Source organism: Anopheles stephensi, chromosome 2 (assembly GCF_013141755.1).
Source record: "Anopheles stephensi strain Indian chromosome 2, UCI_ANSTEP_V1.0, whole genome shotgun sequence".
NCBI lineage: Eukaryota > Metazoa > Arthropoda > Insecta > Diptera > Culicidae > Anopheles > Anopheles stephensi.
In genome coordinates this window covers 30,510,852-30,650,898 of record NC_050202.1, presented here as the reverse complement: position 1 = coordinate 30,650,898, position 140,047 = coordinate 30,510,852, and the positions used below count along the sequence as shown (strand labels likewise).

The window sequence follows — 140,047 nt, the reverse complement described above, 5'->3', positions numbered from 1 at the left end:
ATATGTAGAGATTATACTAAAAAATTTACTGCCCCTAAATTGGGGCAGTCCGGTGGCCGAAACGATAATGGCACCGGTTGTCACACGGCAGGACCAGTTAAAATCCCATCTAAACTCGCCTCCCCGTACGCAGGGCTGACTATCGTCTTTTTTTATTCAAAAAAGGCGGCCTAGCCATATTGCTAAGGCTGACTTCCTTGCTACGGGTAAAATCAAACCACAGAAAGCCCGAAATGGCAGGACGAGACATTTTGAAATTGTAGTGCCAAGAAAGAAGCAGTGATCTCGTTTCATAAGATGTGATTCCAAATCGAGTTGGTCTGTTGGTCTTAATATTTTGTTCGTCACTGTATTTTAAATGCTTCCAAGTGGTTGCTCCCTTTAAATTGGGCTGTTTTACTCAGCCTTATATTTTGTTGAACGTGTTTTTTGAACAAACATTTTGACCTTTTAATTTATTGCATGAAGTACAGAAAATTTAAATTATTACAGTACTACAATATTTTTTTCAATATTTTTTTCTAAAAAGTTATTGAACATGATATAAATGATACTATACAAGCAATACAGCCAGACCGTCCCTCATGAATAAAAAAAATACTACACATTTTTTTTCAGCTTTAGTAGAGAAAAAGTAGCTTATGTTTATAATATATGAAATCTATTATTTATTCAGTAAATCTTCCTTTTCATTTACTCATTTTAGACTTATATTTACGTGCAAAATATGTGACTCTTGCCCTACTATTAACTCTCACATGGGTTTATGTTATTGAATTCTTGTCTTCGATTAATCTGCTAACTATTTTGTTTTTGGATTATTATTTTAAAATGAGGTGATTTTTAGCTAAATTTAATATCAAATTAAAATAAGGCCAAGCTTTGAACTTTAAAATATTATAAAGCAGTATAGTAATAAGCTGTTACTGTACCGGATAGCCCGAATCCCGGAGATCGGATCTATGTGAGATCAATATGAGACGTCTTATATGTTTCCATACAGCAGTAATTACAAGACTTCTTGGAAGAAATTTTTCGTGTTTCAAAAATGAAGTGTTTTTCTAGAATATGTTTCATGAAATATTTACATACGGCCAGGCCGTCCTTGATGTATTAAAAATTTTTTTTTACAAACGGACAGTCCGGTGGCCGAGGCGACAGCGGCGCCGGTCTTCACACGGCAGGGCCGGGGTTCAAATCCCATCCAGACCGCCTTCCCGAACGTAAGACTGACTTCTTTACTACGGTTAAAATTAAGTCACAGAAAGCCAGAAATGGCAGGCCGAGACCTCTCGAGGTTGTAGTACCAAGAAAGAAGAAGAGGATTTACTAACGAAACATTTACATATTTGCTCAATTAGATCGTAGAAGGGAGTAATGTTAATCTGTGACAGCCTGTTGGCTAGAAAATAGTTTAATTTCGTTTTTATATCCAATATTTGAGACAGCACGAGTTTTCTCCTACATTTTGTCATATCTGCACAGACTCCGCAAGTTTGAAACACAAACACTTCAAACCGTCTCGCATGATATAAAATAGCAAAGACGACTAACCAATTCGTTTATAAAACCACAAAACCTTTCTATGGTACGACCCAAACTCTTTCAAAACTCTTACAAGACCGCACGATCTGATGTAGCCATTACACCTTCACAATAACGTTCTCCATGTCTCCATAATCTATAATAAGATAAAAACCCTCCCAAAGCTACCACTCTATCTGCCTTAATAAGCATCGTTATCAATCTTAGCCTACATTTAAAGTGTTTGCTTGAAGTCTCTTTTGCATAGTAAGATATTTAAATACGGTTAATTATGCAACAACAAACAAACAGTGTGCTTAGTATCGCTTAGAATCGCTATCGCCGCTAGAGCGGTCATTAAATGAATGGCACCACAACAGTATCGTAGAAAATACTTAACCCAGCATTATCATATGCATCGATCTTTCTAACTGCACTCTGCTCAAGGATAAAGGAAAAAAAACTTACGAGTTCACCGCAGGCCCCACCGAACACAGCGATCTTAGTGACCTGCAAAATCATAGATCAGACTGTACCGTTTCTCTAGCCAATTGAGTAGGGTGCGTTCGATAAAACCCTGCACATAATCCCATTCCAGTGTATTTTAATAGCTCTCTGATTGATTTTAATCAAATGATTCGGAAAAATATATCAGGATTTCGATGCGTTTGCCGACCAAATGCGTATGCGTTCGGTAAGGGTTCGGTCCATATTTCGTACAGCAAACGGCAACGGTTTGCAATTAAACGCAGACTATTGCAATTAGTCCGCGATTCTGGCCCGACGCGACCGAACTCGACACTCGAACGCATTAGCGCCCTCGATCGAAATGAGGTCGCAAACACCATCGATTGGCGTTCGATCTTAAGCTGGGGCCTGGGGTAAAAGTTACCCGATCTTCGTACGGAGGAGTATGGCGCCCATTCGACCACCCTTCGCTGATCTGTCCTTCCCGAAAACGGAGAAGAAAAAAACAGGCTAATATTAACCGCTCCCTTCCTTTATCTATCGGGCAGTGGGTTAAAATCGTTCGGTTGGAAAGTGAACCGAATCGTGTGCACTGCTACACACCAGCCCATGGAGAGGACAGCCGCAAAGCCAATGGCGCATGCGTAGAACGATCGCTGAAACGATCGGCTATCTGCTGGCCAGACGCACGGTGCCGCTTGTTGAGTTGAAAACTCTTCCAAATGGACAGTAATTATGATTTATGCGCGAGTCGCATCTAATCCGATCGTGAGCCAGCGAGGCAGACACGGGAGCTGGCGCCACACGACCGATCGTTACGCTGAGCGGATTATCGATTTTCAAGAGCAGCAGTCGCGTGGAATGGCTCACTTTTTGCTCGATGTTTTACTGCATGAAGGAAGTACAGCGAGCAGAAGATTTATTTTCCATTTTGGTAAATTAAAATTAAAATGCTAACTGCTCACAGAACACCGGTTAGCTTTGCCGCGCTCTGTGTACTCTATCAGCCGCATGTAACACAGGAAAGGTGCCAGATTTTGATGTAACTTCGCGCCCACCGGTTTCACAATCAATTGAATGCAAATTACGAACTAATTCTACACTATTTCCTGCCTTCTGCGGCCCGGTCGTTACTGACTGGTGGGCCAGCCCCCCGGCTCCCGTGCTACGATTTCGTCACCGAGCTGGGCCAGTGAGATGAAAACCCTCTTCCCGAACGGCGTATGGGTGTCGATCGATCCGTGGTATGATCCGCGATTACATCAACCATCGTCAGTGCGGTGCTGCCATCGGGACAGTGCAGGACCGGCGGGACCTAAATGCGGGTCTAAATTGACTCATTTCCTAAAGAAATCGTTCCGTTGCTTACTATTATAGCATGCCTTCCTCCCTCGGTGCCATTATGCGGTCCGTGCATCGACGGTGCAATGTGTTCGGCCGCTGGTTAGCTACGCATGCCGCGGGAGCTTGCTCGTGTGTGTGCGTGTGTTTTTTTTGGTGTGTGTGGTCGGTGAGTTTGTTTTTCCTGCTCCACCATCAATCGTTCACGCGTGCGTATTTTAATAATTTCTACACTCTTTCGCCTTTGCCCTTAATTTCATTCGCTGTCACATCCGTCCACACCGTAGCACGCAATGGAGAGCGTAAATGCGTGGTAAATTCCCGTAGCAATAAACCTCACGCAGTGGGTTTAACGGGTTTGCAGTTGTGGGATGGTAAGAAACTATACTACCGAAGTTTAAGAAATGCATTCGGACTGCAAAATACCGAGGAACAGCGAACTGGCGTGACTCGTGTTAACACTAGACTGTATGCGGCATTAGGCAACGAACCTTGCCAAACTGGCAGTCAGTTTTTGTTAATTTTTTGTACTTATTGAATTTAGGTATGTTTCTTTTGCTTAAGTTCAATAATCAGTGAAGGAACACTTTAAGGAATAACAACAGTATAATTTAAAAAGTAGTTTGTTAGAAAACGAGATAGAATTCTTTTGATATCAATGTTTATTCGCTCCTAATGTTATAAAATCTCTAAATCAAACAATTAGGCACTAGGCGCTTGGCTCTTATTTTCTGACTGCGGTTTGCGATTGATCCCAGGCTAGGCACATACTGTTCTTTTACGATTGTTCCTCTTTTTACTTTCCTATTCTGTTTTACGATTCTGCCCTCTAGCTGACAGGTGGTGGGGAATCCTCCAAAAATTCCCAGCATGTGTACTTAATTTAAACAACAATCACCAAGTTGTTGTTTAAAATAATGACATATCATTTTATAGATGAATTTTTGATGGATTTTTGTAGTAATTATGCCGGAAATGCAAGTTAAATTTCACAGTTCCCTGGGTAAAAAGAAAACAATCTTAAATTTAATATTTAAAAGAAATCATTTAAAATCCTTTTCATGAGTAGATTAGCTTACCATTGTTCTTTAACCGAATCGTTGGAAATAGCCTCCCTATGCATCGATAACGCCGTCGATCTAACTCCCGGACCTGGAATAAGCAGTTGCCTATGTCTTACTGGGAAAGGCCGCAAAAACGGATGTTAATTTTGTGACTAATTCCACTTTGGTGTTGCTGGATGTTCTATTGGGATCTCTTTTAACTTCTTCATGAACTACACATATTCCAGGGGGGGGGGGGGGGGCTCAGGTCTGGGAAGCAAAGAAGCAACTTTCAAGAAAGTTAACCAGGAATGCGTCGGTCGAACTTAAAAAAAAAACTCCTGTGATAGTTTTCCGGCTACGCCACCTTCATGCCGCGCTACCTTCATGATGTCTCGTTTCGGTTGTACGACGTGATTCATCATTGGACTTGTAATTTGTTTCCACAATCCGATCTGCTTAAACTTCTTGGTTTACTTGAATTTTCTCACTGTTAACATTCGTATGAAGGATTGCTTGTTTTGATATGATAAGCCAACTACGAGTTAAAATTTAGTTTGAACACCCTGTAATCATTTATTAATTTTTAATCACTGCTTTTCTTTTCATAGTTTGACCCTCAACAAAGAATCTTTCGCAACAATTTAAGCTCAATTAAAATAAAATAAAGCCTTCATCATCTTCTTCTTTGGCTCAAGAATCCTCATGAGGTTCTTGGACCGGGTATGAAATCCGTCCATACTATCTCCCCGTACGCAGAACTCACTATCCAGCTATGGGTATCCTTCGTCAAGGGAGGCAGTAAAGGCAAGTCGAATTCTCTGGAGGGTGTAGAGCCAAGTAAGTAGCAGAAGAAGAAAAACTGATAGGATGCTTCGTAGATATTGATGTGAGATTCTATAAAGTTTCAAGACGAGGTTCTTGTCACGAAAGGCCTTGTGTCAAATCTTATCTCGTAGGACTCGCAGGACTGTTTCTCGCCCTATTCAGTTCCATGGAGTACCTGACTGAGAAGTTAAATAGGGCTCGTTGGAATGTTTCTGGAAGGGCTGTGTTTTTCAGTTCATAAATTAAGTACTTCCTGTTTGTTCCTCTAAATACCTGTCGCGACGGACGAAGCTGGAACTGTACAGAACATTTATTATCCCATACGCCTCTGAGACATGGACTCTGTTCAAAACTGACGAAGCCCTCTTAGCCGCGCTCGAGAGGAAGATGCTCAGAAGGATTTTTGGCATTGCTGCTACAATGACGTACTCTATCGTGCAGCGAATTAGACTCGCCAGGCTCTGGTGGGCTGGTCACGTCATGAGAATGACACTGGACGACCCAGCCCGTAAAGTCCTTTTACGCCGCTCACACGGACAGAGGAGGCGTGGTAGGCCCAAATTGAGATGGAGTGATGGCGTTGATTCTTCCGCCAGAATGGTCGGGATAACAGATTGGCATAAGACGGCGCTAAACCGTGAGCGATTTCGAGGATTGCTGCAACAGCAGGCCAAATCCGCAACCGGTTGTACCGCCTGATAAGTAAGTAAGCAAGTAAGATCGCTTATTGTTTTGAAACATAGCGGCATTGCACCCATATGACCTAAAATCACAAATCCATTGAACATACGGTACGAGGACATCACATCACAGCTCGCTGTATTCTATTAAAACCCCATATTCAGGAATCGCCCATTGCACCACTGTCGCATAAGCTCAGATCCGTGTCAGAACGTACCATCCAAGGCCACTGCAACGAAAATAAAACCAACATCCCTCATGCGTGACCGAGCCGACGCATGGAATTTTAAATCACACTTTGAAAGCAATTTTCGTACAAAATTTACGACTCTTACGAGCCCAGCCCAGCAAGGCCTGCTTGTCGCCAACGTCGAAACCAGTCAATCTCTGTTGCAGTGGGGGGGGGGGGGGGTGTGGGGCTCGGGAAAGAAATTTGATACCACCTACACATTTCGCGGCCAGCAGGCGAATGGACACTCCAACGGTTGCTGCACGCACCGAACCGTCCATGTTGCACCCATTCTTCGGGCCTCGAAAGGCGAAGACTCTATTGCGCCCGTAAATCATATTTGCAAATCGCGTCGCCAATGTCGCACTGGGTCACGATTCATGGCACTGGCATATGTAGTTCGGGCAATTTTCGGGCTTCATTAAGGTGGGTTTGGTGGCAGGCAAATGCAAAGTACTGACAAGTTGAGCCGCTTACAACCAAAAGCGCTCTGTCGATGGGTAAGAGCCAATCCAAATGGATTCATGTAAAAATGGCTGACCCGAGCTAATCTCCATGTCTCATTTAGCATCCACCACTAGCGATAATTAAATCATTTACAAACACCTCTGTCCATACATGTTTCACACTTATCTGCCAAAGCTGAAGTGGGGGGGGCCCTTTAATTGAAGTACTGCTGCTACACGGCATGCTAAACATTGGCTAGAGGGCCCAAAAAGGTGCCACTTGACGACCCTAAAGGTCGTAAGTGGTGAGCAACGGTTGCAACATTCGGGCCCTCGACCGACCGATTCCACCGCTGATTGCCTACATTAGATGGAAATTCCGTAGAATGAGTCCGTGCCGGTAGCATGGCACGCTCGGTATCGTTTGATCACGATGTGTGTATGTGTGTGTTAAACACCGATCGAACAACATCACCAAGATCCCCACGAGGTTCAGCACGAGGCTGCACGTTCCAGGCGTAACTGAGCATTATAATCGCGTAAGTGGCTGCACCACACGACACATCGCGATCCGATACTGCCCGCTGCGCCAAAAATAAAGAGGTCGTATGCCACCAGTAGTAGTAGCAGTAGTAGGCATTCCGTACTTCAGACATTCCTTACCTCGTAAAAGTACCCAAAATCAAGTTCAGTTTCCTGCTACCACTCACAAACACGCTCAAATCAATCACGATTTCGATCGTTACCGGCACACTTCAGCGTCGATTGCACAGGAAGTGGAGCTTGTCCGTGGTACTGTGGGTAAGTGATCCGTCACGAATTGCACCCGGCCGAACAGTGAGCAGTTGTTATTTGTCTGCGAATTGATGTTTTTTTGCTCGTTACTGGTAAATTGTTTTACGCCTCCAGTGCCACTGACAATAGCGAATCGCCATTATGGAGGGTGTCAGATTTTTTTTTTGATTCAATTTCTGGATAATTGTATTTAATTGGAGTTGGTAGGTAATGTAACACGATAGCAATAAACGTATTCTTTCATATCAGTAGCTTGAAAACCCGGAAATGATGATGATGATGTCCCGTCTCATACCCCTTTTGAGGGTCGGAATTGACGAATTATACTGGAAATAGTATATATTACAAATTCTACAAGTCGTACTTAACATAACGATTGTGACTATCAGTATGCTCAGGTAATACGTAAGAACCAGACAAATCTTCCTTGCAGTCGAGCCAGATGACCAGTCAGAACTACGTCTAAGTGAGCGCTAACCTGGTCACATATAGATAGCTATCTAGGCTCACCAAAATTGTCTCTGAAAATGCATCTCTGATTGACTTCAACGCAACTTTTGTGAAGTCATTTATTCTTATTTATTTTGTAGAACACAATTTTACAACTACAATCTTTATATACAAAGTTCATGAAGAAGCAAGTAATACAGAAAAACATGTCATCAAAGCAGCTCGTATTCTAAGTATCTACATTGAACATTGAACACTACTGATAGAATAAAACTAAAATTATTTTTCTTTTACATGAACAACAATTAACCTTGACATACTATGCTTATATTGGGATCCTTCAAGAAAGATTTAATTTCTGGCGACAGATATTTTGTAGCTAGGAATTCTTAAATCTTCCTCTTCGTATAAAGTGGTTTTGGATGTTACAACCTCTAGCCCCTCTCATTCCAATAAAGCGACTCAAGTAACGATTAAGCCGTTTATACATAAATACCATCGTCTGGTACAGTAACCCCTGCTTAATGTCTAATAGACATCGACTGCAGAATGTCACGCATCACGATAAAGGATTTGTTCCATCTCAAATTGAGAACGCACCTCGTTCAAACTTTGTGAAGCGTGAGCTCCACACGGCAGAGCCGTGGATCCTTTGGAGGTAATAGTGCTAAGGAAGAAGAATTATGCCAAGCTGTGTGTTTCATTTGCCAGGTAATAGGATCGATGAACAGAAGTCAATATGAGGAGCCTCCCTACTTCATTCCATCCTTGAGTATGCAATTTCGGTACCAACGAGTTCCCTTAGAGCACGTCAATTAGTACTTGTTTTGCGTTATCGGACTACTTTCAGACAAATCGATCCAATGTGCCGATCTTCACATGGCAGGACCGGGGTTCAAATCCCATCCAGACCGCCTCCCGGTACGCGAGGCTGACTACTTTGCCATGGGCAAAATCAAGTCACAGAAAGCCAGAAATGACAGGCTGCGAGAACGCTCGAGGTTGTACAAGTATCAAGGAAGGAAGCTTGTCGTTTGATGAAGTCCCCAAATTATTCGTGTTTTACAAAACCGATTTGTGTAAATATTAGGCGATTCTATCAACCGATATCTAGCCCCTTTAAAGTCATTTCTGGACTCAGCTCTATCAGCCGTGGAATATTAGGAGCACTAATGATTCAAAATAACACGGAGGAATTGCCTTGTAATTTTTAAATTGTGAATTTATAATCTTCAGCACACAGATGTGAACCCAGCAATGTATCTTATCTTCAACGATTCAATTGTCAATGAAGAAATACGATACCAATCGCTACCATCGCTACCTTCTGTTTAATTAGGTAACAACGCTGTATAATTGAAAGTTTAAAGTTCCTGGTTCAAGCATCGGCAAAAATTGAAAGACCTCCACCTCGTCAACGTAACAAAATTCATTATTTCTTTACCACAAGTACCTACAAACAGTGCCCTTCACCCTTTGCACAGGTATCACAGCAAAGCGAAGCTTATTCAGCCATGAAAAGGTCAGCCGTCGCAACATTAACTTTCTTTCGCTTCCATCAATCGAACGGATATGACACCGTCCTAATGCCTACTACACTTTGTCTACACCTCAAAGGGTATGAACTGTGGGCCGTTTTTATTCTCTCTCTCTCTCTCTCTCTTTCTGAACTGTCCAGCACTTTGCAACCTTTTGCTGGTCCGATGATGGTTGGCTAGTTGGTTTCCTTCATATCCGCGCCTCAATAAGGAACTGATGGATTGAGATAATTTATGACGATGCCTGGCTTGGGATCTCACTCAACCGGGACCCACTATCTGTCAGCGTAGGTGGACAGCCTTGTTTTCCTTCGTATTATTTTTTGGTTTGGTCGATCAACCGACCGAAAGATCGACAGTAGAGCCAATTTGCAGTGACGCAGAGCGCGAGGATCAGAAAAACCGAAAATGTAGCAACGGTTGGAGCATAAAATCGCGCGATACACTTAGCCGTTGTATATAACGAAACAAGAAGAAAAAAAAACAACCCCAACTTGAAACTGTGCTCCATTCCAAAAAGCTCACATATAGTGGAGCTCAGATTGAAACCGGTGGAAAACTTTATGGTTATGGTAGTTTCGGACGGTTCTTTTTTTTGCGCGGTTCCGTTTTACGGCTCTGGTTCGCGTACCCATCGATACCCTTATTTACGACACGGCAATTAGCTGGGTTTAATTTGTTTCCATTTCCGTGTGGGAGAAAGGGTGACACTTTGGGAAGCTATGGGGAGGGCAAATGTGCGTTAAAGATATGAAAGTCTTGTGGGACAATATTCATACAGTGCGTACTTCAAGAAACACGTCTTCAAAAATCCTTATAAACAATCCGCGAATGAAGTTATGCTCAGGATTGCAACACAACGAATTCTCCATTTCTCCTTTTACTTTCATCGTAGCTCACCGTCAAAATCCCTCTGATTACGCCTCAAGCACCTAGGTGTGAGTGAGATCAACATTGTAGGAAAAATTATTCCTCTCCTGAGAAAGGGAATGCACATCAGCATCACACCGGTTAAAATGGATTACAATCAGTCACTAGAATGCCGCTCCGTGCATATGGCCATCTTCCATTAATATCGTCCAGCTTTGCTTGGCCTAACTTTCACGATCAGCACCGCCGTACGCCGTGGCGATGGTTATCTGCAGCGCCAAACAGCGCAATCAGTTCAAGCCATCGGCCGTCACCCCGGGGGAATGGCACGAATGTGTCGGTCGTTTGTTTGTTTGGACAGTTCGGAAGCATAAACATTAATAAAATGGAACGAGCGAGCGAGTTAAGCGGGAGTAGGTAATCGTGCAGGAAAAAAAGGTCTAGGTGGAAGATTGGGACGGTAGTTGGTAACAGACAGGCATGTGTTGTTCAGTGATTTTGCAACGGGCATGAACAGTCAGTTGAAGGGTAAGGAAAGCAGTTGTACCAAAGAAAGTGCCGCAGCGTGATTGTGTTATTTTAGCTAGAGCAAACAAGGGTTGAAAGGCTAAAGTTTGCAAACGCATAACCTAATGCGGATTTATGGAAAGTCGAGAAAGAGATAAATAATCGCATCAAAAATGTCAAAATGAACCCCAATTGTTAAGCTATCTTCTTCTCAGCACGATGGTCAGACCTTACTACGGGAAAACGGTCCGACATCTTAATTTTAAGTCTTGGGCAGGTAAGGTATCGTTGAGCCGTTAGTACGACAACGGATTGTGTCATTAAATCATGTTGTTGGGTGTAGCAATGATCTCGATACGCGATTCTTCGGGGATTCCCTTACGAAGTGAACACCTGACTAACAAGTATCATCACCACGCTACGTTGCTCAAGATAATGGGAGAATCTGGCCGTTGTATTACGTCTTAAATATTAGCTCCCGATTCACGGAATGAGGTGAAGGCGCGACTATTCACTTTGTAGATTCAGGACATTCCCGTCCATTCCTGATCACCTGAACATTCTGTCAGAGGAAAAACTCTTTCAGGATCCAAAGCTTAAGCGATCACGCTGGTTCATTAGCACTGTAGTCTGGAACCTCATTAAGTAGCAATACATCGGACTGTCCTTTCTGTGCTACTGCACTTAAAGCATTCCCTGTGTAGTTCGTTGAGGACCACAATGGACGGTGTACAGTGCAGCTTTCCAAGAATTTTGGACTAGCTGCTGCTCTGACCGTCAAAGGCTCTAATCGTCCCGTCTCACGATCTATAGAATAGTAGGAGAATGCTGATACCTTCGTACGATCGAGACTTCAGACGATAACTTCTTCTTCTTCTTCTTCTTCTTCTTCTTCTTCTTCTAGGTTATTAAACTTATCGTTACCTTGTTAATTGGATAGTCAATCTTCACTACGCGGTACGACCCGGATGGCTTGGGAAGACTGGCATCACTGTCTCCTCGAACACCGAAACGCCCTGGAGATAACCTAGACAGCGAATTCTGGAGATGTATTGTCTAGGAGCACAACGATAGGCACGGGAATCAAATTCCAATAAGGACTCACCGTACGCAGCACAGACTGACTCAGGAAGCCAGAAATGACAGGCTGAGACCTTTTGAAGTTGCAATGCCATGGAAGAAAAGAGAGAGAGAGAGAGAGAGAGAGAGAGAGAGAGAAAGAAAGGACTGTCAGGGGGTTCACACGTATATATTATACTATTCTCAATCTCAGGTCTTAACACCAGCTCAATACTCCAATCCTATCTCGACTCCTATTCTCGTTATTGTTCCCAAAGCTTTCCAGCTCTGTGACCAATCATTTGTTATTTAATTTCCTTCAGCCACACACGTCAGCCTATGCTTCATAACTATTTTCTTAAATCTCCAGTTTCCTTAACTGTAAGCTTCAGCGTGTTCACACCATCCACGGCTTGGGTGTAAACTTGAACTGCAGTTTTATATGAAAATCACTTTGAAGGCATGCTATCCAAAGCTTTCGAAGTACTTGGTCTTGTACGTAGATTAGCGCCAAAACACAGCTGAGATTATTTTTTTTTAAATATCTTTTCTGAACTGCTTGTTTGCAGCTCTCGTGAAGATGAATGTCTTATCTGGAACACTTCTTCCGTTATCCGGACAGCTGGAATTAAACATGAGTTGATCTTTCCCGCACCTATTTATTGGTACTTTCCTTGCCGATCTACCTACACGCCCTCGGCATGGCTCAAATGTCCCGTTTCTTGTCGGCTTTCGTCCATTCCACCACTTCTTCCTTCTGTTTTTCCTTTGCTGGAATTTAACTCTTCCTTTGCTGGAATACAGCTAAAGGACCAAATTTTCTAGAAGCAGTTAGGCAACCTGACCTATCGTTCTATAATTTGCATGACAAGTCTTATATTTTACGGATGATGTTATAACATACAAAATTTAGTACCGATTGCACAAATTTACCATACACTTCAGGGTGTTTCCTACCAAGAGAACTCAACTTGCCCTCTCTTTTGCTTTCATTAAAAACCTTTAGTCATTCCTGCCAAATTCGTCCAATAAAATTTGTGTTGATAAACTCTTCGATAATGCTTTCAAAGGATTATGATGTAAAAAAAAACAAAACCAAGCGTACATATAACGAACGTACCACGGAATGCACTACTGTACCGTTTCCGACACCAAGCTAAACCTGCCTTGCACCAAATCCCCATCGAAACGCAGGAAATCGGTGCTCGTGGTTCGGTGCTTCGTGCCTTAATTGAAATATCTCCCAGGTACATTATCTAACGCACAGCGCGCCTCCCCGTAACGCTTTCGTCCGCCCGCTCGTACTTGAGAATGTTAACCACGTAGCGCAACTTTGGCCCGGTAGCCGAACCCCGAGCCCGGGTTTCTTATCTTGTGCGCATATTATGATTATATTTCTTCATTTGTCAAATGTTATCAGAAACAGTTTCAATCTTCCGTTCCTTCTGCTTCTTGACTGCTTTCGGCTTCTTTTCCCCTGTGATGGCTTCCTGTGGGTTTGCTAATGCCTATCACATGCAATCGAATTTGCAAGCAGCCACACCAGCAGTAGCTCCAGTACGCCCAAAGTACGAGCGAACTTGCCTCGCAGACGCGTCCGTCTTCTAGCCGGCCGGGAAGCATTTCTGGATCGCTCCAGGGGGTCTCGTGCATGACATTATCGCGATTCGCACGTAGCGTGGTAGGTTCCCGGTCCCTATTTGCGTGCGATTATAAAACACGCACTCGCAACAGGGTACCGGCGTCGTGCACCGGTGTCGCCGCGTCGGATCGTCGGATGTGTTAGACGGTCAGCAGGCCGGCCGGTCGCGCTCAGGGTGCGTGTCACACCAGGTGGAAATAAATTTTAAATTGGATCAAATGGGTTTTATTAATTAAAAGTGGTTGTACATTGCACCCTACACTGCCACCGCGAACGCTCGCAATGCCCCGTCGGGGCAAAATGCCCGTTAGGAGTTCGTTTTCCTTTATCACGAATCGTTGACACTGGGGTTGTGAAATGGTTATGTGTTTCCGGATTATCGTACCACGGCGGAGCGCGAGCATGCATTTTAAGGTTTGTTAGTCTGTTTTTGTAGGTTTCGTGCTTGACAAGCAGGAGCATTGGAAGGAAGGAACTTTGGAGAAAGTACGAGAATGATCCTATACTACATGGGAATACAGGGTGTGCAAGCTTAATGCGACCGTTGTGTTTCTTTTATAACTATTAGTTGGCTTATCACATCAACACAAGGAATGCCTCATTCGATAGCTAACAACGTTTGTTAGCAGTGAGAAAATGCACAATGGAACTCGCTCGAAAAGTGGAAACAAATCACATGCATAATGATGATTTGTGCCTTAAACACCGTTAAATCAAATCGAAGTGAGATTTAATCAAAATTTAGCCAAAAAGGCCTGCTAACTCTGCAAACCTGAGGCCCTTCTACTTTTATGCTGATGGTGAAGGTCAAAGAGACCCCAAATAGAACATCCAGCAAAATCGAAGTGAAATTGTTCCAGATCCCGAGGCCTGATCGAGGCCGTAATCGAAGCAGAGGATGGCTATTTCCAATAACTCGAGTGATGATTTATTCAAATAATTATTAACTTACTTACTTATCAGGCGCTACAACCGCTTTGCGGTCTTGGCCTGCTTTAACAATCCTCGATACCGCTGACGGTTTAGCTCCGTCGTCTGCCAATCAACGCATCAACGCCATCAGTCCATCTCAATTAGGGCCTCCTCTGTCCGTGTGGATGGTCTAAAAGGACTTTACGGGCTGGGTCGTCCGGTGTCATTCTCATGACATGACCAGCTCACCGGAGCCTGGCGAGTCTAATTCGCTGCATATTGATTAGATCACCGTAGACCTCATAGATCTCGTCATTGCAGCGGCTCCTCCATACGGGACCAAACATGCTTCTGAGCATCTTCCTCTCGGACTGCGGATAAGAGGGCTTCGTCAGTTTTGGACAGAGTCCATGTCTCAGAGGTATATATGAGTACTGGGACTATCAATGTTCTGTGAAGTCCCAGCTTCGTCCGACAGGTATTTAGAGTGGAGAAGTTTCCTCAGGCTGTAGTATGCCCGATTGGCAGCCAGCACCCGTGCGCGTAACTCAATATCAATATTGTTGTTGGTTCTGACTTTTGACCCCAGATAGGTGAAGTTTTGGACGACTTCGAAGGTGCGGTCACCTATCTGTACATCACCCCTGCGTAAATCAGTGTTTGTTAGCAGGGCCGTTGGTGGTGACACCATCATTTTGGTTTTCGCCTTGTTAATCTCCAACCCGAGGTTCTGAGCCGCACGCTCGATCCTTTGATAGGAGCTGCATAGGAGAGCCTCAAACCAATGATGTCTATGTCATCAGCGTATGCCAGGATCTGGATTGTCTTATAGAAGATGGTCCCCGAAGTTTTCACCTCCAAGTCACGCATGGCTCTCTCAAGCACCAGGTTGAAAAGGAGACAGGCAAGCCCATCTCCCTGGCGCAGATGATTTATGGTAGCAAAAGGCCCTGAAAGTTTTCCATCCACCTTCACCTGGCATGTGATGTTGGCCATTGTCATTCTTACAAGCCTGGTAAGCTTGGCTGGGATTCCAAAAGAGCTCATTGCGTCGTACAGTTTTACCCTGTCTATGCTGTCATATGGGGCTTTAAAATCAATGAAAAGATGGTAGGAGTGGAGCTGCTGCTCCGCCATCTTCTCCAAGATTTGCCGCATCATGAAGATTTGGTCAGTGGTTGATTTTCCGTTTCGGAATCCTCTCTGATAGTTTCCGACTATCTCTTCGAATTCAAATAATTAAGTGTGTGGTAAATTAGTCTTCCTATAAAAGTGGTTTAAATAATTTATTTGTCCCAATTTTTTATTTCTTTTACCCCAGGGAACTGACAAATGTAGCTAGAACACCCTGTACATCTCATGCGAAGCAAAGAAAGAACTCAGGCTTAACTTAGCTTGGATGTTTGTATTAAACTAGTAACAAACGAAACAAATATTCAAACTACTTTAATCCTGCACATTTCGATCAGATTCTGATCACGTAATTTTGCTTGCAGTACAACCAACGTTAGCCCTATGTAATCCAACCCAGTTGTTAACGCACAATAGCCTCCAGTACGAAAAAGTCGATCCGAGTAACATTAACCCACATTAAACCTTGTTTTTTTTTTCTTTCCACGCACCTAACATCACACGTCGCCAGTGTGTCACTCGTCCGTTGGCGTCCCGCCGTTTGCATAACGCTTCAGTCAAATCGACACCTACCAATATCAGCCTTACCACTCCCTCAAGGAATGTACGGACGCGGAAACCATTTTTGTTTCTAGTGCCAAAGGCAGCGAGGCTCTCCCGTGATCAATTTCGCTGGCTCTCGTGTTGCTCCGATCGGTGGGCTTTTTATATCGCACAGGATTTACCCTCGGCTCCCGCTTAGCCGGCGTGCATAATGCGTCAGTGGCTAAATGAGCCATCAATTACACGCCCTGAGCAAAATGTGAGCCCCGTTTTGCTGGGTACGACTCGGTACGCAAACGATTCGGTTACCGGTGCGTACATTGCGATGCCCCAAGTGCACCGGCGCACGGCCAGCAGGGATGGGCCGAGATTTACCTTCGCCTCTGTCAACAAGAATGCACCGACGGTGCGCGTACGTAACAGCGTCTAGCCGGGATGCCGGAGCAAAAACCGAAACCGAACCTTCGAAAAAGAGAAGAAATAAAAATACAAAATAACCACCGTACGAATGATGATAGATGGTGTCCTCGTAATTATACCCCTGCTTTCTATCTCCTAACGATCCGACGAAACGACTAACCTCCTACCCGGGCCCTGCTGCCTGTGTCTGCTTGGGTCTGCAGGTGTATAATTTGCACCTTACTCACGGCACTCACCGCTTCGCCAGTACGCGCTGGAGTCCTCAAAAACAAAATAAAAGACTGATGCGACAGAGTGCAGCGACAGTGGACATGTGGTGATGCAAATTATGAGCGTAGCGGATGCTGCACCGATGCAATCATCAAAAGGAAGGAAAAAGAAAAGCTGCGAACGCCGTTATCACATGCTGAGGGTTTCCCACAAATGCAATCACACTGTGAAGGAGCCAATTGCAAACAGCGAAGCATCACGGTGGTTTCATAATTTTCTGCTGCTATCGCGATACTGATATAAGCGTTTGCGTGTGCTTCATTTCAACCTGGAGGAGCTAACGTAAGGGATTTTATATCGGGTGTCTTATGATGAAAAACAGCAAAATAGAATGAATTTGATTCGATTCAAATGTTAAAAATTACCAAAAAAATATTCATAAATTCCAAGTAGAGATTGATTTTCGACCAATTTAGATGAGGTAACTTAAACTATAGGATTTCAAAAAAGTTGAAAAAGCTATGTCAATTAGTTGATCACTGAGCGAACTGTAAAAAAAAACAATCGGCGCTAGAAAATAGTGATGGGAAAAATTATTGGGTTTGGTCGGAATCGATTCCGGAGCGCTCCAAATTTTGTGGAATCGATTCCGACGAGTGGGCCCAGAATCGGTCCAGGATCCTAGAAAAACGTTATTTATTTATTTATTAATTAATGATTACGGACTGTTTCGACACAATGATTGAAGCAATCTGAATTGGTTTTCACTATAACACTTTATTTGCTTGTGTGACGCGTAACTGATAGCTTAGGTTTAGCAACTGAACTTTCCGATGGTTAGAACAACTCTTGTGTGCGAGGATTTGAAGATAACTCTTGTGTACGAAGGTTTGTAGACGACTCTCGTGTACGAAGGTTTGAATACGACTCTCGTTTACGAAGGTTTGAAGGTGACTTTTTTTTCGTTTATTTATAGAGGCTTTGGGTCTTTGAGACTTCATTCGCCTCTTACATTTTGAAGGTGACTCTTGTTAATTAAGGATGAAACCTCTTTTTATACCCTTTTTGGAATAGCGAAATTGTTAAGCAGTGCAAAGTAGACCACAATGCGAAGGAGAGTCAGCATGAGTAGTTACGCACCCTGACCGATGTGTACACAGCCCAATTCTCGCGAATCGTTTACGATCGGCCAGGGTAATCTTTTGTTCTTCCTTGCATCCGGTCTTCCTACATGCGTGTGTTCAAGGTAAGGATATTTGCAGATCGGATGTTATGAAGGAGTAAGTGGAACCGAGGAAAGCGAGAAGAGCTCTATGGAAATTTCCATGCGGTTGGTTGGATTGAGGGTATAAAAGAGGAATGGGAGTGAGAAGAGGACCTATGCTGTTGAAGATATACATAAGCCTTAACACAGACTGATACCCTATTGTCACCACCACATGCAGTGTATGCGAATTAAATTCACGAAAAACAAACAATGAAAGAAAATTAACTAAGCATTTCCTCCCAGTCATTTGCCATATCCCGGTCATGCTCGGTTGTGCAGTGAAGATGGGTGGTTGTTGTCCATTTCTATTGTGTGTGTGTGTGTGTGTGTGTGTGTGTGTGTGTGTGTGTGTGTGTGTGTGTGTGTGTGTGTGTGTTGTAGGTTTTTTGGTCCGGTTCTATTGTTGTGGCTATGGCTTCGATGGGGGTTGATATGTTCCGGTTGTCTATCCTGGGTCTGGACTGAAACAAACAAGCACAGTTATTTGGACCGTACAAACATGAATTTTTCTGCGTGCTATGCTCTCCAAATAGCCCAGCAATGACACAGCCCGTGATCGACCAAGTCAACATCGACCTCAAAAGCGATCGGCGGATTCCATCTCGCAACAGCTGGAGACTCCACTGTTTACGAGGCTGTACCCTCCGACCACTCCCGAACCCAACGCCAACACAGGTGGACCCGCCGTATCAAAGCTGGACTGACCTGCAGCACACTGCTACAGACGAAACAGACGTACACTGTTGTACGCCTGTTTTGGTCAGTGAGTCTATCTTCTCGTTGCCGGGAATTCCACAATGAGAAGGTACCCAAATTAGCGAAATCCTGAACGCCTTGTTAAAAAGGGAGCCAAGCAATTCTATGATTTTCATGGTAAGGAAATCCTGACTCTTAACAGCCTTCGGGAATCTTAGAGCTTTGATAGCGCTAAGGCTATCTGTAAAAATGAAGTACTGATCCGAAGGTCTCGCTGTTATCATCAATAGTGCGTAAACACTACACGGCTCCCGCAATATGAAAAATGCTTCGGCGGGCTCACTAAAAACGCTGAAGCCATTGCCCTCCTTAAAGGACGATCCCTCAGTGTAATACTGGCTCATTTGGTATAAAAGGCCATACTTATCCTTGAAAATTCCCGGAACTACCATCGGGCGTACGCTACTACGCAACTAGTGATGGGAAAAAATATTGGGTTTGGTCGGAATAGAATCCGGTGCGCTCCAAATCGCGCGGAATCGATTCCGAAGCGTTGGTCCAGAACAAATTTCGGAACCGATTCCAGAATTGTAAGCCCAGAATCCTAGAAAAGCATGAAATTTATTGAAAATAAAATACTGTCAAAAATGTTCATCTTAGACAAACTTTCCAGCTTACAGAGGAAACAGCTTAGAGACATTTCGCTGTATTTTTAATTCCTTATAAACACCGCGGCAACCTTTTATCCTTATAAGAAATGCAACTTAAGTAATCCCATCAACTGGTTGCCGTATTCAGTGTTAAGAAAATCATTTTTGTAATACGGCAATATGGTGAGTCCTTTCACGGTTTGGAGAAGGAAATGTTTCCAAACCATCGTGAATTGTACTTATATTTGTAATTTAGCTTTAAGCAATACGGCCATGCCGTTCTTTATTCTAAGCCAACTACTAGTGATTAGAACTAGGAAGTTCCCAATCACTACTTGCAAATCTTGCTTTTTTATGCATACATTTTTTTATAGATTTGATGGCAAAAATATACATAGGATAGGCGGGATATCGAACATGCCGAACAAAAACAAATTTATTTGGTCGATTCATTGTTCGTGGCTGTCTAACCGAGTATCTCCATATAACTCTAGGGAGTTGTTCGTGTCTTATTCGATACTTGACATGTTATTGAAATTAAACTTTGTACAGCATAATCAAAAAGTATCATTTATTAAACGCAGGAATCCATATTGACATGGAAGGAAATGGGCTGGTGGATAAATTGGCTTAAAAGGAAATATTAGATACAACAATAGTGAACAAAACATTCTATGACTATGGGTACGAGCGAAAGGCACAGAGGGAGAGAAAGAGGCATGGGAAAGTCGCTTGGGAAGTACGAATGGAAATAAAAAATAGTATTAACGAGTAGCCAAATTACATCTTGAAGCCGAAAGAGTCTGGAGAGAGAGTGGTTGAGCTTTGGAATGTGGTGGAGCAATATATTGTTCTGTAAGAAGAAGGATTACTTGAAAGTCTCGATCGCTTAATTCTGCTCAGGATAGCGCTGGAATCTGTTATCTTACCTGAATTCTTTACAAAATAATGTACAATTTAGAATGGTAGAGTCATTTCTGGACACCAATCTGTCTGTCCTTCAACTGCTGGTAAGGGCGGTCCGGTTAACGTCACCGGTGTAACACGATAGGACTAGGGTTCAAATCCCATCCAAACCGTTTCCCGGGCTGGTAAGAATTGACTATCCGACTGCACATTGTATCGTATTAAGTCTAGTAAGCCAGATATGGCAAGCGTGACCTAAGAGGTCGTTAGATCAAGAAGAGAGAGAGAGAGAGAGTGATCAGCTGATACACCAATGTTTCTCTAAAAAAAACAAATTCATCTTGAGAGGTTTCAATAACGTTCAATCAGAGTCCCGTTCTTAAAGAGAATTCTCCACTTCATCCTTATATGTCCACAAACGCCTTTCATAGTGTCATAAAAACCCTGTGCGTAAAAAATTTCAAGGGATTGAACTACGTATGTTATTTTTTATTTTGCTTTTTCTTAATCCTTAATATTTTTTAAATTACTCTGTTGCATAAATAAAACTCAGAATCTACATCCAAACATCTACAAGTGTGTTTCCATTACGATGCACATTTGTATCGATTAATGGAAAGATCGTTTTCCTCTACCAAACACAGAGAGTGAGAGAGAGAGAAACAGCTTATCAGATTCACGACCGAACCCATCTGCCTTGGCTAATCTGCAGTTTCATGGCTTCTCTCGCACGCAGAGTTACATAAAAAACCACAAAAACCACCACACTGCACCCTTTCCATCCTATCCAATGGCCAAAGCTGGAATCTCCACTTCTACTCACATCCAAAAAGTGCATCTTCTTGCGGCTGCACTGTAACGCTTACGATCGCGATCAACCTTTCTCTCTGTGTGGCTGTCTCTGAGTGTCCCCTGTATGTAACAGCCCCTGACAGGGTGACAAAATAGGGGACCAAATTTCAATCTGACTACTGGATCGGGCACTAGGGTGCTGAATGGAGCACAATGAACGCCACGCACCAACGAACGTAAAACCTCATCCCGGTATTAGTTCATCAAACGGCCGGGTGCTCCGTTTGAATTGCACCAATGAGAGATGAGCCAAGTTTTACTGCTTTCGTTGCACATAAATCATGATTTCTTGTAGGAGAATATTGTTAATTCGATTTAACCGTCATCTCCTCTCCTTCTCGAGCACATTAGAAAGGTTACAGAATTGAAGGCGGAAGGTCTCGCACCGCATACACCTACCGTTCCTTCGAACCTTCTTCCTTTCACTCGTGGCATCTCCTCTTGCCACCAGACCAAAAGAGGCGTTTAACAAAATCATCACACCCAACAGGCTCGAGTGCTAGTGCCCTTGCCGGAAAAAGGGGTTACGACAACACGGGCCCCGCGATTCACGAAACAAAACAATCAAAGTGAGAAAATCTGCATCGCCACGCCGGCCGGGTGAAAGTGGATTCTCCCCGTGGAGTGCGGTTCGACCGTGATGATTAATGGTGGAGGTACAGGATGCATTTGGCCGCGGTCTTCGTGCGCCGGTTGGAGATGGAGAGTGAACTGTGAGGCCCAACTGCAGTTCAAATGCGAAGGTGAGAAATGGTGGCGCAGGTGAACTACATAAATAATCAATCAACACTCTGCCGGAGCCGGGTAATTATGGTAACGCGGTACGCCGAGCGAGCCGAATGTATCGTCAATGTGAAGAACAAAGGTTAAGTGGTGTTTGTTAAGGGTTTTCGTATTTTACATAAGCAAATGAATGTTTGATGAAAGATCTTGTTGTTCAAATAATAAGCTAATTGAATAACTGTAAAAAAAATAAGTCCTTAGGCTTCAATATGTCACAATTAAACAATTTTACATTACAATAACTCTAACTTAACGGGCTCTAGCATCACTGGCCAGGCCGTTCCTACCGAAACTGAAGGATTTTATAGCCTTTTATTAAATTATTATCCTCACAACAAGGTACTTTCTTTTGTATACAGAAAATGCTTTCTGTAAAAAACGATTTCTAAATAACACCATTTCACCTGTAAATCAACTTATTCTAGCAGGAGAATTTAGTTGGAAGATTCAAACTTCAACCATTAGGTAAAAAATCTCGTCTCACTGGTCGAATTTGTCTCGATCCTCCTGGTCGCTAGAGCTGATGATCGATAGATGATCGGTTCATTCGTTTTCGTCCACCGATCGATTTCGCCACACAATCAGCGCCCTTTATTCCAAGAATCGGTATGAAGCAAATCGACCGTTGAGGTATTCAAGTCGTCTAATCTTAGAATTGGTCGGCTTATACTTAGACATAAGACTTAAGGGTAACGGCAGTCCGGTGTTAGATGCGACAACGGTGCCGCTCGTTATATGGCGGAACCAGTGTTCTAATCCCATCTGGACCGTTCCATCGTAGTGAGATCTTGACTATCCAACTACGTGGAATCGTTAACTGTAGAAATGGCAGGTCGTTAGGCCAAGAAGAGAGAGAGAGAGAGAGAGAGAGAGAGAGAGAGAGAGAGGGCGAGAATCTAGGAATTATCAAACTCTCCACTGACCCTTGACAAACATCGGTTCTAGCTGAGCCCAAACAGTTCTACTTCTCTATCCAGCTACACTAGAGTATGACAAATTAATCTAATTTCTGAAAACAAAACACTATTGGGTGTGTAGCTAAATTTGACCGTTTTCTTTAATTTTTAACTCATAGTTGGTTTAACAAGCAATACGCCCAGGCTGTCCTATTTGATGAAAAAAATAATATGTTGGCTTATCATATATCAAGCAAATAATAGCTCATTCATAAATCCATATTTACTCAAGAAATTCTCAAGAAGTCAAGTAGCCAGAGCAGCTTATTTCAACTTCCCGTGCCCTATCGAAGCAGTTTTCGAAGCAAAGGATCAACCAAAACCTGGTAAGGCCTTCTTCTTCTTCTTTGGCCCATAACGACCTCTTAGGTCACGACGCCTGCCATATCTGGCTTACTAGACTTAATGATACCACGTAGTTGGATAGTCAGTCATCACTACGGGAGAACGATTCGGATGGGATTTGAACCCCGGTCCTGTCGTATTTAGACCGGTGCCGTTGTCACCTCTACCACCGGGCCGCCAAAAGCTACTCTATGGTATGGTACTCTTCCTATGAAAACGATTTTTTAACGGCTGTACCGTCAACATCGTTAGAAGAGTCGAATAAGGTTAAAATTAAATTAAATTGACGTCTCCGGAGAAAACGTAGAAGGATTAACACTGTCCTATCAGTTAGGAGCCATTGTTAGAACAATAGAAAAGAAGCTGGACGCAGAAGTAGGATCGTATAAGGGAAATAGCTGAGATTGTGCTAGAATAAGTTGCACACGGGAGTTAGAAAGAATATTCGACAAGTCTCTATCACGTAACAAACCAAACAATTTGTGGGTAATTTTAAAGGCGTTCTCTGTGAGGTGTTAGTTGTTCTCACCATTCTGTTGCCATGAAGACTCATGAAGTTCCAGTGATTTAGGCACGTCAAGAGAATGACACCGGACGACCTTGTCTGCAAAGTCTGCTTGAGCCGCGCAAATGGACAGGTTTTAAATTGATTTTTAGATCTAGACCCCAGATAGAAACGATTAGTTCTGTTTTAAGAAATTTTGCAAAAAATTCCTTAAACCACTTAAATTACTTTCATATGATCGTGGAAATGGTATAGGTGTTTAGACAATTTTTAGATCTAGACCCCAGATAGAAACGATTAGTTCTGATTCCTTAAACCACTTAAATTACTTTCATATGATCGTGTTTGCATTCCATCAGTTTGAGAAACATTGGAAAGTGTTTCAGTTCTGTTCGCTAATTCGAATGCTACAAACCATTACGCCAGCCCCATCCCTCGCCCGTTATCCATAAATCTCCTTGCATCGCTTGCAGCAGTGAAGAATCGCACGTCATTATGCATCGTAATCCAAACATTTCCTTCTTTGCTCCAGCTCCAGCTGGCAGATCAAACCCCTTCCTTCCAATAGGAACAAATTACCTTCTTCCCGTAATGTATGGCCGTGTGATGTTTGTACCGATCTTGCGAGCAACACACCTATGGGACGAACATTTCCCTACGAGAATCGATTCGGTGGGGTACGATCGCTCCGAAGAAAACCCGATGACGCATCGAATCTGCCCCAGACGTAATCAATCGATTACGGAATTGCATCCGCTGCGTGGTTTTATGTTCGACTGGCAAATGCACTTTTCGCGTGCATTTCGCCACGGCAACCACACCCCTGTGTACACATGGAGCTGCAACCGGAACCGGACCCCTGAAGCGTCTCCTATTGATAGCCAGGTCCTATGGCGAGTTCAAAGTGCGTCCATAAATCAATTCCCTTCGGCTTCGGGGAGAAAACTGTACGCGTAACGTATTGACTCTTCCTGCGAGGAATTTGCTGCAAAAACTCTCGTATCTCTCGTTCCGACAACTGCAACAGGGTCTCCAAACTGTCGGACGTGGGTCAGGTCAAGTGTTGCGCACCCTCTCTCGACAGCCAGCTAGACAGCGCTGTTCCTTATGGATTGTACGTCCTTAAGGGATGCCTTACCTTACAATAAATCTAGATGTTCACTATCGACATGGGGGGAAACCCTTTACATTGGCCACATGACAGCTGGGACCCGTGCATCGCCCGTTCGCCGGTTCCAAATTGTGTCTCGCGATGTTGCGTGCGGTTGATCTGTTTTCTGTTTTATCACCTTTCCAATATGTGCTCTCTCTTGAAACTTTTTACTTCTGGTAGCTTTACCTTTTCACACTACGGCCGGGATGCGTTTTATCACTCACGGGTGGATAACGGGGTAGTTGGCTGGACCCACGCGCCTTACATTCTGACGTTGCAAACCACATTGCCGGATGCATGCCGTGCGTCGTCGCTGCTGCTGCTGCTGACCGCACCGGTACGATCAACTTCACGAAGGGCATTTTAGATCGTCTCTTTTTACTTTCTTTCCCGGGATTTACATACACCGGTTACGGAGCTTGGTCTGGTTGGCAGGGCGAGAGGGGAAGAGCGAACCCGGCGGGCGGTGATCGTACCCGGGGAGAATGGCATGAATATGCACTTCGTTATGGACGGTTACCGAAGGTACATGGCCCATTATGCAACTGACCTACTGCCTGCGAGACGACCGGTAGGCGGATTTTCACTCTCTTCCCCGACTGCTGCTCGCCCTAGGTTCGATAATGTCGGAAGCCAGACGAATGGCTCCAGCAACCGGAACAACGGTGCTACGCTTTGCGGTGCTTACTTTTTAGTAAAATTCCTTTAAAAAATCGTCCGGTTTAAATTGAGTTTGTTTCTCCTGCTTTAATGTTTGGTGTTATTTTGATATCACTTCCAGTAATGAATGACTCATTCATAACCACGATCAGGTTTAATATTTCAAGCAGACTAAGCTCCACATAGGTAAGTGTTTAATGGACGTCCTGAGTACAAACACACTCGCTTGCGTGTGTTAAAATAGAACCTTATTTAGGTCCTCTTAGACCATGTCTGCCATATCTGCCTTACTAGACAGTATTGATACCACGTGGTTGGAGAGACAGCCCACAGTACGAAGGAACAGGCCGGATGTATTACCCTGTAAAGAACCACCGGGCCACCCCACAATCCATTTACATTTTCTATTTAATCTTACAATCACTCTCCAATGTTCAATGATAGTAGGGCTGACATCACTCCTTCTCATTGCGTAAGCATCTTAGTCTAATCCTTCTAATGCGTGTCTTCAGCCTTATTATGTTTAGCGGCTTGATAAAACCGTTCGCTAAAGTAGTCCTAGGCGCTAGAAAGCCATCCGCGACTTGGAGGTGGAAATTTCGGGGACACCTTCCAAGTCATCCAAAACGTCACCTATCTGGGCTCAAAAGTCAGCACCGACAGAAACATTGATGTTGAGTTACTCGCAAGGGTGCTGGTCGTCAACCGGTCATACTACAGCCTGAGGAAAGTTCTCCACTCTAAATACCTGTCGCGACGGACGAAGCTGGGACTGTACAGAACTTTTAAAGTCCCAGTACTCACAAACGCTTCTGAGACATAGACTCTGTATAAAACTGGCGAAACCCTCTTAGCCGCGTTCGAGAGGAAGATACTCAGAAGGATTTTTGGCCCCGTATGTGTGGAAGGACAATGGACGATGATCTCACCATCGTGCAGCGAATTCGACTCGCCAGGCTCCGGTGGGCTGGTCAAGTCACGAGAATGACACCGCACGACGCAGCCCGTAGAGTCCTTTTAGGACGTCCACACGGACAGAGGAGGCGTGGTAGGTCAGAACTGCCGGGATAACGGATTGGCAGACGACGGCGCTAAACCGTGAGCGGTATCGAGGACTGTTGCAGCAGGCCATGATCGCAAAGCGGTTTTGCAGGTGCCTGAAAAGTAAGTAAGTAAGTAAGGTAGTCCTGCATGCTGGTCTATCATTTTCTTGATACTACTCTGATTATCTCCTTAGACCTGCACTTAATTTTACACAGATTCGCCAAAGTACTTTAATAGCTAAATCAGCCAAAGAATCTGCAGCCTAATCTTCTATCTCGACAAATCCTCAAACTTATTCGAGAATTCTTATATAGAATCCCCATCGTGGTATTGAAACTCTTCAATTCTTTGTGACAAACGAATCTTGGAAGTTTGCGATGTCTTGTAGTGGTATTTGACCAGCAACCTCAGTACCTTATGATCTTCATCTTACTAGGATATACCAAGAATTCAAGGCTTGACTCCTGGCTACTCGAACATCCAATGTCCTTTTCGCACCACGTCAACTATCCATGAATTCTATAGTTTTTCCACGTTACAGCAGTTGCTCAGCAGTGATAGATCAAGCTCGACCAGGCCACCATCGAACTCAGAAGCAATCTGCGAGTTTCATCCCGTAACAGCAGAGTCTCTGCTAATCACGAGGTTGGACTCGCCGGCAGAGAAGCCAAACGCGTTCTATCAAGGCTGGACTAAGATGAAGAACTCTGTTACAGAAAATAGTCTATCGGGCTTTGTCAACTGATCACTCATGGCACGTAAAAAACACTAAAGGCAAGTACAACACAACGAATAACAGAAAAGGAATAATAATTGGAAGGATAATGGGAATGCGGAAATAGCAAATTTATCTTGGGTAATTTCCTGAATAGATTTATAGTAAAGTCTAGGACGTAACAGCTAAGAATGGACTTTTGGACTTTTATAACGAATCCCTTATGTTAGCAACATAAGCAACATTAAATCCAGACTATATATCAACCCATACATACATACATTTTATTTATTCTTGATGTTTTGATACAATTACATTGTTGAGGATAATATTCGATTATATACAGCGTTGAAATACGCTTTTCTAACCTAAATTCTGTATGTTTTATGTAAAGATTTTGTTGTGTGTTATTGTGATGGCATGCACTGAATTTATTGAATTAAACGATTTTTTTTGTACCTAGTAGCCTACTATAACCTAATTTAAACTAATGAAAAATAACTTAAAAACCTTAAAAATATAATAATAATAACAAACTTACCCTAGCTTATTTTTACTTTAACCTATCTTACCTAGTTTGATTTACAATCGGAGTGAGGCTCCTATGTTGCGAATTATTTCATATTCTGAGTACATGCATCTCTCGGAGAGCATCGCATTCATTTCTATAGCTAGTTCATGAAGTGGTTTAATTCCTGCACTTTCATGCAGATCCACACATCTTGTGTATCTATATATGCAATACCTTATTTAACATAATTTGCACTTTGTTTAAGTTAGTTTGTGAACAGGACCCCCACACCGAAATTGCGTAAGTAACCATTGGTGAAAATATTTGTTTGTACAATGCGAGCCTAGTGATAGCTTGGATCTACGATTAATCAAGGGATACAGGCTTCTAATGAGCATGTGACCCTTGTTCAAAATGCCCTGAACATGTTCTCGAAAGAGCATCTTGCAATCAATCATAAGTCCTAAGTATTTAATGACCGTGGACCACTCTACAAAGTTACCTTCTACTCGAATACGGCTACAATTAGGAGGAGTTAAAAGTTTGGCCTTATACCGTTGGGGAAAAAGCACCGCTTGGGTTTTTGTTGAATTTATTTTGATTTTCCATATTGAGGATATTCCATATTGATTTAGCATATTTGAGGAAAATATCTAGGCAGCGCTGAGCCCTGCTCCTCAACTCTACCACGTTTTTGCCCTTTACGGCAATGGCAGTGTCGTCTGCAAACAGGAAAAACTTGCCATCACAGGGTAGATCAGGTACATCCGCTGTGTACAATGTACAATAAAGGTCAATAAAGGTCCAAGTAAACTACCCTGTGGTACTCCGGCGGGAATTGGTAAGGCATCAGACATCGCAGAGCTTAAGGCCACCCGAAATGTCCTATCCTCCAAGTAGCTGCTGACGATCTTCACCAAGCACATTGGAAGACCGTACACTAATAGCTTATAAATTAGTTCACTATGCCAAACATTGTCGAAAGCCTTTTCAACATCCAAAAAGGCAACAGCAGTGGATCTAGATGCTGTTTTATTTGCCTGAAGGATATTTTTGAGCCTAAGCAATTGCTGTGTAGTTGAATGACCTGATCTAAAACCAAACTGCTCTGCAGGGATGAGTATATATCAACCCAATAAGTACCGACAATACGGCGTCAAGCTTTCATACTCAAAAATAGATAAAAAAGAGATCAGACCAATCCAAGGCCTTAACCATTATTCTAATAATAGTTAATAGCATCAAAAAGTTTGCAAAAGATTTTTTTTCGCTACCATTCGATCAAGACAATATATTCTTTTACTTTTACTTTTTAACTTTTTATGTTTAACAATTGTTAGGCCTAGTTTCTACATCACCCTTGAGCACTTACTAAATTTAAATCAAGGAAGTGCATCCCATCGAAGCTTCCGCATTCCACAATTTTTTATTCACAAACCCGTGTGTCGCTTTCCACGCGCGCCAGACTGGCGTCGAGCATCCTTCCGGAATTCGGTACACGGCTGGTGGCGGACCACATGCCACCCACCAGCTGGCTTCTTATTTTTAACTACATTTTTATGACCGATCCGGGCAAACCGCTCTGCAATCGCAACGAGACAGCGGGGGCCACCGTTAAGATACCCGGTGACCTTTCACTTTCCGACACCCCAAAAACCGCTTCGTGTGCGCCATGCATTTGCCAGTGGTCATCGTCTTGCACTGCACCGCAACCGCTGTGCCGTGGTCTTCTCGATCGCATTAACTGCTACGCATAAATAAACGCACAAAAAAACTGTCCCTGTTAACAAATAACAGTCGGAAGAGGGGAAAAAAAATCCGTTACCACGCACGCTTAAGCAAAAGGAAAGTGAGTGTGTGGTGCTCCTATGGTTCCTTTTGGTGGATAAAGCTTGTTATTTTCCTTCATTTCGTTCACTTGTCACGCGCTGCATACCAGCGTGCAATTTGTGCATCCATCCTACGCGTGTTTGTAGCCGAAAAAGGCAACAAAGATTACGCTGCGAGGAATCCTTTGCGTGCCAGTACTTCCTGAATCTCGATCAAGGTCCGTTCGACGGGTCGGACGGGGTTAACCGGAACTTGGGGAAAGGGGGAAGGCAGATCGAACGAGCGTGCAGGAACACATAATTTACATATTAACGAACCCACTCGCCAGCAAATGACAGTGAACGAATAAATAAGCGTCACCAAATTAGGGCTGGGCTTGGAAAGGATTGTTTTTTTTTTATTTGCTTTTGTGCTGTACAATTGATTTTAGTCTACAGAAAAAAACAGCCCCCAAACGAACGACCCATCATAAACTAATCAAGCGAATGGGGCTCGATCGTGTGGTGCACAATTAGCGGGCAATAAGGCACCATTTACAGGTACTAACGCGTTCACTATTATTATCCGTTTATACTGCCTCTGGTGTTGAGGCTCGTTACTTGCATGAGCTGGAATTTGGAACTCCTTTGTGTGTTTGTGTGTGTGTTAAGCTAAAGAAAAACAACCCCTTTCACCCTCATCAGCTGTCCGGAACGCGTTGAAATAAACATTGATACTTCCTTTTGACCGTACAAACTGTGTAGCATGAATGTGAGGAATAATTAAGCCTAATCTACATCCAAAACACCTAGAAACCAAGGACAAATATCTAATGAAATTGTTGACCTATCTGAAGTACCGCAAAAAAGAGTCTTCAAACTTTTTCTTTTTAACGGACACTTGCTCTATGTTGATATGTCCCATATCTTTGACCCCGTGGTGTGTGTCTAATGGCGTAGAACTTTGTGCGGTAAAATGTTTTTCTCAATATCTCTTGGGCGATGTTCGCTAAATAAAATACAAGCTCCTCTAGATCCCGCCTTCTCATACAACGTGTTGCCCTTTTAATGGTACGGTGGCTGAACCGCACTGAGTTCTAGGCTCTCGGTCACAGAGAGGCCTACGATCCTCTCTGTTTAAAGGTACGGTATTGCTGTTTGATAAAAACAACTCTTGATTATGCCCACAGCCTTACACCGAGTAGAAAGTGTCTAGAGAAAATTTACTCGCATTGTCATCAGAATATTGTTCTGACATTTTGATGCACCTATGCCTCATTATACCATCAACTGCCGTATATTGTAAGGTAATGCGAAGTATTATTAGCCAAGAAGTACGTTTTCCACATCCGCAAGTAATTTTCAATGCTAGGATATTATTGACGCTCCAACGTTACTATCCTTCGTGAAACGCCTTGTCCTCAGTTGTCGCCTCCATTAACGTACCTCTCTGCACGTTCTAACTCACGTGACCACGCACGGCCTAAATCATCCTTTTCTTCATACGACATGTTACGTCACGCTTTCTCATCGCTTGAGCTCCTGTGGGTGTGCGTAAAACTTCATCGCTGCAGCCTGTTCATCGGTGTGATCTACATCGCTCCTGAACGCAGTTCCTCTGTGGATGTGTTCGACAATCTGCATGAGAGTGTATGTGACATTTCCGAACGTATGTCGCAAAACGACCTACTGTTGCTGTTTGGTGACTTCAACATGCCAGCTATTACCTGGCATGCCGCTACCGACCCACCACGCCACTTCATGCCCAACTATTCATCATCCGGTTGCTCTCTCATCGATGGCATGACCTACAATGGATTGCTGCAATTGTCAGGGGTGAAAAATCATCGCGATCGCCAGCTGGATTTACTTTTCGCTAACCCTGCCGCCGCTGAAAGCTGTTCGTTTGTTCATTCCGCACCATGCCCCCTTGTGCCTATCGACCTGCATCACCCCGCACTGGAGACCACTATTTCGGTTCCGTCACCCCCAGCCGCTCATCTACCTCGCAGTGACCGTGGTCTCCGTGGATTCAACTTCCGGAAAATGAACCATTCGAGACTTATTGCCGTCCTGTCGGCTGTCGACTGGTCTTTCATCGAGGAATCCTGCAACATCGATGCTGCTGTCTCCAAGTTCAATGAGAAGATCACCGCTGCCTTTCCTTCCTGTTGTCCCTTCCTCTATCCCCCTCCTCACCCCCCATGGTCGAACAGATCGTTGCGCACTCTGAAATCCGACAGGAATCGAGCTTTTCGTAATTATCGTCGCAACCGTAACCCGACTACGCTTCGTATTTTTAAATATGCATCCAGCGCTTATCGCTCTTATAACCGTTGGCGCTACGCGTCCTTTGTAGTACGGCTACAAGACCGCTTCACAACCGACCCCAGATCTTTCTGGCGGTTCAGTAATGCGCGTCGTAATCCTAACGGCATCCCTTCTATCCTATCCCTTAATGATGAAACCGCCTCCAATCCTCTCGATCAATGCCGCCTCTTTGCCAAACACTTCTCTAGTGTTTTCGTTGATCCTTGCAGTAGTGCGGTGCCTTTAGTCGTCGGTCTATCGTACACCCCTTGTGACGTCTTCTCCCTAAACGATGTTCACGTTGATGTTCCCTCTGTATTGTCTGCCCTGTCAAAGATCAAGTTGTCCTACTCGCCTGGTCCTGATGGTATCCCTTCCTCTGTCCTTAAGAAATGTGCTTCCTTTTTTGCTCCCCTTTTGACTCGCGTCTTTGTGAGATCCATCAATGAGGGTTCCTTTCCTACCATTTGGAAGTCTGCTTGGCTGGTCCCCCTTTTCAAAAAAGGTGACCGCTCTGTATGCTCCAATTACCGTGGTATTTCACTACTCCCCCCCATTTCCAAAATCCTTGAATCAATTATTCTCTCCTCCATCCTTCCTATCATTGTTGGTCACCTATCCCCGCGCCAACATGGATTCATTCCCAAACGCACAACTTCCTCCAACCTTATGTGTCTTGTATCCTCTGCTCTATCGAACATGTCATCCGGTGGTCAAACTGACGTCGTATACACCGACTTCAGTACTGCCTTTGACAGTGTTCCTCTCGATCTGCTGATTGCCAAACTCGAAAGACTTGGTATCGGGGGTCGTTTACTGTCCTGGCTGAAGACTTACCTGGTTGCGAGATCGTATAGAGTTAGAGTTTCGTCTTGTCTGTCCGATTCCTTCGTAGGTTCCTCGGGTGTTCCTCAAGGTAGTGTCCTTAGTCCTATTTTATTTCTGTTATTTGTTAATGACTGTGTTTCCATCCTCCCCGCCGAAGGTTTTCTGTTTTACGCAGACGATCTTAAGATCTTCCTTCCTGTGTCCTCGTCTGCTGACTGTTGTCTTCTCCAAACTGTACTTGATTCCTTCTCTGTTTGGTGTCGTAAGAATGGCCTACTCCTGTCCCCCGATAAGTGTTGTGTGATCTCGTTTTCTCGTTCTCGTTCTCGTTTCCCGTTTAGCTACACCCTCTGTGATACAGTAATACGTCGTGTATCCTCTGTAAAGGATCTAGGTGTGTGGCTCGACGAAACGCTGTCCTTCAGTTCCCACGTTGATTATGTAATTAGCAAGGCTAATAAATCACTGGGTCTGATCATTAGGCTATCGTCCGAAATCCGCGATCCCCTCTGCTTGAAGTCCCTGTACTGCTGTTGGGTGCGATCCTCCTTGGAATACGCGGCTGTAGTCTGGTCTCCCCCAGGCTCCACTGCGATGGCAAGACTGGAGAGTGTTCAGCGCAAATTCACTCGTGTGGCTGTTCGTCGCTTCCTTAACGGCTATCATCTTGCTCTCCCTCCCTATCCGGTCCGTTGCCGTCTTCTTGGGCTAGAAACCATTGAGGATAGGCATTTCCATATCCGTGCTAGCTTCATTGCAGGTCTCCTGTTAAATGAACTTGATGTCCCTTCTCTTCTGTTTGCCATCCCCCTTTATGCTCCTTCCCGTCGCCTCCGCGATAGACCTCCCCTTTATATCCCATCCCGCCACACCCGTTACGGTTCGAACGATCCTCTGCTACGAGCTTTGTCGGCTTTCAACAAGTGCTATCACCTGTTCGACTATAATGTCTCCTTGTCTCGTTTTCGTGTCCGTCTTCGAGAAGTCTCTTTCCTTGCCACCTAATCCTGACTGTCATCCTCGCTTTCCCTTTAAGTGTTAATGAACATTGTTGAACCATCATTGGCGGACAATATGAACTAAATAAATAAATAAATAAATAAATAAATAAATAGATACATCGTTTAATAACATTACTAAACTCTTAGACTTCAATACCTCGGATTCTACTTTCCGATCCCGATTCATCAACAACGCTCAGTAATTGCTTTTGATCGTCTTTTCTATCCCTTATAAGTATGTAAGATTAGATTTAGAAAATAACCTTTTTAAGCCAAAATGGCAGACTTCATATTTCTGATACGACTTTTTTTAATTCATAAGGAACGGTCAATTTCGTAATTGGGACCGTATACGAGAGACTTGACACGACACTGGAGATCAAAGTAACCAATCGTTAAACAAATGATTGGATGCAACCGTGGTTGGGTAAATACAGTCCTAGGACCAAGATTCCTAGAAACGTATTGATGACATGTCTGTATGACGTGATCGTCAATGTCCAAAAATAACATCAAAGAAAGTATTCCTAAGTCCTTGATAGAGCTTCATAGTTTCAACTACTCTTTTGTCATGCAAAATTATATGTTTTAACGCATAGTAACGGGGGGTCCGTTGGCCGAATCGATAGCTGGGCCGGGGTTCAAATCCCATCCCGAGGACTGACTATTCAGGTACGGGTAATATCAAGTCACCGGAAAACCAGAAATGGCACACTAAGATCTCTCGAGGTTGTAGAACCAAAGAAAAAGTTTTCATCGAAGCTTTTTGTGCTGAATCGAAGAATGTTTGTAAAATTAAAGTATGAATTAATTATTTTAATATTATGATTACTCTTGGAACGAGCTGTCAATGCTCAATTTTTCGATCAATATGTCTGACACAGTAACTACAATCGTCTCCTACTTTGATTTACTAAGTAGTAGTGCTGTCATACGATGGCAGCCAAACAGCGCCTTCTATTGGAAAATTGTAAAAGTAGGGAAACCAAAGCAACCCGGTCATTGATTTCCGTTACCTAGAAGGCTATCTATAAAGCATATCTATTATAAAATTTTAAACTGTTTCCTTTTTTACATCTTCCATGCTTTACGGTTTGCATTGCTAGCCAAGGCATTCTATTCAATAATATTCCATGAAACAACGGTTACATCCCTCCGACCGCCACCTTATGGTTCGTTCCACCACCGGGTGAGATTAATGATACCAGGAAGTGGTAGGTAGAATTCCTGCTACTCCAATCGCTCACCGTATCACGACTACGACCGAGCCCACCAGGCTGGCTCGGACCACGGTGCGAAACGCTCGGAATCTGACCAACTGCTTGCAAGCCACTCGCTAGGAGTGCCCACTGTTACCGTTCTAACCTCGAACCACTTTGACGAACTCGAGCAAACTGGTCCTTGTCCATTAGCGCGCGGCTAGTGTGTATGACTTTGTTGACATGTTTGGCATGCCCCGCTGTTTGCTGGCCGGTGACTAATGATGGAATTTGGTTCCGACCACGCGGTATCAGGTAGGTAGGACCTATCCCAAAATCTCGTCACTTTACGAACAACACACGGCGTGCGGGCCAAGAACACCGACCAGATACACAGACACAAACGCACAGGTTTTGCGCGTTCCTTAACCTTGCTGGTACAAGCACAAGCAAAGCATTGGAACCGGAGTGAAGAATGTGCTCCATTTAGATTTCATTTACGGTGCACTGTCACTGCACAGCCAGCTAAGTGTCGAATCTTTGCCAAAGCCCTCCCGCCGGCTGCAGCGTGCACGCTGCCCTTGAAAACTGTCATCTTGCAGGGTACACCGTGCGCGCTTCCCCTGATCCTACCGTCCGTCCCTGGGCGGCGATGTAACGTGGCGTAACGCAGCAGGGTTTCCGTGTTTCGGAGCGAGATATCCCCAAGCCCACCGGATCGGTACCGGCCGTACCGTGGGGAACCGGCGAGAACAATTAGTTCGTTTGTCACTCTGGTACGCTCCGTCGATACCGATCATACGGACGACCGTGGTGGTAGAGTTGCTGTTTTTTTTTCTTCTAGTTCCACACTTTATTTCCCTTTCTCGCAGCGATGTTCAAATGGGATCTACTAACGTCAACCTTACCTTACCTATCTCCATCCCAATAGAGTTTAGACGGATCGAAAGGGTCAAGCTGGCCGTTTGCAATGCCGACGACAGCCACGATCACATTGTGGCACTGTGGATTTGACACAGGCCTCTTGACATTGCGGTGACCACAAACGGCGTTGGGTGCGTTGTTCGGTGGACCGTGAAGCACGCGTACCGAATCCGTTGATGGAGTAATTCGACTGAAAAGTGAGTACATTTACAAATCGACCAGTGCCGTGGTAATTGAAAAGTAATTCTATTTATTTAAAAATATAACAAAACAAAAATATTTCTTTCTATGGCATGGCAACAGATCTGGAGGACATTCGCCTACAGGTGATTAACTATGTTTCTCGTTATATTTTGGCAACAAAAAAAAAACGGTGAATTTTAAATGGAATCACGAATTTTGCTTCCTTGAATTCCACACAACAATATCGGTGACTGTGAAGTGCCTTCGCCGCTTCATCTGCAGAACGCGACGAAATGGTGTAAATTAATATTTCACAACACATGATGGGTTCGGGCTGACCTGACGCGAAGGTCCAATCTAATCAACCGCCGGCTGCTGTACAATGACAAATGAACGCTAATGTCGTAATTGGCCACCGTGAACACCGTGCCACGTTCCCAAGTTTATGTGTGAGCAGTAAGTAGAAAACACTCCCTACACACACACACACACTTCATACAGTTAACTGACAATTCAAATATGACCACTGTGAAAAGAAAAACCCCCATCCAACTTCCAAAATGGCATCCACCGACACGGTGCACGTGGAAACTGAGTGGAGCACCCGAAAGTGCAACACAGAACAAAGAAAATGGCCAGAAAAAGCTTCACCGCGCCCGCGAACGACCGCGAGAGATTGAAACGGTCCCCGACAATGCGGATTATAATTATAACCAATTAATTTACCGTATTGCGCACGTTCGCGCCCCATTCAAGCGGGCGACAAAATGGTGCTCAACACGCTACCCACTCACCCACCCGGAGAGGGGGAAACCGGGTGTGCGCTTGGTGCCAGTTGTGGGAGAATCTCTGATCCATTTGTAGGGCGGGCGCGCGGTATCTTGCGAGATCTAAAGCAACGGTTGGCAGCCTGTAAGTTTGCCGTTGACCGTTCACCCTGCTCGTGTCACTGTGTGGTGGCCGTTACGGTTAATCTATGTTTTGTTTCTCGCATCGGTGTTTTCAGAAGTGTGAATCAAGTTCAACATTTTCGTGCATTGTTTGCGGGTCAAACGGAGCAAACGGAAAAAGAATGTTCAGGGCCTGTGCCTGGGACGTTGCTACTAGAATATTTAAGCTCATGTTGATCAATTTTTATCATTAAACTCGTAGCATGGAATAGTTGATTGGAAGTATTAATAAATTCATGAATAGAATTTTCAAAATTTAGACAACTGATACTCAATCTTCAAAAGTAAAATATAGCTCAATGCTCAAAAAAAAAAAACACATCTTCAAATCAATGTCGCCGAGCACGTCTTAAAGACATGGTCTGGTGTCCAATCCGTTTCCAGGAAACACGGTCCATGGCTGCGCTCCTCCACCGCCGGCTGAATGCGATATCCCTCAGGTCTGACTCCACTTTATCCAGCCATCGAGCTCGCTGAGCTCCTCTACGCCTCATGCCGAAAGGGTCGCTGGCGAGCCCCTTCCTGGCCCTCATCACGTGCCCCAACCAGTATATCCATCCGGCTTTGACAACCGTCAGGAAATCTGTATCGCCAAGCAGCTCAGCTAGCGTGAGGTTCATTCCCCTTCTGCACACATCGCCAAAGATAGTCCGTAGCACCCGCCGCTCGAAGATGGCGAGTGCATTGGTGTCCTCCAACAGCTTAGTCCAAGACTCGTGCCCGTAGAGGACTACCGACCGTATAAGTCTTCTGGATCTCAAGAGTCTGTGGAGCCCGTAGTAGAATTTCGCATCTTACGCTGTTGTCCGAAGTTACGATCGTGCCAAGGTAGCAGTACTCCTCTACTACCTCAAGATCGTCGCCGTCAACTAATACTCTGCTTCCGAGTCGTGCTCTATCACGCTCAGAGCCTCAATCCAATCCTATCGGCCTCGCGGTTTTAGTCGGGTGTACGGATGTTTGAAACGTTCCATAAATTCCATCAAGTGTAGCTAACCTCTTCTTCATTTTTATATAATATTAGCAATATCCTAAGTCTCGAAATTCTAGAAGTAAAAGTGATACCTTTTGCTAGGAAAGATCCTGTTCAACGAGTAACTATTACTCCTATCAGATCACCGGAGATCGTACTTCAGGATTCCAAACTTATCTTCTTCTTCTTCTGACAAGGTATTCCACTATACAGCACGAGAATCCAGCTTCCTGGGCCTTCCAGTGCTGGTTCGTGGATATGCAAACGTAAGACCTCTTTATATGTGGACCAGTAACTATGGCCATATGTCCCCATAACTGATCTCACTAAGAGCATATGAAGAAGAAGAACATAGCATAACCTTCTTACACCGAATGTACGCGTTGTATAACATCTGTATTAAAACAATTACAAATATCGGATGGCAATGAGTTCAAATGACTACAGAAAACTCAAAGCTTTCAAAGTTGGTGAAATTCGACATCAAAGATTAAATTGCCACCGACCGATTGTCCTTGGAATCCTTGAGCAGTCGGTATAACAATAATCTTATTTATAATGATTCGATAAGGCTAGTTAGAAAATTACCCAACAATTCTTGAGTCGCTTCAAACATCGTGAAAATCTTTGCGATCGATGACGATAGAAATACGAATCATTGTCACAGGTTCAGACTAACTGAGGAATGACTATACAACTACGTGGTATCATCAAGTCTAGTAAGCCAGAAATAGCAGGCTCTAAGAGCTAGAGGTCGTTAGGCCAAGTAGAGAGAGAGAGAGAGATAGCTTTATCTTAGTCATTCTCAGGTCAGAGATATCATACCTGGAATCAAAGTTTCTCATCGATTAGGACTCGCTTTTCGTTATCAGTTTCTGCAGAAGCTGAAGGGTCATTCAACGCTATTTAGTTCCAGTAATATGAACGCTCCATAACTGTTTTTAGTCTGTCTCCCTAAGTGAGTAGCTTTCGTAAAGCCAGAATAATAAGTGATCAGTCTATTTTTGGGGAGCAGTTCTTCACACGGCATCCAGACCGCCACTGTGCTGTACGCAGCACTGACTATCCACCTAGGGATAAAATCAAGCCAAGCAAAGCCAAGAAATGGCAGCTTGGGACCTTTCGTGGCTGTAGTGCCAAATAGGAATAAGAGGAAGTAGCAATAGTCTACAATTCCAACCAAATCTTCGACTGTGGAAGCCTTAATTGCGCCCAAATAAATTGTGAGTAATGCCAACAAACATGGTACAAGGATGATGATCAATTGGGTAGATTGCTAGATCGCGTACAATGATTGTTTGTAAAATCATCATTTGTTTGTCGCACTTTCTCTTAACATAATAAACCCAAACCAGGATCCTTTTCTAAAAGGATTTTAAAATATGAATCGTTTAAGCGTCAAATGTTGTACGGAAGATTTATTAACCAAAAATAGGGGCCTACCATATGAGAAAAATGCAATCCATCTTCTGTTGCTTTGTTCCCACAAGACCCACGCTTTGACAATCGCAAACCAGCGTGAGACGGGAAATTGCACCATCGAAGAAGCTTCACGAACGGAGCAAAATATGAAACCAACCACAGGTGAGACATCGATTGACATCTCCTCCAACAAAAAAAAGGCTATTGTGCTTGCTTACTGAAGAAGCATTCCATTTTCTTGCCGTACATTACCATCCGAAACCTAGTGGACAGTACGTTATTACCCACGCGATAAGTGGAGTGACCGATGGACAAAGTGGCCGCGTTATCGGCCATCAACGCACTCGAAATATGACTAACATACATTCACCGTTCCGTCTCACCGTTGGCTTCCAACTGGTCGCTGGAAACGGTCGTCTTTCCTCAACCACGGCAGCCCAGTTACTTGGTGGTTGGTGATGGTTTTGTGCCTCACAGATAGTAACAGTCATTTATTCAACCGAACAGTGCTAACGCTACTTCCCTTGTGCAGTCTTCGAATTCTTATCAACCCCGAATTGGTTGCCATTGTTCTTCTTGTCCCTGTTGTTTCTGTCTTTGCTTTTGTTCTTGTTCCTATTATTTTTCTTGGATTTCTTTTTCTCGGTAGCACTAGCGCCGCTCGGCGTTAGGCTGCCAGCGGTGCCTAGCTGATCCACAACCTCTTCCTCATCGTCGTAATAGTACTCTACCGAGCCCGAGTCCTCGTCCTCGTTAGTAGCTGGAATAGTCGCCGTAGTCGTAGGAGTAGGCATCAGCGCTCTGTTGAGGATGGTTGTGGTGGCAATCGCATTCGGGAGGGTCAGGCCGTACGTTGTCGAGGAAGCGAAAGGATCAACATTATCCGTCATAGGGGAAGATTTTTGTATGCTGTTCGCATTAGGGATGGTACTGACCTGAGCAGTCGTAGTTGTGGTAGCGGTAGTAGAGGACACGCCCGAACTTCCGCCAGCAGTACTCGCGGAAGCGATCTTGTTGCTGGCAGCGGTAGTTGTTGTGGTAGTAGTCACCGATGCGCTGGTGGATGATGCTGCAGTTGTTGACGCGGTAGTTGTTGCAGCCGTTGTAGTTGTTGTTGGTGGAGCAGTTGTCGTCGGTTTAGTCGTCGTTGTTGGAACAGTTGTGGTGGTAGTAGTCGTGGTTGCAGTCGTTGTAGGTTTAGTCGTGGTTGTTGTTGGAACAGTTGTGGAAGCCGTTGTCGTTGTCGTAACAGTGGTTGACGTAGTTGTTGGTCTAGTCGTTGTCGTTGCCACAGTTGTTGAGGTAGTGGTCGGTCTAGTCGTTGTTGTAGGAACAGTGGTGGCTGAAGTGGTTGGTCTAGCCGTTGTCGTGGAAGCGGTCGTAGGCCTCGTAGTTGTAGAGGAAGGTCTAGTCGTGGTGGACGTAGTGGTAGACATCGGTTTAGTTGTGGTTGTTGTCATTACTTTGGACGTGGTTACTGTCGATCCTCCTGGCCTTGTCGTCAAACGAATGGTGGGCTTTGTTAAGTTAATGCGACGCGTTGTCGTTCGCCTCTGCGTAGTTCTTTTGACTAATCCTGGAGGAAGCCTAGACCGCGTAGTTATTGGTCGAACCGTCCTCGGTGTGGCACGTGTGGTCGTTTTTAACTTCCGTTTCTGCTCGTTAGGTTTCACCTTGATGTAAATCTTCATCCATCCCTTGGCAATATCGATCCACGCAACCGTATTATCGTCCTCTTGAGCTTTCTTACCGTGCGCATCTACCGCATACACTGCCAATATGGCAAACGCCAACAACCCGATGGCGATCTTCATCGTCCAATGAAGATGCGTCCGCGAAAACTTGGGTAGCTTCAGAGCGGACTGCGCTTATATACGCTCATTTACATCGGGTAGGTTAATACAGTTTTAATGACATAAACGACAAACCTGAGAATAATAATTCAATTAGCCGCTCGACTGCGATGATCGTTTGTAACTGAAAAATAATATTCAGTTTGTGAAAAATTATATCCAGAGAGTTTGGCCCCGTTGGTAGGTTTGCAGTTTGATTATGATTGATCACGATCGTACCAATTAGGAGACTTGTATTAAGATTGAGGGCCTCGATGAACCTTCCACGCAAAACTAAATCCATATTAAATAGCGAACGCGATTTGCAGATCAGCTTAGGATCATTTAATTTTATCAGAGTATTCCCAAAACTCATTTAGTTGCGGTTAGACCGTCTTCTTCTTCTTTTTTATTGGCACTACAACCTCGCGAGGTCTCCGCCTGCCATTTCTGGCTTTCTGTCACTTGCTTTTACCTGTAGCAAAGTAGTCAGTCCTACGTACGGGGGGCGGTCTGGATGGGATTTGAATCCCGGTCCTGTCGTGTGAAGATCAGACGGTTAGACCAACATTTTGCAAAATGGCAAACTCCCAGCCCAATCACACCTACGTAACTAAGGTGAGCGGACCTTTGATCAGGTTCCTTTTTTTTTTTTTGTTGTACCAATCGTAATGCTCAATAACAAAAGATCCTCACTTTCTATGTACCGTGAGCTATTCAAAGATCGCGTCCGAAATTGAATGGCAAAGAGAGAGATGAGGATCGCTGCACTTCACAGCAGCATTGCCTCCGGGAAGCGACTGGCAAATGCGATCTGGCATCTTCACCATCTTGAGTATTTGGATTTGGAACGCCTAAAATAAAGAAGCTGCCTACGGGACGGCTGCCCCACGGCAGAACGCTGTAATTTATCGTGCCGTGAACTTATCGATTATTAATCGGTAAGTGGCATGAAATTAGATTGACCGGTGGTGAAGCGTAACCGCTGCCAATTGTTTCGTCTAGGAAAAGGTGTGTTTTTTGTAGGGTTTCTCACTTTCCCGCCAGTTTGCGCTGTAGCAATAATTGAAAACGTGCAACCAGCCCATCCAGCGATCGCTGACTCTACGTGCGTTGATGGTAGCTTTAGAAAGGATCGCAACTGAACCGCAATCGGGCGGCTTTTGTGTACAAGATACTTAGGGCACAATTACTGGCGATCGGGCTCATCCAAGGGATGAACAAGTAGAAAGGTTAAGCAAGATGAAAGGAGTTCGCGTTCGCAGTTCGCACCGATAGGTGAGCGGCTTGCGCAAACTGATTTCAGATGTCATGATTGTGTTGCGATTGTTGGACTGTGATTTTGTTGCAACATATATTCTTCGGAACTAGGAAGGAGTTGATGTAATTTTTGTTCAAAGAATTGTGGGAAATGAGAAAACCATTTATCCGATCTGTATTTAGCTTTGTTTTTCCTTCTATCTAAGGACATTCTGGGGACGCGCGTCCCGGGATCTTGGCATAAGGCATCTGTTTTACCAGTTGACGTCTTCTACGAGCCTCGTCCACCTGGTTTACCATTTCCGCCACCATTTCCGCCTCCGTTTCCACCCCCATTGCCACCTCCATTTCCGCCTCCATTGCCACCTCCATTTCCGCCACCATTTCCACCCCCATTGCCACTTCCATTTCCGCCACCATTGCCACCCCCATTTCCGCCTCCATTTCCACCCCCATTTCCACCCCCATTGCCACCTCCATTGCCACTTCCATTTCCGCCTCCATTGCCATTGCCACCTACATTTCCGTCTCCTGGTCTGCCCGGTGGGAAGATTAATATTGGTGCTGTTGTTGTAGGTATCGTTTTCGTTGTTGTTGACGTCGAAGTAGTGGTTGTCGTTGGAACAGGCGTTGTAGTCGTAGTCCTAGTGATGGACGGTGTTGTTGTAGCCACTGTTGTAGTTGAGGTTGGAATTGTAGTTGTAGTGATAGGTGTTGACCTTGTAGGAGCAGTCGTTGCCGTGGTGGTAGTAGTTGTAGGGGTAGTAGTGGAAGTAGTTGTCGTTGGGGTTGTAGTTGTTGTAGTAGTAGTAGTAGGAGTAGTAGTAGTCGTCATTGGAGTAGTAGTAGTTGTCGTAGGAGTGGTAGTAGTCGTTGTAGGAGTAGTAGTAGGCGTAGTAGTGGTAGTAGTAGTCGTCGTTGTGGTTGTAGTCGGTGTAGTTGTTGTACTTGGAGGCGCAGTAGTAGCAGTAGTAGTAGTTGATGCCTTTGCCGTTGTCGAGCTAGTACTCGTAGTGCTTGAAGTAGTAGAGGCGACCGTTGTTATAGGAGCTGTAGTAGGTATCGTCAAAGATGCCGTTGACGATTTCGTTGTGATAGAAGCAACCGAGGTCGTCGATGGAATCGTTGTACTCGTTGTAGGTTCAAAGGTAGTAGTTGTGGGACGTGGCGTAGTCACCGTAACACTCGTTGAAGTCATCAATCGTTTCACGGTAGTCTTGGAAGGCTTCGTAGTGCTAGTCTTTGGAGCTTTCGTTTTCTTCGAGGGCTTTGGCTTAGTAGTTTTGGTAGGTTTCTTGGTGGTGGTGGTCGTCGTTGTGGTAGTCGAGGTTATAGGCATCTTCGTAATCCGCTTCGCAATGGCAGTCTTCAATTTGTCCAGCCAATTTTTTCGCGGTGCAGTAGTTGGTGCGACATCTTTTGATTGTCCCGTTGGTCGGTGAGCTTGTACCACGTAAATGGTACAAATCATGAGAAATATAACACCCGTTGCAATCCTCATTGTTGCGGTTTTAACGACACTGCTATGACGATAAAACTGACGCAAAACTGGACGGTGGTCGATCTTTATATAATGTTTCAAAAGCTAACCTTAATTTCAATTTAATATACTTATCATCAGCGTGCGATATTAAGTAGCTTGTGGTGTTAGAATTGTGACCCGAATGGTACAATATTTCACAAGTGATAAAGTAAATGAACGGATGAATTATCGTTTACGAAATAATAAACAAATCATTTTACGGTTCATCAGCCAGCTACTTCCTGAAATCCACCACCAAGAGCCACATTTATTACCGATCGAAATTCTCTCTCTCTCTCTCTCTCTCTTTCTGATTGAAATTTCACCCATACCTGTTTGAGGATCCGGCAGCCAAATCCTGATTAATTAATTAGTTAATTGATTGCATTGCCATAATACGGATGCCGACCGAAAATAAACCTTTCTCACCCTATCCCCAACAGCCACGGAATCCGGTGTTCCGGTTTGTCCTGTTTCGGGAGAAGGCAGTGCGATGCTTTGATGTGCGAAATAAAAACTACAAACGGGAATAATTCGAACGATTGGTTCGTTCTCTTGAGCGAGGTTTTGGGTTACAGTCGAAAGGTTGACTGGCAGCTTTTCAAGCCGTATCTGATAAAGCGTCACCGATAAGCGAGTAACGATTTTATTGCTTCACCCGTCATCACGCTGGAGAAATTGTAATGCCAAGGGCTTTAGTAATTACTCAAGCGACGTACAAGCAACCGACGCAAAGTGAAATAAAAATATTTAAATTTATACGGGGCAACAAATTTAATGCACTGGGAAACACATTGACATGTTACGCGATGCTCCGAACGCATCGGTACGCCCAGCTGGTCCCAAAGCGGTTCCATACAATGTAAATAGTTAGTCGCGACCAAATCATGACCGTTACATGCGTTACACGGCGACTTGAAACACAGGTTTCGCATCACCTGTGTGTGCGGATCTAATTGCGGTTTTATTACTTCATTAAAATCACATTAACGCATGTTACGATCACGGACGGTTTCCTTCTACTAGCCACAAAAACATACAAGCAAGCAGTAAAAAAAAATCCCAGCTCAACACTAATCGTAATGTTTTACTCGGAAACAACGGATCGTACATGATTTTTATCGCGGAAAAAGCGGATAGAATATCGAACTCGATATCCTTCGCGTGGCGTACAATTTCCAAAAACTGTCCAACACAAAATGTGACCCTTCGGCAACACTCACTTCCTTCACGTTCTTGCATAATCAACTTCAAACGAGCGATCACATTGCCCTATCGCCTCCCCCCGGTACAGATTGGGATGGGAGGCTCACCTTATCGCGCACTCGCATTATGTTTGCCGGTGCTCTTAGTTTTGTTTCTATCACATCACATAATCACATATCCCATACCAGAGTGCTTGTGCTTGGCCTCTTGGTGTGCCATTGCTCTCGGTGCTATGTATCGGTTACTAGCTGCCACGTGCGTGCGATTATTAAGTAACGCCAAGATAAGCGATTCCAGCTAGCTGGTGGAAATGGAAATCGATTAAAGGGTTTTAATCTGCTTCCTTTTATTGTTGCTGCTCCTGTGCCGAGCGGTACGCTTCTGACGCACCGGGGCGTTTGTTCTTCTGTGCGTGTTGTCTATTTTATCGAATATGACGAGCCATGTTGAAAAGTGTAGGGAACGACGAATAAACTGTTTAAGTTGTTAAAAACCTGGGTTATGCCAAGTGATAGATCGTATAATGCCTCGGGTAACGGACTGCCTGTTCAATTTTTTATTCTATATCCGAATCCTTGAATTGAATATTGAGAAGATCATTGCGAATCAAATCACAGCTAGAGCGCCTAGAGTCACTATACGTGAGATATTTCATCCAGCATACTGACTTGTCTCGCTTCTCAACAAGTATGGTGGTCTGCACAAGGCAGGATCGGGGATCAAATCCCATTCAGACCACCTCCCGGTACACAAAACTGACAATCCTGCTACGGGAAAAACCAAGTCACCAGAAGAAGAAAAAGAAACCAGAAGATACTGGCTCGTCTGCAATTCGCTTTGTCCTTAAACAGTACTTACAACAATCCTCTATATCGCTGACAGTCTACCGCCGTCGTATGTCAATCAATTATCCTGGATGTGGACGCATGGTCCACATGGTTGGCCTGAAAGGACTTTACGGTAGTCCCGGACGCTTGGTAGTCCCGGTTTCATTCTCATGACATACCCTGGCGAGTCAAAATCCCTGCACGATGATGAAGATCACTTTACAGCTCGTATATCATGTCACTCAAGTGATTCTTCCTCTGTACACATTCGTAGCCAAAAGTCCTTCTGAGAATCTTCCTCTTGAACGCGTATAGGACGGTTTCGTCAGTTTTGAACAGAATCATGCCTTAGAGTCGTATGTGAGTGCTGGGACTATAAATGTTCTATACAGTCCCAGCTTTGTCCGTCGATATCTTGAGTACACCGTACCCGTAATCCGTATTTCGTATTATTCCCTCGACGAGACTCTAAAGGCCAGGCTACATGATGCGAGATGCCAAAAAGATTTCGCTAAAAAGGGGGGGATTTGCGAATTTTTTCGGTCAAAATCATCTCGGTTCATCTACCCGCGTTGTTTAGAGCACTTCATGCTATCTCTCTCTTCAACCGAAAACTACCATGGCAACGCATGGAAAGTGACAGAGAGGGCTAGAGAGAAGCGAAATCTTTTTGACGGATAGATTTCGCATAACCCCCCCTTTTAAGCGAAATCTTTTTGGTATCTCGCATCATGTAGCCTGGCCTTAACAAATTGTGTATCAGTTATCAGCTGCGTCATGGGAGCATGGCAAAATTGACTCCATAGATTATAGGTCTAAGTTTGTGTAGTAAAATGTATGGCTCGCGATATATTTGAACGCTTTGGTCTAAAAAATGTGGGCTATTTATTGATCGTGATTCTCTTTACTGTCGGCCAACTTCCATGTCAATCGTGTCGACCAGGTGCGAGTTTCCCTACCTCTCTTGCTTCCCGACAACACCTAGGCAAGTGATCCTGTTACGAGGACAAGTGTCAGTTACTTGTTCTAGTACATCACAACTTCGCTCTTGCCAATCCCGCTTTATGACATATCAACCCTTATTTATTCCAAACCGCTCGCTTAGCTGAACCTCTCTTTCATTGTGCTATCCAAATTCTTTATTACAACGTTTTAACTATTTCATCTCCTTTTCATTTTATCCTTTTATAATTGGTATCCCTTACCTGTTGGTTAGGTTAGGTGAACAGATCAAAATCAAATGAAACGCGTTCCCGAAACTTATCCAGCACTGCTGGCACGATCCTCCCCAACGCAACGCAACGTGCAGGAAGAGCGACAGCACCGTAGGAGGAGCCGCCCAGCGTTTAATCATAAATTGCAATTAACATGTATAAACGATTCAATTACCGCGCGCTCTGGTGGTGGTAGCGCACTGCAAACCCCGGGATGAAACATATAATGCCGGCCGGAGGATGCTTATCGCTGCGATGAAACCACGGACCGGGAAAACCCATTCCCTGCAGCACGAGGGAGCAAACAGCCGGGGCAATGCGTAATCGGACACTTTACCTAGTTCCCTCGTGGTGGAATTTAGCTCGCGATTTGCAGTGATCACTCCCGGCGTACGTTCACAGTTCGATAAAGCAAGACTCGTACGGCTGCGAACGGCACGATCGTCCCGTGATCGAGCAATGGGCGAGTTACCATGGCGGTGGCTATAATTGACCTGCCCATGCGCAATGTAACCGTGCCGAATTAATGTCGTGCCGTACGCCATTTCGGGACGAGATGCGCTTGGACGTGAGCTTGCGGGCAAGGGCTCATCTTTGACCCGCTTTTGACCACACTGGATGGAGGCGTTGGTGTGGTTGGATATCCCGCTGGGGACAATCACTTTCAGCACAATTAACTGATGACATGCCTTTCCTTTCGCAAAGGCGTGGTGACGAAATTGTACTATATTTAAAACAAATTAAGACAGTGTTTTAGCACAACAAACAATTTGCAATCGATTCTCCTCTTGCTCATCTAAATATTGATCCGAAAGGAATTAAAAAGAATCTTGTACAGAGCATCGAACAATTTAAATAGCCCACACGCAGCACACCACCCTCACATGGCTCTCTGGCAGGCTAAGACGAACCCATCTTCCCGCCTCATTATATCACATTAGCCGCTCGTTAATACGCCCCACATAAAAGTGAAGATGAAAGCCACCCGCATTACGTATAACGAGCCGCACAGGCTGTAAATTATCCGTGCACGTTTTATCTGGCGAATGGGATTTTAACCGTTCGCAATGGGCTTGCTATAAAATAGTTTAATGTATGTTTAATAAAACTTTGCATTGACGGATGCAGAAGAAACGCTTTGTATGCAAATTTCGCCTCAATCGCTACCGATACAAGCTTAAACTGCGCCTGTTGCGTCTATAGCAAAACGGGACAACGAACGTAACGCTTTCTTTAGGACGCGTCAGATTAAGTGTGAAGGTGCAGATTTTAAATTGAATAGATATTGCAGATAACACACCCATAAAATTACAATTGTTGTTGGTTGGGCTTTATCAAAGCCTTTAGCCTTAGTGGGTATGTTTTGTGTTTTAACCTACAGTGCTGGACAAAATTATAAAAATACCCGAATATCCGTTTAGGAAACTGTTGTTTTCGATACTATGTCCTGGTAGAGGATAAGGTCTCCTATTTTCAAAGAATGTGTACGAAACGGTAATATTTGACGACTTTTTATAATTTTAGATAATGACTTTTGTGTTCAATTAGAACAGCCGGGCCATATTGCTATTTTATGACCTATAATAAATAAATAAATTACTATAGAATTAAAACTAATACAAAGAGCAAAAAAACTCTTTACAAACTCTAAGAGTCTTCTTCTAAAATATATTAATAAAAATATAAAAAACCGAGCAAGTGAGTGTAAAATTTTAAATTGTAAGAAATAGATGTCCCTTTCACTACAATTCGACTCACTCAAAATTTAATTAAATAAAGATGGGACAAATGAGCCAGCTAGCATTTTTTTCCAGTAAAGATTCAATTGAAATGAGCAAGTGTGTATACAGAATAGAGCCTACCTTCGACTAGATACATATAGTGTACCGAATTACATGTATAATAATCCCAAGAGCCACCACTGTTTGGAGCAAGAGTGCCTCACACTTTAACCTTTTTTTAAAAGTAAAGCAATCACAATCGAAAACTTCGTTGTTCAGAATCTCAAGATATCGTTCCTGGATTTGGAACCGCGTCCTGGGATCGATGCGACTAGGAATCGAGCCCCAAAATTCTATCCGGATTTTTTTCCAGATTACGAGTTCACAGTGAAGGAGGATAATCTTATAACTTATAAGCAAATTTAGGCCCGAAAAAGGGGGCCATCCGTCAGAATGGAAACACGGCAGCACGGTCTGTAACCTAAAACAGCTTAAAAACCGATCAGGAACAAGAAGTTGTACCGATAACACTCGTCATAATATTTGACGCCCAACGTGTCAACCCCTATCCCCAAGCTTTGGAGCTAAGTTTTGGTCGTCAGTAAACTAGTTTTAGCACACAGCAAGAGACCACTTTTTGGCTTAATATGTAATTGTGATACATCTGATTAAATTTTCTATTTTTTATACATTTCATTGATTTTATTTTGTTGGCTGTCCTGCTGTACATGGGTTGCACTCTTGACTTTTCTCTTGAACGTCTCCAACATATGATTTTATGCTTTTATTTTTATAATAAGTGAAAATGTAAGTTTTAAATGACAATAAAAGTAGCTTTTTCAGTTTACAGTCATTTACAGAATTAAGTAATTTTCGCTATTTTTTTATTCTTGTGAAATGCCCAGACTAGTGATGTGAAAAATGAATCGCAATGGGGATTTGAATCTTTGAATCCCAAATCTAATAAGGATCTGTATTCTCAGAATCCGAATCCGAATCCACACCGATATTTTTCCTTCTGGTGAACAGAGGAAAGGTGAGCAGATGCTGGTTGGCGGGGGTCTGGGGTGACGGTTCGCTCAACTGACCAACTCATCCTCAACCAAGACTCCACCAAGAATGATGTAATAAAACAACAATATTATTCCAACCCAGTCACTCTTATCCAATCCCCATCAAATCCCGATCAAATCGAATCCTTTTCGTATTCCAATCGATTCCCAATCAAATCATAATCGAATCCTAACCAAAGCACGATCGAATCCGAACCAAATTCCGAACGAATCCCAATCAAATTCCACTCGGATACCAAACGATTCCCAATCCAATCCCAATCAAATCCCAAAGGAATCCCAACCGATCCACAATCGAATCCCAATAGGATTCCAATTGGATTCGGATCGGATTTGAATCGGTTTCGGAATAGACTTCGATCGGATTCGTAACGGATTCGAGCCCCTATCAAACCCGAATCGGATTCAAATTCGACATTAAGGATAACATATTCAAATCTTCCAAACCCCCGAATCTGTTGACATCAGCCCGAATCATATTGCACTAATTTCCGCTTAATGAGTATATAACTATACAAGAAGATGTTTATTTGTTCATCTACAAAACAACTGATAAATGGCTAACTCGTTCAAAAACATTAGTCTTCATGTCACCTTTAACAGACTCTCCTCATCTGTTACTTCCAAACAACATTTATCAAAAATTTCACGACACTAGCTATGCCCTATTGTTATTCCGGCCTGCTCGTGCTCACAGCAACCTTACTGATTATGATACTGTGCAACCCTCCGAGGTCCCCTCCTTTCTTATTCCAATCGTGCACCATTTCCTCCACGCTCGCAAAAGGTTCCAACCCCCAAAAGACAACCTTTGCCATGAGGACACCGTCCGAAAAAAAGAGAAGAAAACAGCCCCAAAATTCTCAATCATCTCGATCGGTAAAACGATGACGAATCGATTCACAACTGCACCCACTGGACAGCCGTATCGAGACGGTATCGTTCACCAGCGCGGTACGGCTGTTGCCACGGTTGTAAAGTTCGCCGTTTTCACCTGTGTGTCGTTCCCTGCTGTGGTGGGTAGAAAAATTAATCCGTCAATCAGGCTCCACCGCCAGCTACCGTATTGTCGAATTCGATGCCAAAGCCAAGGTTCGCCCGGGGCGCCCCGATCGTGTGCTGACGATATGCCGAGGCAAAAGCTGAGCTTGCCTGATTGCTAGTGTTTTGATTTCGCTCTGTTCTCTCGAGGGTGGCCGGGACGCGAAATGTGTGCGGGCCACTCGCAGAACGGACGAATAGCCGCTAGGTGTCCATTAAACGGTTGTAACCGCAAAACCGAATTCATTTGTACGATCGTTGATTAATTGCCCCGGCCAAACCGTACACACCCTGTTGCTTCAGACAGTTACAGTTCGAGTACATTGGAATTGGGAGCATGTTTAGTTTTTTTTTTTGTGTGGAGGCAGGTTTTACAACATTTTTCACGGGACTGAAAAATTCTCCGCCTCAAGGATCTTGATCTCAACCCGGGGGGTATCGGATCAAATTTCCTCACCAGTAGACTTTGAGCAACAGCGGTTGAAGGAGGTGAGATTAGAACGAAATTTAAGGTCACGAATGTTTTGGGGTGTGCATGACCTTAGTCGTCAGTGGCTTTCTTCTATGGCCCAGAGAAGTAGTGCAGTAGTGAAATATTACAGGCCAATTCATGAGAGCAAAACCTTTTTTTCTTAAGGCTCTACTGAACGATTCTTTAACACTTGATTTATCTTGTAGGGTCCGAAGAGATGTCATTGTAATTGGCATGACTGATCCTACTAAACTGATCTACTCAACTATCTAGACTGACTATTTATTTCACACTCTCTTTTTCCTATATCTCCTCTGCTAAATCTAGCAACACCAATCTTCCTAGACTGATACCTATACGCTCTCGGCTGAACAATTACGAACACTATCATGTAACGGAAATGTTTCAACTGAATAGTAGAATATATTAATCATACGATGGAATGTTGCATTCAATTAGAGCCTATTTGCTATTGTAGAATTTTTGGTAAATCAGCTATGGAATAAAAAAGTGGTGTCGGTCTTCACACGACGGGACCGAGTTTCAAATCCCATCCAGACCGTCTCTTTCCCGTAAGCAGGGCTGACTACTTTACTATGGGTTAAATCAAGTTACGGAAAGCCCGAAATGGCATGCCAAGGCCTTTACAGGTTGTAGTATTCCTTCCACTCCACTATCCAGTTGAAACGATCCACAAAACGATTCAAAGATTCAAAGCTTTTTTAAATGCAAATCTCTGTACGATCTATTATAGTGCAGGAATTTATACTGGTTGAAATTAAATTTTATATAACCGAATAATTTATTTAAATTATCGCTGTGCGGCCTCTGGATGAGATTTGAACCCCAGTCCTGTCGTGTGAAGAACAGCGCCCACCGGATTGCCCTTGAATGATGTTTTACTGTCCTCTTTTTCAAAAATGTCAGCCGTTAGCGAAACCTAAAGTTATTCAAACATGACGTTTTTCTGGAAGTCGCTTGTTTTATCAGGGCTTTGCCAAAAATGTCCACTATACAATTGACATACCTCCAAGATTCTTCCCAAGATAAAAAAAAACATTTCATGTCAACACTCCATGCCCAGTGATTTCAGATTCAGCACAACCCTTTCCCATCGATTGTGTAATGGTCGTGGAATCGTTTCGCGGCTGTCTGCTGCTGGTCCCGTACGAGGTGAAAACAAATCTACGGTCCCATCCGAAACCAAGCGTCGTAAGGGATGAGCAATTTTCCACGCTTTTCCTTCCTCCAAGAGATTCCATCCAGCGGCCATGGCGGAGTGGGGTTTCACGGCATCACCTGTATCCTATTCAAATACGAACGCCACACAAAAACCCGACGATGGCTTCCACAGCGCTGGGTTGCGTCTGCTTGTGATACGATTGTCCCGCGCACGTTAAAACAAGCGTCACGCTTATCGAAATACGTGCTGGCCATTTGAAGAAGGTAAAAGGTGTCCCATGTATGCAACCGTTGCGCACCGGTTGCGCAAAGGAAAGAAAACAAGGAATCAGCAGCGCCGGCGTCAGAAGGCGCTGACGGTGACGCCGTGTGCAACTCTTTCGCTCGTCTTAACCTCGTTCAGGTGCATTTGCAACTGTGCCACAGACTGCAGCCCACATTCAAGATGAGCGTCATGGATAATTCTTACGGTCATGATCCGCGGGATGATAAATGTCCAACCGCCTATCGGCTATCAGCAGCTTTTGCCATGAAATAAAACGACAGACGGCAAAGCGTACAGCGTGCAATGTTGCTGTTGTCGCAGGGATTGATGATTTGATAGGATGATTATCATTACAGGTGTAATGCATTCCTTGCTGTAGCGGATGGATGGGAAACGAAATCAAATAACATTACATAATTCAAGGAGTATTTGCAGATGAACTCATAAGGTGTTGTGTAATTTAATTGATTATTGGCTTTTATCATTTTGCCATGGGAAATGGGGCACCACTTGTTGTTCCACTATTTCTCAACAAAAAGGAACTGGTAACCAATCTCATCCACTTAGCTACGGATGATTGAAGTCATGAAAGTCATAAAAAGTAGAGCACAGGTATCTCGATATTTTAGTATCGAGAAAAGCAGAATAAAACGGAATTCTCTTCTAGGTTGTTTCAACGATCAACAAAACTTATAAAGTTACAGAATTTTAAAACTGCTATAAATTTTCAAATTTCAAATTAGATGAGAACCACCCTGTGTACTGCGCGAGCGTGCTCCAGCAACAAAACAATTCGTTGACGTTTCGCAAGGGCGCCAAAGCCATTGTTTTGATTTCATTTAATAAACGAAAAAAATATTTATACGATTAAAGTAACTAACTTTATAGCGAAAAATATGATATACAGTCAAGAGTGAGTGATTCTTTTAACGTTAACGGTTCCAAAACACATAGCAAACTAACGAAGGGTATACTTTTCCTTAAATTTTCAGCTACGCCCGCTCTATAGACGATGTGCGCACGATCGTTCGGCACGCCAAGCTCGACCACAAAAATCTTACAAACGTTGCCCAGGCAATTTACTATCCCACGGAGAGCGAGCACCATGATTTGGGCAACATCAAGTTGCTCGAGGTGGATGAGCATATTCTGGGCGAGCTTAAAACCGGCAGCGAAATGTGTTTCAAGGGTGCGTTGAACGAGAAGGTTGTTTTCTGCACCGAATCACGCACCTACGAAGTGAAGGAGGCCGAAATTTCAAACAGTTTGCTCTTGGTAAAGAATCTGAAGCTTGCACAGGCCACCAGCCGATCGCCAATCAAAAGCCCCAAGAGCGGCGTCAACACGTCGATGGACAGCAGCATAGAGGAAGAGGATTCCGAAACGATCGACTCGGTGGACGAGGTGGAGCGGAAGGATGTGGTAAAAATATTTCACGATTATTTCGAATTGCGCCAGGTGAAGCCGAAGTACCGTAAAATTATCGATCTGCTCCGTTTGACCCGGTACGCTGGGCCAGAGAATGAGCATCTCATCGAACGTTCGTTGCTGTTCCGGTTTAAACAGTTGCTCGACACGGTACAGTGCAGCAAGGACGAGTTCCATGAAGGGCTAAAAAAATATCGTGCCATCGAGATAGAAGATCGTGTGCGAATGTTGGACCTAGAGTATGTATTGCCGCTTCGGTTAAAGGTTAAACATTTCCCTCTCATCGGACCTTATATCTATTTTCAGATACGAATACCGCGTACTCACCTTGCTCCTATCCGTGGTATCGGAAAACTCTTGGGAACCGGACGCAATCGACAAGGAAGTGACGCTGGAAGCGATGCAGGGCATCATTCCGTACGAGGTTGTGGACGGCATATTCAACGTGTACACCTGCCGCAGTGAACGCATGCCGGACCGGTTCCAGTATCGCGAGGATCTCGTGTGCGCATTGTTCGCCGAAAAGATCCTTCAGCACGGGCTCAAGTTTCATATTGATGAATTTCTCGTCACCTGGCAGGAGGCACTGCCCGAGGGTTTCGAAGCAAACGAGCAGTATCTGCGCGGCATCGGCATTATCGATCGGGAGGGCAGTGTGCCGTGCGTGCGCGGACTAAACGAAGCGGATCTGCCCATGAATCTGCTGGGTCGGCTCGATATGCTGTTCCGAACGAAGGAACGTTGGAACCTGGAACAGATCGAACCGTACATTGAGTGCTTTGCGACACCCACCGTGGGTGTTACCTCCATTCTTGCCAAGTACACACGTTCGCTGGTCGTGAATGGCGTTCGGATGTACGTGTCGAAGCATTAGGAGTTTTGCAAGCAAGAAAAGCATTTCGGTTTTAAAATATGAAAATTTGTAATATGTACCTTACCGAAAGAAAAAAATTCCTTTACGCACACACCTCAAACTGCGTCCCTCGGTCAGCTTCATTTCTTCTTATTTTTTCGCTGCTTTTTCTCTAGCATTCGCTGTTCTTCTGCCTTGCGCACGAGGCTAATGGCGGACTGATCTTTCTGGTCCACTGGTCCGCTCTGCATAGCGCCCACGTTCAACGACGGATAGTTCATCTCAAGCTGATCGGCAATGATCGGTTTGGCCAGCAGCTGGCTAAGCTCCAAACGTCTCGCTTTGAACTGACGCTTGCGCTTCGTCTGTTCCAAGCGTCGCATACTCTCCTGCTCACTATCCACGTCCGAATCGCTCTGAAACTCCTTCGCCAGCTGATCTTCCCACGAGCGACTCACGGTTTCGCGGCGCTGCTGCAAATCCATACGCTCGATTTGACGAGCCAGCGAAACTCGTTCCCTTACCTGCTTCATCACTCGCTCGGACGTAGGGTACAACGGCAGATCTTGCGTACGGCCCAGATCCTGATTGAGCTTAACGTAGTCCCGCACTTCGCCCGGCCCGATCAGCAACACCGTTAGCCCTTCGCGGCTTGCACGCGCCGTACGTCCCGAACGGTGCACATAATTTTCCGTTGTTTTCGGAACCTGATAGTGGATGACGTGGTCCACGTTGGGGATGTCCAGACCGCGTGCAGCCACATCGGTCGCGATTAGCAGAGCGCGCGGGTTTGCGGTGAAACGTTCCAGATTCTTCAACCGTTGACGCTGCTGCATGCTACCGAACAGACTAAGCGGCTCACAGTTCAGATAGTCGAACAGCGAAACGAGCCGCTTCACGCAGTCGATCGAGTTGCAGAACACGAGCGTCCGGCCTGGATGGCGATCGAGGAAGTAGTACAGATAAAAGTCTTTATGCTCCGCCTGGCATAGGATGCGCGACTCGGTTAGCGTACGTGCTGTGCCGTGATCTTGCGTGAGATCGACGATCTTCGGATCGGTCATACCGATTGTTTCGATCAGATTACCCATACGCTGGCCGGGAGTTAGCTTGAGCACGTTTTTCGATTTTTTTACGTTTTCTGACGGTGCCAAAAACGGGGGAACAATAAACATTGTTAATGTTTGCACTGTCCGCATTGAACAAAGTCCATACATACTTTTCAAATGTTCAGGCATCTCGTGATCCATGGTGAGCGTAGCCGAGAAGATGTAGTTGCGCCGCAATTTCTTCGCCTCTTCGTTCGCGTTGATAAGCTCCAACAGTTGCTTCAGTTCTTCAAAGTGTCCTTTTTCCAGCATCCGGTCAGTTTCATCAATTACTAGAAACCTAAGAAAAACGCCATTAATCAATCGCCCACAGACACTGCTTCTCTTCATTACACACCTTATATCGGCCACCTTGGAAAGGTGATGATTTTCACTCTGTATCAGCTCCCACAAGCGCCCGGGCGTAGCAATCACTATTTCCGGACACTTGCGCAGCAAACGTTCCTGCTTCACCGCAGCCAATCCTCCAAAGACGGTCGCTATATTGATGTCCGTGTACTTGGCAACGGCCTTCAGATGATCGTTTATCTGTACCGCCAGTTCACGGGTCGGCGTTAGTATTAACCCGTACAGCGGTTTCTCCGTGTCCACGCAATGCTTGTTCAAATGTCGACCTTCCTCGGCGAACACCCGCTCATCCTCCTCCGTTATATCAACATCCTCCGGAGGAGGTGTCAACTCGTGCTCGCTCGAATCATCGGCATTCTGCTGCTTGGCCTTCTTCATTCGCATAATACCTTCCAGCATGGGTATTCCGAATGCAAGCGTTTTGCCGCTTCCCGTTTCGGCAGCACCGAGCAAATCCCGCCGGCCGTAAATGGCAACCGGAAGCGATTTGTTCTGGATTTCGGTCGGTACCTTGAAGCCCTTGTCAGCGAGCGCTCTTACTATCGGTTCAGAAACGCCCAGCTGTATCCAAGCCTGTAATAGAGGAAAAAAAAGTCAATAATTTATTTATTCAACAGGTTTTATCTCATGTACAAACCAATACTCACCATATAATCAGCACTAGAATAAGGTACCGCTCCACCGTTTACTGATCCTGGCTTCGTGTTGCTCTCCTTGCCATTTTTCTGTGTTGGTTTTTTACTGGCCTTCGATCGCCCATTGGATTTTTCAGGCTTTTCGGTAGTCGCATCTTGTTTCAATTTCTTTTCATGTTTTGAGCTTAAACTTGTTGAGGGAACAGTCGAAACGGGCTCCTTTCCCGAGTCCTGAACTTTCTGCGATTGTTTAGCTGTTGGAGGTTTTTTCAGCAGCATTGAAAAAGCTGGAGCCACCTCTTGGTCATCGTGGGCGTCAGAATCACTATCATCCTTTGTCGGCTGAGCGACAACGTTTTGCTTAATGGGTTTGCCTTTTTTCTTAGGTTGATCATCGAACCCAGAATCATCTTCACTAGAATCCTCATCCTTTGGCTTACCGGTCTTCTTTTTCTTAGTTTTCTTTTGCTTTTTCTTGCTCCTAGTCTCCTCCTCCGAATCGCTTTCGTCGTCACTATCTATAGAACGTTTGCGTTTCGGTTTCTTTTTCTTGCCATCAAACTCAACCTCTTCATTGTTCTGAAGGAAAATAAATAAACATTTAAACAAACAGCTGATAAATGAGACACGTCTGTATGGTCGCTAAACGTACCTTTCTCTTCTCCTGCCGCACAAAGTCGCCGGAATAGTTCTCCAAGATTTCGAGCCCCACGAAGCCACCGAAATCGGCACCTTCATCGGCTATTACAGGCCCGTTCAGTTTCACTGGCTGCCATGACACGTCCGTGGCTTTCTTGCGCCCCTGGAACTTGTGAGGTGTCTTTTTGGGATTAAATTTCCGTTGTTTCTGCATGTTTAATTGAATAGTTCGGGAACTAGCCGGCACCGCACGTGTTTTTTCCGCTGCAATGTAACCAAAACAAACTACTGTCAAGCGGTGGAAACGTCAAACGCGGTGTAAATAATTTCCCATTTCAGACGTTAGAAGTTAAACGTCTTACGTCTGCTGTTATGATTGCCCGCGTTGCTTCCAGCTATAAAAATCGTTAATTACAACAATTATAAAAAATTAACACTAAAAGTAAGCAACTGTACCAAGAAATAACGCATGAGAAAAGATTTAATTCATTTAAAGAATAAAATAGTATTGTTACATACTGAATGCGATAATCTGTTCTATCGAATCAGGCATATACCATGTGCTGGTCAGCTTTCACGTGGTCGGTTACTACCATTTTGAATAAATAACGAGCTGTGAATGGTTTACAATTTGAGAACAAATTTTTAAATAGCTTCGAATTTTTCATTTTCCCCCACGCACGCCATACAATTGTAGATGTATTCAAATACCAATCCAAATTATCAAAATTCATCATATGAGACACATTGCTACACATCTCATGACTCATCTACGTGTTACGGCAGTTATAAAAATGGTGACGCCTATACAAAGAATTTGAAAAATATCATACCAAAAAAAAGTTTAACAATTTAAATAAAACTACAAACTACATGAATAAATGATTTCAGCTCAAGTTCTAGACTCAAAAAGTATTCTTGGAAAAAACACTCCTTCCCAGGCAGTCTTGTTTGCTCGGCGTTAGCCATATCTGTTATATTGTTTCATCCTTTTCGAAGCTTGACGATCACTTACTATACCAACTTGGTTACAATGATTGTACAATCTATTAATGGTAATGAGGTAACTTGGGAGTTCCTTCGAACGACGACGAACCCATCGTTCTAAAGATATTTTTCCTAAGCGCCGCCAATCACTCACTCTGTGTGATGGTTACGTGAACGGCTTCGCATCTAGCCATGGACAACAAAATTTGCGTAACAATTTATTTGGACGAAAACGGCATAATCTACTATAGTCGTTAATGTCTGGGAGAATCGCTAGGACACAGGATTTTCGAACAAAATCGTTTAGATTAACCTTTTTTTAGTTAAAGTCGCTAAAGCGTTAGCGGCGCCAGTCTTGACACGACAGGGCCGGGTTTCATTCCCCATTCAAAATTAATTATCTTGCTACAGGTAAATTCAAGTGATGGAAGCTTAAGGATTGACTATCCTGCCACGAAATTAAGTCACTGAAGCTAGAAATTGCCGGCCAAGACCTTCCGAGATCCGCCAAAGAAAAGGAAGAAATTAGCTTTATCACAAACCCCTCGCTCATTCCTTTTGCCCTCGTGACTTCCTAAATGTTCTAAGTCAACTTTCTCCTATTGGTTCCAGGAGATGGGCATTCCTGGTATTCAGTTAGGTCGATAATATCTTTGTGCATCGCCTCTACTAATTATCCTTCTGTTCCTTTCTACATGACAAATATTTAATCCAGAGAATTATTGAGGCATAATTATAAGCAATGTTGTTATGTTAGATATAGACATAAAATACTATTAGAAAATTAATTAAAGGATAAAACATGACCGTTCTACATGAATAAAAAAAAGAATAGCACAGCAATATGGCCAGAACATCCCTTTTAATTAAAAAGAGGATATAACAGTCACTTTTGTTAGCGCAAATACGGACATTTAGTTCTTGTAAATCTTTCACAAAACAAAAACACACATGGAAATTCCGAAACAATACACACCACTAATTTGACTTTGACACACTGATGTATTATTTCGAGTATGATGTGAATCATACTCATTCGCCGACTTCATAGCGTACACAATTTCCATTCTCATTAATTGCTTCAAGTCACCGCCGAATCGTCAGCGATAAGCAATAACGCTCTGCGCACACTACTAATCCATCCATATTTGTGTGCTCCTTAAGCAATGTTTGCATTCACCTCACGTGCTCACGCTACCCCGTCCATCGTTACATCGTTCAACAACCCGCGTAAGGATAGTGTTAACGTGGCCGGGCAAAAGCACTTCCGCCACCACGCTAGGTCATTGTCGCACTTTCGACAGACAGCATCGCAACCGCTGTCTAAGGACAACCGGTGTCATCCGTTCGCATCGCAACAGAACTGTTGATATGCACGCGCCTCCCGGAGGTCCGTGACTTTTAAAATCTCCACGACAATATTTTGCGCATCGTGACTCCTACACGCGTTGGCTGTGTTTGTTCGCCACCGCCACGATTGACCTCATCCGATAGCTTCCTCTCGCAAGTTCGCATCATCTCATGTTGTGTGTTTATCATACACCAATCGGCCAGTGATCGGAGAATCATCTGCTCCTCAGTATAAGAATACTCTTCGAACTGAACCCTAGCGCACAGGGGACGGCTAATGGGCGTGCGACGTTCGGCGACAACCTGCATGTAGTCGCGGGGGTCGACGAGAAGTGTAGCAACTGAACGTTGGGTACGAACGATAAAAAAGCGCACGGGCTGCACGGAAGGTTCGCTGCGCCGCTGTCGCTGATCAGAACATTTAAGCGAACCCCCCTTCGAACCTGGCGGGCAGTTCGTGGCCAACCGAACGACGATACGCACGCACTTTCAGTTTCGTAGCTGGCTGGCTGGCTGGCTGGCATGGTGTGCTTCTTGTGATCCAACCGCGCAACAACTGGTCGCGATCACAATTACCCTTGATTACAGTGATCGAGTGATAGGAGACGTTGATCTGTGATCGAGCTCTAGTGATTAGCAAACAAAAAAATCCTATTAGTTCTAGTGCAAAACTTGCAACACGTGATTAACTGTGATTTTAAAGGACTGCATTTCAAAAAGTGTCTAGTGATACGTTAAGCTAAAATAACGTTTTAAGTAAATTAAAATAATTTGAGTGGTGAGTAAAGTGAGCACTTTGGTCAGTAGCTCCTAGATCTTAATGACTTTACATCACTTTGATCAAAGCGTTTCAAGAAAATTGTGTGTGTGCGGGTTTCTACTGTTCCCTTCGCCTAATCGATCGTAGCTCTAATCGTTCGCACGTGTTTGGACTTCTTTGGACCTCGATTAGCGCTACCCAACATGCAAACTGCAGTTTGACTCCATTTTTTTCATTCACTCTCTAAACCGCGGACATCGGTGGGTAAGAATGTCAAGTTCAACTAGTTTGGAGTGCCACCGTGTCTAGCTCGAACCAGGTGATCGAAACCCTGATGCCCACTTCTCTCAGGAAACGGTGTCCCTAAGTTCATTGGAGCGGTTTTTGCAGGTTTTCTCCGAAAATTCTCGTTGTAATGTCGCCCGTTTTTTCGCTTGATCTGAGAACGGTTTGTGCTCGATAGTGCGTTATCAGTGCGACCAACTGTGCGAGTGTACGCGAGTACCCTTGTTGAAAATCGTTTATTCCCTACTACCCCTCAACAGGTTTGTTTGCCAACAGCGCACACCCATTAGCTGCTATCGATTTGCGGTTTTCATCGCCAATTTCGTTTTTCGCGTCGCACGGAACGTGCTGACAAATTTTTGGAGATTTGGTCGGTGACAGTGCCCAACGCGCTCTGTCTGAAAACTGATCACAGATGACCTTCACTGATTTTCGAAGCGTTTATCATTCAACAGAACGCTTTACTGCACGGTCAAGTCTTCACAGTGCAACACCATGAATGAATCGATCTAATGCCACTCGACTCCCCAACAACGTGTGTGTGTGTGTGTGTGTGTGTGTGGACGCCAACACAACTGGACCACATGGTGCGCTGGGTAAAGCATAATAATCAGTCAGCCTGCACCTAGCATTTCCTTTCCTGGCCAGTGTGAAAAGTGCATATTTGACAGTGACATACATAGCGGTTTGTGGAGCAATCGGCCTGCGAAAGGAAGGAGACCTGATGCAACTTTGTGTGGAGCTTTCGTGGTAAAAAAAAAAAAAACAAATATCTAATTTGCACATTCACCAATCGTAACGTGAAAGTTCTTAGAGATGTGCTTTTTGCCTTGAATGTTTTGTTAAGCATCGAAACAGACACTAAGTAGGGCGTGTTGTCAAATCAAACTTGAAGGTAAATATGTTCCGCGATCAGTCAGAGGTGGGTTCGGCAAAATAGTGAGTCAGAAATCTGAACTAGACACATATAAAAACCGATCTACATCCACAAATTGTTTGACGAACATTACGTTTGAATATTAAACAGTACGTTTGAAACAATGCAAGAAATCTTCTCCTTATTTGCATGTAAGCCTCTCAGTGCTTCATAAAAAAAAAATCAGCAAACCAGTCCAGCAGCATCTACTACGTTGAGGGACATTCCAATCGGAGCTAATTGACCCTACCATACTACCCCACAACCTACCAGTATCGGTTGTGCCAAAAATTCATCCTAAATAGACATGTTAAATGAAATGCCGCAAGGTGATGTTTGGGGGAAACATTGAAGGGTACTGCAACATCGACGTTCAGCAATTTTGTTTCTTTCTACTTCTGCCTGAGCTGTTTCGAACCTGTTTCATCATCAACCCGAAACAGAAGCCGTTGTGTCCCTCATATCAGAGACAGACGTGCCGCATTTTGCTGGGGGGCCTCGAACCTCTGATGCGGCGCTGACATTGGCGACAGACTGATATGGAAAACACCCAAAAAAAAAGGCAATGAAAAAGGGCTCAGCTATCCTAATAGTAACGCTCTCCAAGCAGAAAAAAAAGATCAAATTAAATTGTGTGGAGCGAAAGAAAGGCAATAATGCGATGGCCCTTTCCTGTTCCTACCCCAGCGATGAAACCTTTCATTCGGTTCGAATTATGTTTAAAATTGAAAAGAAGGTGAACAAATTTTTCCCTTGCCGCGAAACTGGTTCCCCAGCGATCGATCGAACGCAGGCGTGATCGTGCTGGAAACCCGAGCGTGGTAGCATTAAATCACCATTATTCTTCCATGTGTCGCCCATTGTCATCAGCTGTCCGTCATTATTGCCTTCTTTTCGCATGGCAGCGAAAAAGAGAAGGTATGCTGGACGAGCCTCCGCCAGCAGCAAGTCAATGCCTCCCATACGGATGCAGTCCTGTTGAACCAAAAAATCGCCAACGAAGCGAACGAAGCCTATCATTTCTAACCCGCCTCGGGGTAAGTTCAAGGATTGCGGGCCAACCTCCGTTGCAGTTTCAGTTTCTTTTTGAACTGTAGCAAAAAACATACTACTCTATTGCATTAATGACCACAGGAAGAAACGCAAAAAAAGAACCTGATTTGATACGTCCTTCAATGTCGGCCCGATGGAAACTGGTTCGAACCAGAACGCCCATTGAGATAGATCATGATCATGATTCATGGTGGCGGATCGCATCTCTCCCCTTTTCCAGATGACGTCGACAGCAAATTTTGAGGTTTTATAACAGTGCAACAAAATACAACCATGTTAAGGTCAGCTAATCTTACGATCGATCGGTATCTATATGCTCCAATTCTACGTATCACCGGTCTACACTTGTTGCTCAATCTCAACCAACATACGCCGCCTCATGGAAGCATGGCAGATATGCTCACCACCATGGCTGTGTGTTATCTCAAACTAAAGCTCAAAGCTACCATCGAAGACCATCCCCCCCCACGCGCCCCTGCCACACACTACACCTCCATTCACAACGACAGCGAGCGCCGAACAAGACGGCCAAGCGCCATTCACAACCGCACTTGATGGAAGATACCCAAAAGTCGAAGATGAATTGTAGCGGAACGATTTGACAAATTTATGTCCTGCTCGCCTGCGACTGTGTCTTTGTGTCTTCGTTTGTTGGTCGGTCGTAATTCAATAAGTCCCGTGACTTGCGAGGCCGGAATTTCATCGATAAGATACAACATCGAAGGAGGCAGTGATCCACCCGTGACTAGTAGTAGCAGGAGTAGCAAATCCGCAGGTGCTTTAGCAACAATAAGTCACTCGTAAATGGTTCAATTGTTTTATTCCCACACACGCACCGTTTGTCTAGTAGGGAGCTGCAACGTTTGTAATCATCTCACGCCTATCTTATCGGCCCCAATGTGTTTCCGATAGTAGGAGCGAACGGTGCACGGGTAGAAGAAAAACGCCCTCGGATTGCTTCATATACAACCACTACGATCAAGATCGGTATCTGCTACCCTTAGAATATCCTCCTCCGATCATTCAAACAACGTGCGCTAAAATTGTGCTAATTAATCACAGACAGCTACTAGGGTTTGTTATCGGCGTATGCTGCGATTGAGCAAGATTGATTCATAGTATGTGTGTGCATGATCTTATCATTTATAGCTTCTGTAGTCTGTTTTTCACGCTATGATCTGATTTCACCAGCCACTCACACTTCACTCACATTTCTTCTATTTTTTTAGAAAATTTCTTAAAAACCAAAAAACATTATCAGAATTTTGGAAGCATTCACTAAGCACATGGAGAGATGATTATTGTTTTAAAAATGAAGATCAAGTAGTATAAACGGTAACAGAACAAGCCCCGTTCTAGACACGATCAGAGATGCGTTCCTCTTGTGAAGAAGTGAGCTGCTCATTCTGCTCATCTTCATTTTGCAATTGTTGACCGATGATTAATTTTGACTGTCCAATGGTTCATCTCCATATCTCCCAAATAAACCTATCACATGGCACCAATTGTGTATTGTTATCTTCATGTTTAAATTTAATTTGTTTTGACTAGTCTTGAACCTACCGTTTCATAATGTCTAAGGGATATTCTAAACATGGAACAGCCTCTCAGGAGTACCAGTAATATTTCTCACACTGGGTGGCCTGGCCATATTGCTTGGCCAGTGGCCAGTTGATCTCTTAACATTCTACACAAACAAATAATTCTACCATAATCTATCAAAATTGACGAAGATTACTTGAGGCGGTCCCGTGGCCGAGACGATAGTGGTCTTCACACGGCAGGACCGGGGTTCAACTCCCATCCCAATTCCTGGCTTACTATCCAGCTACGGGTAAAACCAATTCACAAAAAAACCAGAGACGACAGGCCGAGACCTGATTCGAGGTTTGTAGTTGTAGGTTATAACCCATGTCTCGTTTCAACAATAATTTCTACAACATGTTTTACGTCTGGCACTGTTAAACACCCCTTTTTGCACTGAGCTTTCAGCGTGAAATACAAGAGTTGCCCCAAAACAACCTCCCAACGGGAAGTTATTCACTGCCAAACCAAACCGTCAACCAGACGCCATACCTGGTGGCCCAGCAAACCCCGATTGAACAGCTGTTTCGGGTGTCTTCATGCAGCCGGCACATTGCATCCATCACACAGAGCAGAAGGTTATTTGGCAAACCCAGATTTTTTTCATTGCTAGTCAGTGGAGCGTTTAGAGCAGTGATCCAGTGGGGTGGGTTTTTGCCATTAAAGTGGCCATCCCGATGCACGTCAACGCTTTCGGTGTTTAGTAACAAGTATGTCACTAAGCTTAGGACGAGCTGTGAGTGATGGATGGTAAATCTCACTACCACTTGACAGGAAACCCCCGTTTATTGACATATTTTTCCACCACTCACAAGATCGCCAGCGATATGCAAGAACTAAGCGGAATGTGTAACTTTAGAACAGAATATCTTTAAAAATAAGCTTAAAGACTTCGTTCTAAGGAGGTGTGAGAGAAAGTAAAACATTCCGGTACATCACGCACCAGCAATTTACAATCAATATGACACTACTCCGGCAGCCCGTATTCCCGACCGGTTGTTGTCACTCCAGACGTGGAGTGGTCGGACAAGTCCCACTCGAGCTGTGCCAAAGTACATTCTTCTTACCTCACCGTCCTCGTCAAGTATGGAGGGAACACACGGTGGCAGAGGTGGAAGAATTGTTGCGAAAATAAAAAGAACGCACCACACCACAGACAATCAGTGACGTCACACAGACAAGGGACATGGACGGGGTGTAACAATCAGATCAGAGTAGTGGACAGGTAACTCTTGCGGCGGGGAAGGCGAAGAAGGCGTAGGGTAGCTACCAATCCGTCAGTGTGACATATCGGCAGGAGATAACGCGCCGGCCAATGTGCTTATTGTCCAATTGGTTTCCAATTACTATCAGCTATTTGATACGCTCCTGGGCGATAAATCGGGCACAGTTGCGGACGATCGCTTCACCAGTGCACACCGGTGCTTGTACCGATACCCCACCGAAGCGGGCTTGATCGTGGATTTATTCGGTAGTAGTTTGCCACATTACGCTCACAGAATAGGACGGCATTCATTAATATTTTAGTGAAGAGGTAGAACCTCACCGTGAAAAGTGCAATTTGTGTCTATCATAGCTCATAGTCACTTTTTTTTCTCTTGCGGTTTCCATCAGTGTGAAAAAAATTGCTACAATCCATCATGGGAGACGAAAAGGCGAAAGCGGATCCATCGGCTCCATCCGCACCGGAATACAGTGTGGGCGACTTCAATTCCACGTAAGTATTAAGTGTTATAATTACTAAAAGTGTTAACTGCGAATGAATATGAGATACGAACTTAACAGGCTTGCTGGTGAGCCACTACTACAATTCGATTAGTATTACACAGTCTGGTTAGCGGCACCGAGCATCACACAGGAGAACCCGGGATCAAATCCCATCCAAACCGCCTCCCTTTACACAGGACTGAGCTTATGGGTAAATTCCATTTAAGAAAAGCCATAAAAGGCTGTCCAAGACCTATCGCGGTTGTTGTGCCAGAGAAGAAGAAAAAGGCATTCCTTGACTTTGATTATTCGCCATTAGTAGAATAGTCAGTCGTGTATACCTTGAAATGGTTCAAAATAATATGAGCCTGGTAAAATGGGGTGGCTTGGTCAGGAGCGACCCTGTGGTAGAGGCAACAACGGCGCGAGTCTTCATACGGGGCAGGGCCGGGGTTCAAATCCCATCCGGGACCGTTCCTCCATAGTGTGAGGACTAACTATCCAACTACTTGGCATCATGAAGTCTAGTAAGCCAGAAAAGCCAGACATAACCTAAGAGGTGGTTAGACCAAGAAGAGAGAGGGAGAACAGTGCCCCTATTACAGTGGAATAAATATCCAAGGGAAAACATTTGTTTTAGAGTGCTACATTCCTGCTTAAAAAGGTTTTAATTTGCTCCCCCTTTCAAGCGCGTACATCGTAAATAAAAACCTCCCCAAAATCCTCAAACACCCGGCTACAAGGCACCAAGTGCCTTGTTTCTCTGTCAATTTTACAATTTATTACCCAATATCGATTGACACCACCGTATTGGCCATAAATAAATCGGGCTATCTTCACGCTCGGATCGATCAATTAAACCATAAACGAGGAAGACCCAACTTGACGTACGTCTTGTGCGCCATCAATAACGATGACTACTAAAAGTGTATGGCCCAGTAGCATTTGGCCGGTATGTGGTTGTCTCTCACCTCATTAGGCAGTGTGCTGTAAACTAGCTGCCTGTCATAAAGATAACATTTTCCATCACTTTGCAACCATCACGGTTGACAGCATTGAAGGGAAAACGGGGTAGACCAGGAGAACATCATGTGTGTGTGTGTTCTAATATACTATTTGCATCTCTTATTACTTTGCAGCACTAAACTGGCCGATTCGCAGATCATCTCCGATGCCGAGTACAATCCGTTCGAGCACCGACAAATCGAGAAGCCAAACAGTACGGCCGGTTCGTTGATTCACCTGCTGAAGAGTTCCCTCGGTACGGGCATTCTGGCCATGCCGGTAGCGTTCAAAAATGCCGGTCTGCTGTTCGGTGCCATCGGTACGGTCATCATCGGGTTGATCTGTACACACTGCGTGCATATACTGGTAAGTGTGCGAGTGCGGGTGCAGCGAGATACGTGGGAAGAGCTCCGGGACGCATAACTTTCCGGCCGGCAGTTGCTATTGTTACACGGTCTATCGCTCGTAACGAGACTCGCTTTGCCGAGATGAGATCGTGGATGATTGATTTTTGGTGGCCCGTTTTTTTGTTTGCTTGGTTGTGCCAGTCATCCAAACAGCCGTAATACAATCATGAGCATAGGAAATGAGTCGTTGTGCAACACGGTGGCAGTGTGAGTCATCCGATCCCATGCCCAGCACTTTGGCACGTGTGCACTGTTTTAAATGCAAATTCATAATTGCTCCAAACAATCGTTCATTCAATGTTGTTTACGTTGTAACGGAGCAGCAACAAAGGCAGAAATGGGCAGTTGAGGCTTCTAAAACTGCTAGTCTCTAGTTCCAGACATTCCATCCATTTTTCCGATAGATTCATTTATTCAGCTTCCGAAGGCATCATTTCGGTCTTCCAACTTTTATCCCTTCCCTGGCGGTACTCACACCATCGATCGAAACCACCAGCATCGTAAGGTAGTTAGCCTTGAAGCTCGAGTGTTTCATTGGCTTTGGTGCGAGCCACCCGGGTTCAAGTGCACGGTCGCGGGCATTTACTCTTTCCCGATGTACGCCTCACTTTCGTATCCTTTCAAGGTGATCCTTACGGTGTTTCTGGACTTGGTGGACTGGCTGTTTCCAACATCCAAGAGCAACTTCTTTTACTCACCGACGCGATGCATGATGCTCCCAACTGCTTCAATGCGGAAGCAAACGAACCGCTCAAGCTGACCCGCTACGTAAAGCAGCAGCCCCTATGGGCACGAAACGGTTGTTGCAACGTGCCACGGCGGAGATGTGACCGATGCCGTGATATTGTATACTGCCGCTCAGCTAATCCGCTCAACAATTAACGATGCTAACGGCGGTGACGGTTATGTTTGTCCTTCCACTATCTACCGCGCCGCTTCGATAAGGTTAATGAACGATGGAACGGTATGCTTTATCGGGAAAAAAGGGACGTCCAGCCGTATGATTTACCTTGCTCCGTATGATTTATGCCTCCCCGTTATGGGCCCCTCGGTGTTGAAGTGTAGTCTAAAAGCACGGGGGGAACAAAATGAACTGCGCGAATCAAATATTGCGATACCGCGTGTCATAATTAATAATGTCATTATTTATCGTTCCACTCGGGCGCGCCTGAAGCAGATTGTATTGTTATTGCACGGCCTGTTAGTCAAATTAATCGATTAGCTATCATTGGGCCGTTCATCGGGATGGGTTACTACTGCTGCCACTGCTACCTGTACTACTATTTGTTTACAATCGAAACCAATTCATGATAAAACAAAAGCCGAACCATTCAACAGAACCACTCGACTAATCTTTATTGAATTGCGAGCCCCTCCAAGTTCGCCACACGCACGATTGATCAAAACAGCAGACAACTTCTAATCATAGCCGTAGGCGTTTATGTTATCTTCATTATCAGATTGCTCTGGCAAACATTCAACAGAAACAGAGACAATGGGGTGTGTAAGCAACACTTACGTGGGAGAAGCAAGTTATCGGACGATCAAGTTCAAGCTGAAGGTTATAATTTTCGACTAAAAATAGGTGTACAACTTAAATAGCAAGTCAAAATCCAGGTCAGCAATCGAGAGCAATTCAAGACTCAACTGTATGAAACAAAAAAAGATCGCGATCATCCCATAAAATTACGATCTTCTGTAAGTGGTGGTAACTCCCTTCAAAAAAAAACTTCCTCCATAATAAAATCGAAACGCATCAACATAAACGATTGTTGCAACCTTCGGCGGAAACGTGCTGTCCGGTTTGGTTTTGCTTCCGGAAACACAAAGCATCAACCGTCTCATAGTCATAAAGCAGCACGCTCGACAATACTGTGTCACTGAATCACTGGAACAGTAGATCGGACTCCCACCCTCCCCTTGTTCCATCCAGGGCTAGAACCGCTACTGATTGATTACTAATTCCCGAACCGCTTCCCTGCGCCGCTTTTCGTTTTGCAGGTTAAAACATCCCACATGGTCTGTCAACGAACAAGGATACCGGTGCTAGGATTTGCCGAAACAGCAGAGCGCGTCTTCCAGTATGGACCGGCGAAGCTTCGACCCCTGGCCGGCTTTTCAAAGTGAGTATAACCTCATGGCCGGGTTTCCGCGTAAACAGCCTTCGGTCTACTGCCAGCCAACCGAGCATCACCCAACAACAATCGGTCCCATCGCGACGTGATGATAAGCATTTTAATTAATTACACAACCGATATGCATATGAATGACGGTCCCGAGTGCCGGCTTCCCCTGCGTTTGTTTACATGGCGTCCATAGCGTATACATGCCGTGGTAGTGCATCTTAACGCGCACCGCCATGGATCATCTACAGGTGAATGCCACCGTGAAGGCGCATCTGTGGAGAGAGACCTCCGGACGGCCGCCGATCGACCGACAATGTCATTTGCCCAAATTGAGTTGTTTAATGTGTACATGAGGGGGGTTGGCATAGAAAACTAGACCCCCTAACCCTGTGACATCAAGGTCAGAATATGAAATTACCAGCATCACACATCGACGGCGAACCTCACAAACCGAATCGGCGATCTACTGTGCTCGATCTGCACGCACGATTCGCAAAAACCCGCGATCGCTGTTTATTTATCGCACCCCTTCCTTTCGATATGTTTGCTTATGTTGATACACGTCATTGGCACAACTAATTGTACCCTTCCGCCCTGGATCCTCCTTCTTGCCGACAGAGCCTTCGTCGACTATGCCCTGATGGCGACGTACTTCAGTGCCGGATGCGTGTACATCGTGTTCATCGCGACATCCTTCCACGACGTTATCAACCACGAAACTGGCAACGACTGGAGCGTGCGGATCTACATTCTGCTTACGATGATACCGATACTGCTGATCGGACAGATCCGGGAGCTTAAATATCTCGTACCGTTCTCCGCCCTCGCCAACCTGTTCATTGTCGTCACGTTCGGTATCACGCTGTACTACATCTTCAAGGATTCGCTCGAGTTTGACGATAAGCCAATGTTTGCCTCCTTCGGTACACTGCCACTGTTCTTCAGGTATGGTGGTGCACCTTCCCGATCAGCGAATGCGGTCCCCTCTAGATAGATTAACCTTATCATACCGTGTTTTTTTCTCCAATTTACAGTACCGTCATTTTCGCGATGGAAGGCATCGGTGTAGTAATGCCGGTCGAAAACTCAATGTCCAAACCGCAACACTTCCTCGGGTGCCCGGGCGTGCTAAATACGGCCATGGGTACCGTCATCGTACTGTACGCCGTGATTGGATTCTTCGGTTATGTGCGGTTCGGGGACGAGTCTAAGGGTAGTGTGACTCTCAACCTTCCCCTCGAGGACTCGTAAGTAAATTGCCAACAGTAAAGTGTAGCGACGGTTACATTTGCGGTTTGTTTCTCCCTTGCAGACTGGCGGTAGCAGCACAGATTCTCATCGCCCTTGCCATCCTGTTCACCTTCGGTCTGCAGTTCTACGTCCCCATGGACATTCTGTGGCGCAAGATCCACGACAAAATACCAAAGAACAAGCACATGATTTCCCAGATTGCCCTGCGGTCCGGCATTATGATTCTGATGGGCGGTATCGGACTGGCCGTTCCGGAGCTCGAACCGTTCATCGGTCTGGTCGGAGCCGTCTTCTTCTCCAGCCTCGGTCTGTTTGTGCCGTGTGTCGTCGAAACCGTGTTCCTGTGGCCGAACGAGCTGGGCAAGTTCCGCTGGGTGCTTATCAAGAACGTCATCTTCGGAGCGTTCTCGATCTTTGCGCTCGTCGCGGGTGCGTACGTCAGTATTAAGGATATCGTCGAGCTCTACACCGACAGTGACGAGCACACGGAGTAGGACACTGGCTGGCGAACCAACGATCAGAACAAAAAAAAGGAACAATTGTTGAGCGTTAGAAACGATCCATCAGCGATACAAACACAGTATACACAGTACCCACACAGTGTGGAGAGCAGACTGCGAAGGGGTACGAGGTAGAGGATAGGCTTTTACTTTACGATCATTGTGACACTTATCGTTGTGTATCTTAAATTAAGATACAAATCGAATAGTAACGCCAGAACACATTTACGCAATGGAAGCAAATGCTCTGCGGCCACAGGTATCGATTTCTATTTATGTTTGACGCGTACGTTTTTTCTTATACTTACTAGCCATAGGATAAATACTGTTTTGTGTGGAAATAAATATGTTGACAAAAAACTGCTGCTCGTTTCTGTTATTTTCCGGCGGCCAATTTTCAAGCCGAAATTCGTAGAAAAAATCCTTCTCACTACATGCACGTGCTTATCAAAAAGCGAAGTGTGTTCAAAAGATTAAATTTAATCTCAATGAGTTTAGACGGTGACTCACGGCACCACAACAAATCATTGAGGATTTGAACCAAGAATCTCGTCTCAACAGTCTCAAAGCGGCCGCTCGGGGCATCGTCGGTTAGGGGGGCTTTGTCGGCGAGGGAAATCCTGTTGTTTCCCTCTAATATCACAATTAGAGGAGCATCAACTGCCAGTCCGCTCGGGGCCTCCAAATATCTTGACCCACCACAGCATCTCAAGCGTGCGGCATCCCATACTAACAAGACCGATTCTGTTTCTTGCTTTGCTTTAAGACCGTGCTATGTTAGGACATGCCGACTACTGTGATGGGATTTTTCTTTGGCTTAGCTTACCCGTTGCTGAATTTTCATTCCTGCGTATAAGAAGACGTTACCCGTCGGGCTTCGCTACCGCTTCGGCCCGAGGCGTTCAGGTCCTGCCACCTTCTGCTCGGTATTCAATACTTGTCCGCCAGAGAACGGTAGGGATGAGATTCGATACCCAGGTTTACCGTGTGAAAAACCCGGCGTCTCCATCACATATCCACCATACTGACCGCCATTATCCATGGTCGCAAGGACCGTTTATAGCTGAGAGCGTATTCCTCATTCCCGATGGCTGAAGTAATGTGTGGTACGAAGATTTCTAAACTTTTAAGATCCTTCTTGTTATATTACGATAATATTTTGTTCGATCGTACCATTAATATGAGCCCAAACACATTCAACAGGCGGCGATAAGGGTAGCATTAGTGATGGAGCGCTGCGCGATTAGAAAAGAAATCCCCTGCTCAAACCGGTATGAAATATTCCACCATTTGAATACGAACACCGTAAATAATTCATATTGTACAGCTGCCATACTTACCGATACCGAGCACCGCCAGTTGCTGTAATTGAACGAGTACACTCACAGATTCCGCTCCGGAATCGCGTAGCACTGCTTCGTTTTTTGTTCTTCTCGCAGCAATCGCGATTACGTTATCTTGAACCACGCGCGCGCCCTATCGCCTTTATCCGAAAAGATGCGTCCAAGCAATCGTATGCTCCATTCGCCCGTCGATCGCTCAACCGCTCTGTCAAACGGAGGCGTGCGTGAGATTGCGTGCAGACGTCACAGTGACAAGTGCGCCCGCCGCTGTGCTGCATCGTGATCGTTTCGTGAGGCAACGTAGCACGAGGCGTGAGAAATGGAGCTTCAGAAGACGGACAACGATTCCAAGTAGGTTTCGCATTCGGCGCTCAATTTTGAGCTGACAGATTCTGCGCCACTATTCATTGCACTAATCAAAACAAACCTTCGACGGGTTTCTCCGTGCTATTTTCCCGCATAGCAGTGGACTCGCAGACAACGAATACGACCCATTCCGGCATCGTCGTGTGAAGAAACCAAACTCGTAAGTACCGGTCCGGAACGGGGCTTTTTTTTCTCTGTCTTTGACTTACACTTCCCTCTTTTCCGGTCGCTCAACAAAGTACCAATGGCACGATCATTCACATGCTCAAAGGATCTCTCGGAACCGGTATCCTGGCCATGCCTTCCGCCTTCCGTAATGGTGGGCTCGTGTTTGGAATTATTGGCACTACGCTGGTGGGGATAATCTATGCACACTGTGTTTATCTACTGGTAAGACGCGACGCGCAGCACACATGCATTGATGCATTGACATCGGGATCCGTTTCCGTTCCGCATCCGTTTAGGTATCGACGTCCCAAAAATCGTGCAAACGAACGCGTGTACCCGTGCTTGGATTCTCTGAAACTGCTCAAAGCGTATTTCGCCATGGCCCAATCGCTACACAACGTTTTGCAAATGCTGCCAAGTAAGATTTTGTTGCAAACGAATTTGTCACCAAGGTAACGGCCGTTTCTTCCACCAGAGGCTACATCGATTACTCTTTGCTGATCGTGAGCTTCTTTTCCGTTTGCGTCTACCTGCTGTTCATTGCCACGACGCTGCGGGATGTTGTTAACAGCGAGCTTGGCATCGCGTGGGACACCCGGGTCTATATTCTGCTGACGGCGCTTCCGCTGATCTTCGTCACGCAGGTACGCGATCTACGATATCTGGTGCCATTTTCGGCCCTGGCCAACATGCTGATACTGGTCACGTTCGGCATCACGCTGTACTACATCTTCCGGGAACCGATAGACCTTTCCCAGCGGGAACTGTTTCCGGAAATTACCGCACTGCCATCGTTTTTCGGGTAATGCCAAGAACACACGTTCAATCGTCAACATAATCCAGCTCGTTCTGCATGTCCCTTCTATCAGCACGGTCGTGTATGCAGTGGAAGGGATCGGTGTGGTGTTACCGGTTGAAAATAAGATGAAACACCCGCAGCACTTTCTGGCCTGCCCGGGCGTTCTGAGCATCGTGCTGAGCTTCATTACCGTCCTGTACAACGTGACGGGATTTTTCGGCTACGCACGTTACGGGCCTCAAACGCGCGCTTCGGTCACCTTAAATCTGCCCAGTGAAGAGAAGTAAATAACGCTACGCGTTACATCGTTATAGTAATATTGATATATCTCGCTCTCTTGTTTAAGGCTTGCGTTATCCACGCAACTACTCGCGGCGCTCGCCATCCTTTTCACCCTCGGTATCTACTACTATGTGCCGATGGACATACTGTGGCGCAAGGTGAAACATCGCTTTCCGGTCGAACGGCACAACATCGCCCAGATCGGAATACGGTTTAGCATTCTCATTGCTATGACTGGGCTCGCACTAGGCGTACCGGAGCTGGAGCCCTTTATCGGGCTAGTCGGATCGATCTGTTCCGCAACACTCGGTCTGCTGACACCGATCGTGCTGGATACGGTGTTCCGTTGGTCAACTCCTGGTGCGTTCGGTGTTTTTCGGTGGCGGCTGGTGAAGAACGTCATACTGCTGGCGTTCGGATTGTTCATTCTGGTCGTTGGAACGTACTTCAGCATCAAGGACATAGTCGATATCTATGGATAGGAGCTAATCTAAAATCTAAGCCCCTGTAACATAATAGTCACAAATTTACCACCAACTTGTTTTCTCATCTGTAACATAGCCTAGCACAGTTCTATATGAATTCATGTTTATTTGCAGTCATCTTCTACCAATCGATCTATAGCAGTCAATCATCGTCATTCCAGGTGCGTTCAAACCATTACTGAAGCTTACAATAAATACATGCATGGAGTAATTAATGTTGACGGTAGCAGCCGCTTAACTGACACTCCTTCAATGTGTGTTTGTGGGAAAGGTTCAGCAGGGGTCTTCTAGAGCTAGGGGCTGGATATTTATTTTCAACACGGCAAACAATGTTCCTTTACTATTTCAAAATCGTTGTACATTCAATCCCAGACGCTCATGTGCAAAAGAGGATTCAGCTAATCAAAAATCTGGATCAATACTGGACACTGAAAAATTGTCTCTTCCACAACGAAAGTTGAACTTTACCCTGCCTTACGGCTGCCCCAATAACGTACATACGATGTCAGTAATGTGTGCACCATAATCGCGCGTGATCGGGGTGTGCAGAGCATAGCAGACTTAGCAGCTAGAATAGAGATAGAGACTGAAGAAGCTAAGGGTTGGATTTTACCATTTTAAAACTAAAGATAATTACACACTGAAACGGGGAGGGCTGAGCATTACCGACTCCCGGATCCTTCATTGATGATGTCAGGCAACAAATACGGCCCATCTGATCAAGTGGTGACAGGATATCTGGACACAAAAAATTTCAAATCCTTATCCTGCATACGGAATGTCCTTTCCGCTCAGACTTTCTCGATTTCTCCGCGTTCTCCACTCGTCGTCATTCGCAACTTTCAATCTTAAATTAAACCTTAGTCATAGTTCCACCGCTCGTGCCACCTCTAAGTGCTCAGGATCTCTTTAGGATTTTTTCTTCTTTTTGTTCTTGTCGTTTGCGGCGGGATTACCATCGGCTTTACGCTTTTGGTTCGACTTTGCCGCACCAGTTCCACCGCCACTAACAGCACCTCCACCGCCAGCCCCATTACCTCCGCCCGTCTTCTTCTTCTTCTCTAACCGTTCCTTCTCTTCGAGTTCTTGGTTTTCACGCTCGATCAATGTGATGAGCGTGTTACAGCGGCGCTGCAGTTCAAGCGCAGTACGCGACTTTAGGAACCAATCGAAGCGGAACTGTGGAGCAGACCGAACGGCTGCTCGCAGCTCTTCGTACACATTTTCCTTGTCGAAACCGAGCTTGTGCAGCATACACACCAGGAAACGATCTTCTTCCTCGGTGTAATTTTTACCCTTATTGTTTGCGTACGCAATGCGCAACTGATGGAATGGTGCGCGATATCGTGCCATCTGAAACATTCAACATTAATCAATCAATTCATAGAAAATAGATTTGGGCTGCTAATATCCTACCTTACTGTCCAGTGCCCTCTTGATCGAAGCACGGCGTTGAATCTTGGCCTCACCACGCTCTATCTGGCCCATGATACGATCGATGTCCTGCAGCTCGTGGCAACGCTCCCAAAACACCGTACTGTACTCCATAACCTCCTCCGGTGTCTTACCTTCGACTTCACGGGCAATGTTTTCGATATCATCCCGACCGTACTTCTCGTTCGCTTTGATAAATTGATTGAAGTCTCGCTTTGTCCAGTTGGTAAAACCTTGCGTCAGCAGCGATTCCTTCTCGACCAGCTCCTCTTCCGTAAGCGGCTCTGCTTCGTCAATTTTGCGCTGTTCCTCGCGTTGAACCTTGTTCGCTTCCGTGCCAAGATCGGAGTTCTTCGGTACCTTGTAGTTTACGGTCTTGCGATAGTGATAGATCTCCTGATCGAGCAGCTCAAACAGTCTTGGCGGGAAAAACTGGAAATCTTGCACAATCGGTTGCTTCGGTGGTCTCGGCGCTTTCGGTGCTTTCGGTTCAGCTACACGCAAAGCTTCCTTGAAGTAAGCGTCGACCGCATAGTTTGCCTTACGCTCACGCTTTGGCGGTTCGATCCACGACCCAAGCGTGTGCAGCTTTTGCTTCTCGCGATAATCTTCACCCTCGAACTGGTACACCGAGCGATTCTCGAGGTTCTCCGCATCGAGAGTAAAACCGCGTAGCGAACTCTCACCCAGCTTGTCCAGCTTTGCATTCTGTTCCTGCGTCTTCTCTTCGCCCTTTTGCAGAATGGCGTCGATGTCTTCGTCGGTGATTTCGGAATCGCGAGACTGGAATACGTGATTTGCACCGAAACGAATGATGTTCAACATCTCGTCCTTGTTCAGTTGGTTCGTCTTGTTGTCGACCAGCCGGCCCTGCTGAATTACGAGCTTGTCCAGCTTCAGCTTCACTTCCGCCCTCTCGACAATCTTTTCCTCCACCGTGTTCTCCGTGATGAGTCGGAACACGCGCACCTGTTTCTTCTGCCCGATACGATGCGCTCGATCCATGGCCTGCAAATCCATCTGCGGATTCCAGTCCGAGTCGTAGATGATGACCACATCGGCGGTGGCCAAATTGATACCCAATCCTCCGGCGCGCGTCGACAGCATGAAGATAAACTTGGTGCTGTTTTCGGCGTTGTAATCTGCGATCATGTTCGAACGGTCCTCGTGTGGCGTTTGCCCATCCAGACGGCAGTACTGGTAGCCTCGCCAGTGGCAAAAATCTTCCAAAATGTCCAGCATACGTGTCATTTGACTGAAGATCAGTACGCGAGATTCTTGCTCCTGCAGCTTCCTGAGCAGCTTGTCGAGAACCACCATCTTGCCACTGTTTTCCAGCAGATGGTAGTCGGTCGTGTACGGCGGGCCCGGTTCCGCTCCATCGAACAGATACGGATGGTTGGTGCACTTGCGCAATTGCATCAGAATGTTCTGCAGACGCATCTTCTCCACCTTGCCCGCTCCGTTCACCACATCAATGTCCTTCATCAGGATCTTCGTGTACCAATCGCGCTGCATCTTGGACAGTCCGACAAAGATCTTTACCTCCTTCTTCGGCAACAGCCGCTTCTCGACCTCGGACTTCAGACGACGCAGCAAGAACGGTTTCAGCACGGCATGCAGACGCTCGATCAGCGAATTATCGCCCAAGCACTGATTCGCGTCGAACCAGCTATCAAAGTCTTCAGCATTGTTGAAAATGTCCGGCAGCAAGAAGTTCAGCAGCGCCCACAGCTCGTGCAGATTGTTCTGCAACGGTGTTCCGGTCAGCAGCAAGCGATTGGCCGTCTTAAACTCGCGCAAAATCTCCGACAGTTTCGACTTTTCGTTCTTGATACGATGCGCCTCGTCGATAACCATGTAACGCCAGTTGAACTTCTTGAACACGGCCTTCTCACGTATGCACATCTCGTACGACGTGATACAAACGTCCCATTCGCCCGGCATCAACACATCGCGAATGAATGCAGTTCGCGTTTCCTGATCGCCGATCAGACACACTGCCCGAATCGATGGACACCATCGGCCGAATTCGTTCACCCAGTTTTGAAGCGTCGATTTCGGCACGATCACTATGTGCGGCCCCGGATTGTTCCGTATGTTCTTCAGGTATCCTAACAGCGAGATAGTCTGCAACGTTTTACCCAGACCCATCTCGTCCGCCAAAATGCCGTTGATGCCGTTCTCGTACAATGAAATCATCCAGTTCAGCCCACGGATCTGATAATCACGCATCTCACCGGCCTTGATGTACGGTGGGGACGCTTCGAAACGGAACAATGTCTTTGCCTTCTGGTTTGTCTCAGCCAGCAGCTCTTCATCTTCCTCCTGCTCCGTCTTGCGATGCCGATGGTCAACCGTATCGGCATTTTTATCCACCTTCGGCTTGCGGCCACGCGGTGCTTTCGGTGGACTGCTCTTGCTCGGTGCCGAGTTCATGAAATGGGCAAAGATCTCCGTCTGCTTGAGCAGAAACTCAAACCGCTTTCCGCGGTCCGTTTCCAAAGTCGCATCATAATCCGGTTCCTTTGTGTTGGACGAAGTAGTGTCGGAATTGGATTCATTCTACACCAGAGAGAGAGGGGGGGGGGAGAGAAGGTGCAGGTCAGTAGAAGAAAACGAAAAAACTATTTCTAGTGCCCAATATCATAACTAACGTATGATTATCCAACCATTATCTAAAGCGGCTGAACCGTTTAAGCCGCTACATGTTAAAAATATAGTGCTGCACGCATTTTTCCTACAGATGCTTGCCAAGGGTAGATCTGTCACATAAGCGTCCCAACGCGTCCAGCACAACACTGGGCACATAGTTAGTTTTCCGCTTTCATTTTTCCACTCAACATGGGACTTACCGAGTTTTCGTTCGTATCAGTCGCCTCTACGGCGGTTTCCTCCTCCTTGGACATGTTTTGATGCTATCCCGCCGCTGGTAAACAAAGTTAAAACCTCCGTAAATTCGTCGCCTCCACCAAAGCCAAACTTCAAAAGAGCGGCGAATTTTAGCTGTGCGTGCAGTGCTGCCAGTCCATCAATTTGGCCAGGTTGCCAGCAGTACAGATGGATTATACATTCCGCTCCACAAGCATGGCTACGATCCGATCCAAGGCAAATGATTTCGATTTTGAATATTTTTTATTAATCATATCGATGTATTAAAAATTATTTTAATTATTTTATTGCTATCAAAAATTTAACGATATTAATGCCTCTGTACTGAGTAATTTAATAATTTAATGGTGAAAAGCTATATTTCCACACATGCTTCAGAAGCGCACATCTCTTTAGTACAACGCGTGCTCATTCGGCTTTTTTTATGTTTTTAGAACAAAAATTAAAACAAAATTCGTTGTCTGGATGTTTAGAATGTGTGCTGCATATTCATGATGCGGTTTAAGGACAATATTATAAAACGATAAAAAATGGCGGAATTTGTCAACAGATGTTAAAGTACCAATTTATGAATCAGTCCCTGCATTAAACATTAATTCGATTCCAAAAAGTGAATTTAGAACATCGGAAAGAGGCATTTCCTGGATTCGAAGTCGCCCAAAAGTTGAGCTATCTTCGGTCGAAAGTCAATATCTGCAATAGCAATAGGCAATAGATATTGAGGCACGCGCAAGGAAGCTGCCTACAGTCTGAGAATGCCTCTCGGTTCTATAGACCTGTGGTAACAGACGCTGAGATATGGGCACTGTTGAAAAGGACGAATTGTTGGCCTGTGTGTGTAGAAGGCCACTACTTAGACGAGCTCTTCAAGCTATACGCCAATCTCACTAATGTGTTGCAAGTTAAGCTCGTCAGGCATCGGTGGACTGGTGGACATGTCACGAGAACGATATGGACAACAAATTGAGATGGAATGATAACGTCGATGCGTGCACCGGCATTACTAACAAGGCATTCTTTCAAGTCATATGAACATATGAATTTCGAATACCAAAGGCATTACCATTGATTGGTGGAGCATGGTGGTCTGCAGCTGTTGTTGAGCTACAGTCGTCAGCGATATTCGATCATTGGTGGCCGCAACGTCGCTCGGAAGATCTACTACCAATGCTTGAAGTGTTTTCGAGCTCGTCCAGTTTTTGTTTTCCCAACGACTAATGGGAGATCTTCCACCTGGAAGAGTAGTCGCAGCGCGTCCATTTTACATAAGTGGACTTCCAGCTGAACTGCATCTGGATAATGCTACAAATTTTAAAACGAGTGAACAAGCAGCAGAATAACGGTTATCAAATTTTCCGGATAGCACGAGCACCAGGCAGCCATACAATCGTGGACCCTCGAGAAAGGCATCATCTGGAAATTCATCCCCCCTCGAGCTGCCCTCTTTGGTAGCAGCTGAACGCGTTTGGCGCAGAGGAATACTCACGGCTTAGGAGAGAAGAGAAAAGAGTTCACCACACCAAAAAACAACTTTGGGAAGAGCAGCGGGTGAGGGAACTTCAAGAAATCAGAGTGCGTTACGGACCAGGAAGAAAGATTTACCAGGTGATAGCAGGTCGCCGAAATAACGTTAGACCTAAGGTGACCTGCTTTCGGAATAAGGATGGAGATCTGGTCAGCTACCAGCCAGAGGTCCTCTCGCGATGGGCTCAGTACTTTGATGAATTGCTAAATGATCAGTTCAACGAACAGCTAGAGGCTCCACTAGCAGATGATATCACACTACTGCCACCTAGCATTGATGAAACACGAATGGCCATCCGTCGGCTCAAGAACAACAAGGCACCAAGCGCCGTCGGAATAGTAGCCGAACTGATCAAAAACGGTGGTGCAGCACTCGAACAGGAAATTCATCAAAATATTACTGAGGTATGGGATAGCGAATCGATAACTTATGAGTGGAATTTTGGTATCATTTATCCCATATACAAGAAGGGAGATAGGCTAGAGTGCAGAAATTACAGCGGTATTACGGTGTTGAATACTGTTGGGAACACCCTGTGTCGCGATTGCCGATCGGTTGACGGATAAACCGATCACTCCTGATGATACGCGCTATCAGCGAGAGAGTGACGAGTTTCGGTCTCTTCGCTCCCGACCGGCCCGTACGACGGACGTATTTCAATCCCGTTTGTTATTGGTTTTTAAGTGTACTAATTTATGTATTATATTACATTGTAGATAATAAATCCATACCATTTTAAAAGTACAAAAGTGGCGACGAGGACAAAGGAAACACGGGAACAACGTATTGTGCTGGAAAGCCGTGTTAATTCATATCTACGTGCGGTGCTGCATTGTGCTAAATGGAGAACGGCCGGCCATCGCGCGACGGCCATGTTGAGCAGCAGCAAGAAAGCCTTAATGCCAACTGGATACAGGAAATATTTCGGCAACAGCAAGATTCTCTACACCAGCAACAGCAGGCATTTTTACAACAGCAAGAGCAGCTCATGACAAAAGTTTTCGCAACTTTAAAGTCTCCGCAACCGACAGGATCAGAGAGTGTAATCGAAGCGTTAGCGAAGGACGTGCAAGAGTTCCGTTACAATCCGGATGATCGCGTATTTTTTGCCGGATGGTTTACACGCTTCGGAAGTTTGTTTGTGGATGATGCGAGAGAGCTGGATGATGCCATGCGTGTAAGATTGTTGCTGCGAAAGCTTGGGATGGTAGAGCACGAGCGATACGTTTCACACATACTACCGTCCAAGCCGGGTGATTTTGATTTCAACACAACTGTAACAAAGCTAAAGAAGCTGTTTGGCTCACCGTGCTCCGAGATGGAAAGGCGTTTTAAGAGCATAAATATGGCGAAAACGAAACATGAAGATTTTGTGGCATACTCGTGTCGTGTGAATAAGGCAGTGGTTGAATCTGAGCTAAGCGTTTTATCTGAAGAGGAGCTTAAATGTTTAATATTTGTGTGTGGTCTCAAGGATGAAAGTTATGCCGATGTACGTACACGTTTGTTGAGTCGTTTAGGAGACAAACGTGTGGCTACCCTTGATGAAATGACAGAAGAATGCAAACGTTTAGCCACTTTGAGACATGATGATGCTATGATAAACGCCGATAAAACAGTCAGTGCAATACGAGGTCAGCAAAGCTATAGACCATATTCCAAAACACCAAATAACACTAAGCATGAGAGCAAGGCCGAGTCCTCGATTAAGTGTTGGTTGTGCGGTGAAGGGCATCATGCCAGGAGATGTCCATATAAAAGTCACCAATGTCGTAAATGCCGTCGGTACGGGCACATGGACGGATTTTGTAACTCCGCTTTAAGATGGTCCAACGGTGGGAGGCAGAAGAGCATAAGAACTGTTTGGATAAACAGAATTTCGAATTTTAAACGTGGACTGGTGAATGTTATTTTAAATGAGATGCCAACTCGGATGATGATCGATTCTGGTGCCGACATAACCCTTATATCTAAAAAGCATTGGTTGGAAATGGGTAAACTGGCGATGACACAACCTGACATTAAAGCCAAAACAGCATCCGGAGAGCCTTTGCACATTTTGGGCGAGTTCCAGTGTATGATGAGCATAGGGCAGCAGTGTAAGCCGTGTATGGTACGTGTTGTGAACGCTGATTTACTGCTGTTAGGTGCGGATGCTATGGAGATTTTTGGTTTGTGGGATGTTCCGTTATCATCAATTTGCCGGCGAGTCCATGTCGGTGATGTGAGCTGTGGGACTCTTAGTACGTCATATCCGGAGTTATTTGCTGATAGGCTCGGGCGTTGTACAAAGACACAGGTTAAACTTCAATTGAAGGATGATGCTTCCCCTGTGTTCCGCCCCAAGCGACCTGTTGCGTACGCTATGTTACAGCCAGTGACTGATGAGCTTCAGCGGTTAGAGGAAGAAGGGGTAATCACACATGTGGAGTATTCGGAGTGGGCCGCTCCAATAGTGGTGGTGCGCAAGGCAAACGGTAGTATAAGGATCTGTGGTGACTATTCCACAGGCCTTAATAATGCGCTAATGACACACCAGTACCCGTTACCTCTGCCAGAAGATATTTTCGCAAGCTTGAGCAACTGTGCAGTATTCAGCCAATTAGACCTCTCTGACGCATTTCTGCAAGTGGAGGTAGATGAAAAATGTCGAGATTTCTTAACAGTAAACACGCATCGTGGGTTATTCAGATACAACCGATTGCCACTAGGTGTTAAAGCTGCGCCGGGAGCGTTCCAGCAATTAATGGATACAATGGTGGCCAGTTTGGCTGGAGTAGCTGTGTATCTGGATGATATTGTTGTAGGAGGAAAAGATATGGCTGAGCACGATCGTAATCTTCATGCCGTGTTAGAGAAACTACAAGAGTACGGTTTTACTTTACGTGCAGAGAAATGCAGTTTTCGGAAGCCCCAAATTAAATATTTGGGCCATTTGTTGGATGCAAAAGGGTTGCGGCCAGACCCTGATAAGATTACTGCCATCATTAAGCTCCAGCCTCCGACTGACGTCCCGGGAATGCGAGCGTTTCTCGGGGCGATCAACTATTATGGAAAATTTGTCCACAACATGCGTATGTTACGGCAGCCTCTGGACGAGCTGCTGAAGGAAGAGGGATTATTTAAATGGACACCGCAATGTCAGCATGCTTTTGAGCAGTTTAAGAAGATTTTGGCTTCGGACCTTTTGCTGACTCATTATAACCCACTGCTCGAAATCGTAGTCTCAGCGGATGCTTCTTCGGTAGGCATTGGGGCTACAATATCACACAGGTGGCCTGACGGAAGAATGAAAGTGGTCCAGCATGCATCGAGAGCGCTCACAGCAACGGAACAACGGTACAGTCAGCCTGATCGTGAAGGCTTGGCCATCATTTTCGCCGTCACGAAGTTTCATCGAATGCTGTTTGGGCGACATTTCCTGTTACAAACTGACCATCATTCATTACTAAGAATATTTGGATCTAAAAAGGGGATACCAACATACACCGCAAATCGGTTGCAGCGTTTCGCTCTGACGCTGTTACTTTACGATTTTCATATCGAGTATGTTCAAACTGATAAATTTGGAAATGCTGATGTGCTCTCTCGTCTAATGGATCGACACGAAAAACCTGAAGAGGACCTTGTAATTGCCAGCATCGAGCTTGAGAACGACATAGGAGCTTTAGTAAAGAATGCAGCGAGGATATTGCCGCTAGCTTTTGAAGACATTGTGCGCGAGTCGCGCAAAGACCCTGTGCTTCGGGTGTTGTTAAAGTACATCCAGAATGGATGGCCAAAGAGGCTAGAAGGCCGTGAGCTAAAAATTTTTCACGCGCGACGTGACTCTTTGTCGGCAATTGAGGATTGCATTATTTTTGGAGACCGGTTAATCATACCTTTGTCGCAGCGCCAGCATGTACTTGAGTTGATGCACCGAGGACATCCGGGGATTGAGCGCATGAAAGGAATAGCACGAAGTTATGTATATTGGCCAAACATAGATGCAGATATTGAGGATATGGTGAAATGCTGTAAATCGTGCGCTTCTGCGGCTAAGTCTCCTAATCTAAGCTCACCGGTACCTTGGCAAACAACGGATGCACCTTGGCAGAGGGTACATATAGATTACGCTGGGCCAATTGAAGACATGTATTTCCTGTTAGTGATTGATTCACATTCCAAATGGCCAGAGATTGTACCCACCTCACAAATATCTGCTACTTCAACTGTTGCTATTTTGAGACGATTGTGTGCAAGACTGGGAATGCCAAATACAATCGTAAGCGATAACGGAAGGCAGTTCACGAGCATAACATTTGCTGATTTTTGTAACACCAATGGCATTGAACACATCAGAACTGCCCCGTACCACCCGCAGTCCAACGGCCAAGCTGAACGGTTCGTGGACTCGTTCAAAAGAGCGTTAAAAAAGATTAAGGTGGGCGAGGTGTCGTTGCAGGAAGAATTGGACATGTTTCTTTTAACATATAGAAGTACACCTAATAAGCAGTTGGAAGGCATGAAAACACCGGCAGAAGTTATGTTTGGTCGCAAGATTCGTACTTGCCTAGAGCTGCTGCGCCCACCTGTAAAAGTTTCACCTTATCAAGATGACGGACAGTTTTCAACCAGAAGTTTTAACATTGGTGAATCTGTGTATGCGAAGAAATATCATTACAACACCTGGAGTTGGGTGCCAGCTATTATTGATAAGCGAATTGGAAAAGTGATGTACCAAGTGGTAAATTCTGCTGGTAAATGTTGGCGGTCACACATCAACCAGTTACGGCCGCGATTGAACAACAAGACTGATTTTAAGGCACAGGATTTACAGCCGTATGCTAAGCAGACTTCGATTGCCTTAGACATTTTACTGGATGAATGTCAATCTGATGCAGATACACAATCGCCAGCTTCATTATCATCATCATCATCATCATCATCGTCATCTCCAGCTTCATCATCGTCATCGCCAGCTTCATCATCGTCATCATCGTCATCGCCAGCTTCATCATCGTCATCATCGTCATCGTCATTGTTACCGTCGTCCGGCTCATTGTTATGCACTTCTCCATTGTCAGAGATGGGTACGGAAACGATTGCATCCCCTGGTTTTGAAACAGCAGATAGCGGATCACCTTCGCCGGTACAGCCTCTACGCCGATCTTCGCGAGCTCGAAGACAACCGCAGTGGATGGAGTCGTACCAGCGTGATTAAAGAGGGGGGATGTTGGGAACACCCTGTGTCGCGATTGCCGATCGGTTGACGGATAAACCGATCACTCCTGATGATACGCGCTATCAGCGAGAGAGTGACGAGTTTCGGTCTCTTCGCTCCCGACCGGCCCGTACGACGGACGTATTTCAATCCCGTTTGTTATTGGTTTTTAAGTGTACTAATTTATGTATTATATTACATTGTAGATAATAAATCCATACCATTTTAAAAGTACAAAAGTGGCGACGAGGACAAAGGAAACACGGGAACAACGTATTGTGCTGGAAAGCCGTGTTAATTCATATCTACGTGCGGTGCTGCATTGTGCTAAATGGAGAACGGCCGGCCATCGCGCGACGGCCATGTTGAGCAGCAGCAAGAAAGCCTTAATGCCAACTGGATACAGGAAATATTTCGGCAACAGCAAGATTCTCTACACCAGCAACAGCAGGCGTTTTTACAACAGCAAGAGCAGCTCATGACAAAAGTTTTCGCAACTTTAAAGTCTCCGCAACCGACAGGATCAGAGAGTGTAATCGAAGCGTTAGCGAAGGACGTGCAAGAGTTCCGTTACAATCCGGATGATCGCGTATTTTTTGCCGGATGGTTTACACGCTTCGGAAGTTTGTTTGTGGATGATGCGAGAGAGCTGGATGATGCCATGCGTGTAAGATTGTTGCTGCGAAAGCTTGGGATGGTAGAGCACGAGCGATACGTTTCACACATACTACCGTCCAAGCCGGGTGATTTTGATTTCAACACAACTGTAACAAAGCTAAAGAAGCTGTTTGGCTCACCGTGCTCCGAGATGGAAAGGCGTTTTAAGAGCATAAATATGGCGAAAACGAAACATGAAGATTTTGTGGCATACTCGTGTCGTGTGAATAAGGCAGTGGTTGAATCTGAGCTAAGCGTTTTATCTGAAGAGGAGCTTAAATGTTTAATATTTGTGTGTGGTCTCAAGGATGAAAGTTATGCCGATGTACGTACACGTTTGTTGAGTCGTTTAGGAGACAAACGTGTGGCTACCCTTGATGAAATGACAGAAGAATGCAAACGTTTAGCCACTTTGAGACATGATGATGCTATGATAAACGCCGATAAAACAGTCAGTGCAATACGAGGTCAGCAAAGCTATAGACCATATTCCAAAACACCAAATAACACTAAGCATGAGAGCAAGGCCGAGTCCTCGATTAAGTGTTGGTTGTGCGGTGAAGGGCATCATGCCAGGAGATGTCCATATAAAAGTCACCAATGTCGTAAATGCCGTCGGTACGGGCACATGGACGGATTTTGTAACTCCGCTTTAAGATGGTCCAACGGTGGGAGGCAGAAGAGCATAAGAACTGTTTGGATAAACAGAATTTCGAATTTTAAACGTGGACTGGTGAATGTTATTTTAAATGAGATGCCAACTCGGATGATGATCGATTCTGGTGCCGACATAACCCTTATATCTAAAAAGCATTGGTTGGAAATGGGTAAACTGGCGATGACACAACCTGACATTAAAGCCAAAACAGCATCCGGAGAGCCTTTGCACATTTTGGGCGAGTTCCAGTGTATGATGAGCATAGGGCAGCAGTGTAAGCCGTGTATGGTACGTGTTGTGAACGCTGATTTACTGCTGTTAGGTGCGGATGCTATGGAGATTTTTGGTTTGTGGGATGTTCCGTTATCATCAATTTGCCGGCGAGTCCATGTCGGTGATGTGAGCTGTGGGACTCTTAGTACGTCATATCCGGAGTTATTTGCTGATAGGCTCGGGCGTTGTACAAAGACACAGGTTAAACTTCAATTGAAGGATGATGCTTCCCCTGTGTTCCGCCCCAAGCGACCTGTTGCGTACGCTATGTTACAGCCAGTGACTGATGAGCTTCAGCGGTTAGAGGAAGAAGGGGTAATCACACATGTGGAGTATTCGGAGTGGGCCGCTCCAATAGTGGTGGTGCGCAAGGCAAACGGTAGTATAAGGATCTGTGGTGACTATTCCACAGGCCTTAATAATGCGCTAATGACACACCAGTACCCGTTACCTCTGCCAGAAGATATTTTCGCAAGCTTGAGCAACTGTGCAGTATTCAGCCAATTAGACCTCTCTGACGCATTTCTGCAAGTGGAGGTAGATGAAAAATGTCGAGATTTCTTAACAGTAAACACGCATCGTGGGTTATTCAGATACAACCGATTGCCACTAGGTGTTAAAGCTGCGCCGGGAGCGTTCCAGCAATTAATGGATACAATGGTGGCCAGTTTGGCTGGAGTAGCTGTGTATCTGGATGATATTGTTGTAGGAGGAAAAGATATGGCTGAGCACGATCGTAATCTTCATGCCGTGTTAGAGAAACTACAAGAGTACGGTTTTACTTTACGTGCAGAGAAATGCAGTTTTCGGAAGCCCCAAATTAAATATTTGGGCCATTTGTTGGATGCAAAAGGGTTGCGGCCAGACCCTGATAAGATTACTGCCATCATTAAGCTCCAGCCTCCGACTGACGTCCCGGGAATGCGAGCGTTTCTCGGGGCGATCAACTATTATGGAAAATTTGTCCACAACATGCGTATGTTACGGCAGCCTCTGGACGAGCTGCTGAAGGAAGAGGGATTATTTAAATGGACACCGCAATGTCAGCATGCTTTTGAGCAGTTTAAGAAGATTTTGGCTTCGGACCTTTTGCTGACTCATTATAACCCACTGCTCGAAATCGTAGTCTCAGCGGATGCTTCTTCGGTAGGCATTGGGGCTACAATATCACACAGGTGGCCTGACGGAAGAATGAAAGTGGTCCAGCATGCATCGAGAGCGCTCACAGCAACGGAACAACGGTACAGTCAGCCTGATCGTGAAGGCTTGGCCATCATTTTCGCCGTCACGAAGTTTCATCGAATGCTGTTTGGGCGACATTTCCTGTTACAAACTGACCATCAGCCATTACTAAGAATATTTGGATCTAAAAAGGGGATACCAACATACACCGCAAATCGGTTGCAGCGTTTCGCTCTGACGCTGTTACTTTACGATTTTCATATCGAGTATGTTCAAACTGATAAATTTGGAAATGCTGATGTGCTCTCTCGTCTAATGGATCGACACGAAAAACCTGAAGAGGACCTTGTAATTGCCAGCATCGAGCTTGAGAACGACATAGGAGCTTTAGTAAAGAATGCAGCGAGGATATTGCCGCTAGCTTTTGAAGACATTGTGCGCGAGTCGCGCAAAGACCCTGTGCTTCGGGTGTTGTTAAAGTACATCCAGAATGGATGGCCAAAGAGGCTAGAAGGCCGTGAGCTAAAAATTTTTCACGCGCGACGTGACTCTTTGTCGGCAATTGAGGATTGCATTATTTTTGGAGACCGGTTAATCATACCTTTGTCGCAGCGCCAGCATGTACTTGAGTTGATGCACCGAGGACATCCGGGGATTGAGCGCATGAAAGGAATAGCACGAAGTTATGTATATTGGCCAAACATAGATGCAGATATTGAGGATATGGTGAAATGCTGTAAATCGTGCGCTTCTGCGGCTAAGTCTCCTAATCTAAGCTCACCGGTACCTTGGCAAACAACGGATGCACCTTGGCAGAGGGTACATATAGATTACGCTGGGCCAATTGAAGACATGTATTTCCTGTTAGTGATTGATTCACATTCCAAATGGCCAGAGATTGTACCCACCTCACAAATATCTGCTACTTCAACTGTTGCTATTTTGAGACGATTGTGTGCAAGACTGGGAATGCCAAATACAATCGTAAGCGATAACGGAAGGCAGTTCACGAGCATAACATTTGCTGATTTTTGTAACACCAATGGCATTGAACACATCAGAACTGCCCCGTACCACCCGCAGTCCAACGGCCAAGCTGAACGGTTCGTGGACTCGTTCAAAAGAGCGTTAAAAAAGATTAAGGTGGGCGAGGTGTCGTTGCAGGAAGAATTGGACATGTTTCTTTTAACATATAGAAGTACACCTAATAAGCAGTTGGAAGGCATGAAAACACCGGCAGAAGTTATGTTTGGTCGCAAGATTCGTACTTGCCTAGAGCTGCTGCGCCCACCTGTAAAAGTTTCACCTTATCAAGATGACGGACAGTTTTCAACCAGAAGTTTTAACATTGGTGAATCTGTGTATGCGAAGAAATATCATTACAACACCTGGAGTTGGGTGCCAGCTATTATTGATAAGCGAATTGGAAAAGTGATGTACCAAGTGGTAAATTCTGCTGGTAAATGTTGGCGGTCACACATCAACCAGTTACGGCCGCGATTGAACAACAAGACTGATTTTAAGGCACAGGATTTACAGCCGTATGCTAAGCAGACTTCGATTGCCTTAGACATTTTACTGGATGAATGTCAATCTGATGCAGATACACAATCACCAGCTTCATTATCATCATCATCATCATCATCATCATCGTCATCTCCAGCTTCATCATCGTCATCGCCAGCTTCATCATCGTCATCATCGTCATCGCCAGCTTCATCATCGTCATCATCGTCATCGTCATTGTTACCGTCGTCCGGCTCATTGTTATGCACTTCTCCATTGTCAGAGATGGGTACGGAAACGATTGCATCCCCTGGTTTTGAAACAGCAGATAGCGGATCACCTTCGCCGGTACAGCCTCTACGCCGATCTTCGCGAGCTCGAAGACAACCGCAGTGGATGGAGTCGTACCAGCGTGATTAAAGAGGGGGGATGTTGGGAACACCCTGTGTCGCGATTGCCGATCGGTTGACGGATAAACCGATCACTCCTGATGATACGCGCTATCAGCGAGAGAGTGACGAGTTTCGGTCTCTTCGCTCCCGACCGGCCCGTACGACGGACGTATTTCAATCCCGTTTGTTATTGGTTTTTAAGTGTACTAATTTATGTATTATATTACATTGTAGATAATAAATCCATACCATTTTAAAAGTACAAAAAATACCGCCTTCAAAATCTTCTCCCTAATACTACAAGATCGACTTGTCCCATTCGTCGAAGAAATAGTCGGAAACTATCAGAGAGGATTCCGAAACGGAAAATCAATCACTGACCAAATCTTCACGATACGCCAAATCTTGGAGAAGATGGCGGCGCAGCAGCTCCACTCCTACCATCTCTTCATTGATTTCAAAGCCGTATATGACAGCATATCCAGGGTAAAACTGTACGACGCAATGAGCTCTTTTGGAATCCCGGCCATGCTTACCAGGTTTGTAAGAATGACAATGGCCAGGTGAAGGTGGATGGAAAACTCTCAGGGCCCTTTGCTACCACCATGAGCTTGCGCCAGGGAGATGGGCTTGCCTGTCTCCTTTTCAACCTGGCGCTAGAGAGAGCCATCCGCGGCTCAGAGGTGGAAATTTCGGGGACCATCTTCTATAAGTCAATATATAAGTCCTGGCATTCGCTGATGGCATAGAAATCATTCGTTTGAGGCTCGGGGACCTCGGGGATATTTTAGAGCGAGTGGCACTAAATATCGGCTTGGAGATCAACGAGGCGAAAACCAAAATGATAGTGGCACCACCAGCGGCCCTGCTAACAAACACTGATTTACGCAGGGGTGATGTACAGATAGGTGACCGCACCTTCGAAGTCCAAAACCAAAACCAAAACTTCATCTATCTGGGGTCAAAAGTCACTGAATCACTCTAAATACCTGTCGCGATGGACGAAGCTGGGACTGTACTGAATATTTATAGTCCCAGTACTCACAAACGCCTCTGAGACATGGACTCTGTCCAAAACTGACGAAGCCCTCTTAGCCGCGTTCGAGAGGAAGATGCTCAGAAGGACTTTTGGCCCCGTATGTGTGGAAGGACAATGGAGGAGCCGCTGCAAGGACGCGCTCTACGAACTGTACGATGATCTCACCATCGTGCAGCGAATTCGACTTGCCAGGCTCCGGTGGGCTGGTCACGTCATGAGAATGACACCGGACGACCCAGCACGTAAAGTCCTTTAAGGCCGTCCACACGGACAGAGATGGAGTGATGGCATAGATGCGTCGGCGAGATCGTCCGAGATAAGGCGCTGGACTGTTAGCGGTATCGAGGATTGTTGCAGCAGGCCAAGACCGCAAAGCAGTTGTAGCGCCTGATAAGTAAGTAGTACGCGTTTTGGGTGACTCTACACTTCCGTTTGAGGACATGACGACCCTGTTGGCGGATATCGAGGGCTGCCTGAATTTTCGTCCCATCACACGGAGTTGACGGATGATCTCAGCGATTTCACTGCCCTCACCCCGGGACATTTTTTGTTTGGATCAGCCCTGCTGCGGATTCCAGATATCGATACGACGCACCTTCCAGCAAATCGATTGACCCATTCGGATCATGTTCAACGACTGTTCCGTTCTTCACCCTTTCCCACGAACATGGTAAGAACGGCTTGTCCAGGTACCTGTCTGTGATTTTCCTTCCTTGCTTCCCATCCTCCTAACGACCAAGCGAACTAGGCAGCCATAAGTCCCGCCTACAGCACGCACTAATAAACGGAACGGAATATGTTGCAGCACTCTGAATGCTATGACTGGGCAAAAGTTTATTTGCGATCGTGAGCGACCGGCAGATCTCTATAGTTACTATTAATCGTCGCCATTACGCGTGCGTCATAATCTCTACTGAAGCTTACCATAAATACACGCATAGAGTAAGTAGTACTGGCTGTAGCAGCTTAACTGACTATTCTTTTAAGTCGCGTTTGTTCGTATAATTAGCAAAATAGCACTACGGAGCTAGGGGAGGGCTTTGATCATTTTAAAATCGATTCATTGCTAATAAGGAATCACCGTACAGTCAATCCCAAACGCTCGTTTACGAGATAGGTTTAAGATAGTTGCAAACTGGATCAATACTGGATTGTATAAGTTGTCTTTTCCCACCACACGACTTGAACTTTGCTTTCTAGCTCTAGCTCTCTCCCCCCCTCTCTCTCTCTCTCTCTCTCTCTCTCTCTCTCTCTCTCTCTCTCTCTCTCTTTTATGACTACACACACTATCAGACATCGTACTATTAACACACGCAATTAGTAGTGGACCTTTCGATTAGCATAGGTAAAGCAATTGAGTAAAACTTATGCGATGATTGAACGACACAGATGATTGAAATGTCTCCAAGAATGAGGAAACGGCAGGACGTAAGTATAGGAAGTACACTCGTCGTTTTTTTTAAACTAACCGGCGTACATGAGCGCGTGTCAGATTTTTGCTATTTTAAACCTATAGGGACTTACAACGCTCATGCAGGACGAATCGAGGATTGTTGACTAAGCTGGGAGCTAATTCAAATTTCGAGATCCTCAAGGATTGGGATCCCGAGTCCGGGGTGCGGAATGTGTGCCTCCTTTTCCGCTCTTTCCCTCAGGCCAGATGCCTGCTCCATCTCATCATTCGTAGTGAAATTATTGTTTAAAAATTAGTCCCAATTCTAAACAACACCTACCATTCTCAAGAGCTTTCGAATTTTGAACCAGAGCTGCCCTCGAGCGACTTAGGATTTCTTCTTCTTTTTGTTCTTGTCGTTCGTCACAGGATTGCCATCGGCTTTGCGCTTTTGGTTCGGTTTTGGCACTCCGCTTCCAGCACCTCCACCAACAGCACCCCCTCCACCAGCGGTCACACTACCGCCACCCGTCTTTTTCTTCTTCTCTAGCCGTTCCTTCTCTTCGATTTCCTGATTTTCACGCTCAATCAGTGTGATGAGCGTATTGCAACGACGCTGCAACGCAAGAGCATTCCGGGACTTCAGGAACCAATCGAAGCGAAACTGTGGTGCACACCGTACGGCCGCTCGCAGCTCTTCGTACACGTTCTCCCGGTCGAATCCGAGCTTGTGCAGCATACACACCAGGAAACGATCTTCTTCCTCGGTGTAATTTTTACCCTTATTGTTTGCGTACGCAATGCGCAACTGATGGAATGGTGCGCGATATCGTGCCATCTGAAACATTGAGCATTAATCAATCAATCAGTAAATTTATAGAAAATAGATTCGTGCTGTTAATATCCTACCTTACTGTCCAGCGCCCTTTTGATCGAAGCACGGCGTTGAATCTTGGCCTCACCGCGCTCTATCTGGCCCATGATACGATCAATGTCCTGCAGCTCATGACAACGCTCCCAAAACACCGTACTGTACTCCATAACCTCCTCCGGTGTCTTACCTTCGACTTCACGAGATATATTCTCCATGTCATCCCGACCGTACTTCTCGTTTACCTTAATGAACTGATTGAAGTCACGCTTTGTCCAGTTGGTAAAACCTTGCGTCAGCAGCGATTCCTTCTCGACCAGCTCCTCTTCCGTAAGCGGCTCTGCTTCGTCAATTTTGCGCTGTTCCTCGCGTTGAACCTTGTTCGCTTCCGTGCCAAGATCGGAGTTCTTCGGTACCTTGTAGTTTACGGTCTTGCGATAGTGATAGATCTCCTGATCGAGCAGTTCAAACAGTCTTGGCGGGAAAAACTGGAAATCTTGCACAATCGGTTGCTTCGGTGGTCTCGGCGCTTTCGGTGCTTTCGGTTCGGCTACGCGCAAAGCTTCCTTGAAGTAAGCGTCGACCGCATAGTTTGCCTTACGCTCACGCTTTGGCGGTTCGATCCACGACCCAAGCGTGTGCAGCTTTTGCTTCTCGCGATAATCTTCACCCTCGAACTGGTACACCGAGCGATTCTCGAGGTTCTCCGCATCGAGAGTAAAACCGCGCAGTGAACTCTCACCCAGCTTGTCCAGCTTTTCATTCTGTTCCTGCGTCTTCTCTTCGCCCTTTTGCAGAATGGCGTCGATGTCTTCGTCGGTGATTTCGGAATCGCGAGACTGGAATACGTGATTTGCACCGAAGCGAATGATGTTCAACATCTCGTCCTTGTTCAGTTGATTCGTCTTGTTGTCCACCAGCCGGCCCTGCTGAATTACGAGCTTGTCCAGCTTCAGCTTCACTTCCGCCCGCTCGACAATCTTTTCCTCTACCGTGTTCTCCGTGATGAGTCGGAACACGCGCACCTGTTTCTTCTGCCCGATGCGATGCGCTCGATCCATGGCCTGCAAATCCATCTGCGGATTCCAGTCCGAGTCGTAGATGATGACCACATCGGCGGTGGCCAAATTGATACCCAATCCTCCGGCGCGCGTCGACAGCATGAAGATAAACTTGGTGCTGTTTTCGGCGTTGTAATCTGCGATCATGTTCGAACGGTCCTCGTGGGGCGTTTGCCCATCCAGACGGCAGTACTGGTAGCCTCGCCAGTGGCAAAAATCTTCCAGAATGTCCAGCATACGTGTCATTTGACTGAAGATCAGTACGCGAGATTCTTGCTCCTGCAGCTTCCTGAGCAGCTTGTCGAGAACCACCATCTTGCCACTGTTTTCCAGCAGATGGTAGTCGGTCGTGTACGGCGGGCCCGGTTCCGCTCCATCGAACAGATACGGATGGTTGGTGCACTTGCGCAATTGCATCAGAATGTTCTGCAGACGCATCTTCTCCACCTTGCCCGCTCCGTTCACCACATCAATGTCCTTCATCAGGATCTTCGTGTACCAATCGCGCTGCATCTTGGACAGTCCGACAAAGATCTTTACCTCCTTCTTCGGCAACAGCCGCTTCTCGACCTCGGACTTCAGACGACGCAGCAAGAACGGTTTCAGCACGGCATGCAGACGCTCGATCAGCGAATTATCGCCCAAGCACTGATTCGCGTCGAACCAGCTATCAAAATCTTCAGCATTGTTGAAAATGTCCGGCAGCAAGAAGTTCAGCAGCGCCCACAGCTCGTGCAGATTGTTCTGCAGCGGTGTTCCGGTCAGCAGCAAGCGATTGGCCGTCTTAAACTCGCGCAAAATCTCCGACAGTTTCGACTTTTCGTTCTTGATACGATGCGCCTCGTCGATAACCATGTAACGCCAGTTGAACTTCTTGAACACGGCCTTCTCACGTATGCACATCTCGTACGACGTGATACAAACGTCCCATTCGCCCGGCATCAACACATCGCGAATGAATGCAGTTCGCGTTTCCTGATCACCGATCAGACACACTGCCCGAATCGATGGACACCATCGGCCGAATTCGTTCACCCAGTTCTGAAGCGTCGATTTCGGCACGATCACTATGTGCGGCCCCGGATTGTTCCGTATGTTCTTCAGGTATCCTAGCAGCGAGATAGTCTGCAACGTTTTACCCAGACCCATCTCGTCCGCCAAAATGCCGTTGATGCCGTTCTCGTACAATGAAATCATCCAGTTCAGCCCACGGATCTGATAATCACGCATCTCACCGGCCTTGATGTACGGTGGGGACGCTTCGAAACGGAACAATGTCTTTGCCTTCTGATTAGTCTCAGCCAGCAGCTCCTCATCTTCCTCCTGCTCCGTCTTGCGATGCCGATGGTCACCCGTATCGGCATTTTTATCCACCTTCGGCTTGCGGCCACGCGGTACCTTCGGTGGACTGCTCTTGCTCGGTGCCGAGTTCATGAAATGGGCAAAGATCTCCGTCTGCTTGAGCAGAAACTCAAACCGCTTTCCGCGGTCCGTTTCCAAAGTGGCATCGTAGTCTGGCTCCTTGATGTGGGACGAGGTGCTGTCGCAATTGGATTCATTCTAAACCAGGAAGGGGAAAGATAGAGCGTAAGTGTGGAAATAAGTTGGTCCACTCCGTTCCTTAAACCGACCAACTTATGATTATTCAATCATAAGCAAACCACCTTTGGCCCGGTCATGCCACTTCGCATGGGGAATATACTTGTACGCACTTTCAATTCATTTTCACTTGCTTGTTTGCCAAAGCTATTTTCATCAAACAATGCCCGGCTTGAGTCAGCACCCACAAGCGATTGTAGTTTTTTTTTTGTTTGCATTGGTTTTTCGTCCCACACAGCACTTACCGAGTTTTCATTTGTGTCGGTTGCCTCCACGGCATTCTCCTCCTCGTTGGACATGCTGGTACTAGCTACTTTTCTGCTGCTGTTTTCGATGACTTTAATGAACAATGCCGGTGTTTTGCAATCATTTGTATATGTTTCCGACGGCAGTCAACACAAAGTTAGCACCCAACATTTATGCTCTTGTTATTTATTTGCTTTGCGCTAAGCTCTTGTCTACACTGCTGCAGCTAAATGTCAAACGACTGACAGCCGTGTAGATGCGTGCTAATAAAGAAGACGTTTGGACCATCACCACCACCACCACTTGCTCTCTCACGTATGGACAGTGTTGCCAACCAGTCTGGTAACATTTTTGATCTTTTTTTTCCTATTTTTTAAATAAAGTTTAATTTAAATGAGCAAACAAAGATTTTAATGCTATGCAAAAATTCTCTTACACCACCCCGGTTTCGAGGAACACAATCTAGTAGCAGTTGGATGTTTTCAAAAGTTGTGAAATTTAGCTGAGGCAAACGTCTGATTAGGGCAGCAATCCATACGTCCGAGTGTCCTGTACAGTTTGCGCGCCAACGCGCGATCGTAGCAAACGGCCAGCAGATAGCGTTGTGCCGCGGTACGTGTTTGTTCTTGTAAGGAAGTTGCTCGTGCATTTTGCTTGCAAAGTCCAAAATGGTGAGTAGAAACTGTGAGGGCGGATTTTTCCTGCAAACCGTAAATTTGCGCTTGCTATTTCAGCTCTCGCACGATAAAACTTCTATCCCTCCGTCGCCGGTTGACGAGGATAAGTTGGAAAGGAGAGCATTCCGGGAGGAGTTGCAACGCAAACGACTCTTGCAGCTAGAAGCGCTGGAGCAGAAGCTTGCCGGTTTTGCCAAGTTTAATCAGGCACAAACCAAAAAGAAACGCAATGGGCGACCGGTGGTGGTGGCTGGGAATAGGCAATTGCGAAGCATAGAGAACCTGCACCAATCGGACCTTCAGAATAACAACCAAGTGGACGGGACTGAATTCACCGAATCGCCATCCTTCATCAAGGGCACCATGCGCGACTACCAGGTGCGCGGTCTTAACTGGTTGATCTCCATGCACAAAAACAATCTGAACGGCATTCTGGCCGACGAGATGGGACTCGGCAAGACGATACAGTCCATTTCCATGATTGGCTATCTAATGCACGTCTGGTGAGTAGGCTTCAGTTTGGTTGGGCTCGTCCGCATCCTACGGGACTGTTATTGACGCGAGTGTATCTTTTAGCAATCTCAAGGGACCGTTTTTGGTTGTGGTGCCACTTACAACACTGGTCAACTGGATGAATGAGTTTGCGCGATTCCTGCCGTCCGCTAAAGTGTTTCGGGCACATGGCATAGGTGACGAGCGGGGGACGATCCTTGCTAAACTGCGCGCTCCGAAACCGTCGTGGAATGTGGCCATCACTACGTACGAATTCATCTCCCAGCATGATTTACAGTTCAAGCGAATTAACTTTCACTATGCCATCATCGACGAAGGCCACCGGGCAAAGAATGAAAAAACATTGTTTGCCAACGTCCTGCGGCGTTGTAACATCCAGAGCATGGTGCTGCTGACCGGTACACCGGTGCACAACAATCTGCACGAGCTGTGGGCGCTGCTGAATCTGCTCATGCCAGTGTTCTTCAGCAATGCGGACAACTTTCATTCCTGGTTCACGGAGGAGGACTGCCTCGATCCGGAACACGAGCAAACGATCCGGTTGAAGAATCTGCTCAAACCGTTGCTGTTGCGCCGCACGAAGCTGGACGTGGCTTCCTCCATTCCACCGAAGGTGCACATCGACATTTACGTGCCACCGACGGAACAAATGTGCCTGTGGACGCATAAAGTGTTGCACCACGAGGTGCAGACGATGGCTTCGAATGGCCGTATGACCGCGTTTAACATAACGAACCGCTTGGTGCACATGCGCAAAGTGATACAACATCCTTACCTCATTCCGGGTGCCGAGGCCATGAACACGGAACTGGTTACAGACGACATCGTGAATTTTAGCTCGAAGATGATTCTGCTCGACAAGCTGCTTCGGCGGCTGCGGGCGCGCGGCTCGAAAGTGCTCATCTTCAGCCAGTACTCGATCGTGCTGGACATACTGATGGATTATCTCGATTGGCGCGAGTACGAGTACTGCGTGCTGCGCGGAGCGACCAAACACGAGGATCGCCAAGCGCAGATGGATGAGTTTAATCGGCCCGATTCGTCCAAGTTTGTCTTCCTGCTGACGACCCGTGCCGGCGGCGTCGGCATCAATCTGATCGGCGCCGACACGATCATCTTCTACGACATGGACTTTAATCCGCAGATGGACTTTCAGGCGGAGGACCGAGCGCATCGCATTGGGCAGCTGAGGAAGGTGCACGTGATTCGGTTGCTCGTTCGCGGCAGCATCGACGAGCTGCTGTACCACCACTCGACGCGCAAACGGTTGCTGGACGAGTCGGTAATACGGGCAACGGCCAAACCAGGCAAACAGATAGAGGCCGCTGCGTACGAATATCAGCGCAAATCGCTGATGGCGGAAGGGCTGGTTGATCCGGCGGCCATCGACGAAAAGCTGGACGAGCTGATGCGTTCGATGGGTGCTTTGGATGGTCCTTACACGAAGGATTCCGGTTTGCAGGAAGATTGCAAGATTGTGGTGCCCGGCGTACCGTGCGACCTGCAGCTGGACACATTCCTGAGCGCGAGTCAGTTGCAGAACAAACGCAAGCAGGAGGAGACCGTCAGTCCCCTGCCAGAGAAACGTGCCCGGCGCAGCATCCATCAACAATTTTAGATCGCATGACAAATGGGCTCGACGATAAGAGATTTCCGCATTGGATTGATTGTTTGTGTTCGTGGTTACCTCTGTTATCATCCAGTATTATGCTTGCTACAAGAAACCTGTCCGTTTTTAAGCTTAACTTTTTGTGTTTTGTGTACAATAGCACCCCATTGAAGGGAGCAATAAATACTCATCTCATGTCGATTGCAGATACAGCATACAATGAACATTTATTGTACAAGCAATGCTGCCGATGATGCTGGACTTTTCGAATTATGGACACCACGCCAAACTCAATCGGACACTTCCATCGACTCTCTGTCACTATCCTTTGCGGAATATCCATTTCGCCGGACATCGGTCCCATTCGCATACCCTCCCGTCTCAACCTCCTCGTCCTCCTCGTCGTCGTACATTTCCTCGTTCGACGAACCGGGCAGATCGGTATCGTCCTTCTCCAGCATGGAGTCCACGTCCGAATCGTCGCCCTCCTGGTACACCAGCACGTTCATGTTCGATTTATCGTCCAGATTGGCGGCCTGATTTTTGCTTCGATCGATCTGATCGATTAGCAGCCCCAGTCGACCGCGCAATCTGTGTGAGAAGGCGTGAGCAGAGGGAAGGGAAAGTGTTACAAACCGGTGTGTTGTCCCCCCCCCCCAACCTGACACACCTACCTGGACAGTGAATTCAAGTGTTCCACGCGATACTCGATGATTCCGAGGCAGGTGCTGAAGTTGGCAAGCAGATTCGATGACCCCAGTGCCATCAGCTGGCTTGCGTGTATGTTGATCAGATGTTTCAACCAGCAAACGGCTGTTTTAACGCTACAATATAAAAAAAGGAAAAGGGGAACCGGGTCAGAGGAGGTGGCACAAACGGCGTAGGTGCCATACGACGTACTGCATCGTTTTCATCTGCATCATGTGCGACAGTTCGTTTAGCAGCGCGCTCACATACTGCGGTGGCAATCGGCCCAGCGTTTGCTGCACCATTTCCGAATCGTCTACGGCGAACACATTCTTCAACAGTGTCGCATCCCGGCTGTGCAGTCCTTGCACCAGCAGATGGATCATGTTTTTGGAGCTTGTCTTGGGTGTCGAAAGGTTTTCCAAACGAACTTCCATGGGAATTTCCACCTGAAAGAGAGTGCACCCGTGAGATGAAACAATCGGCTGAAGGGAAGGTACGTTGCTTCGCTGCGTACCTCCTTGACGGTCTTTCTGTTCGAGTTGACCGGATTCATGTATTCCACATTGTCGCTGTCGATGATCGGTGTCTTTGACTTGAGCTCGCCCGCTTTCGTTTTGCTTTCCAGCACCTTCAACGGCTCGCGAATAATAACGTTCATCTTGACGTCTTCCTCGATCGGAACCTGTTCGAAGCGTACGCTCAGCTCCGTACCGTACCCGAGCAGTATGTTTTCCTGCTGTGGCGAGTACTGTACGGTAGCGACAAACACGGGCAACCGATCAACCGCTTGCTTCTTCGTGCTGACCGTGTCGACCGCTATCTCAAACGTGTGGGACGCTCTGTAAGGCTTCTTCACGCTCAGCTTACCCATATCCCGCACGAAGTAATGTGCAACGCCTGTCCGCGAGACGGCAATCAGATGCAGCTTTCGCTGCACCACCTTCGGCGACACGTACTCTGGCACATCGTCCAGCGCAAAGGTTGCCACGGGGGAGGTGCTTTCATCATCACTCAGCATCCAAAGTGATAGGTTGCGATCGTTTACCGATCCTGACAGCACGTACACGTTGTCCTCGTCCAGTGCGACCAGCTGCAGCAGCTGTGTGTTGGAAGTGTGCCCGATCAGGGTGCGTTCCAGTGTATCGTTTGCGACGTTCCACAGCTTGAGCTGTTTCGCACCGGTTAGCACCGTGCCGGCGTGTGCCAGCACGCAGGTCAACTTCTCCACCCCGATCCGGTGCACTCGCCGCTGGCTGCACTGGCTAATGCTCCACTCGATCACGTTCCCATCGGCGCCGGCCGTGTAGAGCGCGTCCGGATTGTGACTGGCGTTGAAGTAAATGGCGGTGATGGGCGCGGTATGACCGTCTCCTTTGAAGGCATGCTCGATGGCGGCGGTGGCGAGGTTGTACAGCGCCACACCACCCTTGCTCGTGCCGAATGCGACCAGCAGCTGGGCGTTGGTTCCATTTTCCACCAGACTGGACCGTGCTTTCTTTTTCTTCGACTTTTTCTCCCCATCGCCGGCCTGTATCCAGGCGAAGCTGGTACACGGCACGTTCAGGTGCATGTTCGGGGTGTAGACCTGATGTACGGCGCTCGTTTCCACATCGTGCACGACAAACTTCCCTTGCTGGCTTATGTAGGCACAGTACTTCCCACAGGGCGAAAACTCCCGCGACACGCTAAACATATTTGGGACGTTTTATTAACTTTTTGCACTTGTAAATAACATGTGGATTTTTAAAAGCCGAAAACAGCGTGTTCGTGCCTCTCTGTGTTGATTGTCAAATGTCAAAATGAACAAGACCGCATCAAACGACCCAACGTGCGAAATTTGACACAAGGGCATTGGAAACAAAATCACTCCTTTCTTTTTGTTTTTGTTTTCATTCCTAATTTATTGTTTCTTTTGGCAAATTATAAGGAAAAGGCTGATGATTGTGCTGAAACTATTCATTCAAAGGATAATGACAGTTCTACTCGATTCATTTGTTTTTCTTTGACGGACTTTTAATTTACTCCCAAATCTAGTGTTTCCACTACCTAGATCCTTGTAGCGTCGTGATTAATTAAATAAACGAAGGGTTGATTTTGCGCCCACAATACAGGTAGCATTGTATTGTTTGGGATTGAGTAAAAGGCAGGAAATAACCTTTATTATGAATATTTATACGACGGCGGGAGAACTGTCCCACTGTGCGAGCACCCGGTTTGACAGTGCATACGTCTGATCATCGGCTGTCGATGCAGACGTTTCGTCGGCTTTGCTTTATGTGTGCGGCTGTGTGTGCGTGTGTGTGTGTATGCGTGCATACAAAACGTCTGATCGTCGGTGCTACAACCAAAATCGCCATTTTTGTCTTGCTCCAAAACCTACCCGACGTTCCGGAACCGATATTAGGCTGGATTTTCTGTTGGTTGGTGCCTCTAACCGACCGCGTCGAACCATCGACCCTTCGCCGGAAGGGTTGTGCAGCGTGCCAACGCGTCCCAGGACCGTGTTGCTGGTGTAGGGCACCCAGTTTATCACGGTCAAAAGTCGGCTGCAAAATCCCAGCGCAGCGCTCCGCACTGCCTGTAGCGTGTACGTGTGTATATGTGTGTGCGTTTGCTGTTGTGCTCTGCTGTGTGTTGCTCGAAAGACGGACTTGCCTGCCCAAAGGTTCCCTTGTTCACGCTTGTTTGCTTGTGCTTTTCGCAGCTCAACTACATACACGCACGCACACCACATCGCGTGAGATCAGCATCATAACTGGGCGAGTTGAGTTGGCCGCACACGAAAGGTTAAGCTTTTGCATCAACAGCTGTGGAAGACGCCCGGGACAAGAAAGTGTGGGGAGGAGCGAAGAAGCAAAGTCCCAAAATCAAGAGAACACGACCGAAGTAGCTATGTGTTTGACAACATTGACCGTCGAAAACATCTAGAGATAGAGTTCTGGTTCAACGCGAGAAGCACCTCGTAATCAACCCATCTAGACGGCGGCAACCGGGAGTTACCACCCAACGAACCCCCCAATACCCCAATACTTCATTGATCAGCGAGGGAAGCATGAGGGCACGGCTGGTCGGACGTGCGATGACGATGATACTGCAACTGCAAACGATCAAGCAACAACACAACTGTGTGCATCCAACGTTGTAGGGGAGGAAAAGCAAGAAAGAAAGAAGAAAAAGTCCTATTTCAGCGTCGGTGGAACATAAAAGTGAAAAGAAGAAGACCCCACAACGTAACCCAGCGCAAAGTAATCTCACATGGACAGAGTTGTGGAGCTGGTCAAAGAAACGCTATTCGTCATGATATGTGGATGTTAATGGAAGAGCTTCAGCACGAATTCGAAACGAAGTAGGCTCTCGGAGGTGTGAGGAGATTGCCAACGTACGACGCGACAACCATCGGAACATGGCGTCGGATACGGAGGATGAATTGCTGCCGACCGCATCCGTCAGTGCGGCGTCATCGTCCACAACGTCGGCAACAAGGGCTGGTCGACGGTTGCGGAATCGTAACGTGCTCAATGTAGAGGACAGTGATAACGACAGCAGTGGCAGTGGGCCAATCGCCGGGCCAAGTCGGCGACGGACGGTGCCGGTCGCGAAGATGGACCTGGCATCGGAAAGCTCGGAGTGGGAATCTGACTGGAACAGTGACGAGGAGCAGCTGCTGGAAAAGGGTGACAAGGACGCGGTGGCGGCCGTACTGGCCAGCAAGCTCGGTTACGCCTCCGACGAATCGAGCGGTAGTAGCAGCAGCAATGACAGCGAGAAATGTCCAATCTGTCTGCTGTCACTTCACAATCAGGAGGTCGGCGTACCGGAGGTTTGTGAACACGTCTTCTGCGCTCCCTGTATTGAGGAATGGTCGCGCAACGTATCCACCTGCCCGATCGATCGGAAAGGCTTTGAGCTGATCAACATCTACACGGATCTGGAGCGGCGACAGCAACAGAAAGAGGTCCTGCGGGTGTATCGCGTCCAACCGAAACCGGCCGAAGGTGAAGTGGACGGGCAGGGTGCGGAAGGGGCGGCAGGGCTGGCAGCGCCGGTGGAAGACGAACTGACGTACTGCGAGGTGTGCCGCCAAGCGCACAGCGAGGAAACGATGCTGCTGTGCGATTCGTGCAATCTTGGCTACCACATGGAGTGTCTGAATCCGCCGTTGCTCGAGATCCCGTCCGGTTCGTGGTACTGCGATTGTTGCTTTGCGTCCGGTTCCGACGAGGATGACAACGAGCTGCAGGATCTGCTGGACGATTTGAACGAGATCGGTGGTATGCGGGAGTCCCGGCTGCGACAGCGCATCCACAGCCCGTTACGCATCGTGCGGACGCGCCAGAGCGAGCGCATACGGGCGGCAATTTTAACGCGAGCCGCCGCCGCGGTACGGCTGAACATGGTCCAAAGCTCGCCGGATGGTGCTGCCGGGCCGTCGACGGTTGCGGCCAGGGTACGTCGGCTGGCGGCCGGTTCATCGGCACACGGCGGTAGCAGCAGTAGCAGTAGCCTGGTGGCGGTCGCCGCCCCACCACGCGCCCGCAAAACAGTCAAACGGAAGAGACGACGTCGGACGCGACGAAAAATCCTGAGCATGATCATCTCCGAGTACGACGTGGAAGACAATGACAACGGTACGGGCGTGGGAGGGCCCGGCGAGGGGCAAAAGTTTGCGATCAAGCGCAAAAAGTTGTACAGTACGCTGCGGAAGCTGCGCAAGAAGCGTGCAAAACGGAGGAAAAGCAGCGGAATTGGTGGGGGAAGCAGGCGTCGTAGTGCTGCTGCTGCCGCCGCAGCTCTGGCCGCCAACGGTGAAAGTGCGGACCTGCTGCGAGCCACGAATGCAGTGACGGATTCGGTACAGCGGCAGCGAATCGGTGCCGGTATAACGCCGCTAAAGATTTTTGGCGGCCGTAACGATCTGGACTATTTCAGCGACGATGACGATGAAGAGGAGGGTAGCAGTACCGGTGGTGGCGGTGGTGCGGGCGGGACCGCTGGATCGACACTGGTCGCCGGCGGAGCTATGGGGGGGTCGCGTTTGCGAAACGTCCTCGGGCGCAGGCGAGTATTGAAGAGTGGATTCGAAAGTTTTAGCACACCTACGCCAAGCGAAACGGGCTCAACGGCGGGAACCGATCTGCTCGGAAGCATTCTCGAGAGTCAGGAGCGGTGGCATTCGCGAGATGGTTTGCGAAACGTACGCATCAATGGTGGAAAAATCGTGTTCCCCGTCGACCCAGCGAACGGCGAACGTCGGCGAGCCCCGCCAACTCCTGCCGGTCCGAGTGGTGGAAATGCGCGAGAATCGTTTGGAGCTGTGAATGTAGCCGCCAATACGCCCGGGACCGGTACGACCACTCAATCGCTCTCGGTCACCGGTGGAAGTAGTAACGGCGGAAGCAGCACCAGCACCGGGGCTGGCGGCACTAACTCTTCCTCGAACAGTATCGTCACCAATGGTACTGGGGCTGGAGGTGGAGCAAGCGGTAGTAGTAGCAATAACGCCGGCGCATCCACCACGTACCCGGGTTCATCCGGTACCTCCGCATTGATTGATTCTCCCATGAGCAGCAAAGCGTCTGCAACCGCTACAGCATCAAGCAGCAAGCGCAAAAAGGACGATGACACGGATGAGGAGGATGAGGCGCTACCCAAGGAATCGAAGGCTATTGCCGATGGCCGACTGCCGAAAGGCCTGTCCCACCATGATGTGGTGGATGATGGAGATGCGGAGACGGGTGCAGGTGCTGCAGCCGAAAACAACTGTCCGAATTTCTCCGTTTACTCATCCGAGACACTGCAGTACGCGAAAGGTGGTGGCACCGACGGAAACCAACCGTACGATCCGCTCGACAGTGAACAGCGTACCGATGACGAAGAGGAGGACGATCGGTTTGCCGGCGAACGGGATGAAGATTTGGTGCAGCTCGACGACGACGACATGGACGGGGAGCCGTACACGGATGCGAAGCTCAATTCCGCAACAAACGCTGGCGCTACTGTGAATGGTGGGGATGAACCTGCAGCGGCAGAAGCGGATGCAGCTACAGACGAGAACGACGAAGGCACACCAGCCCGCGACGAGTTCGACTCCGAGAGTGACGATGAGTTGAAGAAGATTGAGGCAGATTCGAGCCGTGGCGGTGCGGATGGGCGCCGGGAGGCTGGTGGGTTGGATGCTCTAACGCCACCACTGACGACATCGCTCGTTGCGGCACTGGGAGCATCCGGGGCAGCAATGGCAGCTGCATCGGCAATAGCTACGGCAAACTTTGGCGCACCGGCCGGTTTGATGGGAGCCACTGCAGAGGACGATCGTAGCTACACCCCATGCTTGGATGAGAAGTACCAAGAACGGCGGGAGCTGATCGATGCGGGAGAGGGTCCTTCCCTGCTCGACTCGTCCTCTCGATTCCGCAGTCAGGGCAGCGCGATTGATTCGGCCGGTATCGATGGAATGGATACGGAAATGATCTCGGACGAAGATGATGCCCCGTTTGGGGACGCATCAGCAGCAGCAGCAGCAGCAGCAGCAGCAGCGGCAGCGGCAGGAAGAGATCCGGCCGAAGGTGGTCCATCTACGTCGAAGGGAACCGCAGGTGGCCAACAGTCGTCCAAGCGCAAGGAGCAACTTGCGTCCTTCAAGAAGGTAACGAAAAAGGGCCGCGAGCGTAACTATCGTGAGAAGGACACGAAGAAACGGTCGTCGCGAGATCGTGGCCGGCGTGGAAACGACGCGAACGAACACGATGACGCCGAAAGAGACGGACGTAATGGGGACGGTGATGGGGAGAGTGGCGCCGAAGGCAGGAAGTCGGACGACCGTCGGAATCGACCCCGTCGACCGAAGCGGAAAGAGTTGCCCCGCTACGACATTCGGTCGATCATAGCCGAGAAAAGGCCTCGCATCTACAAAGATCCGTTCGGCCGTGACATTACACCGAAGCGACGGTCACGCACGTCCCGTTCTCCGACGCGCAGCCGATCACGCGACCGACGCAACATGTCCATCTCGCTCTCACCCGAACCGATGCCGGCGGTACGCTCGCGCGGTCCTACAGCCGGTTTCGGAGCGTCCCGAAGGCGTTCCATATCACCAGCGCTTCCAGCGCGCCACCGTGGTCGGTCCCCACCACCGCACGGAGTTCGTTCGCCCATGCCCTCCTTCGCCCGCCGGTCGCCCCGTCGGTCTTCATCGCGATCACGCTCTCGTTCGAGAGGTGGTGGGGGCGGTGTCGGACGCGCTGGACCACTTGGCGGAATGCGATCACCTTCCCCCCGCTCACCACCACCAGCGCGTGGCCGCTTCGGGCGTTCGATATCCCGCTCGCGGTCCCATTCGCCACCTTCCCACCATCGTCCTGCGGTGCGTCGCGGCAGCTTCCGCCGATCGCTTACACCCTCGCGTTCGCGCTCACCGCCCGACCGACGCGCAGCGCGTGCGAAAAAGAAAGCCAAGCGGAAGAAGCGCCTGGTGTCGGTTAGTCGTAGCAGAAGCCGCAGCAGAAGTCGTAGCCGCAGCCGCAGCCGTAGTCGCAGTCGCAGCCGAAGCCGTAGCCGAAGTCGGGGTCGCGGTCATAAAGCGGCCCTCGCAGCACGCAACGCCGCTGGGCGTAAAAAGAAGAATAAAATCCGTCGCAGCGTGACACCCCCGGTGGCAAAAAGCATCAACAAGAAGCAAAAGAAAAAGAAGGACCGTAAGCGATCACTTTCATCGCCGGTGGGGGGTGGTGGGTCGCGGTCGAGGTCGCGCACCCCACCGGCAGGTTCAATGCTGCCGTCATCCGGCATACTTACCGAACGCTTCGGCAAAGGATCCGGTGGACAGCGGCCGCGCGACAACACGTCCTGGACGCCGCCGCCTCTTCCACCGCTGAACGGCAGCACGCGTGCGAAAGCCACCAACGGACCGTCGGCTGCGTCAGCATCGGGCGCAGCCAACTTGACCGTCATTCTCACAAACGAGGAAGCGCTGGCGAAGCAGCAGGAGGATCGGGAAGGGCGCAGCAGCAAGCAGGCGCGCAAGGAGGCACGACGCCGGGAGCGGGAGGCCCGCGAGAAGAATGCCACTCTGCCCTCGAAGGAAGTATTTACATCGGGTGATAATATTCTTGTAAGTGTTAGCTTTAACGATAAGAGTGCATCGTCGGTAGCGGCATCGGGCTCAACGGGCAAGGACGGTGGACACGATAAGGCACGGGCGGACCATCACCACCACCACCACCACCACCATCACCACCATCATGGCCTTGAGCGACCGGGTGGCAAGCAGCAGCAGCAGCAGCAGCAGCAGCAGCAGCAGCGGCAAAAGGACTCTACGGCCGCCCCCGGTTCCAGCTCGGCGGGCAAGCGGCAGCGGGCAGGGGATGGCGAGCGGCCAAAGACTAAGCGACTCGACGGTCGGCTAAAGCAACGCACGCGTCCCACCGTTGACGTACCAACCAAACCGGTTGTAATTATCGATCTGGATGGTTCCCCGTTCCGCGTGCTGACACCGTCACCGAAGGCCGTTATCGTGCTGTCGGACAGTGACACGGAGAAGGATAAGGAACGACGCGGCGCGGGAACGGTGGGTGCGGGTGGCAGTGCGGGACTCTCCACGGCTGGTGCGAACATCGATCCATCGGCTGTTGGTGCGGGTGCGGAGAAAACCAGCAGCAGCAACAATGCTGGTGGAGGTGTAGGATTGCTGTTGCGAACCGGTGGAGCACCGGGCAGTACGCTCGGCCAGTCGCTCGGATTGATGGATGGGCCAGGCACGAGTATGGCAACAGCGGCGGGTGGTGGTGGTGGTGCAGTAGCTGCGGGTACGTCGTCCGGCTCGAACGGTGGCGTGTTGCGGAAAACGCCACCCGAACGTCGCTCGTCGGTGGATGACATGTTTGGACCGAAAACACCGCCCGGATTCCCCACCAGCAGCAGCAGCAACAGTGGAGGAGCCGGTGGTGGTGCCGGCCTTGGCAACCAGCAGTCGTTGAAGGCGATGCAAGCACCAAAGTTCTCGATGCAGGTCAAAACGAAATCGACCAACGTGCGACCCGTCAACCCACTGTACGATCCCGGCGATCTGGACGAAGGCAAGGAGGAGGACGATAGCCCCGAGCGGCAGGATGGAACGGTGGCCGGTGACGGGCCCATCATCGGCGAGGAGGGTAGCGGTGACGTGCCCCAGTCACAGGGAGGCTTAGCAATGGGGTACGGCACGGGTAGCGGTGTGGGTAGCGGTGCGATAGCCACCGTAGGACCGAATACGCCACCGGAGCCCGCCCCACAGTCACCATCGCCCGATGTGTACGATCCTTTCGAACCGACCAAATCGCCATCCCCCTCGCCGACTCCGGGAGGTTCATCCCGGGACCGATCCGATGCGCTCTCGATTGGACGACTCTCGGACGAGGAGCAAAGTAAGGCGACCAACAGAGAGGGTCCCGGGTCCGGTTCGGGGACCGATGGCAGCGGCATCAAAATGCTGGACAGTGTCACGGCCGGAAGTGTGGCTGGACCGAACGATACCATGAACGGCGGTGGCAACGTCGGAACGTCCGGCGTAGACTCACGCACCCCTCCCCAACCGCTAATGGGACGCAGCAATGGTAACAGCAGCAGCAAGGTCACACTGCTAAGCAACATCGTGCTCGGTGGGTCAGCGACGAACGCGAGCGCGACGAAGGTAGCGGATCAGGCCGGTGCCAATTCCGATTCGGACGTCATCTTTGACGAGTTTGTACCATCGGCGAGCGGAGCGAACAGCAACAACCTTATCTCGAAGCTGCCACTCCCACTGGCCGGTACGGCCGGTGGGCAACAGGGACAGTCGGGTGGTGGTAAGTTTGGTGACTTCATGAACCCGACCGACTCGCCCTACTCGCCCGGGGCGAGTGATTTCGACGATCTGTTTGAACCGCCCGGCGGCGGTGGCATGGACATGCCTGACTCGCCACCGATGCATTCGACGCACGCCGGCGGTAAGCAGCAGCCAAACCATCAATCGAACGCTCAACTCCAACCGGGCGGACGGTCGTCGAAACCGATGCCACCGACGAAAGCGGCCAAAAAATCGACCAACCAGTTCGATTCCCTGTTCGGGTCATCGCCGAACCAGCAGCACGGTGGCAAGCCGGGTGGCCGCAGCCGGAAGGGGCCGCACAAACGCTCGAAAGGAGGTACGTGTATTGTTTTTTTTTTCGATTGATTCTTCGACACCATCAACTTCATCAATCAACTGTCTTCCTTCTGCTTTTAAGTACCTCAACGTACTGCAAATCGCAAATCGAAAATCAACCCAATCATCTCATCTATTGAAAGTTGGGTCCAAAAGGGGGTCTTTCGGGATCATCCGTCCAGATTCGATGAAACATAGTTTGCAAAAGATGCGCTCTGAACAGTCCGTTTTGGCGGTTGAGCTTGTCGTCAATCAAGGAGATGACTGCTGCTGCGATTAATAGAATATTTAGTCAAAACTTTTTTGAACGACGCTTTCCAATTATTCAGAGACAGTGTTGCATAAAAGTGGCGCACATTTGTTTGTACCAAGGATAGGGTCGAACCATCCCAGCTAACTGCCGGTGGGTCCCTGGCTTGAGAAGGGATTATTAAAAACGCCAATGATCCATCTTGCCATCCATCTTCTTGGGCTAAGGATCTCTAAATGCCATGTCTGCACCATTTGCCTGGCCTACTAGACCTAATGATACCACGTAGTTGGATTGGATTTGAACACCGGGTGTGCTGCCTTATGTACCGGAAATGTACAGAAGATATTCACATTACTAATAATCCACTTGATTCCCCCTCTTTTGTTTGCAGGAAAATCCAACCAAAAAGGTGACACCGCTAACGATGAAAATCCGTCTAATCTGTCGGATAAGGAGAAGGTATGGGGCATCCTGCGACGTGCTGCATGTCATTTTGCAACGAATGGTTTTTTTAAATATGTGTGTTTTTGGTTTAAACATTGCAGTACCTGAAGAAACTCAACCGTCTCGAACGCGTTGTCGAGGAGGTCAAACTGGTCATCAAACCTTACTACAACAAGAAGCAAATCAACAAGGACGAATACAAAGATATTTTGCGCCGCGCGGTGCCGAAGGTAAGAATCCGGCGTTGGTTAGGTGGTGGTGTGGTATTTAACGTAACTGTTGTTGTTGTTACTGTTTTCGCAGATCACTCACAGCCGCACCGGCGAAATAAATCCTATCAAAATACAGAAGCTGATCAAGGCGTACGTGCGCAAGATACGCGCCAAGCGACGCCTGTCGAAGAAGGGTCCGGGTGGTACTACGATTGGCGGGCTTGGATTGCCGATGGCAAACAATAATGCGATCATACTCTAAACGGCGCGCTTGAACCAGAAGCAAGCAAACGAAGGTGTATGGAACGCGATTCCTGTGTCCGCTGTAAAGAGTAAAGAGCAAATGCGGGACGAACGAACGTAGAGGCGTAAGTGAACAAAGTAGGCAAAATCATAAATCATTATTATTCCACACGATGGTGACACGGACGGCAGCGACACGCAATATCGAATCGCGCGGCGAGATCCTATTCTGCAGCGAGTACGGAGTGTAAAAATTACGAAACGATTGTCAAAACAAAAAAAGGAAAGGAAAAGAAAGTTTATCAAGCAGCGTAGCAGCGTAGGGTATGGTATTTTTAATTCTAATAATGATTAGTAGTGAGTAGCATTATATGCATAAGGTTCATCAGTTGTAACGCGTCTTTTAAGTGAAAATGCTGTCGTTAGTTGTGTGTGTGTGTGTACAGCGAGGCGTGAACCCTTCCCCCCCCCCTCCCCCCGCAGTACGCCGTAGGATAGGATGCCTTTTCTGTAATCATACACGGTTTATTAATGGTAAAAATTGGTGCCCACCCCCCACCCCCCCCCCCCCCATCTTCTTTCTTCCGCTAAAGTTGCTGGCCCTGTCTTAAATGAAGCAGAATTCCATTGCGCGACGGAAGGCTACACAGTACATAGCGCACGCATAGAGCTCGGTTCTTTCGCATTCACGCCGGCCAACACCGATCGCCGGTGGCAGCAAGCAAAGTCAACTAAACCGTGTAGTAGTAGTAGTCGTTCGTGTAGTATAAAACATTTAAAATTAATTTGCGGATCGGTAACGGATTCGGTTGCGTGCGAGCGCAGTGCCAGCAGGAGTGAAATCGAAACTGCTGATGCTTGCGGGAGAGAGACTTTGAACAAAAAACAAATCTACTAACCTTACTGTTTTAGATGCAAACATACTGGCAAAAGGGCAAAGCGTGCGAGTAAGAAGAAAAGAATGTTAAACACCTGTTCGGCGTGTAACGGTGGTAGTAAGTAGAAATAGTAATAACGGTAGGGCATACGTAGAACACAGGATCCGTGTGAGTAGCAAACAGCAAACATTATTCGGCGCCTGCCCGAACTATAAACAGTGTTAGTGCATAAGTAACATTAGAGCCCGCTGGACATTGCGGCACTGGCAGCGTCAACAACAACCCCGTCAGAGATCGTGAAAGGGGGGTTTCATATTCCTTTCGCGGTGTGTGTGTGTGTGTGTGTGTATGGAGGAATCTGTAACCCCGGGGCTGCAAATTAACCGTGGCGGAGAAGGTGGCACCACGGTGACTGCTGCCGCCTGTTGTCTGCCGGCAAAGCAAAACAGATGTAAGGCTTCAGATATTTATAGATTGATTGTATTATAGACAAATGGCAATCTGTGGTGTTGGCGGCAAGGCAACCACTTGAAGGAGAGAACTAACCGCTTATCAATTACGATTCGCCCGTGTTTGGGTGTGTGTGGATAACTTTAGACGAGACCGGGCAAGCAATGCATGCCCAGATAGAATCCTTCCCTCACTATCCCTGTTGTCACACCCTAAACGCTAAAGCAGGATTAATATACATATTTATTATCGTAATATCTACTGCACCCACACACACACACATACTACAGTCACGCGCCTAGCATATGATAATACACAAGCAGCACTCGTACGATCAGGCATCGTTGGCTGGCAGCGCGAACACACTAAGGTGATAGCCGGCCAATGATGGGTACCCGTACCCGGTTCCCGAATATTGTATGTGCTTTTCATGGCTCAATTAATGCGAATCGAATTCCTTCATTCTCACTGCACGCCAACCGTCAACCGGGCGCGCGAAGCACTGAACTGAGTGAATTATAAAGCCGGTAAAGATTATATTTATGAGCGGTTTCTAGACCACCGCGCGCTGTGTATTTTCTAATGTTGTCTAACTCACACCTAGCTACTCGTGGAATGATTGCGAAAACGAAAGGGAAATGTGAAGAGCAACACAGCACGACGAGACGTGGTTTGTGTGTCGAAATGGTGAAAGGAAAGGATGTGAAAAGGCATGAATGAAGCACAGTGATCGTCGTGCTATCTGTGGCGCCCGAACCATAGGAGGGTGTAATGGTAAACTTCAGCCCACACACAGAGACAGTCACGGCAAATTTGGAACTGGAAAGAAACATTTGGTTTAATAAAAATGCTACTATTTAAGCAAAATGAAAAACAAAAAACCAACAGACGAAGGGTTGGGCTATTGGTGGCGGGGGCGGATCGAAAGAAACTCGCACCCACTCCTGATGTACTACAAGACCGATTTGTCCCAATCCATGGCAATCGGTACGGATGTGGCGGACCGTCATGACGATGCCACTGGAGCTGCATCTGCCGACTTCTCTCCAACTTGGCACTATGGTGGCCTATCCAAGAGGCGGAGGTGAAAGCGTTAGGGCTAAAACCAGCTGCAAACAGTGAGTCTAAATTCTGTCATACGCGGACTGGAGTCTGTCAACTTGGCGGTGTGGAGGAGCTGTAGCACCGAATAAGTAAGTTTAAGAAGAAAATCCTAGTATACGGGGGAAGTTGTATAAATTAAAAATGATAAAGATTTATAATTCCTCTTTCTCTCTTCTTTTCGGTTAAATTATGCTGATACGAAAACATTCCAACGAACCTAAATATGAGTAGAAATCTGTGTTTCGACGAGTTGCTAGCAGGATAACGGAACAGAAAACACAATAAAGGTAAGCAGCTAAAGTAAGTTAACATTAACTATGATTATAAGCAAACTTTATTAACTTCTAACCCTAAAGTGAAGAAAGCAAAACAGATGCAGCTTTGTGCGTTCAAGCTGCTTCCTTCTCCAGCGTGTGGTGTATTCGCGTCCATTCTTATACTATTTAAAAACAAACTGTAGCTATTCCAAAGCTCTTTTGGAATCGCGGCCAAGCTTACCAGGCTTGTACGAATGACAATGGCCAACATTACATGCCAGGTGAAGGTGGATGGAAAGCTCTCAGGGCCCTTTGCTACCACCAAGGGTCTGCGCCAGGGTTAGGGGCTTGCGTGTCTCCTTTCAACCTTGCGCTAGAGAGAGCCATCCGCGACTCGGAGGTGGAAACCCTCGGGGACCATCTTCTATAAGTTAATCTAGATCCTGGCATACGCTGATGACATAGACATCATTGGTTTGAGGCTCTCCTATGTAGTAGAAGCTTATCAAAGGATCGAGCGTGCGGCACAGAACCTCGGGTTGGAGATTAACGAGGCGAAAACCAAAAAGATGGTGGCACCACCAGCGGCCCTGCTAACAAACTCTGATTTACGCAAGGGTGATGTACAGATAGGTGACCGCACCTTCCAAGTCGTCCAAAACTTCACCTATCTGGGGTCAAAAGTCAGCACCGACAACAACATTGATGTTGAGCTTAGCGCAAGGGTGCTGGCTGCCAACCGGTCATACTGCAGCCTGAGGAAACTTCTCTACTCTAAATACCTGTAGCGACGGACGAAGCTGGGACTGTGCAGAACATTTATAGTCCCAGTACTCACATACGCCTCTGAGACATGGACTCTGCCCAAAACTGACGAAGCCCTCTTATCTCACCATCGTGCAGCACATTAGGCTCGCCAGGCTCCGGTGGGCTGGTCACGTCATGAGAATGACACCGGACGACCCAACCCGTAAAGACCTTTTAGGCCGTCCACACGGACAGAGGCGGCGTGGTAGGCCCAAATTGAGAAGGAGTGATGGCGTTGATGCGTCCGCCAGAACGGCCGGGACAACGGATTGGCAGACGACGACGCTAAACCGTGAGCGGTATCGAGCATTGTTGCAGCAGGCCAAAACCGCAAAGCGGTTGTAGCGCCTGATAAGTAAGTAAGTAAGTTATACTATTTTAAGTGTTAATAATAGTGTTTAAATAATTTTATTTTAAAACAAACAACAACTATGGACAATGGCCATGCGCTAATATCTTGGTGTGTGTGTATAAATTGATCTACATTGGAAACAGTTGTGACAAAAACATAATACAAAACAAATCAAAAAGCATCAACTTATAAATGCTGCATGTGTTGCAAAGATGATGCCAGCTGCTGGAATGTTGGCTCGCGACTGACCGAGCGTGCGTGTGTGTGCGCGGGTTTTTTTTCCTCCATGTTCAATTCGTTAGCACCTATTCGTGAGTATCGCGAATACGCTTCAGACGCTCCATGCCAACAATTTTCAGCAATCTGTGTTAAAGGACAGACAATCCGCGCCATGGAAGGGGAGGTAGAGAAAGAGACAAAAACACAGGACCATGATTATTGAATTGTGGTTTCTTCCTAATCGGGTGTGAAGAAAAAAAGGGAAGTAATTTCAATTAGCTTCACTTACACTCGCTTCAGGTTCGGGTAGTAGAGGCCGATGTACAGCAGCACGTTAATCGGGAACGGTCCGACCCAGCTGAGATGGGTTTTGTTGGCGATCGCTAGGGCGTACAGGTGGCCGCAGCGTTCGCTCGTCATGCGGCGATCGGTCGGTTGTACCGAGTGGTTGTATTTCTGTCGAAAAAAAGGAAATATGAACGCCTCGCAATCATTTACCCGTTGCGCTGCTTACCGCGCCCGGTGTCTCGGTGAAGCATTCCTGCAGGAAGTTGGTCGCGGTCGGTCCGGGACAGAACATCGTAACGTGCACGTTGGGGTATTCGTTTCTTAGCGCTTCAAAGTATCCCTAGGGTGGAAAGAAAAAAGGGGTTCCGCTACATTCCCGAGCGCTGTTGCTAACCACCGTTGGCGTTGCTTACATGTAGGGCATGCTTGGCACCGGTATACGTGCCAGAGTTCGGTGCACCAATAAGACCCGCCGTACTGCTCGTCACCACCAGGTGACCCTTCATCGAGTTGCGGGCGAAAAAGTTGAGCGCCACGCGGGACAGGTTCACCACGGCGAACACATCCAGCTCGAACAGCTCCCGGTCCACCTTGATGTTGATCGAGGCCCATTCGGCGCGCTGCGATCGGCCCGCATTGTTCACCAGAATGTCCACCGTTTTGAAGTGGTCAAGCACCATGTTGAAGTAGTCGTTGTGATGGTTCAGGTGCAACATATCCATCTCCAGCACGTACACATCGTTCGGTCCGAGGCTTCCATTCGATTGTGCTGTGGAAGCGATCGGAACGGAAGGCGATTGTCGTTACGATTGTCCGCATGATCAGCAACGCATTGCTCGATCGAGACGCATGACGTGTTTCACCTTACCTATACAGGCCTGTTTCACCTTTAGCAGTTCGGAAATGTTACGGGCGGAAATGCACAGCTTCACGCCATGCCTAGCCAGTGCGATCGCCAGATCCCGTCCGATTCCGCTCGACGCTCCGGTAATCCACACCACTTTCCCTCGAAGTGACGCTGCAGAAAATAAAATCGACTTGAATGAATGCAAAATCTTCTCTTTCCAAAACCCGGCCATACTTACAGATGGGTTTGCCCAGTTTGGACAGAAAGAAAAGCTCAATGTCCGAATCCAGCACGGCCCACATTATAAACCGTACCAGGTGGTACACGAAAAAGCTGATTGCGACAAAGTTAAAGAAGAAAGCCATTCTTTCTTTCTCCTTACAGCACGGCACGGAATGGCTCACGAATGGGCCCACGAATCGATCGACACCCGTACAGAACACGCCCTTCCAGGGAGGGAACAGTTCTATTCCTCCCTTTACTGTGTTGTTTTCTCTTCACAAACGATCGTTCCCCCCCCCACCGAACGCGCCTGCTATTGTCGTCACCCGCAGAAAGCGCTGTCAAAAAAAAGCGTAATCCGCCACCGTTGCGCGACCGAACTTAGTAAGGAACTGCGGGAGAAGACCGTGCGCGATGATGTTTACGCAGCGATATCACACGACGACAACCGTGCCGCACTTTCTTTTGTCACCAGAAGACGTCGGAGGAAGGGCGGGGTGGGGGAAGTGGGTGGTACGTAGGTAGGTAGGCGAGTTTCCCATCCAAGCCCTTATGCACTTTTGATAAAGCCGCGCAAGGGTTGCCTGCGCTGCTAGTGCCAATGATCGCGCGCACTGGTGTGTTTTTATTTTTCCCCCAGAAGAAGATGGTGGTGAGAGGGGCTACCCCATATGGACCGGTGCGACCGGTTCAAATATTTAGGAAATAGTGCACACAAACACACACACACACGCTTTTTTCACTATTGGTTCGATTTGCGCGCTGCGGATGATGGCATCCGCGAATAACCAACAGGTTGGTCGGTGGTCGGTTGCTTTTGTTCTGTGACTCACATTTGCGCGATATTGTTCTCACGCATTCAGCCTGTCATTCAGGCGTTCGGGTGTATGTGTTCAGCACCTGTAGCTAACGTAGAAATGATGTAAATATTGGAAAAAAAGCTATAAAATTGTGCTTTTTAGTAGGGTTTTAACCACGTAAACCAAATAACCAAAATATTCAAAAATGTTGAAAAAGTTTATTTCCTAGAAAAAAGAAACCTTTTATAGACCACAGCCTCACAAACCGGTAGCTGTCAAGATCATGATCATTGAAATGCAGGGTTCGCCTTCACAGGAGAGTGCTTGCTTTTACACACTGGCTTTCAAATAAATATTGCAATTTTTGTTTTTCAATTTGTTTAGCAAATTAAAGAAAAATCTTTTCCAGCTTGATGAGCTCTGAATGAATGAAAACGAATGAATATTTTTGAATCTGCAATGGTGGTGGTGCAAAATGCAAAAAGGGTTGTTTATTTTGATAACGCTTTATTGCCCTTTGGTAGCAGCTACAAACACCGCGGGGAGACCGACGATAAGACCAACACAGATAACAGTGCGATTTCGTTACACATTAAACGCATGCAAGTTTTGTTTTGTGATGTAATCTTTTATCGGACCCAAAAGATTTTTTTTTTCGTTTATTTATAGAGGCTTTGGGTCTTTGAGACGGACCCAAAAGAGAGATTTCGTTTATATGGGTTAGCGTATTGCTTGGGATTGGTGTTTCCGTTGCAAGGACGTTGACTATACCAGTGCTAGGTGGTGGGTATAAAAAAGGTCTAGTGAGTCTTTTTGCATACGGTAGATCGTTACACTAAGAACAAGATGAAATAATGTTGGGCATTTAAAGAACCCAAAAAATATAATTCTTCAGATCTCGAGCTGTTATTGCCGGCGTCCTGTGACTCGATTTTAACCGGAGCTGGAGATAGCTGCGTACGGGGAAGCGGTGGTCTGTAGAAATCCCATTTTGAACTCAGGTACTGCCAGGTGCAAACCGGTGGAGCTAACGCCTCGGCCACCAGACCGTTCTGCCTGTTCGATTACTTTACGATATATTGTTCTTCTTTGGTACTACAACCTCGAGAGGTCTCGGCCTGCCATTTCTGCGTACGGGGTGGCGGTCTGGATGGGATTTGAACCCCGGTCCTGTCGTGTTATATTATGTTTTATTCGTTTTTGAATGGTAGCTAGAATGTATGTTATCTTTAAATATTCACAACAACACGAACGACTCAAACTTGAGGTAGCATATCAACAACAATGGAAAGAAGAAAAATGTTACTTTAATTTTCATCAGATTATCGCATTGAAATTGGATGGCGCATTAGCCTTTCCTTTAGATCTTTTAGGACCTGGCTAACCCGGTGGTCTGGAATATGGTTATTGGAAAAAAATATTCTTACTAACAGGTTTAGTTGAAGAAATGTTAGTTTAAAGATTGCTTTAGTTTATTCAAATACAACAAATGTGAAGTCAATCAATTTCCTAGCGTGGAGATTTCGCTAAAAAGGGGGAGATTTGCGAAATTTTTCCGTCAAAATCATCTCGGTTCATCTACCCGCATTGTTTAGAGCACTTCATGCTATCTCTCTCTTCAACCGAAAACTACCATGGCAACGCATGGAAAGTGACAGAGAGGGCTAGAGAGAAGTGAAATCTATCCGAGATTTTAGCTGGAGGAGGCGAAATCTTTTTGACGGATAGATTTCGCATAACCCCCCCCCCCCCCCCCCCCCTCTGTTAGCGAAATCTTTTTGGCATCTCGCATCATGTAGCCAGGCTTTTGGTGATATGGGCAATAACAATTTGTTTTCTCTACACTGGCTGGAACAACTTTTTCGATTGTTTTCAAAGCTGATTCAAAGCAAGTGTCTTCGAGATTCAAGAACAGTAAGACGTAGATTGCTTAACATAGTTGTGTAGGTATTTGTGGTCTGAAAAACACTGCATTAAAAGAATTAAAAAAATCAAGATTGCTCGGATTTCGGTGCACCATCTTCGGATGTATGCTAATAACGTAAAACGCTACAGCGTTTAATTTTTCACTTATCCTATATTTTTCGAGTTTGACTTTATTTCCTATTAACAATCGATTTCCTGCTGAAGTTGAGCAGTTGGAAAAGTGTAGCGTGTCCCCCCATTTTTACGAAAGATACATTGGTGTGAGCAAAAATGTACAAACGCAGCAAACAAAGAAAAAAACCGACAGAAAACTGGAGCAGTAAGAAACGGAACGCACTATATGATACACAGCGACACAAGCGCCACAAACCACTAGGGAGGTGCCTGGTTTGGCCTATTCGGACTTTTTGATCGCTCCCATGTCGATGCAGTTGATCTCGAACTGTTGGATCGGTTTGCCCTGCATGTAGGCTTGGGCGTAAAAGTTGCCGAACAGCAGGATGAACGAGATCATGTACCCGATCAGCGTGTAGTGCATCCAGAGTGGAAACTCGCACCCGGTAATGATGCCATTGATGCCGAGTATCATGGCGACGGTGAACTGGATCAGCTGCAGGATCGTCAGGTACTTCTTCCACCAGAGGTATTTGTTCATGTGCGGGCCGACGGCGGCTAGCCCGTAGTACGTGTACATCAGCACGTGGATGAAGGAGTTGACCATGGCGGGCAGGAATGCTGGCGAGAGAAGAGACGGAAACGGAGGATAGAGAACAAGCAGGAAGGACAATGTTATCCTGGGCTCGCAGCATAATTATGCTTATTATAAGTGAGTAAATCGTATCATAAAACTTAAATGACGGGGGCCAAATTTTGACAGCAAGAGCGAGAGAGAGAGAGAGAGTTTTCCATACAAATGATGTGCCATTTATATCATTTATGTAAAAAAAGCCGTGGAATGCCAATGGGCGAACGCACTTTAAGATCATCGGGCAGAGCGAGAAGAGGAATGAGTATTAAAAAGGCATCTCGTTAACGAATGGCTTTTGGTAGTGAGCACTTAACCATTTAATCGGTTTCCATCGGTACTTGACTACCTCATTCCTGTCTGTTTGCGGTTAACGGAAGGATTAATGCTTGTCGGCGGTAATGAATACGTGAATACTTGGTGCTTGGTGGGGTAAAGTGGCAGGAAGAAGCTGTGTGTATGTGTGTTGTATTAATTAAGTGGCACTGAATTATGAACATCATGTTTGTACACTGAATCAGGTGTACAAGGTGTTAACAATAGCTTTAATATCTTGTACAACGTGTTAAAATCACAGTTTGGAGGAATTAAGGAAAGAAGAGGAAAAGCTCACCACTCTTGGGTTAAAAGTGCGTATCTACATTCACAATTACAGTCAGCCTGGTGACTGTAAAGCTTCAAGGAAACGATCGATCTTATGGGCATAGATCTTCTTATGCTCTTCATACGATAATGAGTCCTTCGAGCTATTCAACTACTCTTCATTTATAAGTCGAGCCGCTAAGGTTTGTCGAGCTGATCAGACCAAAGGACCTGGATGATGATGATGATGTCCCGCCTCATACCCCTTCACAGGATTGATATATTATCTAGAGATTGTATTATATATTACAACTTCTCTCTCCTTGCACTAACAATCTCTAAGTGCATGCCTGCCACTTTTGGCTTTCCAGACTTATTGATACCAAGTAGTTGGATAGTCAATCACTATGGAGGAACAGTCCGGATGGGATTTGAAATCCGATCCTGCCGTATGAAGGCCTCCACCGTTGTCTCCTCTACCACCGGGTGGTAATAAACAATATGTAAAAAAAAACACGAAACTCAGATAATATGGGCGACCTAGACAAACTCTCTACACATGAATGAGGACACTCAAGGACTTTTTTAACAATTTAAAAATACAAAAATTGGTTATTTGAAATTTTACAAATCTTGAGTCAAAAGTCGATAACTACAGCTTGTATTCATATAAACCTTAAAGATCAACGAGAAACGTCGTAGATCGCCGTTTGATTCTGATGCAATCCCGAGCCCTACGAGTTATTCGATGACTCCAAGGTATCATTTGGAATTTAGCGAGTTAAGCTTTGGCTGAGCTGAACAAATCAAAAACCAACCGTTGAATGAGGACACTCAACGAATTAGATAACAATTTAAAAATACCGAAAGCGTTGTTTGAAATCGTACCAATCTTGAGTCAAAAGCCGGCAACTACATCTTGTAATAAACCCTACTGAAACGATCAATGAGAACATCATAGATCAAAGTCTGACCCTGACGCAGTCATTATTCTTTTCAGCTATTCATTGCCTCCAATGTCTCATTTTAAAATTCGATTCGCTAAGCATTGGCGAGCAGATCATCTCAATAAAATGGTACCAGATGGTGGCCTGCCTCCCCGTACGCAGGACTGACTATCTCAGTTACGGGTAGAATCAGGTCATGGAAAGCCAGAAATGGTAGGCAAAGACAAGACCTCTCGAGGTTGTAGCGCTAAAGAAGAAGAAGACGTATTTCAGGGCGTTGAACTCGATAAGGGGATCATGTTTTGGGTTCGTTATAATTGAAGCATTTGCTTGGGAAAGATTGGAAAAAAACGGACTGGGAGACGACTTAACTCGACTATGTTAGAGTGTAAGTATACTTACTGCTTCCACTTGGGACCCACTTGACGCCGATCCACCAGAACGAGAACATGGTGCTATGGTGGTACACGTGCAGGAACGTCAACTGATTATCCTTCTTGCGCAGTATGAAGAAGAATGTGTCCGAGAATTCCAGCACTTTGGAGAAATAGTACCACCAGACGGCATCGACAATCTGCAATGCAAAAGGAAGAAGAAGAAGATCCGGTTAAAGTCCCCTTAATAAGCGCAGTAAGAGCCCAGAGCCGCCGGAGGGGGCAATAAATTCCGACCGACAGCAATTTAGGCACGCATCCATGAATAATGGACCGAAGCGGAGATGAAAATGCAGCGTCGAAAGAGAAACCGAGCCAGCACCAGCTGATCGAGCCAGACGAGCCATTGAGGGAGGCCGTGGCTGCAGTACCATCCGTCAGGATCTCGCTGACTCGAGGTGAAACAGAAAAACCGCAAACTCACGTGTCGTGGTTTGCCAACGAAAGTGAAATCTCCGCATTGTTGGGCGATAAATAAAAAAACAAAGTTCAGCCCTGAGGTACCCGTAACCCCCCCCCCCCCCCCCCCCTTTGAGGCCCCCGTCGGGTCAGGTTCACTGGCATTCGGGAAGACCGACCGCTGTCGGTGGGAAGAGAGTAAAGAATATTAGTTGCAGAAGACGAAACTTAAAGCGAAACGAGTTCAAAGATAAGGAAGGCGCTCAACCCGTCCGAAACGGTTTCACTGCCTTCCAAACCATGGCTCTGGAATCTGGACAGGGCGTAGTGCGAAACATGGTTCCTCGATAAATCAAAAGAAAACAGCAACCAGCATGATGGAAATGTATGTCAAAGGGCTTGATCGTTGCCTTTTTTGTCTGTATTATTTTTTTGGGCAGTTAAATTGATAAATCATTCACTCGTTTCGCTCGTCCCAAAAAGGGATGCCAAGCGGGCGGAGTGCCTTCGGGACAGTGAGACGAGTCGGGGAACGGAAGAACAGGAACCATAATTAAGAGCTTTCGCCTTTGCTCACTCACTCACTGGAGCGACAGTTTTTCGGAAGATATGTAATTTGTCGGCACGATCCGGACCGGAGCAGCATTTTTTTGTCTTTCTCGCGATCGCAGTCTTTGATAACTGTAGCTACTTTGATAACTGTACATCGATGTCCAAGATGGACCTTATAAGGCAGCGGGACAGCTTGCAAATGAACGCAATAAAATACCGCGGATACATACAGTTGGGCGCGTACACTTACCCGAAGCTCCGCAGGATGGAAACTCTGCCGGCACGGTTCACAGATGTAGCTGTACCGGCGCATGGTCGACCCGATGAAGAGCTGCAGGCAGATGTAGAGATTTAGCAGGGCCATGGCCAAATTGTACGGCACCAGGAACGTGGTCAGATCGAACGGTTTCCGGCTAGAACAGAGGCACCAGAGAGCGTCATGCGTAAACAAATGAATCTCTAGAAAAGGAGGGGCGATGAGGCTTACTCGCGCATTATTTTGGGACCAATCCAGACGAGGAACAGATATATGCAGACACCGGTCAGGGTGGGAATCGGTGAGTCGACCATCGGCCATCCTTTCGTGCGCGGGTCGGCGAGCGTTAGCGTCCATTCGTAGTACCCGAACACGTCGTAGAACGGAATGCTTTCGCTGATGTTGGTGGAGGTCATGGTGAGATTCGTGGCGTTTTAATGTGAAAGGGACTGTTTGTCAGGTTACGGGTGCGTTTTCCCACAGGAAAAGAACCTACGAAGATGGGAAAAAGTTAATGTTAGTCCGCTATTAGAGGTTTTTGATACTACTCTTTGAGGCATCCTTGAGTAGCTGTTGGGCTTAAAGTTAAAGGGACACTTCTAGTCGCCTCCTCAAGTTAGGTTCAGAATAATCAGCGTTTCAATTGTTTCGAATAGATCCTGTGGGGAAATCAGGTTTTAAATTGTACGTGGCTAATGTCTCTAACCAGGAAACAGATGATCGTTTCCTTTAGGCTCACGAGAGGCTTGATAGCGATATTTGTAAGCGCAGAGATCTGTTATTACCGCGATAATACCACCTATTTGTAGAGTAATATCAAGTGTAATCACAATGTCTTCAGTGGTCCTGTAATGTAGGTTCACTATCTATTCGCCCATGATTCCTCGTGCTTTGAAGTTTAAAGTTATATGAGAAATCTCCCGGAGTTGTTCTATGTGCCCTATCTTGCCGTAAGTAAATTTACCAGCTTAATGCATACAGGCTAACCATTTGAAAAGTCCACTCTTCTCCCAAACACAAGCTTGTAACAAATATTGATGTTTAGTCTGCATAAACAAAAGTCAGATACATCCGGACCTTGCAAACATGCTTTCTACCATCTGTACAAATCTTTGCGCCTTTTGTACAGCTTGGGCGTAATTATTGATCAGGTCACTTGCTTGATTGTATGGTCAATTAACATTTTGAAATCACTTGTTTTAACTTCTCTGGCATTACTTGCGTTCAAAATCTGTTTTCTTGTTACTTAAGCTGTAAAATTCTTCTTCCTTGGCACTACAACCTCGAAAGGACTCGGCCTGCCATTTCTGGCTTTCTGTGACTTGGTTTTCACCCGCAGCAAAGTAGTCAGCCCTGCCTACGGGGGAGGCTTGTTAAAATTATTTACTTGACGGTTTTGACTCCCTGCCATAATAAAATAGTAGCAAACATATAGCAGAGTTCCAAAAACCCTTTGCCGAAGTCGCCTAGGCACTCGTCATGGAAAACAAATTTATTGCTCTCCAAATTTAAATTCGTTGCCTTTTCTGCTTTCTTCTTAAATGGACTGCAGTTGGTCTAATTTATCTTTAAATAATTAGTTTTAACTGAAGTCTTTTTTACCAATAATAAGTAAGTTACATTGTTTTGAGTGGTTTTGTACATTTCCAAATTAACGTGGGTCTGTACATTAGAGTGGGTTTGTACATTTCCAAAAACCTTCAACCTTCAATAAAGAAATATTATTTTTGAAAAGAGTTTTAGGAAGAGAATTTAGAAGGATAATTGGTTCTTTTATTATGTTATACTTTCATAAAAATAATCAAACAATTAATATGTAATCACAGAGCGAAACGAGCACGAATTCATAGCCGAGTCTGCGTTGCGTCGAAAGTTGTCTACAGTTTTTAAGGCACATTGCGTGTAAGACGCGTAAGCGTAAGATTTATTAAGCCAATTAACGACATAATCATAATAATAAGCGGACATACTACTCACTTTAACTGAATCACGTCGAGTGTCGGGTGTAAAATCGGTCACACTCGGCGTCGCTCGATCGGCAAACACAGGCGAAAAAAACGTTGCCAGCAAACTTCGTCAACCTGTCAACGGCAATGCCACGACGACTTTGCGACAAGCGCTTTTGCTGGCGCTTCAGCGTGTTAAAATTTTGTTTTTCCTTCCTCCTACTTGCGACGGTATCACTGGCGCGGTTCTTTTTTTTTTCGCTGTGATTGGCTTTTTTGTCCGCCTTGCGAGAAACACACCGAACGAAGATCGATGTACGATTGAACACCGTCGGTGGTGGTGTGGTTAAGGATTTCTGCCCTTTTCTTGCTCGATGTTTCACTGTAATACTGGACTTTTTTATCAGTTTATTAAACACACTCACTCATTAACACACACACACTGCACAACGTCTTGAGCGCACCGGCCAAGGAATGGATTTTCGTTTGGATCACACCAATGCTTAAGAACGGTCCTGCGGGTAGATGGCACAACCTTCACTTGACTGTACTGTCCGGCCGGCGTCCGTTTGGATAGCGTGATCCGTGATCCGTGGTGCAACAGTGACCTGCCACTCGCGTGGTGCACGGTTCGGCGTGCGTAGGAACAATGACGCCACCGTTAGCCCGCGTGTGGCCAGGAAAGCGCGAACGGCCGTACGATTTTTCCCTGATCGATGCATTATTATTTTTGCACCTTTACAGCACACCTCTCGTTTTGGCGCACGCGCACTCCGATACGATCGCTTCCCCGTTGCATCGAGTGGCACCACGAACGGGACGGTCGATGCCGATGTCGGGGAGTCGTGACCCGGGAGGGGGGCCATACGACATACGACACTTGTGCCTTCCGTGGCACGGTCTGCGCTGTGCAAGTGAGTGAGATGGCAGAGGTACATTAAGCCTGAGGATAGTTACGGAACAGGAGTCGGGTGGAGTGGGATCGGTGCGTGTGATCGATGCACATAAAACAGTTAATTGTTGGTTTGAAACCGATGCAACCGATTGGGATGGATATCGACAGCACAACTGCACCGCGAGTTTCTATCGAACAAATATGTTCTTTACCCAAGAAAGCGATAGAAAGCTTCACACCAGACGTAGCAAACACAACGAGAGCAACTCAAATAGTAGCAAAACAGAGGAGTGAGGATCTTCTCCGTAAAGCACAACATAAACCCGCGCCAAACAACATTGTTGATGCATCAGCTGCAGTAATAGTCAAATGTACATTTTCAGTGATTAATTTGTGATCTTCACTAAACTGACATTTAACAAATCGTCCTCCTGGAGGGATGTAGCTGAGGGCGAAAGTGGAGCTGAGTGACGGCGATCGCTCAGCACTCACCTTAGCAACCGTTGTATTATCATACAAATTAGTACAACATCGGTAATGATCGCTAAAAGACAGATGAATGATGGATATCCGCTAAAGTGTTGCGAGACCAGAACTATTTAGACACACATTCTTCTTCTGTTCTTAAGTTACTCTGGACGTTTAAATTGTTTTGCCAATTTGAAACCGAGGTTAAGTATGTGGCTTAAGGTTTGTTTTAATTAAAACAGGCCATTTACCGTCTGGGATGTTTGAATCGATTGGGCGATCAGCCATCAAAACGAACTCTAAACGCATACTAAATGGAGGCCCCAAAGGTTAAGTGCTTCGCGAAGTGGGGCTGACTGGTTCTAAACTTGATTAAATATAGCCGATTATGATAAATAAAGGTCGTTTGGGAATAGATTTTATAATTTGGACTCATGAAAACAGTTTAAAGTGGATTTGTCTTGCTAAGTACTTATTTCAGTATTGTTTTTAGATAGAGTTTAGATGCGACAGCGGCACCGGTCTTCACACGGCAGGATCGGGGTTCAAGTCTCATCTGGGCTGTTCCCCCGTAGTGAGGACTGACTATCCAACTATGCGGTATCATTTAAGTCTAGTGAGCCAGAAATGGCAGGCATGACCTAAGAGGTCGTCAGGCCAAGAAAGAAAAAGAAGAAGAAGACCTAATATTATGCTCAGTAAAAAAACCTTTTTATAGGTTCAGTAATCGAGAAGGTTTCAGTAATAACCAGGATGGTCACTTCTTTCTTCGACCTTGAGAAGCGATTTCTTCGTGAGAGAAGCGATCGGGGCATCAGATGTCTGTTTCATCACATCACATCACATCACTTACATCACATTTAATTGCATCTGCCGTGATCAACAACTAGGCTGCCACCTTAGAACATACTAAACAGATTTTTGGAAGCGGTTAGGAACCATAACCTATGTTCCCGTGTCTGACGACTGCACTTCAACATTTGACAAGTAATGAATCTCATAAATATCCAACCGTCCTTAATAAATTAAAACAAGTCTTGAATCTGATCATGTAAATACTACACCCATAAAGCACTAATACTTAAAGCAACGTAGAGAAGAGTTAAGAGAAACGTAGAATATAGTGTCTGGTATAGGTGTCTGCTATGGTCATGAAACAATTGAATATACATTTTTATCTTGCCCAAAGCATTTTCATCCGCAAACAATCAACTCAAAACGTACGAAGAGCGATATAAAGCTGCACTGTTTTGTATATTCCCATTGTAAGGGCAATACATTGGGCTAAACTCCTTCAGGCGTTTGCAAATTACATTGTCGACTTCGTTGGAAACAACGAGCGATACAGGGTATCTCAACGATTTTTGACTGGTTTTGTTCCACCATTATAACCTTCTTCCAAAATTATTTGAGCTCGTAGTAATATTTTTCAAAACATCTGCTTTTGTTTAGTTTAGGGACCGGGGTTCAAATCTCATCCGGATCGTTCCCCATAGGTAAGGACTGGCTATCCAACGATGCGGTATCAACAAGTCTATTAAGCCAGAAATAGCAGGCGAGACCCGTAAGAGGGCGTTAGCCCAAGAAAAAAGAAGTATTTTTGTTGTACAATAAATATAAAAAGCTGGCCGTATTGCCAGGCCGTCCTTCATGAATAAAAAAAACAAGAATTTTGTTGCTTTTCTGTCTTTTTATTTGTCTTTTCTACAAAGAAAACCAAGAAACCCATTAAAATGCCGCGGGAAACCAGATGAAACCAAATGTCTAGAAAACCGGCAAAAGCACCTCGTGATAACACTACCCATTTGTTTGGGGCACTTTAAAAAGAACCCTTGGAATAGCGTTAAAAAGCTTCGGCATACCCTGCATTATGTGGTTTGTATATCTTAAGATCTAGAAAAAAAATTGAAAAATGAGTTTAGTACATAAACACTTAATATTTACCAGCTTTTAAACCTTATTTCCTATGTGTATGTTTTTATTAATTCTGTATGTTGTATTTGTTTTTTATCTGATTTTTTTTGTCGGGTGATCCGTTGACGGAGCAAGAGCATTCGGGGTCAATGCCGACACTGTGGTAAAAAGGGAGACAGACTATTTTCGCTAACAGTGTTCCTCATTTCTGTCTAGCCTTGATAGGGCGGGCCCGGCCCGGCTGGCTGGCGTTGGGTTTGGTGGTGGTCGGCGAGTGCAACCTCGTGATTAGCAGCGACCCTGCTGTTACGGGATGGATTTCGCCGATAGTTTCTGAATTCGGTTGGGCACGGGCTATCACTGCTGGGAAGCTTGAGGAATAGCAGTGTTCACTTGGAAACAACCCCAGAAACCCCAGAAACAACCACCACGTCAATAGAAAGAGTAATAGAACCGGCCCAAACTATCGAACATACTCCAATAGCACTTTAATACAACCACCACAATAGACCTGGACTATCACGCCGCAATCGCCTCGCATCCCGAGTATGCCCGGGATAAGGCAAAAAACAGGAAGGAAATTCCTTGTTAACTGTTGGTTTTTTGCTATTTTTTGTGAAATTGGTCAACATACCACACGGCGTCTAGCCGTCATTCTTTAAATAAATAAATAAAATATTGTGCGGATTAGGATGGACAAGGGAGAGAGAGAGAGAGAGATATATATAGCTTCATTCAAGCTGGGTGAGGTAATATATGTAATCCGAGTTGGATTACTCTACGGGAGAACACAGCATTGTAAGTTCTTTTTTTTTCTTTTGTTAACAAAAATAATTTGAAATTAAGTGGACTACCCCGGTCACTACAGGTATGTGTTTATTACGTTTATTAGTATGTGGTAACGTTTTATTAGCAGTGTCAGTCTTTCGAAAGGAATTTCGTGATTTACGTACCATCTCAAAAGGTCTTCATTTTGTATATCATTTGAGAGTTGACTTCATTTCCAAATGCTGGATGTTTACAAGTTACTAAAACGCCTGATTGTATGCAATCGTTGGAATTTTGTGTTACTTTCCCATTTAAGTATTTATTTCTTGTTATTCTAATCGTCATGGTTAAGAAGGGCTTTGAAGGGTATTTTAAAAAATAATTTACTTTTTTGTAATACCCAATTCAGACTTATGAAATCTCACTTCCTCCTATAACGTACTATTCACCCACAAAAAAAAGAAAAGAGACAACAATTACTTAACAAAGCGTTCACTTTCTTCCTTGTGTTAGGCGAGCGTTAACAACGGGTTTAGGAGGAATTTCTTAGAAACCCCCTTGCGCAACCGGTTCTGGCGGCAAATTAAGCGTGTCCGCATTCTACAACCACGAACCCCCCCCCCCCCCCCCCTCCGCTCTGTAATTAAACAGCTTCCCCACACCGGTTGGAATCGTTTGCACTCCCTTCCTTGTAAGGACGCATGAAGAACGCGCCCTATGCACTTTTGTTCCTCTACCTGTTCACTTTGACCCAGATGGGGAGATTAGAGAAGTCGCTGTCAATCAATATTAATCGGGACGGGGGCTGCGCATTCGAACGCCTTCGCTTCACGATCACGGTTTGCGGAAGGTTTAGTGTACCAGAAGCTTCACGACCTTTCCTTCGTTTATGAAACCACATAGAATATATAGACGGCTTCCTGAATTGATTTTACAAGGATATCAGCCACACAACAAAAAAAAAACACCTCAAGCTCAAAACACATCATGCAACCTTGGCCAAGCCTCTTTACCTTGAGATTGAAAAGCGAAAATTTCAGCCCCAACCCCCATATAATCACCGTCCCCCGGACCAAGCTACAGCCCAAAACCCTGATGACACAAAGCATGCGTTTTAAAAAAGAAAGTTCATGCAGGCCCCTGACCAGGCCCCACTTCTGCGCCACTAATATGGATGCACAGTTTATGACCGTCGTTGTGATTGAGGATGTTTCGCACAAAATTAAAACATTTAATGGAAAATCAACAGCGGAACACGGATAGCATGCATTGCGGTCCCATTCGTTCGATGTGCATGTCGATGATGGGGGGTGTGAGTAATTGGCCGGACAGAAAATGCACGGCCAAGAATCTGTGCACGAAATCCGGATGCGCAACGAACATGAGCAATTTTTGATTAACTCTGTTAAGAGTTTTGGAATGTTTTTGTTTCTTCAATTAATATTAATTTAATTAATTTTAATTAATTAATGAATAGAATTTATTTATCATTGTTTTTTTATTATTTTGGTTTCACTTTTTATATGTACGTGCACGATTTATTTTTCTGATCTGCTTTTTAAACATTTGAATTTCTTATTTCTTAGTGTTTTATTTTAGTTTAATTTTTTTACTTGTTAATCTGTTTACATGTTTGTTTATTTATTCATCATGTTTATTTGTTTTCCATGTATTCATTTATTCATTTATTGCATTATTATTTATTAATTTATTTGTTTATTAAATTATTGTTTAATTATATTTGTTTTCAGGATCGTTAGTTTCACTCCAGCTTTTAGCTTTTTAGTAGTTTCCTTTATGCATGGTTATTGGTTAAATGCTTAGATAGCATTTAGTTTTAAGTTGTAGCTATTGTTATAATTGTTAAGCCTGATGGCAGACAAATGAACTTTTAAGAAAGAAAAAAGGAAAGACAGAAAGAAAGAAGTAAAGGAAGAGAGAAAGAAAAAAAGGAATAAAAAAATTAAAAAAATAAATAAATAAATAAATTAAAAATAAATGAATAATAGATGAATAAAAAAAAATAAATAAACAATAAAAAATAATATTTATTGAATAAATAAATATATATATTTATATATAAATATATAAATAAATAAATAAATGATTAAATAAATGAATAATTAAATGAATAAGTAAACAAATAAATAAATAAAAAAGGAACAAATAAATAAAGAAATAAAATAAATAAATAGATAAAAAAATAAATAAATATATAAATAAATAAGTAAACAAATAAATAAAAAAATGTAAAAGGAACAAATAAATAAAGAAATAAAAAAACAAATAAAAATTGAATAAATAAATAAATGAGTAAATAAATTAACCATTTTTTATGGTTTACTTCGCTTTTATTGCTGTTTCTAATGCAATTTAATTTCTTTCCTCAATTTGTTCCTAATGACCAATCGTGCCGTTTTAATGCATTCAACTCTCCATCCATTTTTAAACCGAACCGATGTTGTGATTCCATATGGAACTCTTATTCGTCCTTTTTGCCCGCATCGAACGCTTGCCCGGAACGAAAGTGAAAATTTCACAGCTTACGCCTCTTGCCACGCGCTTTACGTGCCGCCACTTGTGGCACAACACCCCGGCAGGATGATGCAGGGATTGGGTCCGAAACGGTGCAAAAGACGGTGAAACTCATCGTCCCAGGCTTTCGGTTTCCACAACGCCACATCATTAGCGAAAACCGGTGTGTGTGTGCGTGTGTGTGTGTGTCAGAGGGCAAAAGAAATCGTGCATTCTTCCGTGCCTCTTAGCGATGATGCGTAGCGAAGATGGATTTCACGACCGTGTGGCATGTGGAGTGGGTCATCTTCGCCGAAGATTTTTGCTTTTGTTTGCGAGCAGCGTTTTACTGAGTTTTGTTTCATTTCTCTCGTCCCCGGGGAGAGTCTTCCCCAAGCAAGATTGCAATTCAGAATCGAACCGAGAACAGACTGTTGCATTGCCAAATGTGCTGCCTGCCCGGGTGTAATTTGTGACACCTAAGTGGTAAATAATTATAAATTTAAACGTTAACAACCGCAATAATCGTTGTGTCAACCGTTGGTGAGCCGAAACGTTGCCTTGGACGACCACTTATCGATCGTCGCTGCACACCGATCGCTGCAGCAGGAAGAAAGTGGTTCCTGCGCGTTCAGATCCGATAAATCTTACGCATCAAAAGCTCGTCGACAGGTTTCCGGTGTATCGTTTCACTTTATCGCTCTGCCCTTTGACCATTGCGTCCTGGGCTGGTCGGGGCACTGGCGGGTCGGAAGAATCAGAAGAAGCAGGTGCGGTCGGTACGTTTCGAAAAGTTTCTCCACGAACCGTAAATTGCAGATTATCGTTAGCAATGACGTGAGAAGATGTTGAGCCGAGCGTGGCAGGCTTTAAAAAACACACACACTGCAAATAAATGGCGTGGGCAAGCAAACATGTGCGTATGAAGTCCTTTGGAGGTGGTATGTAAATTACGAAATTCCTTTCCGCCGATCAATAGTGCTTGGAAGCAGACGTAAATGTCCACTTACATAAAAGTGGTGTAAAGGAAGAAACATCTCTCTCTAGAAAACAAAAAAATAAATAAACAGTTAAAAAGTCCTTAATCTTATTACAACCGATAATTATACCATTTCCGATAATAAGGTAAACACAAAGAAAATGGAAGAAAGTTTGAACTGAATAAATCAATAAAATTTATAAAAACTAAAGAAGAATGATTAAGATAAAGATACTCAAAGTAATAAAAAGTAAATAAAAACTCAAATGGCGAATAAAATTTAAAATGTCTTCTTAGGCCTAACGACCTCTTTTCTGGTCTAGCCTGCCATTTCTGGCCTAACAGACTTATTAAAACCACGTATTTGGCTAGACAGTCCGGTCCTGCTGTATGAAGACGGGCGCTGTTGTCACCACTACCACCCCCCTCCACGTACTAAATTGTGATTTATTTATTTTTGTTTATTTATTTATTAAATATGACGGTCGGTTGCCGTATAGTCACCAACGCATGAGGTGACTGTGAATTTGCCATACCCGGGGAATTTTCGACTAAATTACGATTTAGTTACTTTAAAAATAAATAACAGCATTAACTTAATTTATCACAAATTTCGAATAATATTAAAATATAAAAAAACCTAAAAAGTGCATAAGAGAAACCAAACTGCAAGTAAAAACGTAAGCACATTATGTATAAACAAACAAAAACAATCAATCAAACAACTGAAACCAACAATAGTTAAACAAACTGTTATATGTACAATAAACACAACATAATTAAAATAGTAAAAAATAATAACAAATAAATTTGACGAAAAAGCAAAATAGCGACAGATGATGAAGATCTAAACATATAAAAATCACAAGATAAAATACTTAAGAAAGAGAGTCTTCTTCCATGACACTAGCCTTACAACCTCGAGAGGTCCACGGCCTACTTGGCTTTCAGTGGCTTGCTTTTAAACGTAGCAATGTAGTCAGCCTTGCCTACGGGGAGACGGTCTGTATGGGATTTCGTCCTGCCGGGTGAAAACCGGCGCTGTTATCGCCTCGGTCACCGGACCGCCCCGGACCGATCGAATGGAAAAGACAGTATGAGACGATTAATTTCTTATTAATCTAAACATGTAAGTTGATGTAAACAAATATTTTAAAGTTTAATAAAACATTTAAATTATAAATAAGGAAGCATGGGTATTTAGTTTTTTTTATATTTTAACTATGAGGGTAACAACAAAAAACTTAACAAAGCAATACCTCTTTGTTATTTACCTTATCACGGGCATGCTCGGTTGTGGATGTGTTGTGATTGCGTGTTGATCCAGGATCACGGTGGTAGTTGAATTTAAGTTGTTTTAAGGATGTTCGTTATCTGGGTCCGGTTCTATTACTGTTTCTATTGACGAGGTGGTTGTTTCTGGGGTCCAAGTGAACACTGATATTCTTCAAGCTTCCCTGCAGTAATAGCCCAGGCTCAGGTATTTTGCCGCCAATATATTAATAATCAGCACACAGGTTGCTGCAAGGCCATTGCATCCACAGAAGTTCAAAGGAGATCCCCTAGCGCGATCATATTCTTTGCAAGACCAAAAGAGCTGGTCTATGTCATGACACTGTAAGCTTTCGTTGGTTTATACGCTGAAGATGAGCATCCAATGAGCCTCTTGCCGTCATGCAGATGAACGCCCGCTCTCTTCAGTGAGTCCACTAAACCAGTTCCAGGGATACTGTTAAAGTTTTCAAGTGTGGCAACCTTCCAAGAACACTCAAATATCGAGCTGCAAAGTACACAAAACATGATCATGACCACCCACGGTCAACCATCGAATGCGGCACATCGTTTGACGAGATTCTGATTGATATCGGACCCAGGCCTTGACTGCACTTTGTCTAATGCAGTGGTGCGAGTTCCCCGTTGTCGTTGGCGGAACTGGTTTGATACGGAGGTGGATTTTTTTTCGATTCCCCGTTGCTATAATCTTGCTCACTGCCCGCCGATTGCACACAGCAACCGTTCTGCAGCGTTTGTACGTATTGTTTTAATTGAAGGACTACGTGGCCGCACCGTGCGCTATCATTATCCGAGCAGGATCGAGCTGAAGGAAGCAGGCAAATGATCACTAAATACCTTCATCAACTAGAGACACCCCCCTCCGATGTACCCGATTCTTGGTAAGCTGCATTAAAGGTTAGCTCCACCGGTAAGGTTACTACCGTTTCGCTTCTAGAGACAACCCGAAAGCATTAGAAGAGTCGGAGATGCGGGAAGCAAAAAAACGAACACCCGGTGCATTATGCCATTCGAGTGGTGGCTGATGCTTTCCGAGATTAAGGCTCGGATTAATGACAGTTTCGACGGCTAATCGAAGCATAAGGATAATTTCTATCTTCCTGCCCACTATGGTATCCAGTGGTCGACCTTCAGCTTTTTTTTTTGCCCTCCTCCCGTGAGAAGCATGCGCGTTAGAAGCGGAGTGGAGTAATCGTAACCGCAAACAACCGACTTCAACGAGCGGGAAGCGACGAACGCGTCGGTTTTTCCTGCTTCGATCTGATTGACTACACGTGCGCGTTACAAAATCCAAAGAAAGTAATGGAAAATGATGTCAAAAAAGCAGTACGTGGCTTACAATTTCCCTTGCGATAACCACCGCACAAAGACAGGGAACTGTTTTGATGGGTGCCTTGCATGGAGAAATGGCTATGATCGATCGGTATGGACACAATGTACGTGAGGAGGCATGAATCGTTATGTCAGAAATGTGAAACATGCTTTCTATCATAAGATGAGGGCTTTGTGTTTGCTTCCTTAGGCCCAGGTGGTCAGGTGGTCAGATTGGCTACCGAAAGGAATGGAGCGCTGCCTTGCGATGGAGTGAGCTCACAATAGGAAATCGCTGGAGGAAATGAACTGTTGTGGTGGCTATTGTTTGTCAGTAGACGGGGACAGGAACAACAACAACAACAGGTGAGCGATTGTGGTTTTCCTGATTAAAAAATACTGTAAGCAGACTGAGAAATATTTCAAATTATTTTATAAAATTTTCTAGAAGCATTCCACATGTATAACTTATGAAATCACTTTCCATTTCTCGCTTAGAAAAATGAATGATTGCTAATTAACAGCGAATTAATGATCGGCCATCCTTCTTCGGCCGTCCAACTCAATGACACATTCCACTGGTTGCACGCCAGTCGTCACGCCGATCGCAAAGCGACTCCCTCACTTCGGCTGCACTTGAACCATCGTTCGGTCCAGCCAAGGGTCGAGGAGGAAACCGGTGGCTCTGAACGGCACCGAAGCGATTTGCACTTCTCCATTACTGATTGATCGGTGGTTAACGGGCGTGGGTCGAGCACAATCGCGAAAGAGACACCATCCTCTTGCGATGGTTTCTGTGAGTCAAGCCACCATCTCTGGGTGGGATGTGCAAGTTCGAAAGTTCAAGTGCAACCGAGTGTGTGATGCGGCTGTAAGGACAGATTGGCGCAATAAAATGCGCATCAAGTGCAAAAGGTTAAATGCAAAGTAATTACGTCCGGAACGGCACAACGATTGTGCGCACACACACAAACAGAGAAGGTGGTGCATATTTGCCACCTGATGGAGCGGCATGGTTGATGTTGTTTTTGCGCTAATCTAATAATTTGTGGAATTGGTTTAGCGGGTAATTTACATTACAATAAGAAAGGGGAACATGGAGGGTGTGAATTTACTAAATTATTCTTGTGATCGAATTTATTCCAAGTAGTATTATTGGAGTTTTGTTTCTTCATCTGGTTTAGGTGCAAGATCGATCGACACGTGATGTTACTCGAGGTGGTGTTGGTAAAGCTTCATTTCAGTGATCTTTTGCCCGGTTAATAGGTTCTGATCTCTCAGTAACTGCTAACAGGCATGCTACAAGGGCAAGCAATTGTGTCTCTGGCTTCATCATTCTATTTTCAAAATTCTTACTCCTAATTGTTTAAATTTTTTAACTATAAATGTTAAACCTAAAGGTGACCCTAAACCCTGTGGTCTAGGTGATTACAAAGTTCATCCGGATCCGGATGCCACTTTATACAGGACTGACTATTCAGCTAAGGGTTAACATTGAGTGCTTTGGTTTTCGTCAAATAATCACTCCGGATCTTCTTCTTCTTCTTCCCTGGCACTACAACCTCGAGAGGTCTCGGCCTGCCATTTCTGGCTTCTGGCTTCTATTTCAACAAAATCAAGCAGATCGATTGTGTTTATACTGATTTCTATACGGCGTTTAATAAAATCGACCATACGATTCTACTGGCGAAATTACCAAAATATGATGCGAATAGGAATTTAGTTCAATGGTTTAATAGCTTTCTAGCAAATAGGTCTATAAGAGTAAATATTGGTGCGTCATTTTCTACTGAATTACTTCTAACTCATCAGACTATAAACTAGCAGACTTATCCGCTCCACGTTGTAGTAGAGTTCGTAATCTTGGAGTGCTTTTCGCTGGCAGGCTAACGCTTCAGCCCCATCTTGACCTGACGATTTCCAAAGCCCTACGTGTGTCAGGCGATTCGTCAATTGTGTTTGTAAATAGTTTAAAGATCCGTTTTGTTTAAAATCTTTCTTTTGTGCCCTAGTTCGTCCCATCATTGAGTTTGCTAGTATAGTTTGGTCCCCGCGTCAACTAGATAGAATAGTCAGATTAGAAGTCATTCAGCGCAAAATTTACAACAAAAAATATTTTATCGATTACCGATCGGTTGGTCTTGTAATGTCGCCTGTCCTTACTGCCGGACAAGGTGTTTACTCTTTAGACTTTAGAATCATTAGAACGTAGAAGAATGACGGCACAGTGCATATTCCTTAACAGGACTATTAGCGGAAATATTGACGCCCCGTTTTATTCTGGATAAAATTAACTATCTTGCTCCAGGGAGACAATTGGGACCACGACAATTATTACGACAAATCGTACGACAATAATACAAATCACGGAAACACACAATGATTTTGACGTTTTAATAGATTATAACATGTCAGTTGACAAAAACTTTTTAAAGGCAACGGTTTCGATGATTATTTATTGTAATGTATCTGGTTCATATTAGGCAGACAATTATTGTTAGATAACTAATACACGAATATGAAGTCACTCAATCAGAAAAACCTTCCCAAGACCTTTGGAGGTTTTCAAACTGTGTGGAAACCTTTAAGATCAATAGACCTCTAGAGTTATTAGCAGGGCTCTAATGTTCCAGTGATATCAACGTCTCGAAGCTTCAATTGGTCATTTTCGTTGTTTGATCGTTTAACGAATCTACTTCTATCATATTTGAAATGACCTGTGTTTCACAAACCGCCCAGCAGTGATAGCCCAAGCTCGACCAAGCCAGCACCGTAATCAGAAGCTATCCGTAACAGCAGGGTCTCTGCTAATCACGTGGTACGACTCGCCGATCACCTCCGAACCCAACGCCAACAAGGCCGAACTCGCTCACAGAAAACGGACAGGAAAAGTTGCTGTGGTAGACGAAGAAACTCTCGGGCCGAGATTGGACGGTCGTAAAATGCGCCTTGTTGGACGCCTGTTTTGGCCAGTGAGTCTGCCTTCTCGTTGCCGGGAATTCCACAATGAGAAGGTACCCAAATTAGCGAAATCCTTAACGCCTTGTCGAACATGGAGCCAAGCAATTCTATGATTTTCATGGTAAGGAAATCCTGACTCTTAACAGCCTTCAGGGATCTTACTGCTTCAATAGCGCTAAGGCTATCTGTAAAGACGAAGTACTGATCCGAAGGTCTCGTTGCTATCGTCAATAGTGCGTAAACACTACACAGCTCCCGCAATTTGAAAAATGCTTCGGCGGGCTCACTAAAAACGCCGAAGCCGATGCCTTCCTTAGAGGACGATCCCTCAGTGTAATACTGGCTCATTTGGTCTAAATGGCCATACTTGTCCCTGAAAATGCCCGGAACTACCGTCGGGCGAAGATCATTCGGTATGGTCTTAATTTCCTCGTGCAACGAGGAATCTGTTTTTAAAAGGGAACTGTTGGTCTCAGGAAGGGCATCACGGTTTAATGCCTGTGGAGCGCTAGGATGCACTTGTAGGGCAACAAAATCTTCGTAGATTTTCAAGATCTTGCTCTTAGAACCTGTCTCTAGAAGCGCTTTAAAATTTTCTTCGATCAAGGGATTTGATACTGAAGAACGGACTAGAAGGCGAAGCGACAGCATTTCAAAACGAAGTTTCTGCGGCATCACTCCGGTCATCACTTCTAGGGACATGTTGTGTGTGGATTTCATGCTCCCTAGTGCGAGTCTAAGACAACGATACTGTAGCCTCTCTAGCTTGAGCATATGCGTGTTGGATGCCCAATGGAAGCATATGCTTCCATATTCCAACACGGATAGTACCGTTGTCTTATACAGTCGCAGGACGTCTGATGGATGTGCGCCCCACCAGAATCCTGTGACTGTCCTTAGAAAGTTGATTCTATTACTGCATT

General features: G+C 45.9%; 12 protein-coding genes across 17 annotated transcripts; 5 read left to right on the top strand and 7 right to left on the bottom strand.

Annotated features, from left to right (window-relative positions):
• Positions 1-39,719: 39,719 nt before the first annotated feature.
• On the bottom strand, positions 39,720-43,898 carry LOC118507385 (mucin-2-like). The gene is made up of 2 exons (XM_036045838.1): positions 42,668-43,898; positions 39,720-41,148 (listed from the first exon to the last, which is right to left on the bottom strand). The coding sequence occupies exons 1-2, from the start codon at positions 43,869-43,871 to the stop codon at positions 39,794-39,796; spliced, it is 2,559 nt and encodes an 852-aa protein (XP_035901731.1). The 5' UTR covers positions 43,872-43,898; the 3' UTR covers positions 39,720-39,793.
• Positions 43,899-53,683: 9,785 nt separating this feature from the next.
• Positions 53,684-55,290, top strand: LOC118507608 (sister chromatid cohesion protein DCC1). The gene is made up of 3 exons (XM_036046284.1): positions 53,684-53,806; positions 53,886-54,560; positions 54,628-55,290. The coding sequence occupies exons 1-3, from the start codon at positions 53,790-53,792 to the stop codon at positions 55,193-55,195; spliced, it is 1,260 nt and encodes a 419-aa protein (XP_035902177.1). The 5' UTR covers positions 53,684-53,789; the 3' UTR covers positions 55,196-55,290.
• On the bottom strand, positions 55,219-58,192 carry LOC118507607 (ATP-dependent RNA helicase ddx24). The gene is made up of 5 exons (XM_036046283.1): positions 57,919-58,192; positions 57,279-57,845; positions 56,621-57,204; positions 56,394-56,563; positions 55,219-56,315 (listed from the first exon to the last, which is right to left on the bottom strand). The coding sequence occupies exons 1-5, from the start codon at positions 58,117-58,119 to the stop codon at positions 55,315-55,317; spliced, it is 2,523 nt and encodes an 840-aa protein (XP_035902176.1). The 5' UTR covers positions 58,120-58,192; the 3' UTR covers positions 55,219-55,314.
• Positions 58,193-60,695: 2,503 nt separating this feature from the next.
• On the top strand, positions 60,696-72,196 carry LOC118507751 (proton-coupled amino acid transporter-like protein pathetic). 3 transcript variants are annotated; one of them, XM_036046760.1, is made up of 7 exons: positions 60,696-61,020; positions 66,455-66,557; positions 67,687-67,918; positions 69,961-70,082; positions 70,704-71,030; positions 71,120-71,332; positions 71,398-72,196. In XM_036046760.1, the coding sequence occupies exons 2-7, from the start codon at positions 66,481-66,483 to the stop codon at positions 71,828-71,830; spliced, it is 1,404 nt and encodes a 467-aa protein (XP_035902653.1). In that variant the 5' UTR covers positions 60,696-61,020; positions 66,455-66,480; the 3' UTR covers positions 71,831-72,196. The 3 variants fall into 3 exon arrangements, with proteins under 3 accessions (XP_035902653.1, XP_035902651.1, XP_035902650.1); XM_036046758.1 differs by lacking the exon at positions 60,696-61,020 and adding an exon at positions 66,188-66,311; XM_036046757.1 differs by lacking the exon at positions 60,696-61,020 and adding an exon at positions 66,197-66,374.
• A 1,100-nt stretch (positions 72,197-73,296) lies between these two features.
• Positions 73,297-75,517, top strand: LOC118503704 (proton-coupled amino acid transporter-like protein CG1139). Of its 2 annotated transcripts, none has more exons than XM_036037267.1 (7): positions 73,297-73,530; positions 73,643-73,705; positions 73,785-73,935; positions 74,010-74,131; positions 74,189-74,515; positions 74,583-74,795; positions 74,859-75,517. In XM_036037267.1, the coding sequence occupies exons 1-7, from the start codon at positions 73,499-73,501 to the stop codon at positions 75,274-75,276; spliced, it is 1,326 nt and encodes a 441-aa protein (XP_035893160.1). In that variant the 5' UTR covers positions 73,297-73,498; the 3' UTR covers positions 75,277-75,517. The 2 variants fall into 2 exon arrangements, with proteins under 2 accessions (XP_035893160.1, XP_035893161.1); XM_036037268.1 differs by having other exon boundaries at positions 73,646-73,705; positions 74,859-75,505.
• On the bottom strand, positions 75,370-79,749 carry LOC118503701 (chromatin-remodeling complex ATPase chain Iswi-like). The gene is made up of 3 exons (XM_036037264.1): positions 79,569-79,749; positions 76,696-79,278; positions 75,370-76,632 (listed from the first exon to the last, which is right to left on the bottom strand). The coding sequence occupies exons 1-3, from the start codon at positions 79,620-79,622 to the stop codon at positions 76,189-76,191; spliced, it is 3,081 nt and encodes a 1,026-aa protein (XP_035893157.1). The 5' UTR covers positions 79,623-79,749; the 3' UTR covers positions 75,370-76,188.
• A 13,086-nt stretch (positions 79,750-92,835) lies between these two features.
• LOC118503700 (chromatin-remodeling complex ATPase chain Iswi-like) lies at positions 92,836-97,474 on the bottom strand. The gene is made up of 3 exons (XM_036037263.1): positions 97,210-97,474; positions 94,343-96,925; positions 92,836-94,271 (listed from the first exon to the last, which is right to left on the bottom strand). The coding sequence occupies exons 1-3, from the start codon at positions 97,261-97,263 to the stop codon at positions 93,822-93,824; spliced, it is 3,087 nt and encodes a 1,028-aa protein (XP_035893156.1). The 5' UTR covers positions 97,264-97,474; the 3' UTR covers positions 92,836-93,821.
• A 255-nt stretch (positions 97,475-97,729) lies between these two features.
• Positions 97,730-100,224, top strand: LOC118503702 (probable global transcription activator SNF2L1). The gene is made up of 3 exons (XM_036037265.1): positions 97,730-97,881; positions 97,945-98,390; positions 98,464-100,224. The coding sequence occupies exons 1-3, from the start codon at positions 97,879-97,881 to the stop codon at positions 100,016-100,018; spliced, it is 2,004 nt and encodes a 667-aa protein (XP_035893158.1). The 5' UTR covers positions 97,730-97,878; the 3' UTR covers positions 100,019-100,224.
• LOC118503703 (WD repeat-containing protein 43) lies at positions 100,207-102,507 on the bottom strand. The gene is made up of 4 exons (XM_036037266.1): positions 101,214-102,507; positions 100,910-101,145; positions 100,684-100,833; positions 100,207-100,600 (listed from the first exon to the last, which is right to left on the bottom strand). The coding sequence occupies exons 1-4, from the start codon at positions 102,390-102,392 to the stop codon at positions 100,300-100,302; spliced, it is 1,866 nt and encodes a 621-aa protein (XP_035893159.1). The 5' UTR covers positions 102,393-102,507; the 3' UTR covers positions 100,207-100,299.
• A 487-nt stretch (positions 102,508-102,994) lies between these two features.
• Positions 102,995-114,212, top strand: LOC118503699 (PHD and RING finger domain-containing protein 1-like). 2 transcript variants are annotated; one of them, XM_036037262.1, is made up of 5 exons: positions 102,995-103,286; positions 103,404-110,859; positions 111,503-111,570; positions 111,657-111,785; positions 111,859-114,212. In XM_036037262.1, the coding sequence occupies exons 2-5, from the start codon at positions 104,103-104,105 to the stop codon at positions 112,027-112,029; spliced, it is 7,125 nt and encodes a 2,374-aa protein (XP_035893155.1). In that variant the 5' UTR covers positions 102,995-103,286; positions 103,404-104,102; the 3' UTR covers positions 112,030-114,212. The 2 variants fall into 2 exon arrangements, with proteins under 2 accessions (XP_035893155.1, XP_035893154.1); XM_036037261.1 differs by having other exon boundaries at positions 102,995-110,859.
• A 1,670-nt stretch (positions 114,213-115,882) lies between these two features.
• Positions 115,883-118,426, bottom strand: LOC118508277 (dehydrogenase/reductase SDR family member 7). Its single transcript, XM_036047918.1, has 6 exons — positions 117,451-118,426; positions 117,234-117,383; positions 116,779-117,134; positions 116,592-116,705; positions 116,367-116,533; positions 115,883-116,221 (listed from the first exon to the last, which is right to left on the bottom strand). The coding sequence occupies exons 1-6, from the start codon at positions 117,575-117,577 to the stop codon at positions 116,164-116,166; spliced, it is 972 nt and encodes a 323-aa protein (XP_035903811.1). The 5' UTR covers positions 117,578-118,426; the 3' UTR covers positions 115,883-116,163.
• Positions 118,427-120,296: 1,870 nt separating this feature from the next.
• LOC118503305 (elongation of very long chain fatty acids protein 4-like) lies at positions 120,297-126,680 on the bottom strand. Of its 2 annotated transcripts, XM_036036424.1 has the most exons (5): positions 126,053-126,678; positions 124,307-124,567; positions 124,070-124,232; positions 122,837-123,008; positions 120,297-120,895 (listed from the first exon to the last, which is right to left on the bottom strand). In XM_036036424.1, exons 2-5 carry the CDS (start codon positions 124,489-124,491, stop codon positions 120,555-120,557), a joined length of 861 nt encoding a protein of 286 aa, XP_035892317.1. In that variant the 5' UTR covers positions 124,492-124,567; positions 126,053-126,678; the 3' UTR covers positions 120,297-120,554. The 2 variants fall into 2 exon arrangements, with proteins under 2 accessions (XP_035892317.1, XP_035892318.1); XM_036036425.1 differs by having other exon boundaries at positions 124,070-124,567; positions 126,053-126,680.
• Positions 126,681-140,047: the final 13,367 nt, after the last annotated feature.

Excerpts from the sequence above, each read along its gene's own strand:
- LOC118507385 (XM_036045838.1), bottom strand. The coding sequence starts at position 43,871 with ATGAGGATTGCAACGGGTGTTATATTTCTCATGATTTGTACCATTTAC. Across the intron at positions 41,149-42,667 it reads CGGAAATGGTGGCGGAAATG|AAGCGCAGTCCGCTCTGAAG; the intron begins GTAAACCAGGTG and ends ATGAGCGTATAT.
- LOC118507607 (XM_036046283.1), bottom strand. The coding sequence starts at position 58,119 with ATGCAGAAACAACGGAAATTTAATCCCAAAAAGACACCTCACAAGTTC. Across the intron at positions 57,846-57,918 it reads TGCGGCAGGAGAAGAGAAAG|AACAATGAAGAGGTTGAGTT; the intron begins GTACGTTTAGCG and ends ATTTTCCTTCAG. Across the intron at positions 57,205-57,278 it reads ATTCTAGTGCTGATTATATG|GCTTGGATACAGCTGGGCGT; the intron begins GTGAGTATTGGT and ends CCTCTATTACAG.
- LOC118507751 (XM_036046760.1), top strand. The coding sequence starts at position 66,481 with ATGGGAGACGAAAAGGCGAAAGCGGATCCATCGGCTCCATCCGCACCG. Across the intron at positions 70,083-70,703 it reads CCCCTGGCCGGCTTTTCAAA|AGCCTTCGTCGACTATGCCC; the intron begins GTGAGTATAACC and ends TCTTGCCGACAG. Across the intron at positions 71,333-71,397 it reads AACCTTCCCCTCGAGGACTC|ACTGGCGGTAGCAGCACAGA; the intron begins GTAAGTAAATTG and ends TCTCCCTTGCAG.
- LOC118503702 (XM_036037265.1), top strand. Across the intron at positions 98,391-98,463 it reads GGCTATCTAATGCACGTCTG|CAATCTCAAGGGACCGTTTT; the intron begins GTGAGTAGGCTT and ends TGTATCTTTTAG.
- LOC118503703 (XM_036037266.1), bottom strand. The coding sequence starts at position 102,392 with ATGTTTAGCGTGTCGCGGGAGTTTTCGCCCTGTGGGAAGTACTGTGCC. Across the intron at positions 101,146-101,213 it reads ACAGAAAGACCGTCAAGGAG|GTGGAAATTCCCATGGAAGT; the intron begins GTACGCAGCGAA and ends ACTCTCTTTCAG. Across the intron at positions 100,601-100,683 it reads CACTTGAATTCACTGTCCAG|ATTGCGCGGTCGACTGGGGC; the intron begins GTAGGTGTGTCA and ends CTTCTCACACAG.
- LOC118503699 (XM_036037262.1), top strand. The coding sequence starts at position 104,103 with ATGGCGTCGGATACGGAGGATGAATTGCTGCCGACCGCATCCGTCAGT. Across the intron at positions 111,571-111,656 it reads ATCTGTCGGATAAGGAGAAG|TACCTGAAGAAACTCAACCG; the intron begins GTATGGGGCATC and ends TAAACATTGCAG. Across the intron at positions 111,786-111,858 it reads TGCGCCGCGCGGTGCCGAAG|ATCACTCACAGCCGCACCGG; the intron begins GTAAGAATCCGG and ends CTGTTTTCGCAG.
- LOC118503305 (XM_036036425.1), bottom strand. The coding sequence starts at position 124,432 with ATGGACGCTAACGCTCGCCGACCCGCGCACGAAAGGATGGCCGATGGT. Across the intron at positions 123,009-124,069 it reads TCCATCCTGCGGAGCTTCGG|ATTGTCGATGCCGTCTGGTG; the intron begins GTAAGTGTACGC and ends TTTGCATTGCAG. Across the intron at positions 120,896-122,836 it reads GTGGGTCCCAAGTGGAAGCA|CATTCCTGCCCGCCATGGTC; the intron begins GTAAGTATACTT and ends TTCTCTCGCCAG.
- LOC118508277 (XM_036047918.1), bottom strand. The coding sequence starts at position 117,577 with ATGGCTTTCTTCTTTAACTTTGTCGCAATCAGCTTTTTCGTGTACCAC. Across the intron at positions 116,534-116,591 it reads TCACCGAGACACCGGGCGCG|AAATACAACCACTCGGTACA; the intron begins GTAAGCAGCGCA and ends TTTTTTCGACAG. Across the intron at positions 116,222-116,366 it reads TACCCGAACCTGAAGCGAGT|ATTGCTGAAAATTGTTGGCA; the intron begins GTAAGTGAAGCT and ends CCTTTAACACAG.
- LOC118503704 (XM_036037267.1), top strand. The coding sequence starts at position 73,499 with ATGGAGCTTCAGAAGACGGACAACGATTCCAA. Across the intron at positions 73,531-73,642 it reads AAGACGGACAACGATTCCAA|CAGTGGACTCGCAGACAACG; the intron begins GTAGGTTTCGCA and ends TTTCCCGCATAG. Across the intron at positions 74,132-74,188 it reads CGTTTTGCAAATGCTGCCAA|AGGCTACATCGATTACTCTT; the intron begins GTAAGATTTTGT and ends TTCTTCCACCAG.
- LOC118507608 (XM_036046284.1), top strand. Across the intron at positions 54,561-54,627 it reads GTGCGAATGTTGGACCTAGA|ATACGAATACCGCGTACTCA; the intron begins GTATGTATTGCC and ends ATCTATTTTCAG.
- LOC118503700 (XM_036037263.1), bottom strand. The coding sequence starts at position 97,263 with ATGTCCAACGAGGAGGAGAATGCCGTGGAGGCAACCGACACAAATGAA. Across the intron at positions 96,926-97,209 it reads CCGACACAAATGAAAACTCG|AATGAATCCAATTGCGACAG; the intron begins GTAAGTGCTGTG and ends TTCCTGGTTTAG. Across the intron at positions 94,272-94,342 it reads AAAGGGCGCTGGACAGTAAG|ATGGCACGATATCGCGCACC; the intron begins GTAGGATATTAA and ends TCAATGTTTCAG.
- LOC118503701 (XM_036037264.1), bottom strand. The coding sequence starts at position 79,622 with ATGTCCAAGGAGGAGGAAACCGCCGTAGAGGCGACTGATACGAACGAA. Across the intron at positions 79,279-79,568 it reads CTGATACGAACGAAAACTCG|AATGAATCCAATTCCGACAC; the intron begins GTAAGTCCCATG and ends TCTCTGGTGTAG. Across the intron at positions 76,633-76,695 it reads AGAGGGCACTGGACAGTAAG|ATGGCACGATATCGCGCACC; the intron begins GTAGGATATTAG and ends TGAATGTTTCAG.